The sequence below is a fragment of the Macaca nemestrina genome, chromosome X (assembly GCF_043159975.1).
Source record: "Macaca nemestrina isolate mMacNem1 chromosome X, mMacNem.hap1, whole genome shotgun sequence".
NCBI lineage: Eukaryota > Metazoa > Chordata > Mammalia > Primates > Cercopithecidae > Macaca > Macaca nemestrina.
Window position 1 is genome coordinate 117,831,615 of NC_092145.1, and position 144,179 is coordinate 117,975,793.

The 144,179-nt window shown below is 37.9% G+C and overlaps 2 long non-coding RNA genes across 2 annotated transcripts; one reads left to right on the forward strand and one right to left on the reverse strand.

Moving 5' to 3' along the window:
• Positions 1-5,429: 5,429 nt before the first annotated feature.
• On the reverse strand, positions 5,430-115,784 carry LOC105463328 (uncharacterized). The gene is made up of 3 exons (XR_011618294.1): positions 115,753-115,784; positions 14,760-14,795; positions 5,430-6,201 (listed from the first exon to the last, which is right to left on the reverse strand). It is a non-coding gene; the product is annotated as an uncharacterized lncRNA (long non-coding RNA).
• Positions 13,943-29,011, forward strand: LOC105463322 (uncharacterized). The gene is made up of 3 exons (XR_976264.2): positions 13,943-14,066; positions 23,003-24,029; positions 28,634-29,011. It is a non-coding gene; the product is annotated as an uncharacterized lncRNA (long non-coding RNA).
• Positions 115,785-144,179: the final 28,395 nt, after the last annotated feature.

Below are 144,179 nucleotides of genomic sequence, written 5' to 3' on the forward strand. Positions count from 1 at the left end.
GGTAAAAAGCAATGGGCATTTGAGGGAGAGGCAGTAACAACAAGAACAGTACTAATAATTTACATTTATTAAATATTTATTATGGGTCCAGTACTGTTGCAAGCACCTTACAAATATTTTCTCATTGGATCCTCACAATACCTCTCCCCATTTTACATAAGGAAAGTAACATCTAATTAGAGAGGTTAAGTAATCTGCCCAAGGACTCACAGTGAGTAAATAAGTGGGTAGGGTCAAGATTAAACATGGATCTTTTTGACTCCCAAATCTATGTTCATAAACACACTACACTACACTACACTGCAGCACCATGAAAGAGATAAAGGCCCCGTAACCTCCTTGATAGCAGCTCAGGGCCATGGACAAACCTGTTCTCTTCACTGTTTTGTCTAGAGCTGTATTTGACTTCTGTCTATGAGAATATTTACTCCATACCACCCTCAGCCCACTCCACTCTGGATAGACTTTGGAGAACAGACTCTTCCTGATTCCAGTAGAAAAGGGTTGGTAGATGTAGGTGAAATGTTCTTGCGGAGATAGCATCACAATGTCAAGATGGTAGGCCACAATAACACTAAGAATAAGGGAGCCCAGCTGTATTTTGCCTTCATCAAATGACTCAGATAGTTTTCAGATGTGGTGGGTGGGATGAAACTCAAAGCTTGGTGAACTTCAAACATTTCCCCCTCTGTTTAAAACATCCTGTCTGTTCTCCAGCGGAAATGCAATCCCTTATGATTCTATGATTCAACACAGTTGTTGCTTTTAAGTATATTTGAAATCCCAGAGGCCCCTTGGGCAAATCCTTTTAAGTGAGAAAGCTACATTTTACTGAGTCAGATAACTGAATTTTGAGTTCCAAAAAGCTTGGGATGTGATTTTAAACTTCCAGCCGTTAAAGTATGAGCCAGTGCAAGAGGTGGGAACGTGTATCGAGTCTTTGCTCGCCTGCTTCCAGAGGCTGGAAACATTCCCCTGCCCATCATTTCAATGCATAGAAGGGCAGAGAAGGGAGAAACGTGGAACAGGAAAGCAAATTCCCACAAAATCAGGAGACTTAGGTCCTGCTCCTTTTCTCTCATCCAGTGGAGAAAGAAGGCATAGGATTAGGACACCTTGGGTGCAGCTTGATGTAGTGTCTGGACCACAACTTCCCATGGTACCCTGGCAGTGGTTATTATTTAAATTTGAATCCAGTCTCTGCCACTTTTAAACTATGTGACTTTGGAAGCCACATAACCTCTCTGTACTTCAGTTTTCTCACATCGAAAATGAGGATAATAGTAGTTCTGACCTCATTAGGTTGTTGAGAGAATTCAATGAATTAGTTGTGTACAGTGCATAGAACCATGCCTGTTATATTGTAAAAACTCAGTAAACATTCATGATATTAAAGCCATTATAATCTTTTTCAAAGAAGTTGTGGGGACCCAAAGGAATCCTGTGGCTCCAGAGTTCTGGACATGATTTTGTCTCCCAGAAACTCTGCAAACTATGAGGGTTAATTGACAATTTAACCAGACCTTCTGAGGTCCTTCAAGCATGGTCTGATCCATTCTATCATTACAGTCTCAATGCTCATCTCCCAGGACCATTGTAGGGTCCCCTTGATGTATTTCAGACCCTAACTATGGACACTAAAAACCGAAATTCTATAACATAGGCTGAGTGTGGTGGTTCACACCCCATAATCCCAGCACTTTGAGAGGCCGAGGCAGGTGGATCACTTGAGTCCAGGAGTTCGAGACCAGCCTAGCCAACATGGCAAAACCCTGTCTCTACAAATAATATAAAAACTAGCCAGGCATGATGGTGTGCGCCTGTAGTCCCAGCTACTCAGGAATCTGAGGTGGGAGAATGGCTTGAGCCTGGAAGGCAGAGGTTGCAGTGAGCCAAGATCATGCCACTGCACTTCAGCGTGGACAAGGCCAAACCTAGTCTAAAAAAAAAAAAAAAAAATTCTATAGCATAAAATGTCACCATAACTCAGAACACATGGTCAGTGTGAGTAGAATGCTAGCTGAAAGTTGAGTTCTAGGTATACAACAGTAGATAAAATAAGCCAAAAATTTCTATCCACATGCATGTTATATTTTTGTGGAAGAGACATTATCAACAGGCCTGTCTCACCTCATCTCCTACGCTTTCTTGCTGTTCTTTGTATATTCCAGCACGCTTCTGCCTCAGGGCCTTTGCACCTGCTCTTTTCTCTGCATATAATATTCTTTCCCTAAATATATGTATGGCATACTCTATCATCTCCTGCAGGTCTACTTAAAATGCAATCATCACTCTATCTTTGATGCTCTCTATTTCCATTCCCTGCTTTATTTTTCACCTCAGCACTTAATGCTATCTATCACACTAGATATCTTACATACTTAGCCAAAAACTTTGAAGGGTTATTGTAGGACTTTAACTTTTACACAGTGTGATCTAGGAAGCCATTGTAGGGTTATAATCAAAGGAATGATATATTCTGCCTGTGTTTAACAGAATTACTTTGGCTGCTTTTTTCAGAATAGAAACAAAGGAGGCAAGGACAGAAGTAGAAGGACCAGTTGGGAAGTTATTGCAGCAATCCAAGTAATAGATAACAGTTGACAGGGTTGTAGTTGTAAAGCCAGTAAGAACTGGTTGGATGCCATACATATATTTTGAAAGAGGATCCATTAGGATTTTCTGATAAATTTGATGTGCAGTGTGAGAGAAAGAAAGGAGTCAAGGATGCCTTCAAAGTTTTTGGCCTGAATGACTGAAAGATTGGGATTGTCATTAGCTGAGATTGGTGTGGGTTGGAGGGGCTTCAAGAGGAGAAGATTTGAAGAAAAATCAGGAGCTCAGTTTTTCATGTATTAATTTTGAAATACCTATTAATATCCTGATGAAGATGTCAGGTGAGCCCTTGGATACATACATCTGAAGTTCAGGAGAAAGTTCTGGAATAAAGCTATAACTTGTAGAGTCATCAATATTTAGAAAGCATAGAAAATCATTAGATTAAATGAGATTGTTAAGGCAGTAAGTGTATCCAGAGAAGAGGCAAGGTTCAAAGATTAAGTGCAGGGGCTCTCATTTAGAGATAAGTGGGATGAGAAGGAAGTAGCAAAGGAACAGAGAAGGAGCAACTAGTGAAGCAGGAAGCAAGCTGGAGAGTATGGTGTCCTGGAAGTGAAGTGAAGAAAGTGTCTCAACAGGAAGAGAGTGATCAACTGTTAATATGCTGCTGATCTATCAAGTAAAATGAAGACTCAAATACACTTAGAGGTTTGGCAATATAGAAGTCATTCAAACTATGTAGTCTTAGGGAGAAATGAGGAATAATGATCTGGAAGAAGCAATGAGGAGGAAGGAGGACACTACCCCACATCCAGACTCAGTGCTTTGAGGGGTCTGGGAGAGAAAACAGCCACCCCTTGAGGAGGTTGTAAGGGAAGCAGGGTCCTTTGAAGAGAGGTAAGTTTTAGTTAGTAAATAAAATAAAGGAATAGTGTAGTCAAGGAAATGTGAGGAGATACAGGGAATTTGGTTGATAACTGATAGATGCTTGACAGAAAGTTCCAGTTCTTTCAGGAGATGGAGCAGAAGGAAGGGAGATGGTGGCAGAAAAGGCAATTTGTGGAGCCATAAGGAGATTAAAGGCTAAGGAATAGGGGAAGATCTAGAGCCCTACACTTCTTGTGACTGAAATGACAGAAATATAGGACATGATGTTCCAAAGAAGAAAGTGCTAGTAAGTATTGGACAATTTGAAAGGTGTGAGGGAAATATGCAGAATTTGGGGGCTACCACTTGACTCCTACTGATGGAGGATGGAGCCTGCATAAAGGAAATCTTTCTTCTAGCATGTGATAGGAGTCTCTTGACTTTTCTGATGAAGGACTGGGAAATGAAAGAGAGGTAATCTCACAACGAACTCACAGGAATTCTCTTAACCCCTGGTGAAGGTCACCTGCCCAGGCAATACAAGATATACTCTTTCAGCAATGAGGGAAGTCATTGAAGCCTGCTGCATATACTTTGCAATTTCAGCTGGTGAGAGGTTAGCATCACCATTGGCACATTGGACAGCCACTTTTGTCTAATCCCCACTCTCAGGCTTCTGACCAAAAGCCCACAAACAACCATTCCATGGATCATTAAATCTTATCCATTATTTTAAAATTTATGTTTAGTGATGGAGATCTCATTATGTTGTCCAGGCGGGCCTCAAACACCTGGGCTCAAGCAGTCCTCCCATCTCAGCCTCCTGAGCAGCTGGAACTACAGGCACATGCCACCATGCCCAGCTAGATCTCATTCATTTTATAAGAACATTCTTTGTGTTTGTTCTCTGCCAGCTTGGTTCTAGACAATTCCAAATATATTTTCATATGATGGAAAGTGTTTAACATTCTGACATTTCAATTATGTAATATGGTTAAATGAATTTCCATAGTATTTGGCACAGCAGTGTTGATTAATGCTTTTCTGACTCTAATCACTAAGCAGGAACCTAGGAAGTGGCAGATACATCTCAGGGAGATACAGAGGAGATATGATTAGTTATAATTGCAGGGCACTGATGATACACAAAAAGACGTTCTCTTGAGTCCAGTGCTAAATAATGGCATTATTTTATCTGCAAATTAATAGTAATTCAGAATTTTAAGAGGTCTAAAATCTTCAGGTCACCAATATAACCTTTAAAAAAATTTCTAAGATGTTCAGAAGTGCTTCACAGATTATTTTGCTTCCTTGAGTTTCAATTCCATTATCAATAAACTGTCAACATACTGACAAAACATAAAGTAATCTATCTAAATTATATTGGAAAACTTACATGTGTCTAACATTTGGTAATTTAGAAAGTAAATGCTTGAAAGTAAATTCTCTGATTTGATACTAACACATTACATGTGAGGTAGAAAGTGCAAGGTATCACAATCCTCATCTTACAGATAAGCAAATTTCTCTGTGAATCTTAAGGTGAGACCTATTTTCATCAAATATACCATTTATTCACTCTTTCATTTATTTATTCAGTAAGCCTTCATTTAGCTCTTAGTATGTAAATGACTCCTTAATCTTCTCATATTCGATATTTTTTTCTTAAGACTTGAACATTCAAACATTTTGAAGAGGTAGTCATTGAATTTCTACTATATGAAATACCCTTTCAAGAACTATTTACTGGGAGAATACCAAGCCAATTAGGTATTTGTTCTTTCCTAAAGAAGCTCAAAATTATATGTATTTATAATTTTTTATGTGTGAAAAATTAAAACCTGAGCTTAAATGCATATTGGTCCAACAACTTTTCTCAGGGGGTCTGTATTGGTTAAGGTAATCCTAGCTGCTGCAACATACAAATCCAAACATATATAATGATTCAAACAGAAAAGTTTATTTCTTGCTCATGTTAAGTTCAAAATGAGTGGTCCAAAAGGTGGGCAGCAGTTCTCAAAGCAGTGATGTACGGACCCGGGCTTCTTCTGTGATATCAAACCCATCCTCAGCATATAGCTTTGAAGCTTCCTGGGCTCAATTGCATCAAGTCACTACAAAGGGAAACAACATGGAGGGTAGCATGGGGGTAGGTACTCATCAGCCAGATTTCAAAGAGACACACAACAGTTCCCAGTTACATTCTATTGGCTAGTACTCAGGCACATGACCATATCTAACCTCAACGGAGGCTTCAAAATGGGGTCCAGCTGTGTGCTCAGGAAGACAAGGAGCAAGGTTTGGTGAGTAGCTATCATTCTCTTATCTGCCGCTTGGGCCTGGGAAAGTTCATATGGAGCAAGATGGATATGACTGGGGAAGCAGAAAGCAAGGCAGGTGGACTCCCCAGTAGGTAAGCAGCAGGCTCCTGGGATCTGTTGAGGGGGGTAAATTGTGGTTTATATCCAAGGTGAATCTCTTCTTCATGGTGGGGGGCATCATATTTCAGCAGAGAATGCAGAAGAATACTCCAGTATAAGAGAATTTTGCTTTAACTTCAAGTTCTTCTTGTCTCTGGTGTGTTGATTCTTCTGAAGTTTGGTCTGCCAATATGATTTAATCCAACGATGTCTTGTCCTCCATCTTTGTTACTACTTTTGGCTCCAGAACACTTTTACTTTCTGCTCCAAGGATGAAATTCTCAGACTTTTCTTGAATCTTTTGATTCTGGATCACAAATAGTCCTATCTTTCAGATCAACCTCAACCTATAAGCCTGGGGGATAGAAAAAAGTATTAAATTAAATTATGCCACATGTCTGTTAACAGACTTAACCAGTTAGCTGACTACACAATAATGGAGTTGTTTCTCAAGTTCTAACAGTGCATTAATGTCTCTAGATCAGCCACTTTATTTGTCTGAACCTCCAGTTCTTTCTCTGGGGAAAACAAAAAAAGGAAAATAGCATTTTACACATTATAGCTATCTTGGGGGCACATGGTAGTTTTCTAATAAATACTGCTAATGTACTACCCTTCAGTAAAACATGGGTCTGAAGCCCTCTGCAGACCCAAAAATAGCAGCCAAGGATTTCCTTATTGCTGAGTCTGTGGGCACTTCCAAGGGTTGACTGAGAGAAAATTAATCTCCCCACACTTTTTATTTCAACATTGGATGCTAAAATAGAAATTTCTGCTGAGACACTAATAGATACCAGATACCAAAGTGACTTGTGAGATAGGCTTTCCTATAGGATTTCCAGAAAGAATTGATCAAACACCAATTTTATGAGTTTTATGACTCTCACCTGCCACATGAGCAAAAATGGTTGAAGGTCAGAGTTTGGAGAAATATTTTTTTAGAGGTAATTTATCCGAGCAAGCTCTGTTTAGAAGGTCAGAAAGTGTCTCTCTTTTTACCTCAAGTCAAAAGATAGGGGCTTTAAGGTAATATTTGTTACCCAAGATTTGAGGGGCAGATGCAGTGGATTAATGTCTACATCATAACTGAAATGGATAGACTGGCTGCTCTGATGGTTGGCTGCGTTAGGATTGACCAACATCCTGAAATTTATTAGAGAAAATAATGCATAAGTGTTTAAGTGTTTCCTGTGAAACAGAATTGGCCAAGTGTGTGTGTATGTGTGTGAGAGAAAGAGAAGAGGAGAGAGAGAGAGCCAGAGACAGCGAGGGACAGAAACAGAATGGACGAGCATACAATCACTTCAGGGACTAGCCAGGAGGGCTCACTTGGACAAGTGAAAAGATCTCCAGAGAAAAGAGCTAACAATGAACCCAAGGGAACAGCTAAGGACTAAGAAAACAGTGCAAAGGTGGAACAGAAGAGAGTCCGTCACTCAGGGGCAAGACATCTGGAAATGAGATGTCCCCAATATTTGGTGTGGAAAAGGATCTCCAAAAACATCACAACTGCATCCATGAGGAAGAGTCAGAATGTTATGCCAACCAGGCCACTAAATGGATGGTGTTCATAAGCATTCCACTTGCAACATGCTTTCTTTGTGTATTTCTCTCTCCCTGCACACGGGTGCAGGAGGAGTGAGGAACGATGTGAGCAGCTGGAGGAGGAAGACAAAGAAGCACTATGTCTTCTCCTCCAGAGAAAAAGCTGACCACGTCTCTCCCACCCTTCCCCTGCTCCAGGCTTCCTATCAGAGTAGCAAGTAATATTCAAAGTTTTGAGCATTACATGGACCTGGAGATTACAGCTACTGATAATCACTAAAAAGAGAATGTACTTCGGACTTAAAGTGACCATAGGAATTTTTTAATGCTTAAGCATCCCAGGAAAGAAATGGGCGGGGGGCAGAATTTTGTCTAGAGGCTGGGAAGAAATTATCCTTCTGAAATATGTAAAGGAGTAGCGGGAGACAAAAACAAAGTTACTTTATATTTATGTGATTACGTGATTACAGCCCCTTTAGAATACATTGAGAATGTTCACGATACCCCTCTGTGACACATATCGTGAAAGGAGGCGGATTTCTCTCTTTTATGGCCATATAAATACCTCCCGACCATACTGTATTCCTTTTTCTCATTCCGATCTCGGATGAAATAAACACACCCTCATTTCCATTACCTGAACTTATTGTTTTTCACATAATGCTTGAAGGCATTATTTTGTAGTCAATGTCTAAATTTGCCAATGCTTAATTAAATAAATCCATTCAAATTTTAGGTTCATTTTTTTCTGCTTAAACAAATGGCCACACATTTATTGCTGCAAAATTGTTCTTTGCTCCAGCATTTAGCCATAGTTGTGAGCATATTAGTATTGCACTCTAAATGACACAATTATTTCAGCATCAGGCTCCATTTCAAAAGATATTTCATATGCCAGTAGGTCTCCAAGGGATTTACTTCCTCTCTCTCCTTATTTACTTATTTTATTTCTTTGTATTGCAATAAAATTCAAGGCTGAGAAAGCACTAGCTCTCTGAATCCCAGAGCTGGGAGTAAATAATTCAGCACAGTGTGGCACAGAAAATGCTTCCCTCTGCCTCTTTTTTTTTTTTTTTTTTTGCCTTGTGTCTGTGTAGATTCAAGATCATGCTGAGGGCTCTGATGCAGAGCAGGACAGATGTCCTGGCTGAATTGAGAGATGCAAACTTAGTGAGATCTAAGTACAGAGCGAGTGCATGGGGTGATCGGCTGTTCTGAAACTCGGTGGAAAATGACAGCACTTTGAAGCTTTTATTTTTGAGCGGAGTAAGAGCAATTAGGTATCTTTTGCAGCCAGGTTTAGACGATAAACAGATATGTTATGCAATGCAGGATGAGTTCTTTTTCATGGGTACTTGCATTGCCTTATTGTGTGTTTCTCTTGCTTTTGGATTGACACCCGAATCCCAGGGACAGATCGTTGGTTAGCCACAAACAGATACGGTAGCTACATTGATCCCCTGGCCATTTGGTAATATGTCTTTTCTCTCCTCTGAAACCTTTAAAAATTACCAAAATTTACCTCCTGTGTTTTACTACAAATTCTGCTGCCCATTATGGTATTTATCCAACAATGCTACAACTTTCAAAACAATCGTGCTGACTTGATTTTGTGCATGAGCAAGTTGAATTCCATGTGGACGTGGCAGGGTAGGTACTGTATCAAGTGGGTAGAGACCGTAGTGCTGATGAACACAATCCTGCAAATGAAAATGTAGCAGGTACTGTCAATTCTCCACCCATGTCCAGTTCGTTGTGCTCAAAATGACTTCCAACTGCCATTATCTGCATTTCTGTGTCAGGAAGCTGTTTCCAGAACCACGGAAGGTAATTCTGCCTTTGTATGTGGCAGGCTGGAAGTGTCAGGAATTATTGCTTCCCGGGAGCATGCATCAACCAGTGATGCTCAGGAGTTGGTATACAAATGTTTCAACTCCTTCACCGCTCAAGTGGAATGATTCTGAGGTATGCATTTTACACTAGTTCCTGGAATTTACTCTTGGTCTTAAGTGGCAGTCACTCACTGTGATAGCTGATTTAGTAATATCCCCTTTCTTGGTTTCCCTCCCTCACTTATTATTTCCCTGCTGGTATTTCCTGCACCTCTTTAATAAACCACTTATACTTGAATCCCTCTCTCTGAGTCTGCTTTTCCAGAACCCAAATCAAGGCCAAAAGGCCAGTCATACCCCAGTTAAATCCTGAAAAGGCTTTAAGATCAATATTGAATATGAATGTCTAGTGGGATATTTCCTTCAAACAAAAATGCCCTAGGGATGGGAGCACAACACCCTTCCACAACATTCATGTCTGCCTTTGCCCATTTTGTTCAGACCCACTTCAGTGTGGATAGAAATGGAAGATGTTCTAAGCTCTGTAGCATCCTTTTGACTGATCTCCGTAGCTCCAGCTTCTCCCTCCAACCAGCCCTGCATGATGCTGCCAGTCCAATTTTCCTAAGGCCTCATTTTCATGTATTGCTCCCTGTTCATAAACCTGCAATGACCTAATCAGACAGTGGTAAGTCAAAATGTCTCTACCTCATCTTAAGCCTCCCTCATAATCTGGGGAGAGAAGTTGGGTTGTTCATTGCTCTGGCACCCTTCCTTACAGGCTTTGGGTTGGCAGTGACTGCATTCCTCCACTAAAGGCCACAGCCTTTTTGTTGGGTGTCCTCCTACAGCTACACCTGTAGCTATATCTCTTTCCAGGTTTTACTAAACCACTCTATCCTCTTGACCCTCCAGGATAGTTGCTAGCCTGGGGTATGTCACCATCGCTCATGGGTTCCCTTTGTTAAGCTCTCTTCAGTTATCCTTTTGACTGTGAAATTTTTTCTTGCTAGGGCCCTGGGTGATACAAGCTTTGAGCTAGAAATCAGGAGTTCTGGCCTCCAGACTTGGCTCTGCCACTCTCTACCTTGTGTAACTTTGGATATCAGTTATCTCTGAATGTTTTTGAGCTTTACATTAACTATTTGTAAATGGGAATAACAAGACCTATACAGCACACCTCACAAGGTTGTTATGCAAATAAAATTTGATTTTGTGCTGGAAAGGGTATTGCTTGTTTAATAAATGTGAAGAATGACATGAATCGAAGTTTTCATCATTATTACGTTATATAGAGAAGAATCTGGAGGGGGTCTCAAAAAAAACATTACCAAAAAAAGAAAAGATCAAGAATAAGGGTCACAGAAGGAAATGGACAACTCAGGGAAAAGTGTCTGTGCCCCTTGCAAGTCACTTATTCCGGTGATTCATCTGGTGCCATCCTCACTCAGGGCCTCAGGCACTGGGCAACCCTGTGTGTGTTGCCATGGCAACTGCCAGCCAGAACCTAGAAATTCCAGCAGATTACAATATTAGTCATCATGAGAAGAGCGGCAGAGTAAACTGCAAAAATGAATATCACGGAGGCCACAGAAAGAAGAACCATGGTAAAGATGGTCTATAGAAGTGGTTCTCAAAGTATTGGTCCTGGACTAGCAGCAGTAGCATCACCTGAGAACTTACTAAATGTGCAGATTCTTGGGCCCCATGCCAGATCTACTGAATCAAAAACTCCAGGGCTGGGGCCCAGCAATCTGTATCTTGACAAGCTTTTCAGGTGATTTTGATGCACACTAAAATTTAAGAACCAGTGCTCTGAGGGTCAGGAAATTTGGCTTCAACTCTCAATGTCCACATGTGCAGATTGTGGATAAGAAAGAAATGAAAACAAATGTCTAAAAATGGAAGGCAACTATAATCTCATAATTTACCTGTTGCTTAGCTGACTAGAAATGGTGACTAAAATATAGCAATAAATAGTCAGATTGTATTAGTTTTCTAGTTCTGCATAACAAATTGCCACAACTTTAGTAATTTAAAATAATTAATCCTTATTATCTCACAGTTCCTGTGGGTCAGGAGTCTGGGCACGACTTAGCTGGGGCCTCTGCTTAGTGTCTCTCAAAGTTCTAATCAAGATGTTTATCAGGACTGAGTTCTCATCAGAAGCTTGACTGAAGAAGGCTCTACTTTCAAGCTCCCTCAGGTTGGCAGAATTCATTTCCTTGTATGTGTAGGATTCATGAAAGCTTTCTTCTTCAAAGCCAGCAATAAAGAAAATGAGACTGCTAGCAAAATGGAGTCTTATATAACATAACACAATCATAGAAGTGGTAATCTATCACCTTTCCTGTATTCTACTGGTTAAAAGCAAATCACAGATTCCACCAACATTTAAGGGGAAGGGATTCCACAAGAGCACAAAAGCCCTACAGATTAAGATTTGTGAGCCACACCCTTAATCTCTTGAAAGGGTCCTTTGTGTGGCTGAATATTCTGATACTTTGATTTTTCTGAAATTTTAGCAAAAAGTTGTAGAGTCATAAGGTCAAGTTTTTCTCTAGACCAAGCCATCTTAATTTCAGCCATTAACTTTTTGCCATTTGAAGAGACCGGATTTTCAAAATCATCAAGTTCTTGTTCATTTTTGTTCTTCTTTTGATTTATTTCTCTCTTCTCACATTTTATTGTAAGCAACAAGAAGAAACGAGACAGCACCTTCAATACTTCTCTTGTAAACTTCCTTAACTAGATAAACAAGTTCATCACTTACACGTTCTGCTTTACATATAAATGCAGGAGACAATTCTTCTGAGTTTTCTTCTCCTACTTAACAAGGGTTTCTCTTTCCTCCAGTTTTCAATGGCTTATTCCTCGCTTCTTCTGAGCTCTCACCCTCACCAGGAGCATGCTTCAACTTTAGATTTCTACTAACAGTCCACTCAAGGCAATTTATACTTTCTCTATTGTTCTCCAAATTCTTCCAGTGTGCACCCACCCAATTCTAAAGCCACTCTTACACTTTTAGGTATTTTACAACAGAATTCCACTTCAGATAAAAAGCATCCCATTTCTAGTACCAAAGTATGTATTAATTTTTTATTGCTATGTACTAAATTACCACAAACTTAATGGCTTAAAACAGCACACATGTAATATCCTGATTTAGTAAGTCAGAAGTCAGATCACTGCTTAACTTGGTCCTCTGTTTAGGGTTTCACAAGGCTGGAATCAAAGTATCAGCCAGACCAGGTTCTCATCAGAGGCTTAAGTGAGGAATTATTTACCTCCAAGTTCTCCCAGGTTGTATTCTTTGTAACTGTAGAATTCTTGGAAACTTCTTCAAAACCAGTAATTTAAGGAGACTGTTAATAAGATGGAGCCTTATATAATGAAACATAGTCATGGGAATGACATCTTATCACCTTTGCCATATTTTTTTGGTCAGAAGCAAGTCACAGATTTCACCCACATTCCAGGGGAAAGGATTATACAAGGGCCTGAACATACAAAAGTAGAGATTATTGGGCCATCTTAAAATCCGTTTGCCCCACTGAACTTGTTCAAAATAAACAGAACTAACACAATTTTCAGGGGAATCTTATCCTGAAAGCTTTGTGTTGAGAACAGGTGTATGTTAACATTGAGGATTCCAAAAGTTGAAGGAAAGAGAGGAAAGCAATTAAGTTCGGAAAGAAATAAAAAAGGGTTTTACTACAGACTGCTAAGGTGGATATAGAAGATGCTTTGCTAATACAGATGATGGAGTCAAATAAGGGAAAAATCATGAAGGATAAAATGGTTAGGAAAAGATATGTAGGTGAGATAAGATTTAAAAAGAACTCTGAATAATGGGTAGTACTTAGAGAAAGAAAATAGCATTCTATTAAGTAGTGAAGGTGTGAATAGTATTTGGAATTGGTAAAAACATGGAACACACAATGTACAGCTGGAAGACTGAAGTGGTTCAATGATTCTCTACCTTGGCTACACATTAGAATCACTTGGAAGTCTTTACAAATAGTGATACTCAGCCCGTCTCAGATGTTCTGTTTTGATTGCTGTGTGATGGAGCACAGAAGTCAATAGTTTATAAAAGTGATCCAAGTAAATTTAGTGTACCTCAGAGATGAATGCCACAAGCATGATTAAGAGTGTATTCATGTAAAACAAATTAGTAGGATACATATGTCCAATAGGATGAGCTATAGGTTACATATGTTACCTAGGACATAGAAAAAATACTTTGTTTTAGGCTTACCGTTGTTCTTAATAGCTATAGAACATACATGTTTCAGATATATCTGCTGTATCATTTCAGATCCTCTTAGCTTCGCGTTTTTTTCCCTTTTTTCTGTTTCTTTTTCCCTTTTTTTTTTTTCAGCTCTTGTGGTGGCAGGCAGTTCAATGAGGGCTTTTCTTTATACAGTCCCAAGCAGAAGTGTCGTTGCCTCCTGCCTGCTCCTAAAGCCTCTCTTTTTGGTTCACTGCCCTGTGCCCTCACCCTGGCCTACATAATCCAGAAGTATAGGCAAATTAATATCCTGTGGAGTAAACCTTTGCCCAGTAGGAAACAGGAACCAGTGGATAAATCCTTCCTTTTTATCCACATATTGCTCCCAGTAGAGTCCTTGAATGTACTTGGAGGCTGAGTTTCACAAACCTAGCATTCTGCTGCACTTAGCAACAGTAAGTTCAACAGCACAATTGTGTATTTGTTCTCCTTTAGCTGCTGCACTCTCTTTGTTTCTCTCCTGCTCCCCGGAATTGTATCCCTAATAAAGTGCAAGCGAATAGCTCCAGAAGCCTCAGCTCTGCTTTCTGCTGAACCCAAGTTATAAATGTAAGTATTATACCTTGCATTTGTAGATCATTTTTTGTCTTATATTTATATAGCTAAAATTATATTAAGACAGTTTTTAACATCTAAACATTTGTAACATTTTAAAACAAAATACTGTGTCAGAGAAGTTTTAAGAAACATTCCAAATACAATTGGTAAAATGTCATAATATGCGAAGAAGACATTTTGAAAAGAGATGACAAAGGGGATGTAAAGCTATCGTGCTACTGATGCTAGGAAAAGTTGAGAAACTGAAAATAAAACAATTGCTTTCTAAAAAACAACTCTATTGAGATATAATTGGCATATGATAACCTGCAACTGTTTAAAGTATACTATTTGGTAATTTTGACATACATGAAACCGAAATCACAATCAAAATAATAAAAATGTTCATCACTTTCAAAGTGTCCTTGTGTTCCTTTAGAATAACTTCCTCATTCCCCTCACAGCTCCAAACCTCCCTACCTGGAAAAGCATTGATCTGTTATCTGTCACTATAAATTAAATTGCATTTTGTAGAATGTTATATAAATAGAATCATACGATATATATTAATAAACACTTTTTTGTCCAGCTTCTGTCACTCAGCATATTCATTTTGAGATTCACTGTGTATCAATAGTTCATTCCATTTTACTGCTGAGTAGTATCCCGTTATATAAATACTTCATAATTGATTATTTAACTCACCAGCTGATGGGCATCTGGGTTATATCTGGTTTCCGGCTATTATGAAAGAAAAAAAAGGTCCTATGATCTACCTATACAAGTATTTGTATAGTCATATACTCTTATTTTTCCCTTGGGTAAATACCTATGGTAAAATGTGGGGTCATATGGCTGGGTGTATATTTAACTTTTTTAAAAAACCCATCAAAAATGTTTTCCATTGCAAATTAAAACCACGGTGAGATAACACCTTATCCCAGCCAGAATGGCCATTATTAAAAAGTCAAAAAACAAAAGATATTGGTGCAGATGTGGTGAAAAGGCAGTACTTATACACTGCTTGTAGAAATGTAAATTAGTAGTATAACCTCTGTGGAAAACAGAATAGAAGTTTCTCAAAGAATTAAAGTAGATCTACCATTCAATTCATCAATCCCACTACTGGATATCTACCCAAAGGAAAATAAGTCATTATATCAAAAAGACACCTACACACATATGTTTATCATAGCACATTTCACAGTTGCAGAGGTATGAAATCAATCTAAGTGCCCATCAACTGAAGAGTGGCTAAAGAAAATGCGATATATACACACACACACACACACACACACACACACACACACACACGCACACCATGGAATACTACTCAGCTATAAAAAAGAATAAAATCATGTATTTTGCAGCAACTTGGGTGAAGCTAGAGGCCATTATCCTAATTAAAGTAACTCAGGAATGGAGAACAAAATACCACATATTCTCACTTATAAGTGGGAGGTAAGCTATGGGTATACAAAGGCATACAGAATTGTATAATGGACATTGGAGGCTCAGAAGTGGGGAGGGTGGAGGTTTGAGGGATGAGAAATCACCTGCTGAGTCCAACATACACCAATGGAGTGATGGGTACACTAAAAGGTGACACTTCACTGCTATACAATTCATTCATATAACCAAAAACTACTTGTACCTTTAAAGCTAAACAACAACAAAAGTGTTATTCAATGTGGTTGTACCATTTTACATTCCCACCAGAAGTAAATGAGTGTGTTCCAATTATATATGTACACACACACACACACACACACACATATATATATATAAAGAGAGAGAGAGAGAGAGAGAGAGAGAGAGAGAGAGAGGAGGGGGCCGGCGGGGGTTCTCGCTCACTCTGTCATCTGGGCTGGAGTGCAGTAGTGTGATCATAGCTCACTGCAGACTCAGACTCCTGGTTTTAAGCGATCTTCCCACCTCAGCCTCCCAAATAGCTGGGAATACAGGCATATGCCACCACACCTGGCTAATGGTTATTTTTTTGTTTTGTTTTGTTTGTAGAGACAGGGTCTCTTACTATGTTGCCCAGGCTGGTCTCAAACTACTGGGCTCAAGTGATCCTCCTGCTTCAGACTCTCAAAGTGCTGGCATTACAGGCTTGAGTCATCACACCCGGCCTGGTCTATCTTTTAATTTGGGCTATGCTAATATGTATGGAGCATATTATGGAGTATGAGATACTTCTCATTGCAGTTTTAATTTTTATTTCCCTAATGACTAATCAGGCTGAGCATTTTCTTGTATACTTGTTTATGGTCACCCATTTTATGAAAGAATTTGTGAAGAATTGTTATTTCTTACTTACATGTTTGGTAGAACTCTCCAATAAAGGCATCTACGTCTGAGGATTTTTTGTGAGAAGAGTTTTAACTACATATTTAAACTAGATATATGGCTATTTAAATTATCTATTTCTTTGCGAGTTTTGGTAGTTTGTTCCTTTCAAAAAGTGTGTCTATTTATTCTAATTTATCAAATTTATTTGCATAAAGTAGTTCATAACTTTCTTTATCTATAGAATCTATAGTGCTATCATTTCTCTCGTTCCTGATGTTGATAATTTGTCTTCTCTTTCTTTCTGTCTCTCTCTACCTCCACCTCTAGCTCTAGCTCTTTTTCCTGATCAACCTGGCAAGAGTTTTATCAATTTTATTGATTTTCTCCAAAAGCCAACTAATAGTTTTATGATTTTTTTCTATTGTTTTTCTCTTTTCTAGTCCTTTTTTTATCTGAACTTTATTATTTCCTTTCTTATATTTACTTTTGATAATGCTCATATTTTTCCAGTTTCTTAAGGTTGAAGTTGAGGTCGTTGATTCTTGCCAGATCTTCAGCCACATCTCCTCAACTCAGGGAATTTTTCTGGCTCTGCCTCAGTTCCTCTTCGCTGTACTTCAGCCTGGAATTTATTTGAAGTTAGTAAGCTGGGCCAATGGTAGGGTTCACCTCATTTGTTTCTCAGATCTCAGGAATCACTGTCCTTTTTTGCATGATGTCTAGTGTCTTAAAAACTGTTGTTTCATATATTTTTGTGTGTGTGTTTTTTTCCAAATTCTTCATAGTTCTCATTGTTTTCCAAGCCTTATTTTATGATTTTGTAGGTAATTATCTAGCCCTGAGATACATTCAATGAATTATCTTCTGCCGAAATCAGGCAGGACAGTTTCTGTGGCTTCCATGTTAAGAAACATAGCTGATGTATTGGGCTTATTCTGAAGCCTCTTCAAACTCAGTTTTGGCTGAAAGTGGAAGATCCAATTGTTTGTTAACAACCGTATTGATTGTTCGTATATTAGAAAGTGATATTTTGAGTATTTTACAAATCAACACAATTGTTATTTGCATATTGGCATTTTACTGTGTTTTCGTTTTGTTTTAAGAAATTGGTCAGATGGTTTTGGTTGACCTTTAACCCATGATTTTTCTCATTTAAAATAATGGGAACTAGACATCATTAGCATTTTCATGTATCATGTCTTATTTTCGATGATGGATTATTGAGGTTAATCAGAAAATGCCTATATTTGGCTTAGACTTATCTCTCTAGCAAAAATAATTCTAGAAGTACCTGTCCAGAGATGTCATGGCAGCTCCATGAAGTCCTCAGAGACAAAATGCCTTCTATCTGTCTGCTCCTTAGTGAATGGATTCCATTCTTCTCATGATTACAAGATGGCTGCTGGAATATCAGTCAAGTCCACAGTCTGGTTTTCCTAGCTAAGTTATCCCTATTTAAATAGATTTTTCTAGGAGCTCATCCAGTGTTTTCTTCTTACTGTAATGGGTAGGCAATCCATATTTTCAAGGAAGTATTACAAATGTGATGTTTTTGTTGTTGTTATTGTTTTAACTAGGTACCTTGCTAACCTAAACAAAACTAGGGCTTTTTAAATCAAAAAATAAGAGGAGAAGAATTATGGGTAAGACACTAGTAGTCTTTGCCACATTTGGTAAAGGATGTTAACATAGGTTACGTATTATATATGACATTTTGAACATAGAAAAAGCATAAGGTTTAAAGATTTTTCCAGAAGGACAGAGAAAGAGACTGGAATGTGAGAGTCTGGTGACAGTCTCCTGTTTGATCTCTCCATGATAGTAATCTTGGAATGCATCACTGAAGACTGGTAATGGAAAAGAAAAAGGAAACACTTCAAAATACGTATCCAAAGGAGAAACCTTAGAAAGCATTTGGTGGTGGAAGGGATGTAAAAGGCATGTACAACAAAGAGAGTATATAGTAAGGAATGAAAGGATAATGAAAGAAGTGTTGGAAAACTCATGGAAGCCACTGCTGTATACATCTGGCAAGTTCAGGGCTTAAGAAAATTATGTTTGGGTCTTGCATTGAAGTCTCTCTCTCTCTCTCTCTCTCTCTCTGTCTCAACAATAGGAATGTTGAAATAGTCTGGCACTAACACATCTGGCTTCTACAGTGACCTCAAATGGTCAGGGTACAGCCTAATGTGTGGGCCAACTGCCATCAAAGATGGCCAGCTCACTGACCTCATGAATGTCTAAGCCCCTGTTTCCATGTTCCTGCATGAGCTCCCTGCTAGGACAAGGAACTAACCTGAAACTTAAGCACTGAATTCCTTTGAGCCTGCCACCTCCCATACCTGAAGCAGGTTCTATATTTTGTCATGTCAAAGATAAAATAGGAAAACAATAAACATACTAAAGTAAAAATTAAAAAATCTGGAGTCACATGGATCAGGAAAGAGTTGTTGTTCAATATCTGGATAGTTGGGTGACCTAGGGCAAGTTACTCACTGTCTCTGAGGCACATTTACTAACCTGAAATGGGAGAATTATTATAATAAAGCCTGAAAGTCTGCTCTATGTAATTATTTGAGGTTTAGTCATGCTTGTTAAAAGAAGGGAACATGGTTCACACTCTAGCCTTGGCTCAGTCCATTCATTTGATATGTCAACTTTCAAGTTGCTTCACCTCTTAGGATCTTGATTTCCTTCTCTATCCTTTTCCAGGGCTTCAAAAACAGTTTTTTGACATACAGTGTTTGTTCAATAAATATTTGCTGAATTAAATTCTATTGATTTTGCAAAATGAAAGATTTAATTTAGATTAACATTTCCCAAAATATGTGTTGTGAGATGCTGATAAATTGATAATGCATGGTTATAAATACTTGTGTTTGAGATGATGCAGCAGAAAAACCCAAGGAGATGGTGTCACTGATGTCATCCACAAAGCCTCCATAGCTCTTTACTGTCTACTGCTAAATTTAATTGGTATGTGAAGTAAAAGTAAACTCCCTATGTTTTGCAAGCCACTCTGATTTGGGCATCCATTAGTGCAGGCAAACCTAATTCTTTACTGATCCAAAAGATTAATGTTTACCAATAGTATTTTATAGAAGGAGCCACTATTCCCCATCAACCCCTACTCATAACTTCTTTCAGCCTTCAATCAATATATCAATCAACAATATTCTCAGACACTTAATATGTGCCTTATGTGTTAGGTGCTGCACAAAAGAAGTATACATCCCAATTCCTGCCACTAAGAGACCTACAATTTATTTGAATATAGAGGAATATTGACTCAGGTAACTCATAATTAAATTTAATTTGATGGCCCTAAACTGGACAGTGATTTTCTGGAAGGCAGGGATTAAGTGTTCAGCAACCTATGGGCCTGTCCTTGTCCTTTATATGGACTACAATGGGAGCATGAAACATGCTTGCTCCACAGATGGCTTAATCTGTACACCCTATAGCCTGGTTGCTCAATCAATTGGCTTCCCTATTGAAATGACAGCTAATTTAAAAGAATAAGTGGCAATTTAATAGAATGGAAAACCATTAACTCAGAACCTTCTAATCAAGACTGATTTTTATGTAAGTCTTATGAAGTGCTTATTGCTGGCTCAGGAGAACAAAAAAGGAAGGATGAAATTGTCTGCTGTAGTGCTGTTACCTCACTGTGGACTGGGGGGCTCTACTTTCAATAATACTGACAATCCTAATAAGAGTGATGATGATGACAATGCTCCTTTATATTTAGAAAGTGTTTTCACGTAAATTTTAAGAAGCAACTGAATATATATATATATATAAGAGAGCAGGCTGTGGATTCTGTTAGACTTGGATTCTGATCCAACCTCTACTGTCTGTGTTCCTAATTCCATAATATGTAAAATGAGAATAATAATACATATTATTAATACTTGGGAACTAAATGTAAGCGTCCCCTAAAAATCAGAAACAAGGAAAATAAAATTATGTTTGAGAATTAAGCTTAAGCATGAACACAATGACTCATGGCCCAATAGATCTCAAAATACAGAATGGCTGTAAGAACTGGTAGCAACTGCAATCACAGTAAGGGTTGTAATCAACCATAAAAACATAGCAGAACATCACAAATACAATTTTCCAAGCACTGGGTTAGGGAGAAAGAGTATCAATGAAGAAATTTTGAGTATTTCCTGTTCAAAAGGTTAGACCATTCCTAATGTGGAATTAAGGTGTGGTAGATTGAAAAAAAAAAAAAAGTCCACAATATTTTGAAGCTCCTCTCATCAAGAGGTGGAGTCTCTTCCTCCACCCATGTATCTGGGTTTGGTCATGTGATTTGCTTTGGCCAATGGAGTATTAGCAAATATAAACAAGCAGACGTTTGAACAGTGCTCACATAGTGGGGTTGCCTTCTCTGCTTCTGCGAATTATTCCCACATCACATGAACAGGCCTGGGCCAATCTCCTGGAGAATGAGAACCTGCAATGTAGAGAGGCCTCAGCTGTCCAACCATCCTACCTGAGGCCCCATACCTGTAAGTGAGGCCATCTTAGACCATCTAGCCTCAAAGAAGTTGCCAGCCCCCAAAAAACCACCCAGATAACCCATGGAATCATTAAAAATACTTGTTTATTGTTTTAAGTCACTAAGTTTTATAGTAGTTTGTTTTGTAGCTATAGAAGCCACAGGGCTTTATAGCTTTTAGCAGTCCAGTCCCCAGGGGTTGACATCATAAATCACTCCATTCTCCTAGTTTCCCTTGAGTCCATGTTTGCCAATAAATTTCTAATCACGATCTGGCCTCTCACATAGTCTGCCTACAGTGGGCAATGGGCCGACTACATTAACTTTAAGGATTCCTAGCTCCTAGTGTGGTAATTATTCATGATGAATTTGTGAAGTGGGTTCTGACCCAGGTTTGGCTTAAGGAGAAGATATTCAGTGCTGAAATATTTTCCTTTGCCTGTCCGTATTTACTCTCTACCCTTTCTACCCTGCCCTTTAGGAAGCTGACCTGTATAGACTGCCTTAAAAAAGTCTTGCCTTGTGGCTTCTTGTTGGACTTCATCAATAGAAAGCCCTGCCTCGAGCCTGGAGAGGAAAAGTGATTTCAGGGCATTAATTCTCACAATTCCCTCCCTGTAAGGTTGCTTTGGGCTGGCTGAGTTCTTTGACTAAAGATTGCAGCTCTTGTCAAGGTGGCCCTCTCACCCCAAGACTCTCTCATTGAAACCACTTCCTCTCCTCTTTCCTTTAGGCCTAGAGAATGGGCTACCATTCTTAAGCCTAGGTGGAAACAGAGAAATTTTTACTAGCTTTCAGTTCCATACTATCCTGTATGGTTTTTCTACTCCTGCCCACACTTTTGTATGATTAATAAATAACTCCTTTTATTAAGCCCTCCCTCAAATATCCTAATTTCAGCATGCCATCTGTCTCCTGTTGAGCCCCTGACTGATGCATACGCTGAGCATGTGGGTTTGAGTATTGGGTTTGTCTGATGGTGATTTCTTCTTGGCTTATGATTCACCCCGAGAGATGAATCCACATTCACTAAGCTGATCAGGTGTTTAGGCCCATGAGACTGAGAGCCAGGTCCTGGTTCTCAAGAAATTCACAAAGGTAGTGAATTCCTCTAGGAGCCAGCCAGCTGGCCTTTTCCTCTCTAGAGTGGAGAACAAGAACCATATGCTTCTGTATTTCTATAATTACACACTTTTAAGCTTGTTATTAGATTAGTTAAACTATATGCAAATTGCTTTCTATGTGCCTAGCACCTTGTAAGTGCTCAGCATGTTAAGCATTGCTGTTGTTTGTTTTAATGTCCCTTTGACTGTATAATATGGTCTTTACTGATCAAATGGTGTGTATCATTTTTCTTGGATTCCTTTTTAGGATGCTTTTGTTAATGTGGTACACTGAGATTATGGGGATTGGGGTAAAGAAAGAGAATGAATGTGCAACATGATTTACACATAGTGTACATAACTTCTAGAGCCTTACAACAGAGCAACCAAAAGGAAAATATTCTAATATAGCAATTATTGCATAAAAACATTTAATGAATCAAAGATGGACCTATCCTGAAGCAGAAATGACACTCTAAGTAAACAGTCCTACAAGTTCATGAAATTAAATATTCATGGAGCACTTGACTTGCTTGCACTCAGAAAGGTTGATATAAGACAACAGAGACAGAAGGTGGCAGGTAAGCGCCCTTTGGGAAATGGCATGGTGGCAAGATGTACAGGCTTTCCTGCTACCTACTAACAAGTAAGAAGAGTTTCCAGCATTCCCTCCCATATCAGAGAAAGCCAGCATCTAGGGTGCCAAGTGCATATATACAATGGCACAGGAATCATGCCCCTCCACTCAAGGCAGCTAGAGTAAATAAGCCCCTGATAGCATAGCTCCATCTCTTTTCACCGAGGTTTAGTTCAGCATCTACATTGTGAGATCCTTTCCAAGCAGCAAATATTCTCCTACTTACCTGTACACTTACACACACACTCCATTAGGTATAGAGAGACATTCAAAATCAATATTAATCATTTTTATTCTGTCCAATGTCATTCCTCTCTGGTAGATGTTTTTGTCTAGAGTTTCTTGTTTAGTTTCGATGATTCGTATTGGGACTTTAATTTTATGTTCCTTTTATTTAATATAGGATGTGAACATGGAAAAGCTCTAAGGCAGCCTAGGAAAAGGCAGACAAGAAACCATCATGAATGGATACTGCATGAGCAGAGATTGTCAAGAAAACGGGATGGTAATTTGCATAGGTCCACAAGGCGAACATTGATTTGAAGTGTTCCTGTGAATGGCCAATAGACAGGACATACAAACAGACAGTAAATCATAAAGTGAAGAATGGTGTCTAAGATGGAGTATGAGCCTGGGGAAGTACATAAAATAATGCCATGTCAAGGTCATAAGAACTTTGACAGTCAGGGAGATGTCAAATAGAAAACTGATTCATAAATCCTGAAATAAAATATTACTACCTAAACTCTAAATCAGATGGCCACCAGGTCAAAAATAAATTACAAGGTGAATCTAATGTAGATATATAATTAAAAATTGGCCATGTCGATGAGGCAAGAAATTTTAGCAATAACAGAAATGAAGGTGTCAGGGCTCAGAAAACGACATGCCAAATTATGGCACTTTAGTGTGCTGAGTACTCTGAACTAAAGGAGATTGGAAAGCCTCAGAAGCAAAGCCGCTCTATCTCCCACCTTTCTGTGTAGGTGTATAGTAGATGCATCTGACAGCAACAATTTAAGCATACCCTGAGAAAGACCCTCAAGTCTAAGAAGAATGTGTGTTTGGAGCTCTGAGCTAAGAAATCCAGGAGTGGCAAACCTAGAGATTCTCTCCTTGTCTGTGAAGGACATACGAACCCCTGGCCCATGCCTTGGAATGCAGGCCATACAGGGGATTAAGGTCCTTTGTTTTGGGTTATATGGAGGTTGCTAGGTGGAAGGTGGTAGCAGTTTTTCGGTCCGGCCCACCACCACTGGACTGCCCCATATGTAAGTCTTCAATAAACCCTATGTGTGTTTTGCTGGTTCCAGATCTCCTCTATTCTTCTGCCTCTAGGACATGATACTATCCCTGTTGGAGTCAGTAGGGGTCTGGCACAACAGTAGGAGATGGCCATAAAGAAATTCTCTGACCTACCTTGTCTGACAGTAAGTCATAAGATCCTCATTCCAGAGGGGTCCTGGGAGAAAGGAATGCTACACAGAGGTCAAGGAGAAGCCAAACAGGGGTATTATCCCACTCTGTAGTTTAGCATCACAATTAATTTAAGTGAGGTTAAAGAAGCACCATGTTTTTCATGTTCTTGACACCCCATAGCCCTAGTCCTTCTTTTCAGAACTGTGTTAACAACAAAGTTATTCTGCCACCTAAAGAGCAAGTCTCCTTTTCAAATTTAAACTGTAGGCTGTTGTTTCTTCTATCTCTCTATGCTTATTATTTCTAACTGTCTGACCTGGAGCCCCATAGCCTTGGACTAGCCAAGCGCTGACTCAGGAAAGGGAAACAAGAACAGGAGGCCTGAGTTTTCCCAGGAGCAGAAAGCACTGAAGATTAGAAAGGCCTTTGTCATCTTTGTTATGTGTAATTTGACTAAAACTACTTAAATAAAAAAGAACTGGGGACTTCAGAGAACCTTTGTACTCTTAAATGAACAATATAATGCAAAAGGAAAAGAAAAACGTAAATGGGGAAACAATAAGATTTTTTTTTTCTTTTCACTGAAAATGTCTAAAGTTTCATTAATAAAACCTGGATCCTTTTTCACTAATATGATTCTGACCTGTTGGCAAAAGGCCTGTGCAGAAATATCAGGTAATTAATAATGCCTTGAGGGGAAATGTGCTTTAGATGTTTTATTGTTGTTTTAATCACTTAACATGGTTTTTAAATGATTATTTCTGCCCACATTGTTGCATACTAATTTTAGGGTGGCTTACATAAATACATTTAATTATATAAGATAAAAACCAATAAGAAGCAAATAAGAAAAGTAGGGTAGAGGAGAAAATAAAAGTAGTTGAGATGGAGCCAGGGGTAATATTGATGCCCCGAATGCATGTTCTAAGTCCCCATTGTTTCACAAGAGACGTGAGATGTGAGAGACAAAACCAGGCACATGTCTTACAACATCCATACGATAAAAAATCAGATCTGATACTCAAAAGAGCCAGAGAGAAATGTCTCCCCTGGGTTCTCATAAACAAGAATATAATGGACAACTTCCTCAACAGCATCCCTACAGTAAATACAGAAACAGGTTCAAAGGGAAGTTTCTCACACTTCCCTTGGTGCCACCATATAAATATAACCCAAGAAGAGCAATTCGCCAGGGACATCCACACACATTTCTGATGGTCTACCTTGGTCCAGGGAAAGAGATGAGCGCGTGCAAAGAATGGATGAATGCACTGCACATCCCTCATTCAACAAATCACCGTAAGTATTTGGTTTTGTGGCCACACTTGGGAGAAGCACCAAGTTGAGGAAGATACCCCAGACAAGTAACTGGAGAGCAACTGCTCTGTGTTGCCAGCTTTGCCAAGCTGTAAAGAAGACTGACTTCTTGTCATTGTTGAAGAGCTCTGTCTCCTGAGGCAGCTCCCCTTTATGCATATGATAAACTGTCCTTTCACTCACTCTCAAGAGAGCATGCCTGAACCACAGAACATTCTGGAAAGGGCCTGAGCTCTTCTAGGTTTTATTGTACCTAAAATTTGAACAATTCTGGGGAGCCATTTTAGAAGATACATACAAAATCAACTGCAAAAGTTAATTTTTATTTAGAATGAGAAAACACAACAACTTACAAAATCTTTAAAACCTGGCAGATACCATGAAAATTTCCAAAAATTAATATTTTTGACAAATTAACTGCCTGATACACCTCTACTGTACATTATTTTCTACATTTTGACTGCATATTCCTTAGTCTTTTATAATATTTTCTATATGGAAAACAGAAAGATAATTCAGTCTTTTTTCTAGCGCAAATGGTGGAAATTTGTTAAAAATCCATAGTTTAAGAAGTTTCTTTCCACTTTACAACCTGTTATTGACAACGACAGGTGCATTATTAGGATTTCCAAATGTACAAAAATCTCTATCAAATTTCTTTCATAGATACACTGTGATATTTACAATTATTTTTCACAGATCAGTTTCTGGCTCCCTGTATTTGCTTCTCCTCCACTACCTACCTTTATACTCCTGGTTCCAAGTTCCAAAGGACAGGTTCATATCACGATATGATCCTGAACCTTCATGTTACAGTGAGAGATAAATTAGCATCATGGGAAGTAGAATTATATTATTCTATCAGGATGGCTAGTAACAACTGCACAAGAAAATGACTGTGAAAATACATAGATATACCCACTAAGCTTTACCTAAATGGATCCTGTAGTAGGCTGAATAATGGCCACTTGAAGATATCAAGTCCTAATCCCTGGAACAGGTAAATGTTACCTTATAAGCAAAAAGGTCTTGAAGATGTAGTTAAGCTTTTGAGATGAGATTATCTTTGATTATCCAGGTGAACTGTAAATAACATTTTAGTGTCTTTTTTTTTTTTTTTTTTTTTTTTTTTTGAGATGGAGTTTCGCTTTTGTTGCCCAGGCGGGAGTGCAATGGCGTGATCTTGGCTCGCCAAAACTTCCACCTCCCAGGTTCGAGCAATTCTCCTGCCTCAGCCTCCCAAGTATCTGGGATTACAGGCATGTGCCACCACGCCCAGATAATTTTGTATTTTTAGTAGAGATGGGGTTTCTCCATGTTGGTCAGGCTGGTCTTGAACTCCCGACCTCAGGTGATTTGCCCGCCTCAGCCTCCCAAAGTGCTGGGATTACAGGCGTGAGCCACTGCGCCTGGCCCATGTTAGTGTCTTTGTAAGAGACAGGCAGAAGGAGATTACAGAAGAAGGCAATGTGATGACAGAGGCAGAGATTAGAATGATGTGGCCACCAGCCAAAGAACACCAAGGAATGTTGGCAGCCACCAGAATCTAGAAGAGGCAAGGAATGAATTCTCCCCTAGAGCCTCCAGTGGGAGTCCTGCTGACACTTTGATTTTGGACATCTGGCCTCCAAAACTGTGAGAGAATACATTACTGTTGGTTGGTATATTCTCCCATGCCTTTTCTTAATAAAGACACTAATGTTCGGCAAGGCTATGTCACTTGCCTAAGGTCATATAGCAAGTGAATGGCAGAGCTAAGATTCTAACTAGATGTCCTTGACTGTAAAAGCTTTATAGTTGGAGTCTTCCTTCTCTACCTGCTGCCACATCTAAATGAAGTTAAAAGAGACAAAACATTTACCATAGCAGGGTAAGAGAGTGACGATACAAAAAGTAAGAAATACTTTGTTCTTATTATGGATAAAATTTACATTTTTGAACATTGAAATATTTAATCTGTTATGAAAGCTTCCCATTAAGCTCCCATTTAAATAAGCACTATTTATGTCATTTATTCAGGAAATCATGTAAGAATGATTTTTTTAATGGAAACACAATCATTGCCATCGTTTTTAAGACATCAGATATAAAAAATAATAATAGATTCCTTACACTGGGAAATGGAACATGTCCCTTATTGTCCATCAAATTTTTAGCTTGTGTCTGTATCCATGTAACTTTCACCTAAAGGAAAATTGAAGAGAGAAACAGAAAAAAAAAATCACAGAATTTTAAAATGTACAATGGGACATTTCTTGGCTAAGGCCAGCATATGATAGGTATAGGGGTTAGCTTTAATTACTATTGGATGGACAAAACAAGAAAGACTGGGGATGGGGTGCAAATAAAGTTAACACGAAGAGTCCAGTGTACCCATAAGAGTGTGAATCCCTGGAAACTAGTGACCATATCTGACTCCTTATTTGTTCCTTGGATCTTAACACAAAACATGACACTGAATAAAAGTTTAACTAAATTGAAGGAACAGCGTGGGCTTTTGAATCATCACTAGGACTCAAAGCTAAGTGGATTCTCTTGTCCCTTATTAACCAGAGGTTAAGTCATTTATGTTTGCTGAGATAGAGCACCATCAATCTGTAAAATAGAGAAAATAATACTTAACCTATAAGATTCTTATGAGCACTGTTCACGAGATTCTTACACAAATTCTACTACAGAAGCTGAAAGTGCCCTGACCTCTATCATAGATTTATTAGTCTTCTGTCTCTCAAGAAAAACACCGACATACAAAATCTTGTAACTTATTAAATTAGTCAAACAAAATTCTGAGTGCTCCTTTTTCAGAAAGGTAAATTTCATGCTCTCACAACAAATGGAACATGTAATGCTTGCAAAGCCTCTGACAGGTTTCTTTGTCCAAAGCTTGTGCCAGCTTGATGTTCAGTGTTGGTTCTAAAGAACAGGGAAGGATGACCTGCCCGCTGATCCACCTCAATAAGGCCATGGAGTTATGGTTGGGTCTTATCATACCCAACCATTTCTGTTCAAGAAGAAATTATAAAAGGGGCATGAATCTTGGCTTTGAAACAGATGCCCAGTGTGAAAATGAACCTTCTATTGTCTGCCTACCCACTCCACGTCCACCCCATAATCAAGGGTGTGAGAATGGTGATCTAGACATATGAAAACTAGGAAAACTGTCACATGCAAAAGGCTAAAACCAGTAAGGGTCACTGCTCTGTAACATTGTTCTGACTAGACAATAAAGGACAGTGAACACACCTATTGCCAATTGCTCAGACTTTTTCTGTCCCGAATTTCCTATCTCTTTGCTTAGACTTAGATTTCCTGTCTAGCCAAGACTCCATAGTCCTCTTTTGCCTTGCTTCTCCTCATTAAGTCCCTGAAATTATGAAAGAGACAACTAAAGGAGAGATCTGAAAGGTGATGAGAAGATGAAGCCCTTTGAGACTACAACACTGGAGGGACTACCCAGCAGCACAGTGTCTCATGTGCTCCCACTCAAAGGAAGAGAAGGCAACTCGGATTTGGCGTTTCCCTATCCCTGACCTAGCAACTCCCACAAAGGAGACCAACAGGGAGCGCTACCAATAATAAGCAGCCAAGAGAAGTGCTCTCCAGTTCAGTCATGTCTTAGACTCCCTCACCCCACCAAGACATGCTGAAGTGAGTGAAAAGAACCAGCAAGAGGGTACTCCAGCAATTGGCCCATACAAGAAGTCTCTTTGTCACTCTGGGCCCCAAACTCTCTTCCCTCACCTAGAGGGATCCTGAAATTACACTCTCAGGCACTTGTTCCAGGGAAATGAAAACTTATATCCACACAAAAACCTGTGCATGAATGTCAATAGCAGCTTTAATAGTAATAGACACAGACCGGAATCAGCCTAGATATCTATCAAAAAGAGAATGGTTAAACAAACTGGGATACGTATATACATGGAATACTGCTTATTGACAAAAAGAGTGAACTATTGATACATGCAGCAATTTGGATGAATGTTCAGGGACCTATTCTGAGTGAGAAAAGTCAATTCCAAAACATTATATGCTGTATGATTCCAGTTATAAAACATTTTTGAAATGATAAAAGTTTAGAAATGGAGGGCAGATTAATTGTTGCTGGGGTTTGGGACAGGAAAGGAGGTAAACATGTTATAAAAGGAGAATATAAGGTGTCCTTGCCTTGATGAAACTATTTCTTCTTGGTCTTAACAGTGGTTGTGGATATAAACCTACATGTATAATAAAATTGTATAGAACTAAACACAAGCACACGTGTATATATATATATACACACACACAAATAAGTATACAGGTTCTCTCTATTATTTCTTACAACTGCATGTTACTATAATTATCTCAATAAAACTTTTAATTAAAAAAGCAGGCCTAGCAAGGATTAAACAAAATGTTACAGTTTAGCAAAGCAAATTTTCTAGTATATAATTGATGCTCGATAAATATTAATTTATTTTTCATTTTCATTCCCCTTCCACCCTTCCTGTTGCCACATTTACACACACTCACCCACCCACCCTCACTCCCTTCCAACACACACACATATTTTTCTTCTTACTTAAAATCATGGAAGCTTGTCAAATAGTCCTTTTACCAGAATGCTATAAAATCGAATCACAGAATCCTGCACACAGCTACAGCCCCAGTGTTAACACCCTTACATTGAATTGACTTCCACTGTCTTCCAAGACTCCTCCACAATCAGCCTAAGGCAGTACAGGTCTTGCAGATCATATGGGCAGCAAGGGTTTTTGACTAAATAATTCTAGAGGTTGCTAAGTTACTCATAACCAGTGACAGAAAAAGAGTTATCCCATGAATTAGAGTTAACTTATATAAATCCTTTAAAATAGCTAGATAATCGTTGAGAGGCCATATACAGGAAAGATTAAAGGAGTGAGCTGTGGGTTTCATCAGACCTGGGATTCAGTATGAAATCTACCAAAGGTACCACAAATGTAACCTTGTCCAAAATGAATCTCAGTTTCTGCATATGTAAAATGGGAATGATAAGAGCACCCACCTACCTCATGGAACTGTTGAGAGAAATAAGGAGATACTGTAAGTAAAGTTTGTAATGCACTGTTATGGCCTGAATTGTGTACCCTAAAATTCATATGTTGAAGCCCTAACACCCAAAGGCCTTGTATGTAAGGCCTTTAGGGAGGTAATTAAGGTTAAATGAGGTCATAAAGATAGAGCCGTAATCCAATCAGACTAGTCCTCATAAGTGAACAAAGAGACACCAGTATTGTACATGCACAGAGAAAAGGCCATGTGAGTCCACAGCAAGAAGGCAGTCATTTGCAAGCCAGGAAGAGACACCTTACCAGAAACCAACCCTACCAGCACCTTGATCTTGGAACTCCAGCTTCCCAAACTGTGAGAAATAAATTTCTATTGTTTAAGCCATCCAGTCTGTGGTATTTTATTGTGGCAGCTCTACCAGCCTAATACAAGCCACCACCAGAGACAGAGATATACGTTCAATAAATATAAGTTGTAACAACTAGGTTTCCTGTTATAATTTAAGTAAGTAGATTCATAGGTCTCCTGGAAAAAGATGTGGTTCCTGCACCCTTAGAAGCCCAAGAGGCCTCTCTTGGTTGATATAGTGCTCTGGTCAAGAGAGAAAAGCATTAATTAAGAGTGGATGCAAAGAAGAGCTCAAAGGAGGGAGATGGGGTAAAGTGAAGCTGGGTGCAGAGTGTGTTCATGTAAAGAGAGAGAAGATGACCATGGAGCAACAGTAGGAGCACAGTGGAAAAACAACCAACTGGTAAGGCAGACTGTGGTGGAAAGGAGAGTCCTTTAGGAAGAACAGTACTAGGATTGAGTCCTGGGGCCAAAGCCAGTCTAGAGCTTCCTCTAGGAGAGCTATGAGTTGAAGAATATAAAGGCAAGTATGAGGCAAAATCCCTAGAGAATATTAAGGATCAATACTTGGAAGATCAAGTTTAAATGTCAAGTCCAAATTGCTGGGGCAGGGGGAAAACAAGGAGAACAAGGAGAAATTGGAGCACATAGACAATTGTGGAAAATGGTACTGAAATATTTGTCATTTGCTTTTATTTGTCACTGTATGCTGCACCGTGGATATGATTAGTTGAAAGTTACAAGGACAGTTGAAGAGGTCTCAAGCCCATGTTTTATCATAAGAAACTGCTAACAGCCATGGTATCACAACAGACCTTGAAATGAGCAAAAGGAACCATGGAAAAAGCCAGAATTCCATAGGCCCTTCTTAAACAAACTGACCCTGAATGACTGCTCATCACACTGTTATCTAGCAGGAACAAAGTTAGAGTAAGTGAACAGGCCACCAGTCCCACCAGCATTAACTGGGCATTCCACCAGGCTGTACTTCTGTGAGATAAATTAGAGGTCAGCAAACTTTTTCTAAAGGTCTGTTAGTAAATATTTTATGCTTTGTGGGCCATATGGTCTCTGTCACAGTTACTCAACTCTGCTCTTATAACATGAAAGTAGTCATTGACTATACATAAACAAATCAGTTTGGTTATGTGCCAATAAAACTTTTATATGGATGCTAGAATTTGAATTTCATATAATTTCATATAATACTGTTCTTGTTTTGATTTTTTAACCATTTAAGAATATAAAAATCATTCTTAGGATATGGGCCACATGAAAACATGCAACAGGCTGGATTGGTCTCGTCGGCTGTAATTTGCTAACTCCTGGTATGAAAAGTGCTTAGCCTACCAGCACTAACTGGGCATTCTACCAAGTAATCCAGAGATATTTGTTTCTGTGAAATAAACAAACCATTCAGATTATGAATATAAGAGATGACTTGACTTATAGTAGTGTTTTTATCACCCCCCCCTTTTTTTTTTTTTTTTGAGGAGTCTCGCTCTGTCGCCCGGGCTCAAGTGCAGTGGCACGATCTTGGCTCACTGCAAGCTCCACCTCCCTGGTTCATACCATTCTCCTGCCTCAGCCTCCCTAGCAGCTGGGACTACAGGCGCCCGCCACCACGCCTGGCTAATTTTTTTTGTATTTTCTTAGTAGAAACGGGGTTTCACCGTGTTAGCCAAGATGGTCTCGATCTCCTGACCTCGTGATCCGCCCGCCTCGGCCCCCCAAAGTGCTGGGATTACATGCGTGAGCCACCGTGCCCAGCCAGTGTTTTTATCCATTTTAAACAAAGTAATCCTTGTAAAATGGCCATGTTTTTAATTGACTCTTTTGTTTCTGATGCTAACTGTTGAGTTTTATAACGTCTTTGATGAATTAACGATTCTTGATCCTTTCAGCTCTCCTTTCAGAAAACATGTTGAACCTATTCATTTCTCATCACTTCCATCAATGCTTCTCTAGTCTAAGTCATCATCACCTTTTGCCTGGATTACTTCAATACTTTCCTAACTTTCTCTCTTTTCCTTCTGTAGTTTACAACAACCAAGTAATCTCTGTAAAATATAAATTAGATTACATTACTTCTCTGCTCAGAACCCCACAGTCTTTCCATAACATTTTCAATGGAATCCAGTCACCTACCTCCCTGTTGAAGCAGGTTGAATTATCCCTCTGGAGTTTAGAGGGCACATTTTTTATTAGGGAATGCCCTTGGAATCGACATCTATGGAAGGGAGGACAACAAAGGAAGAGTGGGCAGAGGGAGAGGGCAAACTGCGATTTAGGCACAACAATAGTTTTCACCAACTTCATGGCAAGCTCTGAAGATGGAATGGCTCTTTGGAGTTGTCCTGAGTTAGGTCAAGATGTTGGCCTTTTATACTCCTTCATTGATCAGTGATTGGGTGTAGGATGCCCCCAGAAGGGGCAAGACCTTGGTTGAGGTGGCTCTTAGCAGCTGGAGCAATCCCTGGAAGACCTGACAGCTGATGTCTGTCTGCCCATAGCACTCTTAACCACTGGAGCAACAATTTATTCATTGAAGGGGAATCTGGTCAGTTCATCACAGTTTTCAGTACACTCTCCTACCTCATCTCCTATGATTCTTCCACTGGTTTAGTCAGTGCCAGGTAAACTAGCCTCCTTGCTTTTCTTCAAGCAAGTCAAGTACAACCATGCCTCAGGGACTTTTCTCTTGTTTTTTCCTCTTCCTAGATGTTTTCTTGGATTACTTCCCTTTTTTTTTTTTTTTTTTTTTTTTTTTTTTGAGACGGAGTCTCACTCTGTCACCCAGGCTGGAGTGCAGTGGTGCCGTCTTGGCTCACTGCAAGCTCTGCCTCCCGGGTTCACACCATTCTCCTGCCTCAGCCTCCCGAGTAGCTGAGACTACAGGCGCCCGCCACCATGCCCAGCGAATTTTTTGTATTTTTAGTAGAGACAGGGTTTCACCGTGTTAACCAGGATGGTCTTGATCTCTTCACTTCGTGATCCACCAGCTTCGGCCTCCCAAAGTGCTGAGATTACAGGCGTGAGCCACTGTGCCCGGCCTACTTCCTCATTTGAAGTTTCTTCCCAAATGTAACCACCTCAGAGAAAACCTTTTCTGACAACCCTGCCTAAAATTGCAGCCCTATCACCCTCTATCTCCCTATCCTACTTTATTTTTCTTTATAGTACTTATCACTATCTAATACCTAGAATATATTTCTGCCTCCCTGATGGCTTTTTATCTATCTCTCTTACTAGAATACATACTCCTTGGGCTCAGGATTGCATCTGTCTCACTCACTGTTCTAGCTCTAGAGCCTAGAGCAATGCATGACAGAAAAAAAATCTTCCATAAATGGTTGTTGAATTAATGAATAACAGAAGGAACTGCTTGACATTGATTCATCATAACACTGAAATCTGTAGAATCAGATTCTAATTATTTAAATGCAGATATAATCTTTTCTGCTCTGACACAAGTCGTTCTCTATACCACCTCCCACCACCAACTGACTACCAAAGTTCCCTGCCTGAAACATACAGCTCAGTTCCCAGGCCCATTTCCACAGCCAAGGCCACATTTTCAGAGATTTTCCCCATCATCAAGTTCTCTCCCTCAATCCTTTCTTGAATCCCTTTGACAGTCAATCTCAAACCAATTTCCTCTGACTTTGTTACATGATTGTGTTTGGGGCAGGAAAAGAAGAAATAAAGAAAGAGGTAGAACATGCACTATTATCATTAATCTAAAACTGACGTTAGACCAATGACATTGAAAATCCATCCTTTTATTCTTATTTTGTCTAATTTTAGCCTGAAGGCTACACCTACAATTAGTCTCCGTTTTAAGACTGTCTAGTTACAAAAATTGATTTGACTAAATTAAATTCAAAGCAGTTTGAACTCAGTAAAAATCTTTTGCTCCTCTTATATGGCACTGAATTTTAATTTTAAGCAACTCATGTATTCTCTATCTTGGTCCAGAAAAAAATGGCACTTATCTTTTTATTGAGTCATATACCCACTGTGCTAATGACTATTATTCTGATGTTGTTTACCTGATATCAATCAGTCAAGTATGTATTCAACATGTACTCTTTTTAAAGAACTCTGTATGACTCTAAGGTTAAAAAGAAGGATAATGTGATTTCTGCTTGCAAGTTCTTTATAGTATCATGGGGCAGGCAAGACTAATGCATAAAAACAGTTAAAAATACAACAGAATATAGAATTTTCCATGGATGGAACACAAAATGATGTTTGGTAAATGGACTATAGGGTGTTGACTAAAACTCTATTTTGAAGAGGCTTCAGAATAAACCCAACACATCAGCTATGTTTCTTAACATGGAAGCCACAGAAATTGTCCTGCCTGATTTCAGCAGAAGATAATTCATTGACTGTATCTCAGGGCTAGATAATTACCTACAAAGTCATAAAATAAGGCTTGGAAAACAATGAGAATTATGAAGGATTTGGAAAAAGGATTTCTGCCACTTCTATGAACACTGGCCACTACAGCCTTCACTATTAACTCTGCTACCACTGCCACTCCTGTAATGTCAAATGTTTCTGCTGCAAATACATTCTACATAGTACTTTATTCTTAACATTATTAGCTCCTAATTGATCTAACTAGGTTGTCTGTCAGTACCCTAGCTGCAAGGGAGGCTGGGAAAAATAAGTATCTGGTGTTTCAGCCTTTACAGTGGGTGTTTTTCTAAACCTAGACTGGAGCGTCAGATTCTGGGCACTGTAAATAAAATACAAAACCAAAAACTAACAGATGTTCACATACCTAAGAGATAGTAAATCCTGTCATTGCCCCTTGAGAAACTTGCAATTCAGATGATAAAAGAGGCTTTACAAATTTATCAGTGAATCAACATTTTTAGCCTCTACTAATATGCATTGTGTTAAGGGCTGTTCATATTTTAAATAAGAGAAATGCTGTTCTTGCCTTAAATAACTTTCTCTTCCTCAGAGAGGAAAAATAGTACCACTCTTCCTCAGATGGGAAAAATAGTGTCAAGAGTAGCAAAGTTTAGGGACAGAACTAATGCAATCTTTTTTTTAAAATCATGTGATTTTTTTTTCATTCTTGTTTGAGTAGTAACTGTGAGGCAGCCATATTTTGAACAGAATTTGATATATTGTTCATGTCCAATAAATATTTTTAATAATGAGTGCTACTGGAAGGATAACATCCAAGAATATTCCAGCAGATGGTAAAACATTTTTGCACATTTAATTTCTGCCAAAGCAACCCTCTATCTTGCTTGTGAGTGGTAGAAAATCAAACAGAAAATTAGAGACAGCTAGACAAAGCATGAGAAATGTCTGGCCTGGGCTGTGGAGGAGGTTTATTCATTTGCCATGATTGGATTAACTGTGTCTGTCCTTTGGCTCTCATGAGAAAGGATAAAATAAATGTCAGTGCACACAGGGTATATACTAGATTAGCTCTTAATTTAGTTCGCAGAACCATTGGGAAAAAATAACAACAATCCTATATTTACAGTAAACCTGTTTCTTTCATGTTGAAGTAATATCAAAAAAATTCTCACATGGTTAGAATTTCCTATCAGGAAATAATCCTAATCCTCTTCAATTTACTAAAAAGACAACTGAGGCACAGAGAGTTTGAATCATTTACTAGAGATCAGAAATTCAAACTAAATGTTCCATCAGTCCAGTTCATGTCTTAGTTTTGTTCTAGAAAATATGTCCTGTTCAAACACGTTGGAAGGATGCTGTTTGTTGTGGGAAGATGGAAAATGTTCTCTGCTCTGTAGCTCAAGCTTGAGGACAGTTGAGATTGTACAAAATAGTGCAGTTTGTTCTAGTTCTATTCAAAATGGTACTGAAAGCTTCTCAGCAGGTATGGTACAGATGAAAATAGAAAAGGCACAGTGCTTTCTCCAGGTTATGTGTCCACTAAATACAGTGGATTAAAGCAATAACATACGAATGTGTGTGCATGTACATATGTGCATACACATATGCATGTGAGTATGCATGTATGTGTGCATGCATACACCATAGTGAAAATAGCTCAAACAGGGTAAGCCTAACGCTCTCCTACATACCAGGAAGCGTGTATTAGTTCAGCACTGGATTTTTTTTTAAAAAGGAGCTTTCTGCCATGTTCATCCTGTCATTTCTTTTCTGCTTTGAGTTGGTAGTTTCTGTGTACTTTTTGGAAATGATTTATATATTCATGTATTTATTTAGCTTTTATTTTCAATTCAGAGGGTGCATATACAGGTTTGTTACAAAGTTACATTGCATGATGCTGAGGCTTGGAGTATAATTGAATCCGTCACCCAGGTAGTGAGCATAGTACACAATAGGGAAGTTTTTCAACCTTTATCCCTCTCCCTCCTTCTTCCTTCTTTTAGTCCCCAGTGTCTATTGTTCCCATCTTTATGTCCATGTGTACCCAATGTTTAGCTCTCATTTATAAATGAGAACATGCAGTATTTGTTTTTTGGTTTCTGCATTAGTTTGCTTAGGATAATTGCATCCAGTTGCATCTATGTTGCTGCAAAGGACATGATTTCATTCTTTTTTATGTCTGTGTAGTATTCCATGGTGTACATGTACCTTATATTCTTTATCTAATCTACCATTGACGAGCACCTAGGTTGATTCCACATCCTTGCTATTATGAATAGTGCTGCAATTAACATACAGGTTGACACCCGCTTAAAAGTGGGAAGTCGGGTGAGGGGCTGACTCCTTCCTAATGACATCCCAGCAACCCCATGGCCTCTGAGCTTATGACTTTTCTTTTTCCACAAGAAAAGTTATCCTCAGCACACCATAGGATACTCATCTTTCTTTCCATGTAAGTCCTCTACTCCTTCACAGCTACCCCCTCTGACTTCCAACTGGGGTAACTGGACAGAATAAGAATTGTGTTTCTGGAGAGTTTTTGCTAAAAGTCAACAACTTATTATCTATAAGTGTATAACCTCCTGACTTTTAAACACATTGCATGGATCTCTCTCAATCAGTTTATTCATTAAAAAAAAAAATAAGAATAGTAGTTCATGCCTCACCTACATTTTAGGATTAAAAAAAAAAACTACGAAGTTGGATTTTAAACTGTAAGGCATCATTTAATGTAAGTTGCTATAGGGTAGTTGATATATTTCAAGATTGTAGGTATTTGGGGTGACTAAAAAGAGGTAGGAACTAGGGAATCTTGCTGCCTATTGACACAAAAAGCGAGAGGAAAGCAATGTGCATATCTAATTTGTGCCCATTTTTCTAAACAAAGGAAAGACCGGTTTCATCATTAGCATCTCTGAGGCTCTCTGACTCTGAGAATGGTTAAGAGTCTCCCATATCACTGTTTTTTGAACTAAACTCTAAGCCACTTGAAGGCAGGGGCTGTATGTTAGGCTTTTCTTGGCCATCTTTAACTTACTTAACAACCATCAGCTGCCTCTGGAAGAATTCACACAAGCCAGTGGCAGGCAAGATAAAACAATTGGAAAAACTAGATCTTACCATATACTAGTTTAGGCCTTTCCCTCCCACTCTGAATCATGTGCTTCCATTATGAAAACCATGATTGTTTTTTGCATTAAGTCTTAAATATACAGTTAAGTTAATAACTATCTTAAAGTAACTTCCTTTAAAATCACACAGTTGAAGAGAATCGCTTAACATCTGGTGTGCTCTTAATCTGAAGAGAAAATAATTTAAACCAAGTGATGACCCAAAAAAGCCAGTTCCAAGCAAGAATTCCAAAGTTGCAAATGACCTAGAGGCAGAACAGTCACTTCGGTTGATGTAACCAACTGTAGCCTGTTTGGGAGTTTATCAAAGGATTCTTCCTGTGCTGTGTCTCCCCAACATTCACCCCTGAGTTTCTAAAGTCCCATTCATGTCATCATTTTCATATGCTCATATTTTGACAATTTTTCTCAGTCCTTTAAAAGTGTCATTGATTTCACTAATGAACAGAATGCTGAAAATTTGCTAATTTGCAAACCTGCAGTTTCATGGCCAAGCTGCTTCTCTCTTTTCCCAGATGACATTCCCGGAATTGAAAGCACCCGCAAACACAGCAGTCCTCATAGGATGAAAATGCATTCATGGATGTGAAATGAAATTACAAGTTTATGGAGTGTCATTTCATATCTAAGCAGCCACACTGTGCCTGGGTTTTTGGTTTAAACAATTAGCAGCATTATTGCTCTGATACAAAATAAGTCAGTTTCATGAATGTTTTGGTCTTTCACAGCAGGCCTTTCTTTTTCCCTGATGATGAAACACATCCAATGCAGAATTCATAGAACTGTCATCTGGATTTTGAGATATAGGATTGGGGAATACTTGCTTATTCAGTAACTGTGTGCTTGGAAAGAGTAATGAAGCCTGAAGCCCATTGCTTTGACATTTATTTCAGTTATCTATCTGTAGCAAACCACCATAAAACCTAGTAGCTGAAAACAACATTCATTTTATTTTCTCCCAGTCCTGCAGCCTAGGCTGTGCTCAGCTGGGGTTTCTTCTGTTAGTCACCCTCTGGGGTCACCGATTAAATTCAGCAGGCAGACTGTCTGCAAACTGGGCTCAGCCAGGGTTCTGGAATGTCTGAGCTTCTCTTTCCTTGCTGCCTTAGAGGCTCTCTCTTTCCAAGTAGCCTCTCCATTTTATCTCTCTATGCAAGTGGCCTCTCCAGCAGACTAGTCAGCCTTCTGTCATGAATATCTTGGGCTTTCAAGAGTACAAAGCAAACTATGCCAGACCTTCTTAAGGGTCAGGCCCAGAACTGCAATAATAGCAATTCAGTTGTGTTCTTTTGGTTTAAGCAAACACAGGTCCTGCTCTGATACAAAGGGCAGAATATGCAAAGACAAGAATATCAAGAGATGTGTTTCATTTGGGGCCATCAATGCAACAGAGAAGCACAACATTAGCACCAGTATCCCCACCCCCACACACATATACACAAAATATAGATAAATATTTGAGTTCTTCGAGCAAGTTGAGATGTTTTCAATGGCTGCTATACAATAAAAGTTAACATCTATGACCTGCAAAGATGGAAAAAAAAGACCTACTCTGAAGACAAGAAAACTGGATTATAGGTCTGATGTTGCCATGTTACCTAATCTCTTTGAGTCTCAGTATATTCATCTAGTAAACAGGAATAATGGGGCATGTCCATATACTTCAAAGGATATTGTACTACAATAACATCTGTGAAATCTCATTTCAAAGTGTAAGTCACCATATAAACATAAGTTGCTATTAGAGCAGTTGATGGATTTCATGATTGTCATTTTGTGTTTTGTTTCAAGGCCTCTGTGATTTTTTAATTATGTTTGTAATTTTAGATGAGCATTCTTATAGCTTACTTTTAGTGAGACCAAAATACTACTAATGGTTCTACAGTTCTTATTATATTTAGTTTCTTTCTTCAGCAACTAATTTGGATAATGGCTTTAAAATCATAATAGAACATTTGGCTATTACATTACCCCTGAATTGATTTTACTGATAAGTATTATGTATCTCATGATTAAGTAATTTTTCATGCCCTCTCCATAATAATGTAAAATTAAGATAATTTTCCACCCAAACTCTTAGAGAGATGCTTATTAATACTTTAGTTATTTATAGAGTGCTTGAATTTATTAATTTTCCACTATCCAAGCTTGTACTAATTAGCAATTTTCATTAAAAATAAAAATTACAGAATTTTAGTGGGATCCAAAGTATCAAACCAGATCTTTCTCTTACATAACATTTCAGCCCTCAGACTCCTCAAAACGAGAGAAGGGAGTGTAGAGACAAACTTGGGTCCTCCTCTGTAGTGTGGACAGCTGGAAAAATGTGACTACCATCACCATCTGCTGCTGGGAAACCAGATAAGGATAGGAGGAAGGAGGGTAGCCTGTGTCCACACTTCCACTGACAACCAGCTGGGCAGTAGTTCCTGCAGGAACCATGCTAATGCGTGCAGTCCTGTTGAGAGTCACTGCTGGGAACTGCAGGCTGCACCATTTGATGTCTCCTTCTGCTGCCTGTTTCCTTTGTGCCTCCCAGTGAGACCTTAGATCCGACAAGCTGTATGAGTTGCTGGTGTCAGTTTTACCGAAGGGAAAATTTTTCAGCCTAGTGTCCTTCCTGAATTTATTGAACTATGTATGTATTTTAAATAGCAGCATCTAAAGAAGTTAAATTTCCAAAAATTATAAAGAAAATTAAAAAATTAATTTTTGTTTTATTTCATTCTTTGCTAGCCTGTCTGCCTTCCTTCCTTCCTTCCTTCCTTCCTGTTTCTTATTCCTCTCTCTTTTTCTTTCCTTTTCATGACAGGTGGAGGGTGGATGATAAGAAAGTAGGGGAAAAGAGAAAATGGAAAAACATACGTTTGTATATTATTTTGTTAATGTTCTTTACCCCTTAAAATCAATACACTGACTTAAGAATCCAAAATATATACATTGAAGAAATTTGATTTGCTTGTAAAATCAAGTTTGCTACACTGACTGTACAAGTATGGTTTATAAATAATAATAAATGAATACGATGGATGCATTTATAATACATGATCTCATTTAATCCTTACAATGAGATGAGAAAAACAAGGAACAGAGGCAAAATAACTTTTCCAAGCCTCACAGCCTGGAAGTAGCAGAACTAAAATTCAAACTCAGTTTAATTTCAAAGCCCATGACCATAAATTTTATGATCCCATAGGTCACAATAAATTCAGTCTTACTACTTTCTTTTTTAAAATAGACAAACTCTATATTCAGACAATACCTCATTAAATTTGGTATATTATAAAATTTGTTAAAAATGAAATCTGAGGCTGCTAAACATGAAGGAATCTTAAACATTTTAAAGGTTGTTTTTTACTGCACAAAATTTTGTAACATTTCCTGGTGTCTTATGGGGCATCCTAAATTTGGCTAGAGTACACACTTCCTTGAAAGCAGCAAAAGAAAACCAATCATGCCTCCCTGGGTGTTGTCATTAGGAACTTTATCCATTCGATCATTCTTAGAGCATCATCATCGCCAAATTCTGTTGCTTTGTCCGAAATCTATGGAGTTGCTTAAATGGAGACAAGCTTTTCATCTCTTTGCCATATTAGTTTGTATCTTGATTGACAAAAAGACACATCCAAACATGTAAATATTTCTTCCACATGCTAGAAAAAGTGGTCATACCAAAAATGAATGCCAGAGAAGCGAGAGCAGTCAGACTTTGTCAAAGACAGTTAGTTAACCAAGAATGACAAGCTAAAAACCTAATCTGCATGGCTGAACTACACATGTGAAATGCTCTGTGCACTTAGCAGATTGGTGACAGCACAGGGTCTAAGTCCCACTGTCTAACCACACCGTTCAATCTGAGAGACTTGAGTTCAAGTCTTGGCTTACAAGGGGTAAGACTTTGGGCAAATTAGCTAACTTCCCTAAACCTGTTTTATCTATCATGAGGTTACAAAAATTATTTCCTTAAAAAGTTATTCTGAAAAATCAACAAGATAATATACATAAAAGACTTAACCAAGTGCTTGGAATGGTTTTTCTTAATTTCTCAAAATTAAATGACTGAGTTTTTGTAAGATTCTTTTTCTTTACCATTTTTATATTTTAAGAAGATTGTCCAAACAATATAAATTCATCTAAAATCACCTGAAAACTTTAAATTCCTAAAATATGTTGATTTTTTTTTCTTTTAAGGCAATAAACAAAACATATTGCTACACCTGATTATTTCTGTATTTTTAAAATTCTTCCTTGGTTTAAGTTAAAAAGCACTTGGTCTATTTTTGTCAAGTCTTTTTTAGACTCTCAACTTTAGACCTATTTAAAAAATCAAACTTATCTACTGACCCAAATCTAAATTAAATATTATCTCAGGATTTGTTTATTTCAGCAGACTTCCCCCCTAAGTCTCTTATTCAAAAAAATTCTAGGTCTCCTGGCATGAATCATTCAATATTAAATTGATCTTTGTCAGCATTTTTGTTCAGATACCTTGGGCATCTGATGTATCCTTAATAGGTACATGAACTACATTTTCTGCATCTCAGTTCAAATAATTAGGTCCATTTCTCATTAACTATTTTTCAGAGCCCAAGATTATCCAGGTAGATTTTTTAGTAATGTAACCTTAATTTTTACACTTGGCAAAGTTCTCAAATGGTCCAATTTATCCTGTCATTCCCTTTCAATGTGACCTTGTTAAAAGCCATTATTACGTTTCCCCTTCATTTCATTTAGAGGACACTGTCCACTCTCAGCCTCTAGCTTCACGCATGAACCTGTGGAGACGCTTATCCTGTTATGCATATGGTCATTTCAAATCTTCAACTTGTTAAGAATGGTGAGTAGAAATTGGTTGTAAAGTGGAAAGTATTTTAAGAACCACATGTAAAGGTGGGTTCTTTGTTTTGCAGGTCAATGATCAAGTCTATACACACATAAGTTTTACTTGACCTTGAGAACATGTGGACCCAGAGGAAAACTTGAGCAGTGTTCTGCTCCTCAGGACTTCCCAGAAACTCCCAACTGGACCCAGCTCTTAGACCCTTTGCCAGGCCAACAAGGCAAGATGTCCACAAAACCTGTGCCTGGAAAGAAAAAAATCACCCTCAGGATTTGCTCATCATTTCCTTATCTCAATTTCTTTTCCACACTGTCTGAGGCACAAGTGACACTTACCGTTGTAGCCAAACACATCTGAGAACCTTGCATTTATATGAACTTTCTTATGCCTTTGGGTCATTGCCCTTTGCAGTCCAGGCTCCAGACATTCCTGCTATGTTCACCCCCATCACTCCATGCTACATCATATGACACTTGACCACTTCCTGTATCCCATAATCCTTGGGCAACTATAACAGGACTAAATTTGACTTAAAGTTAGGAAAATAGAGATACACTAGGATGTTTCTTTGACATTGTCAATAATCTATTTTTACTTCTTTTTTTAGCCTGATTCTCTAGAAAACAGAGCCAGAAGTAGAAGCTTATATTATAACCCTTTACTGGGGAGTATTCTCCCAGGGAAGCAAGAAGGAGGGAAAAAATAAAAGTGAGGAAGGAGAGTAAATACAAAAAAGCATCTTATTGGTCAACAGGAGACTAGCTTACGTGCACTTTTGGGTTGAGTTTCTGTGGCCTTCTGGAAAATCACTGAGAAAGCAGGCCCTCTGTGGGCCCACTCCAGCCAGTTTGCAGGCATGACAGCCTTTCCTTATCAGTCAGAACTGAGCATAAGGGCCTCTTTGATCATGGAAGGAGGGCAGCCAGAGCTTTAAAGAGCACAGGAAAAGCCCAAGTCCTCCTTAGGACCACTCTTACTGGGAAGCAAGTCAAGTAGTCAAGGCCCATGGGGACAGGGGATACCTAGTAGATGGGCAGTAACATAAGCTGAGCACAGTATACTGGGCATCACCTTGAGTGTGTGACAATGCGCTACACACCTCAAGGGAAACCGATGTGGACAAGGCATCAGAGATGGGCTTATGCTTAGGTAGAATAGGCAGCTCTTTACATTATGTGGTTTGAGGAAAAGCAAGAAATCTTCCACCCCTAAAGAAGCTCCCCCATCCACTTGTTCAAATTAAAAGACCATCATTTGAACCTATACTAGCCACTTGAAAAAAACCTGTCCTTTGAACAGCTCTGAGAGATTCTGTTAGGATGTCAGTATATTAGATAAGAAACATCATATTGACTGATGATCCAATTTGCTTTAATTGTAAAACTCTGGGGGAACGAACTTCAGGAAGGCTAAGATTTTATTAGGGTAAAAAGAAATGAAGGCTAGTGGTAAAATGTCCAGCCAAACTTGATACTGCCCAGGAAGGATATATACTGGTACGAAACAACTAACAGAGGACTTCTGTGTAAGTCTGTTCTCGTGCTGCTAATAAAGACATACCTGAGACTGGTTAATTTATAATGGAAAGAGATGTAATTGACTCACAGTTCAGTATGGCTGGGGAGGCCTCAGGAAACTTACAATTATGGTGGAAGGGGAAGGAGACATATCCTTTTTCACATGGCAACAGCAAGGAGAAGTACTGAACAAAAGGGGGAAAAGCCCCTTATAAAACCATCAAATTTCATGAGAACTCACTCACTATCAGCAGAACAACAGTGTGGAAATAATGATTCAATTACCTCCCACCAGGTCCCTCCCACGATATATGGGGATTATGGGAACTGCAATTCATGATGAGATTTGAGTAGGGACACAGCCAAATCATATCATCTCACTCCTGGCCCCTCCCAAATCTCATGTCCTCACATTTCAAAACGCACTCATGCTTTCCCAACAGTGCCCCAAAGTCTTAACTCACTCCAGCATTAAACCAACAGTCCAAGTCCAAAGTCTCATCTGAGACAAGGCAAGTCCCTTCCGCCTACGAGCCTGTAAAAACAAAAGTAAGTTAGTTACTTCCTACATAAAATGAAGGTACAGGCATAAATATACCCATTCCAAATGAAAGAAATTGGCCAAAACAAAGGTGCTACAGGCCCCATGCAAGTCCAAAAACTAATAGGGCAGTCACTAAACCTTAAAGTTCCAAAATGATCTCCTTTGACTTCATGTCTCACTTCCAGGTCATGCTAGTGCAAGAGGTGGGCTCCCATGGCCTTGGGCAGCTCTGCTCCTGTGGCTTTGCAGGGTACAGCTCCCCTCCTGGCTACTTTTGTGTGCTGGTGTTGAGTGTCTGCAGCTTTTCCAGGCGTACAGTGCAAGCTGTCAGAGGATTCTGAGTTCCTGAGGACAGTGACCTTCTCACAGTTCCACTAGGCAATGCCCCAGCATTGACATATCCATTCGTTGATTGATAGGCATTTGGGTTGGTTCCATATTTTTGCAATTGTGAATTGTGCTGCTATAAACATGCATGTGCAAGTGTATTTTTCAAATAATGACTTCTTTTCCTCTGGGTAGATACACAGGAGTGAGATTGCTAGATCAAATAGTAGTTCTACTTTTAGGTCTTCAAGGAGTCCACACTGTTTCCATAGTGGCTGTACTAGTTTACATTCCCACCAACAGTGTAGACGTGCTTCCTGATCATCGCATCCAGGCCAACATCTACTGTTTTCTGATTTTTTGATTATGGCCATTCTTGCAGGAGTAAGGTGATATCGCATTGTGGTTTTGATTTGCATTTCCCTGATCATTAGTGATGCTGAGGTTTTTTTTTATATGTTTGTTGGCCATTTGTATATCTTCTTTTGAGAATTGTCTATTCTTATCCTTAGCCCACTTTTTGATGGGATTCTTTGATTTTTTTCTTACTGATTTGTTTGAGTTTATTGTAGATTCTGGATATTAGTCCTATGTCAGTTGTATAGATTATGTAGATTTTATCCCACTCTGTGGGTTGTCTGTTTACTCTCCTGACTATTCCTTTTGCCGTGCAAAAACTCTTTAATTTAATTAGGTCCCAGCTATTTAGCTTTGTTTTTATTGCATTTGCTTTTTGGTTCTTGGTCATGAAATCCTTGCTTAAGCCAATGTCTAGATGGGGTTTTCCAAGGTTATCTTCTAGAATTTTTATAGTGTCCGGTCTTAGGTTTAAGTCCTTAATCCATCTTGAATTGATTTTTATATGAGGTGAGACATGAGGATCCAGTTTCATTCTCCTACATGTGGCTAGCCAATTATCTCAGCACCACTTGTTGAATACGGTGTCCTTTCCCCACTTTATGTTTTTGTTTGCTTTGTCGAAGATCAGATGGCTGAAAGTATTTGGGTTTATTTCTGGGTTCTCTTTTTGTTCCATCGGTGTATATGCCTGTTTTTATACCAGTACTTTGCTGTTTTGGCGACTATGGTCTTAAAATACAGTTTGAAATCAGGTAGTGTGATGCCTCCAGATTTATTCTTTTTGCTTAATCTTACTTTGGCTTTGTGGGCTCTGTTGTGTCTAATTCTGTGAAGAATTATGGTGATATTCTGATGGGGATTTCATTGAATCTGTAGATTGCTTTTGACAGTCTGGTCATTTTCACAATATTGATTCTACCCATCCATGAGCATGGGATGTGTTTCCATTTTTTTGTGTTGTCTGTGATTTCTTTCAGCAGTGTTTTGTAGTTTTCCTTGTAGAAGTCTTTCAACTTCTTGGTTAGGTATATTCCTAAGTATTTTATTTATTTATTTTTGCAGCTATTGTAAAAGGAGTTGAGTTCTTGATTTGATTCTCCACTTTGTCACTTTTGATGTGTAGATGAGCTACTGATTTGTGTACATTATTCTTGTATTTGGACACTTTGCTGAATGTTTTATCATTTATAGCAGCTTTCTGGAGGAGTCTTTAGAGTTTTCAAGGTAAATGATCATATTGTCAGCAAACAGTGACAGTTTGACTTTCTCTTTACCTAGTTGGATGCCCTTTATTTCTTTCTCTTGTCTGATTGCCTTGGCTAGAATTTCCAGTACTATGTTGAAGAGGAGTGGTGAGAGTGGGCATCCTTGTCTTGTTCCAGTTCTCAGAGGGAATGCTTTCAACTTTTCCCCATTCAGTATTATGTTGGCTGTGGGTTTGTCATAGATGGCTTTTATTACATTAAGATACATCCCTTGTATGCCGATTTTGCTGAGTTTTAATCATAAAGAGATGCTGGATTTTGTCCAATGCCTTTTCTGTGTCTTTTAAGATGATCATGTAATTTTTGTTTTTAATTCTGTTTATGTGGTGTATCACATTTATTGACTTGCATATGTCAAACCATCCCTGCATCCCTGGTATGAAGCCCACTTGATCATGGTGGATTATCTTTTTGGTATGTTGTTGGATTCAGTTAGCTAGTATTTTGTTAAAGATTTTAGCATCTATGTTCATCAAGGATATTGGTCTGTAGTTTTCTCTTTTGGTTAAGTCCTTCCCTGATTTTGGTATTAGGGTGATGCTGGCTTCATAGAATAAATTAGAGAGAGTTCCTTCTTTCTCTATCTTGTGGAATAGTGTCAAAAGGATTGGCACCAGTTCTTCTTCGAATATCTGGTAGAGTTCTGCTGTGAATCTGTCTAGTCCTGGACTTTTTTTTGTTGTTGGTAATTTTTTCATTACTGTTTCAATCTTGCTGCTTGTTATTGGTCTGTTTGGGGTATGTAATTATTCCAGATTTAAGCCAGGAGGGCTGTATTTTTCCAGGAATTTATCCATCTCTTCTAGGTTTTCTAGTTTATGTGCATAAAGGTGTTCATAGTAGCCTAGAATGATCTTTTGTATTTCAGTGGTGTCAGTTGTAATATCTCCTGTTTCATTTCTTAGTGAGGTTATTTGGATTTTCTCTCTTCTTTTCCTGGTTAATCTTGCTAATGGTCTATCGATTTTATCTTTTCAAAGAACCAGATTTTTGTTTCATTTATCTTTTGTATTTTTTTTTCTGTTTCAATTTCCTTTAAATCTGCTCTAATCTTGGTTATTTCCTTTCTTCTGTTGGTTTGGGTTTGGTTTCTTCTTGTTTCTCCAGTTCCTTGAGGTGTGACCTTAGATTGTCGATTTGTGCTCTTTCAGTCTTTTTGATGTAGGTGTTTAGGGCTATGAACTTTCCTTTTAGCAGTGCCCTTGTTGTACCCCAGAGGTTTTGGTAGGTTGTGTCATTATTATCATTTAGTTCAAATAATTCTTTGATTTCCATCTTGATTTTGTTTTTGACTCAATGCTCATGCAGGAGCAAGTTATCTAATTTCCACGTATTTGTATGGTTTCGAAGGTTCCTTTTGGAGTTGATTTCCAGTTTTATTCCACTGTGGTCTGAGAGAGTGCTTGATATAATTTTAGTTTTCTTAAATTTATTGAGGTTTGTTTTATGACCTATCATATGGTCTATCTTGAGGAAAGTTACATGTGCTGTTGAATAAAATGTATATTTTGCAGTTATTGGATGAAATGTTCTGTATATATCTGTTATGTTTATTTGTTCCAACGTATAGGTTAAATCCATTGTTTCTTTGTTGACTTTCTATCTTGATGACCTGTCTAGTGCTGTCAGTGGAGTACCGAAGTCCCCCACTATTATTGTGTTGCTGTCTAACTCATTTCTTCAGTCTATTAGTAATTGTTTTATAAATTTGTTTATAAATTTGGAGCCAGTGTTAGGTTCATATATGTTTAGGATTATGATATTTTTCTGTTGGGCAAGGCCTCTTACCATTATATAATGTCCCTCTTTGTCTCTTTTAACTGCTGCTGCTTTAATGTTTGTTTTGTCTGATACAAGAAGAGCTACCCCCGTTTGCTTTTGGTGTCAATTTGCATAAAATGTCTTTCCCCACCCCTTTACTTTAAGTTTATGTGAATCCCCTTATGTGTTAGGTGAGTCTCCCGAAGGCAGCAGATAGTTGGTTGGTGAGTTCTTATCCATTCTGTGGTTCTGTATCTTTTAAGTGGAGCATTTAGGCCACTTACATTCAATGTTAGTATTGAAATGTGAGGTACTATGGCATTCACCATGCTCTTTGTTGCCTGTGTACTTTGGTTTTTTTTTGTTTTTTGTTTTTGCTTTTTAACTCACATTTTTGTTTTATAGGTCCTGTGTAATTTATCCTTTAAAGAGATTCTGTTTTGATGTGTTTCCAGGATTTGTTTCAAGATTTAGAGCTCCTTTTAGCAGTTCTTGTAGTGGTGGTTTGGTAATGATGAATTCTCTCAGCATTTGTTTGTCTGAAAAAGACTGTATCTTTCCTTCATATATGATGCTTAGTTTTGGTGGATACAAAATTCTTGGCTGATAATTGTTTCATTTGAGGAGGCTGAAGATAGGGCCCCAATTCCTTTTAGCTTGTAGGGTTCCTGCTGAGAAATCTGTTAATCTGATAGGTTTTCCTTTATAGGTTACCTGTCGCTTTTGTCTCACGGCTCTTAAGATTCTTTCCTTTGTCTTTTCTTTGGATAACCTGATGACAATGTGCCTAGGTGATGATCTTTTTGCAATGAATTTCCCAAGTATTCTCTGTGCTTCTTATATTTGGATGTCTAGGTCTCTAGCAAAGCAAGGGAAGTTTTCCTTGATTATTCCCCAGATATGTTTTCCAAGCTTTTAGAATTCTCTTCTTCCTCAGGAACACCAATTATTATTAGGTTTGGTCATTTAACATAAGCTCAGACTTCTTGGAGGCTTTGTTCCTGTTTTCTTATTATTTTTGCCTTTTCTTTGTTGGATTGGGTTAATTCAAAGACCTTGTCCTTGAGCTCTGAATTTCTTTCTTCTACTTGTTCAATTCTATTGCTGAGACTTTCCAGAGGATTTTGCATTTCTAAAAGTGTGTCCAAAGTTTCCTGAATTTTTGATTGATTTTTCTTTAAGCTATCTATTTCCTTGAATACTTCTTGCTTCATTTCTTGCATCTTTTTTTTTTTTTTCTTAATTTCCTTGCACTGGGCTTCACCTTCCTCTGCTCCCTCCCTTATTAGCTTAATAACTAAACTTGAATTATATTTGAGGTAGATCAGGGATTTCTTCTTGGTTTGAATCCATTGCTGGTGAACTAGTGTGATTTTTTGGGGGTGTAAAAGAGTCTTGTTTTGTCATATTACCAGGGTTGGTTTTCTGGTTCCTTCTCACTTGGGTAGGCTCTGTCAGAGGGAAGGTCTAGGGCTGAAGGCTGTTGTTCAGATTATTTTGTACCACAGGGTGTTCCCTTGATGTAGCAGTCTCCCCCTTTTCCTATGGATGTAGCTTCCTGTGAGCTGAACTGCTGTGATTGTTGTCCTTCTTCTAGGTCTATCCACTCTGCAAGTCTACCTGGCTCCAGGCTGGTACTGGGGGTTGTCTGCACAGAGTCCTGTGATGTGAACCGTCTATAGGTCTCTCAGCCATGGATACCAGTGCCTGTTCTGGTGGAGGTGGTGGAGGGGTGCAACGGACTTTGTGAGAGTTCTTAGCTTTGTTGGTTTAATGCTCTATTTTTGTGCTGGTTGGCCTCCTGACAGTTGGTGGTGCTTTCCAGAGAGCATCAGCTGTGGTACTGTGGAGAGGAACTTGTGGTGGGCAGGGCCCTAGAACTCCCAAGATTATATGCCCTTTGTCTTCTGCTACCCGGGTGGGTAGGGAAGGACCATCAGGTGGGGGCAGGGCCCGGTGTGTCTGAGCTCGGACTCTCTTTGGGCAGGTCTTGCTGCAGCTGCTGTGGGGAATCGGGGTGAGATTCCCAGGTCACTGGAGTTGTGTGCCTAGGAGAATTATTGGCTGCCTCCGCTGAGTCACGCAGGTTGTCAGGAAAGTGGGGGGAAGCCAGCAGTCACAGGCCTCACCCAGCTCCCATGCAAACTGAAGGGCCAGTCTCACTCCCACTGTTCCCCACTCCAAAAGCCCAGAGTCTGTTTCCAGGTGGTGGGTGAGATAGGCTTGAAAACTTGTTCCAGGGGACCTGCCTTCCAGCTGCAAAAGAAAAGGCCTTGGTTCTTCCCTTGCCTGAGGAGTCTGCATGCCAAATTTGTGCATGCTCCTGAGTTCTGGCCAGGAGGCTTCTCACCCCATTCAAATTGTTACAAAGTTCAGCTACAGATTTCCCTCTCCCTGTGGAGTTTTACCCCCTGCTCCTCTGGCTACCCTGCTGATGGATCTCTGTGGTACCAGGCAGGAATGGGCTGCTTGGGGACCTAGTGAGTTCCCAGGGTCTTTCTCCTGCTTTCTGTATTTCACTTGGCTCTCCACATTAACTCAGCTCCAGGTAAGGTTGGAAACTTCTCCTGCAAACAGACCTTCAGTTTCTCCAGTGGGGTGTGTGTTTGGGAGAGGAGGGTTTCCCTTTCCTACTTCTGCAGTTGGGGCAATTACAGTATATGGAGTGCCTCCTGGGTCCTGCGGGAGCAGTCTGCTTCCTTCAGAGGGTCTGTGGGTCCTCTCAGAATTGTCAGTTTGTCTTGCAGTGGATCTGGAGCTCGAATTCACAACGTGAGCCTCCACACACTGCTCTGTCCAGAGCTGCAATCTAGTCCAGCCTCCTGTCTGCCATGATGATGTAACTCTCTCTTTTTCCTCTTGAATGCTTTGCCCCTTAGAAATTTCTTCTGCCAGATACCCTAAATCATCTCTCTCAACTTCAAAGTTTACAGACCTCTAGGGCAGGTACAAAATGCCACCAGTCTCTGCATAGCAAGAGTGACCTTTCCTCCCATTTCCAAAAAGTTTCTCATCTTCATATGAGACCACCTCAGCCTGGACTTTATTGTCCATATCACTATCAGCATTTTGGTCAAAGCCATTTAACAGGTCTCTAGGGAGTTCCATACTTTCCCACATCTTCCTGTCTTCTGAGCCCTCCAAGTCTCTGGGAAGTTCCAAACTTTCCCACATTTTCCTATTATCTTCTGAGCCCTCCAAATGGTTCCAACCTCTGCCTGTTAACCACTTCCAAAGTCGCTTTCACATTTTTGGGTATCTTTACAGCAGTGTCCCACTCCCGGCACCAATTTACTGTATTAGTTCATTCTCACCCTGCTAATAAAGACATACTGGAGACTGGGTAATTTATAAAGGAAAGAGGTTTAATTGACTCACAGTTCAGCATGGCTGGGGAGGCCTCAGGAAACTTAAAATCATGGCAGAAGTGGAAGCAAACATATCCATCACATGGTGGCAGGAGAGAAATGCAGAGAAAATGTGGGGAGCCCCTTATAAAACCATCAGATCTCATGAGAATACACTGTCATGAGAACAGCAGCCTGGGGCACTTCCCTCATGATTCAATTATCTCCCATCTCCCCCCCGTGTCCCTCCCATGACACATGGGGATTATGGGAACCAGACTTCAAGATGAGATTTGGGTGAGACACAGCCAAACCACATCAAGTTCTGAGTAACTGGAGAGTAAGCTGAGGCCATAGAGCTTGAAGTTAGAAAGGGAGAGAAGAGACTGAATGGGAAGTATTAAAGACCATTTTGCTCTACCTCACTTTGGGTCGATCAACGGCCCTTTTTCCATGAGTCAAATGTCAGGCGTTCAACACTTTGTGGGGCTCTGGTGTCAGGACTTCCTCTGTGTGTTCTTATCTCAAACTTGATCAGCAAGGAGTTTCATTAAGGGATTCTCTGCCCTCTGTTACATCTGTATCACTTTGTCCTCTCTCAAAGAAACCCTGTCAAAGCCCTCCTTCGTCATACATCTGCCACTATACAAAGCTAAGATCCAAACTTGGAGAGAAACCAAACATCCTAAAGTTATAAATTCCTCTCATTAGGAAATACTCTAAAGGAGTCTCTCTCTTTAATTAAATACCTCCTTTTCCCCTCTCAACACACACACACACACACACACACACACACACACACACACACATATTTTCCATACAACATTTAACAAATCCCCATTGTTTGCATAGTTCTAGAAATCTTGATGGCCTCATTGCAGCCAATTTTTTGTTTTTGGTTCGTAAAATTTATAATTTTTATGGTTGTAAAAATCAAGGTTATGGTAAATGTGAATCTTCTGGACTATTTCAAATGCTGTCTCTAATGGTTTTCAGACTCTTCTATTCTTTTCAGATTCAAGTCAGGTATTTCCTCCTACGAGCCTGCCCCTGATTCACTGCACCCTTCACACTCTGCATTTAGAAGACATTTCCCTATGACACCAAAATGTTTGATGTTATTAAAATCATGCTATTGATATTCATATCAATTATGTCTTGAGTGTTATGCTTAGTATATCTATTAATAAAACCTGGATTTTCATCTTTTTTGGCTTCAGATAAAATAATTTATAGAGGTACAAATAGTAATATTAAAGCTATCAACCATAAAAGTCAATACCTGACAGCAGCATGTAATTTAAGAGTTGCATACATATGAATTCAGATCTAGTGTTTTCTAAATGTACATACATTAGCGGCATACCAGAAATTCAGAATTTCAGAAGCAACAAGCTGTCAAATGATAGATTACCAATGTTTTGAAAATGAACTTTGCAGCAAAGTGGGAAACTTGGCAAAGCTGGGTTAGTACGTAAAACAGATATGCCTTCTCTCGCCACTGAATTGCCCTTCGGTATATCCATTAACACTGTTTTGTTGTTGAAAATTTATTTTTTAAAATGCTTTCATTTTAGCTTTGAAATGGGAATTTTCCAGAAAGAAGGACAGTTTTCTTATGATTTTTGAAACTCATTTGCAAATAGTATAAAGCATAAACTTCAATTAAAAGGTTCACAGCTATATTAATAAAATGTTTCTTCATCTCGTTATATTTCTCTACTCTGAAATGTTTTTACAGTAATAAAAGGATCAACAGAGAAAAATAATTTGCTATTTCAGGAAGTGAGTCTATTCAAAGTGCTATGAGATTTTAGACCAATTTGAGAATTCAAGTCGATGTATATGTAAGGTAAGTTTCCCATACCTTGCTAGCCAATGGGTACAAATCTAGGGGGAGGAAAGTGGCCAGCTACTTTAATTGCAACAACACTTGTCTCACTGGCTTTTGCTACCCACTGCTGAACTAAGTACAACCCAGTTATTTCTGCTAATCCCCTAGGATGTTCCAAGCTAAGTAGGCATTTTTGTGTACCAGATTCTTTGCTGCCACAACTGCGCTGTGTTCCATTTAGAAGTGGGGACAAATCTCCTGCTTCCCCAAAGCTGCATCGTACTTTATTGCTTAGACAAAAGAAGCGCAGCCTGTGCTTCAGATTCTGCCACATTTCTCTCCTCCAAGACACAAAGAAACTCCCACAATTTCCCTTCAGCAGAAAATCCTCATGACAATTGATATATGCAAATGATTCCTAGCAGTACCATGCCAGTTTATCATTCATAACCATGTATATATTAATGCTGGTTAGACAAATCCCATTACATATAAATAAAATATGAAATGTTTAAGAGAAATGAGAATTTTCAATATGGATAAGAAGTGGCAGATAATCTGGCCATATCTATGAAAATTCCAAATGCACATACTCTTTGACATAGTAATAGCACTTTGACGCATATAAATGAATATTTGTAGTAGGATGTTTACTGCCGCATTGTTTAAGGAGGCAAAAAGAAACTGGAGGCAAATTACATGTTCATCAATAAAATAATGGTTAAATAAATTACAGTACATCCAAAAGATAATATTCTGCAACTGTTAAAATAAATGAACTAAATGTATTTTGACCTGGTGGTGTGTGTGACCTATTATCAAGTAAACTGACAATTGGCAAAGGAAGGTACATAATATAATCATATGTTTTGTAAAAATAAAAACAAAGCATGTGCACATTCATGTATATTTGTAAGAAAATGGAAAAGGCTGTGAAAGGCTAATGGTAGGTATTAACATTGATTTCCTCAAAGGCTGAACACATTGGTAGGTAGGGAGATACTTACATTAGAAATAAAATCTTTAGGTTGTTTCCCTCATTATCACTTGCTAATGCATATTTAAAACATTGCTGAAGGAAAAGATTAAAAAGAAGAAACAGAAAACTCAACAGGGAGCCACCTTTGAAGATAAGAAATAGATATTACACAATTATGATAATCAATTCAATTCAACAATATATATTAAGGGCCTAAAATATCTGTTACTATGGCACTCAGCATTGTGAGAAACATAAAAGAAAAATAAGTCATGGCTCTTGCTGTCAGAAATCCTGAAGACCTACTAAGGGACAAAATGTGCACATTATTGCCTCCAAGGCACTGTTTTGCTAAGGAGTGGTGTATGTAGTATGTGTCTATTGGTTAATAGGAAGGAGGTAAACCTGGACTGGATTGACTAAAGTGTATTTTGTGAGTATAGATGAAGTTGTGGATGTTCTACCCCCAACTCCAAGCCCTTACCACTTCAGTGCATGCCCACCTACTTTTCAACTGCCAGAATCGGTATCTTATGGTTTGAGAACTTTTTCTGACCGCCAGAGCCTGCTCTGCCCCTACTTGTGGCAGATCAGAGGTACCAGCAAGTTGGTGCAGCTCTCAAGGAAGGACTGATGACAACTGGTGAGAAATTCTCCCGTTCCGTTGTCCCCCAGGTAGAATAACTCTGAGGTGCGTGCGCAACACTGGCTCCCAGAGTTCCCCGATAAGATTAGCTTTCAATTTTCCCTAGTGATAACTTGCTTGATGTCATTCCCTGCATTGACCTTGATTGTGTTCCCTTCCCTGTCTCACGTCTCTACTCCCTTATCAATATTTCCCAGGAAACATTGCAACCAACTTCTTAGCTCAGGGTCAGCTTCTAGAGGAACCCAAACTAAGAGAGTGGAGGACTTTGGACCTTAGCTTTGGACCTTAGCTTTGGACCTTACAGATTTTATACATTAACTTATTCCACAAATATTGATAAAACACCTACTTATCAATACTCAGACAGGAAAATAGACACCACTCTAGGTATTTTAATGAGAGAGGAATTTAATGCTTGGAATTGATTTAAAAGTGTCGGACTAACTGCTTATTGATGCTGCAACAAGTTGCCACAAATTTAGTAGCTTAAAACAACATAAATTTATTCTTTCACAGTTCTGGGGGTCAGAAGTCCATAATCAGTTTCACTGGGCTAAAGTTAAGGTGTCAGCAGGGCTTATTCCTTCTGGAAGTTCTGAGAGTAAATTTTTTATTTAGTTTAGTGAAATTTCAATTTCAGCAATTGTACCTTTCACCTCTACAATTTCTATTTGGTTCCATTTTATAATTTATCTCTTTGTTGATATCCTCTATTTGTCCATACATCTTGCTTCTTATTTCCTTTAGTTCTTTGTCTATGGTTTCCTGTAACTTTTTTAGCATATTTAAGACAATCAATTTAAAGTCTTTATTAAGTCCAAGGTACAAGCTTTCTCAGGAATACCTTCTGTCCATTTCTTTTCTTTTCTTTTTTAATCACCTGTGAATGGGCCACACTTTCCTATTTCTTTGTATGCACTGAATTGCTTTTGAAAACCAGAAAATGTGAATATCATAAACCGGTAACTATGTAAATCATATTCTCCCCATCCTCTGGGTTTGTTGTTTTTGATTACTGAGGGCTGCAATTGTCCACTGATTTAATGACTTTTCTAAACGATTTTTTGCAATAGATTCTTGTTGTATGTGGTCACTGAGGTCTCTGTGTTGTTATCTTAGCATTTAGTCATCAACTTGATAGGAATTTCTTTAAATACTTGGAGCCAAAAAGGAAAAGAAAAAAACTCCTCTCCCAGTTTTTGAAGATTGGCTCTGTGCTGGAGCACTCCTTCAACACTAAGCCAGGCCACCTAAAACTCTGCTTTAGCTTTTACCTCATACTTGTGCAAAGCCCAAAGATTAACCAGAGGTGCAAGCCTAAGATCCTCTCAAGTTTTTTGTGAGGATGCATCTGGCCTTGGGTACGCATGTTGCATCCTGGATTTCCCAGTATACATGATCATGCTTCAGAGCCCTTATTCTCTGAAGAAATTTCCTCCTTGGTCTTTTCCTTCCCAGACCTTTGGGTCGGTCTGCTGCTTGCCCCATCTTCTGTCCCTTGCCCCAGGCAGACATGTACGGTACGTTTTGAAATACTTTTGACAGATGTCACCTAAACAGTCACTCTAGCCCCAGGGCAGGGAGGTAGTGGCAAACAAAGGTCAGTCTCTGTACCAGTCCCTCAGGGCAACACTAGACTGATCAAAGCTAAAATGTATTGAGAATGAGATCCATATTGTCCCCCATCCCAGTACCAGCAAACCATGCCGGGTATACAAGCTGCTGTTCCCACAACCACTATCGAGCTGGAAAGTGGGAGATGTTAGGCGAGCAAGCAAAAATTCCACAATATTTTCTTACCAAAATTTAGCAGTGTCTGTTTTCATTAAACACTTTCCTGGTTGCTGTAAGATTTTGATTAGACTCCAGAGTTCCAAAAAAAAAAAAAAAAAAAAAGATTCTTTTAGTTTTGCTTAATGCTTGCTTCAATGAACAGACCAAGTTTTGGAGTTTCCTACTCCACCATTTTTATGACATCACCACTACAACTCTTTCGTGCATAAATTAAGACATACTTATTCTCTCCCCAAAAGGGCCAAACACAGGATCCTATTACTCACCATATCACTTTCTGGAAAGGCTAATTTCTTTTCTAGATCAGTAAAAAGCCCATAGAGGTATTTACTGTTTTAAGACTAAATTTAAAAATTAAATATTACCAACACTGCCTATATAAAATAGTGCAAAAAGGGGAAGTGAATGATAAAAACACACATGCATATAAATCAAGCAAAAAACAAAATATACACACTGCACAACGTATGTAATAGTTCTTGTTTCTGTAACTGGACACTAATCCATATTGGAAATTGAAGTTCTTTTGTTCACTGCCTATTCCATGGTTTTTTGTTTGTTTGTTTGTTTGTTTGTTTATCATTACCCCTCACTTTACCTGGTCAAATTTCTTTAGCTGGTTGGATGATTCAAATCTTCATTGTAAAGAGTCTGAGTCCTTAGTGATCCTGCATTAACTGGGTAGTCTTTAATTAACTTTTATAATTAAAGAAATGATGTCTTATGAAACCTGCTGAGTTCTAGTCATAGTTCTTTCTGCTCCCATTATGTACAGTAATTCAATTTCCCCCTGATAATCAGGCACTCTATCTAGTAGAGTAACCCCCTTACTTGCCTGCAGTAAGTTTAGTGGCCTGAGGAACCAACAAGATCAGATGGCACTCTCAGCTTTCTGTTCAACAGAACCATTATTGTGTCCACTAGTAGAAATGTCTTCCCAGTCCCCTGGGGAATCAACACTTCTCAACCAGCAGGGCCCAAAATAAAAGTTCCAGAGGGAACTTTTAGCAAAATTCAGTGAATGGATTATTACGTGGAATGGTGAAAAAAATCACTATTGACTTTACCAGTTGGTTCTGAGACCTATGCATTATGGCTGTGGGAAAATGGTGACAATATTGGTCATTGGTTTAAAATACATATCATATCCCTGAGGACAGTTTTCCAACCACAAAGATAGAGTCTTCTACTGCAATAGACACTATAGCTGTATCTTCAACAGGCTATTCTAACATTCTGTGGGGTCACCTGCTTCTGAATAGTGGAGCACATGGTAAGGGCAATGAATTTCATGACCATGAAGCCAAGCCACATTTCTTTGCCTGAAAAATTCAATATTTGTTGAGAAGCACTGCTACGCAAAATAATATAGTGAATAATGAATTCCATAAATCTATGAATGGTGGTCCTGGCAATAGTATCATGGGCAGGGATGCCAATCCATATTTAGAATATATATTTCAGTGAGGACAAATTTCTGCTTCCTCCATGTTGGAAGAGGTTGAATGTAATCAATCAATATACCACCAAGAAGCTGGCTGGTCTCCCCTGCTCCCCTGATCCGACTCCTCACAACTTCATCCTCAGAAAATAATATCCTAATGGGGCTCAACTTTATTTCTGATATTGTCAATAGTGGTGGTAGCTGGGCTAGCATTAGTCAGGCAAAGTCAGCATTGTGAAGCCCATGTGTAACCCCCATTCCTGATGCCATAGCCACTTTGCACATTGAGCACTCTCCCACAAGGTAGCTTGGGAAAGAAGCCAACATCCATAGGATGGCTATTTGGAGTACCAGCTTTGCCTGAGAGAGTGAGAAAATTGATTGGATTTGCATGAGCAGATGGAGAGGAAGAGGTGTTAGTTTAAGCCAAAGAATAAAGGCAAGGATAATCATAGAGTTTGGCACAGCTTGGGGAACCCAGCCCAGCTGGAGGCAAGTTTGTGCTATGAAGTGCTTTTACAGGAAAAACCAAAGGCTAGAAAGGAAGGATATGGGCCGGGCCTGGTGTATCATGCCCATAATACTAGCACTTGAGGAGGCCTAGGTGGGTGGATCTCTTGAGCCCCGGAGTTTGAGACCAGCTTGGGCAACATGGTGAAACTCTGTCTCCACAAAAATAAAAAAAATTAGCTGGGCATAGTGGTGCGTGTCTGTGGTCTTAGCTACTCGGAAGGCTGAGGTGGGAGGATTGCTTGAGCCAGGAGGTTGAGGCTGTGGTGAGCCATGATCACGCCACAGCACCCTAGTCTTGCTGGCAGATCAAAACATCATCTCAAAAAAAAAAAAAAAAAAAAAAAAAAGTAAGGAAGGGTATGGTAAAGTTATATTAATAACAACAAGGACAGCACATACTAGCACCAGCTTATATTTATCAAGTCCTTACTGTGTCCTATGCTGAGCATTTCATATGTATTATATCACTTGATTTTTAAAAAACTTTGTTGTGAGGTAGATACTATTATTATGCCCATTTAACAGAATAGTTTTACGAGATCAAGTAAGAAATTATAAAGTTCCCATTATCACTGACACAGAAGCCGACATAACTTGTTTACCACTGGGATGTACATTCTTGCAATTCAGGCTGTGTAGTATGAACTCTAATGTTAGACAAAGGGGAATGGCTGACAGGATTTGGGCAAAAAGAAAGCATCAAGTAAATTGATCTGTCAATGAGGTGTGGAAAAGAATACAGTTGACCCTTGAACAGCTCAGGGGTTAGGGGGACTGATCCCTTATGAAGTAAAAAATCCACACATAACTTTTGACTCTCCAAACCATAGCTATTCATAGCCCACTGTTCACTGGAAGCCTTACCCATAACATAAACAGTCAATTGATACATATTTTGTATGTTTTATGTATTATATGCTGTATTCTTACAATGAAATAATCTAGAGAAAAAAATGTTAATAAAAAAAGTCATTATAAAACCTAGGTAATACCATTCAGGACATAGGCGTGGGCAAGGACTTCATGTCTAAAACACCAAAAGCAACGGCAACAAAAGTCAAAACTGACAAATGGGATCTAATTAAACTAAAGAGCTACTGCACAGCAAAAGAAACTACCATCAGAGTGAACAGGCAACCTACAGAATGGGAGAAATTTTTTGCAATCTACTCATCTGACAAAGGGCTAATATCCAGAACCTATAAAGAACTCAATCAAATTTACGAGAAAAAATCAAACGAGCCCCTCAAAAAGTGGGCAAAGGATATGAACAGACACTTCTCAAAAGAAGACATTCATACAACCAACAGACACATGAAAAAATGCTCATCATCACTCACCATCAGAGAAATGCAAATCAAAACCACAATGAGATACCATCTCACACCAGTTAGAATGGCAAACATTAAAAAATCAGGAAACAACAGGTGCTGGAGAGGATGTGGAGAAATAGGAACACTTTTACACTATTGGTGGGACTGTAAAATAGTTCAACCATTGTGGAAAACAGTGTGGCAATTCCTCAAGGATCTGGAACTAGAAATACCATTTGACCCAGCCATCCCATTACTGGGTATATACCCAAAGGATTATAAGTCATGCTGCTATAAAGACACATGTACACGTATGTTTATTGCGGCACTATTCACAATAGCAAAGACTTGGAATCAACCCAAAGGTCCATCAGTGACTGGATTAAGAAAATGTGGCACATATACACCATGGAATACTATGCAGCCATAAAAAAGGAGGAGTTCGTGTCCTTTGTAGGGACATGGATGCAGCTGGAAACCATCATTCTTAGCAAACTATCTCAAGAACAGAAAACCAAATACCACATGTTCTCACTCATAAGTGGGAACTGAACAATGAGATCACTTGGACACAGGAAGGGGATCATCACACACTGGGTCCTATTGTGGAGAGGGATAGCATTAGGAGATATACCTAATGTAAATGACGAGTTAATGGGTGCAGCACACCAACATGGCACATGTATGCATATGTAACAAACCTGCACATTGTGCACTTGTACCCTAGAACTTAAAATATAATAAAAAAAATTATTAAGTGGAAGTGGATCATCATAAAGGTCTTCATTCTTATTATCTTTATGTTGAGAAGGCTGAGGAGAAAGAGGAAGAGGAAGGGTTAGTTTTGCTGTCTCAGGGATGGCAGAGACAGAAGAAAATCTACATCTAAGTGGACACTCACAGTTCAAAACCACTCTGTTCAAGAGTCAAGTCTACTTTCTTTCTTCACTAGGGAATGATTAAGAAGTAAGGTGGAAAGAATCTGGGCCTTGGAAACAGACTGTCTCAGGTTTGCATGTTTTGTCTCATGATAACCCATGACCTCCAGAATTTTTAACTTTATGTACCCGAATTTCCTTGTTGGAAAAATGGAGATTTAATAGCTCTTACCTAATAGGACTGTTTTAAAGAATAAAAGAGACAAGGTATGTTATACTTACTATGTGATACAGAGTTGATGTTTCATAAATGTTGATCCTCTTCTCTCCTTTCCCATTTCTCCTTGGTAGTGAATATTGAAACAGGTTTCTGGAAGTTTTTCAAAACATGAATGTCATTGTTTTAGAATGTGTTAAATGGAACGGTTTCAGAAGGTGAGTTGGCAGCTTGGATACAAATATATTCAACAACCTTTTATTTATTACCTGTTATTTGCCTTTCTCAATACAGGACTTCAGAGGAACCAAAACAAATGTGCTATGGACTCTGACACTGCACCCAGGAGGAGGCCAATGAATAGGTATGTCTAAACCAGTGAAATAAGAGCCACAGTAGAATACCTATCAGGAGGTGTGAGAAAATGGATGGGGTAGTGTAGGAGTCTATGACCAGTTTTTACAATAGAGTTCAATGAATATTTAAAGTTTAGAGGCTGGGCGCGGTGGCTCAAGCCTGTAATCCCAGCACTTTGGGAGGCCGAGACGGGCGGATCACGAGGTCAGGAGATCGAGACCATCCTGGCTAACACGGTGAAACCCCGTCTCTACTAAAAAATACAAAAAACTACCCGGGCGAGGTGGCGGGCGCCTGTAGTCCCAGCTACTCGGGAGGCTGAGGCAGGAGAATGGCGTAAACCCGGGAGGCGGAGCTTGCAGTGAGCTGAGATCCGGCCACTGCACTCCAGCCTGGGCGACAGAGCGAGACTCCGCCTCAAAAAAAAAAAAATAAAAATAAAAAAATAAAGTTTAGAAAACAACAGTATCACTCAAAATCACTCCAAAAGACCTTTACATTATCTTATTTTTTAAAAAATTAATAAATAATCTCTCTTCTCTCTTCTCTCCTCAAAAACAAGAGAATGGGAGGAGAAAATTAAACTCATTGGCTGATACGGTGATAATCTCAAGTTTCTCTATTGGTAGCTAAGAAAATAGCTGATAAAGAGCAAAAAAACTCGACAAGGGGCCTATTTATTATTGCCAACAGTCATGGAGTGGGTGGGGAACAGTGGTGAAAGATAAAAGAGACGACTTCAACACTCTTTGAATGCTAATGGAAAATTAATAATTCATTTGAGTGACGGAACTTAAAAATTACAGAGAAAATAGAAAAATACATCTTTCTCTTTTTGATAGAATGAATGGGGAAAAGCAAGTCAGAAGCAGAGATAGAATTGGTAATTTCCCTGTGAGAGGTTTAATTTACCAGGTTGTCTCAAAAAATTGTGGGAAAAAAATCATGCCATAACACTGATTTTGAAGTTTTCTCCATCGCATTTTTTTCCCCCAATCCGTCAGTAAAATGTATCCCATCCTTTTTACCTGGTGTGGAAATATAGTGATGAACAGAAAGAGCGGTTATCAAAGGGAAGTGTGGCTGGTCCCAGCGCAAACTCGCCACTGGCTTTCATAAAGGAGAACCACCTGAATAATGCTCAGGGGGGCTGAGATGTTCAACCAGAAGCCGTGGAGCTGCCAAGCAGGAGTGGGATAAGACTCTGCAGCACCGTGGGGTAGACAACTGGAATGGAAATGCCATAAAACTTCCTCCTACCACGGAAGATGCTGAACTTTGAAAGTAGACTTTGAGGCTGCAGTAAGCTATGATCGTATCACTGCACTTCAGCCTGGGTAACAGAGCGAGACCCTGTCTCAAAAAAAAAAAAAAAAAAAAAAAAAAAAAGAAAAGAAAAGAAAAAAAGTACAAAAAACAAACTAGTCTTAAGAACTATCCTTCATCTTTGATATTATTTTTGAAACAAAGCTTATCCTTTTTTTTGTCTTTCTCTCTAAACAGAATTTCTATGCACTGTCACTGTTTTATTAACAGCCCTCAGAAGAATGTCATTTCTGCTTCTATGATAGTCTATGGAATCAAGCCTAGTTCTTATACAAGTACTCTATGTATTCAGTATTCCATGTACTCATATGGCATGCAATACTCTATTCCATGTTATGTAAACCAGGAATGAAGATGTTTTAAATAAGCCTCACCTGCTCGCAGTTGATAGCCTTGTGCCCCATGGGAAATTTGGGATAAGTACTGCAGTGATGTGGTGTTGCTTTTACTTAGTTTTCCAAAGCTTCAGGGGCTCACAGGTGTGAATTACCAGAGACGTCAGCTGCCTGTCCAGAATGAAGCATTTTCAAACAGGTGCAAATTTTTATGGAGGCTCTCAACCTACTCTAATAACCTACCTTGTCAAAAATTTCAATATTCTCTAAGGTTGAAGTGAAAACTCACATGGATTTTATTAGCAGGGAGCAATTGCACCTTGTGAAGCAGATAATATGGTTCGATATTTCTCCTCATTCTACATGCAAGTAAAAGGAAAATTCACATGACTCATTTTCACTCCTGTGATGTGTAGCCTCTCTTCGTTATTTCAGAGATGCTGAATTTAAAACACTCACCAAATATTAGCCCAAATATTAAGTTAGGAATATATTTATACATACAGATAAATATACACAGATACATAAACATATACCACTTGTCCTTTCCCTTCCTCATCCACCTTCAGTTCGCATCCCCATACACTACAACCTATGCTCCAACCACTGGATTATTTTTTTCTTCCTTATACCTGCCTGCCACATCGCCAAGCCTTGTATCAGCCATTCTTAACCTTCTCCCCATTGTGACACCTGTCAATAATGACATCCCCCATATACAACAACACAATTCATATAGTCATGCCCACATTTTGACAAAACCCCAAAATTCTGCCGAGAAGTAAAACAATGTAATAAGTCAAAGCAACCTAGATATTAACTAAAGGAGACAGGCTGCTGGTGAAGCACGATTCCCTCTGAGCAAACTCTTGAGAGCTACGTTCTCTCCCACTCAAAGCAAGGGAGTGAGAATGAATATTTATAGGGATAACCTTGAATTTTCTCTAATTTTAAAAATGTGAATCATTTTCAAACTTTGGTGCTTTATTATTATTTGCCGTGGACCACACAAATGCTGCCTTAGTCCTTCCTACTCTTACATGCTGAAATGCTTACCCCCACCCATATCACGACTTGCTGAAAAATCTTCTCATCATCCAAGGTTCAATTTAAATGCCACCTCCTCCAGTGAAGCAGATGCTGTCTGTGTCTCGGCCAAATCCCGTTTCCACGCACTACTCAAGTTTATAACTCTTTGTCTGAGGCTTTTCACTGGCTGCACGAACACAGACTCAGCCCACGTGTGGGACAGGTGAGAAGTACTGGAAAGCTAATATCCCTGGCAAAGCCCTCAAACAACGATACATAAAATTTAGTAAATAAAAATTTCATTTTCCTCTGCCACCTCAAGGAGAACAACACTGAGGTTTATTCTTAACTATCTCCCAGAGGTCCCCAGTAGGAATGAGCCCCCATTGCCCATAACAGTAAGCTGCTTATTAGTGCTGTCTGCTTGGATTCCTAAATCAACTTCCAAATAAACCTTGTGCCCAAATAAGACTCTTGATACCTGCTTCTGGGGGAATTCAACCTAAGATATCCTGGAAGTCCTTTTCCAGTAACCCTGCAGCAAATAATTCCTTCTCCTCCTGGGTTCCCATAACATTTTGTTACATTAGAGTGTCATACAGGACACTAAAAAAGACATAATGAATCATAGATACACCTATCCCTCTCATGAGGCACCTGAAAGTAAGAATTACGATTTCTCTGTATCTATATCCCCAAATTGCTGATCACGGCACTTTGCACATTCCTAGTACTTAATAAACATTTGTTAATTTGAGTGAATATCAATATGCCTATAGCATCAAAGACAGCAATTCTTAGTGTTTCTTCTAAGATATTATTTTAAATTAAACATTGAAAAGAGAGTGGAGGTTTGGCATTAAAAAAATGATAGCTAGCACCTGGGCATGTTGGCTCACGCCTGTAATCCCAGCATTTTGGGAGACAGAGGTGAGCAGATCACTTGAGCTCAGGAGTTTGAGACCAATCTGGACAACATGGCAAAATCCCGTCACTACAAATAATAATGGCACACGCCTGCGGTCCCAGCTACTTGGGAGGATCACTTGAGCCTGGGAGGTTGAGGCTGCAGTGAGTGATTGCACACTGTACTCCAGTCTGGGCAACAGAGCAAGACCCTGCCACAAAACAAAACAAAACCAAAAACGAAACAAAAATGATAGCTAGCTAAAGGTATTGGATTCCATCTTTTCTCATATTCCCTTTAAAAATATATGATAACAAAAGGGAAAAATCTTGGTAGCACAATAAATTAATGATAACAACAAGATAACAAAATAAACCAAGGAAGAGAGTCCAGTATAGTGTGGAAGCAGGAAGAAATTTTCATTAACTATATCACACAAGTATGAATTAAGAAACACAATCATGGCCGGGCATGGTGGCTCACACCTGTAATCCCAACATTTTGGGAGGACAAGGCAAGAGCATCACTTGAACCCAGGAGTTCGAGACCAGCCTGGGCAACACAGTGAGATCCCATCTCTATTTTTAAAATTTTTTTAAAAAGAAAAAAACAACCCACAAGCACTAGCCAAGGCATGCCCAAACTCTAAACAGAATAACACATTTAAGAAGTCAGTGGAAGGAGATTAGGGCCACTGGACTCTCTGCCTCCAGCTCCAAGCACAAAGCTACAGTAGACACAGAGTTCTATGTGCAACATGATGAGCAATCAAAAGCAGTAGAAAGGGTGAATGATGGATCATTAAATCCTGAAATGTCCTCTGGGGCTAAGCAAGCTATATTCAGAGGTAGGGGTAGATCGGCATGTACCAACCTATTCAAGAAAGAGCCTATATAGAATAGAGCATTGCATAAAGATCAAGAGCATGGACTTTGGAATCAGGCAGACCTGGGGTAGAGTCTGACCCCTTTTTACTAGTTGTTGCAAGATTTTGAGTTATTTAATCTATCCATACCTTAGTTCCCTTGTAAGTAACATGGGGTAAGAATAGTAGCTATTTCAAAGAGTTCTTAAGAGAATTAAATGAAATAACTAGTTAAAGGTCTTAGAAAAGTGCCTGGTAGAGTAGCCAAGATTATTTACTTCTGCCATCGTCCTTCTCCTTCTTCAATACCATCATCACTCATGCATTCTACAGAGTCAAAGAATGAAATGGTTGAGAAAAAGTTTCCACTCCAGCTCAGTGAATCTATAAAAATTTAACACAGAGCAATGAATTTCAAGCTTTGGATTTTGCAGATAAAACTAGCACCTGCCTTTATGGCCAAGAAGGGGGTTCTCTTAGCTTTAGGGTGATCAAGCCTCTACCTGTTACAAACAGGGGACAGCATAGATTTCTCCTCATTTGATATTATTAGAAACAGAACAATGGACAATTCAGGGCCTGGGAAGCATTCTATTCTACTTACAAAGAAGTTAATTCCCTGTTAATGTAGAAAAAGAAAGGAAAACACTTGGTGAAATCACTGCAGAAACTGAAAAAAAAAGTTAAGGAAATTTCTACTTTAATCTCCATAAAAATCATAAAACTTTTGTTAATGTTTGTCTTAATCCTTTTGTGCTTCTGTAATAAAATACCTAAAACTGAGTAATTTGTAAACTACAAAAATTTATTTCTCACAGTTCTGGAGGCTGGAAAGTCCAAGGTCAAGGCACCAGCAGTCAGTGTCTGATGAGGGCTTCTTTGCTGTGTCCTCACATGGTCAAGGGTGAAAGGGCAAAAATGACAAAGATTTCTCTGAAGCTTCTTTTATGAGGATTTTAATCCATTCACGAGGGCAGAGCCCTGATGATGTAATCACTTCCCCAAAGGCCCTCCTCTTAATACCGCCACAATGGGTATTAAGTTTCAACATAACTTTTGGAGGGGACATATTCAAACCATAGCAATGTTAATCTAGAACAGACCTGCAATAGGAAAAAACAATGGGATCAGATACAAAGAAAACATGTTGTATGTGAAATAAATGACAAAATATTCAAAAAGGCAGTAATGGAATTAAAAACCTGCATTGGTGAAAATAGCTATCAAAAATGACTCAGAAGAAAATGGAATTCATAATGTAAATAGAAAACTTTATAATCCTGCCACAATGCAAAAGGAAAGATACAAAGATAAGTGGATATGGTGGAAGAAATAAGTACAGAAATAAGTACAGAGACTGGCAATGGAGATACATCTGTGAGATAAGAAATTTCAAGCTCACACACTGAACATCATTTGCCTGCCACTGCATACTAGGGCCTCCATGACAAGGATGTCCCTTCCGACCTCTCCTGCTCTCTCCCCTGCCACACACACGTTCTCATATAGATGGCTCCAGTAATGATGGTGCTCTACCTGTATAATGGGATTTCTTAAACCCGTATCTTTGCTTGCGCTGCCTCCTTTACCTGATTTCTTACTCCCCAGTTTTCCTATGGCTATTCCCACTCATCCAAATCTTATCTCCAAAATACTTTCACTGAGGCTCCTGCAGAAGACTCTCTTTCATCTGCATCTGAAGTCCCCTCCAGTCCTTCACTTTACCCCACTGTGGTGTCTTACCCTCTGGACTCGAATTTTCTTTAGACAAGAACTGTGTCTTATTTACCTGTGTATTGCAAGCACTTAACTGATTGCCTGGTTCTTCTAAATGCTGGTTCAGCCAATGTACTATTCAGTTTAGGTGTCTTTCTCTCCACATAAAAAACAAATGAAGTTCAAACCAAGTCCTCCATATAACCTTACAGCATGACTTTCTAAAATGGCCAAAATGCCAGAGATGCCCCTTGCCCTACCTCATGCTCTCAATATGCAAGTGAGGTAACATTGTTAGCGACTGAGCATGTTCCATTTTCCATAGTGATGAAATTTTATTTTTAACTGTACTGAAAAGAATTAGAATGCTGTTACCAAAATTAAAGAACTTGAAGGATTTTCTAGAAGGTAAGAAAACCACTTTGGAGAAAGATGTCCTGGTCTTTGTTTTACTAACTGATTTTGTGAAAAGTAGGCAAAGGGGCCACATAGGAGTATACAAACTCTCAGGAGTTTTACTTCATGAGAAAACTGCAAATAATAATTTAAAAAACTGCTACAAAGGAATTTGTTAAGAAAAGAACTGTTAAGGGTTGAATGGCAGACTCTCATATGCTATGCATCACCAATTTCTACATTAGCTAATATACATGCATCAGTATAACAGTAACTAGTGCCAAATTATCAAAACGTGTTCAATATGTTTGGTAAGCTATTTGAAATGAAATAAAAGAAATTAAGTTATATGTGATATTTTAAAGAATTTCTAGTGTTTTAAGATTTGATCAATATTTTAAATATTAACACAACTGTGTGGACATATGGCTACCAAAAGAAACTAATTTCCAGAAAGATGTAAATTGTGTGTGTATGTGTGTGTGTGTGTGTGTCTATTGTGGTTAAGAGCTTGATCATTGGCTTCTAAACAACCTGTCTTCGAATCCTGGTTCTGAAACTTACTAGATGTGTGACCTCAAAAATTTTGCTTAAGGAATCAAAGGCCCAGAGAGATTACCTGTAAACTGGCGGCAATAATATCTACCTTGGGGTACTGATGTGAAAATTAAATAAGGTAATACAAATAGCTAATTTATTAAATACTTACTATTTGCCAGGCAGTGATCTAAACACTTTAGATGCATTAATTTTCATAACAACTCTATAAGGTGGATACAGTCATTGACCATATTTTATAGTTAATCATGTTAGAGACAGAGAGTGGGTAAGTAACTTGGCCAGGGGGATATAACTATAAAGCAACAGGGCCTGAATTGGAAACCAGAAGCTTGAGTTTAGGACTTATGCTCTCTGTTAGTATGTCACAATGGTTAAATATGTATATATAAAATATATAAAGTGCTTTACATGGTGCTTAGCACATAACAGGAAAATAAAAACTTATAATATTTTTTAGGTCACATTTGAAGTTACAAAAGTAACCTTAAGTTAAAAAACATAAATCCTCTTAGGCCACAGAGCTGGGGTGCCCCTCAGAGCTCCTAAACCTTCACCCACTCTACAGAGAAAAGGAAACACCCATAGGCCAGTGATTTTGCCATAGCTGCTGCTTCTAGCCCTGGGCTGATGCAGATCCTACCAGTAGACAGGGGTGCTCAGCCTCCACCACCTCAACTCAAATATGGCAGATGTAGTGGTTGCTTTCAACCTTCAGTATATCTGACTCTCTCCTTGATTTTCTTACTATTTGGAGCAGTGATTCTCAAATATGAGCCTGCACTGGAGTCACCTGGAAGGCTTTGTAAACAAACACATAGGTAGCTGGGCCCCACAGCCAGAGTTTCTGATTCAGCAGGTCTTGGGAGGGGCTCAAGAATTTGCATTTCTAACGTGTTTCAGGGGACATGAATGCTGCTAATCTAGGGATCACACCTTGAAAACCACTGGTTCTAGAGGAGGGGTGGGCAAACATTTGCAGTACAGGGCCAAATCGTAAATATTATAGGCTTACAGACCATACAGTCTCTGCCACTTTACCACTGTAGCTTAAAAGCAGCCATAGACAATGCATACATAAATGGACCTGATTCTGTTCCAATGAAATTTTATTCACAAAAAACAGGTGCTAGCCGGTGGAGTGTAATTTGTATCCCTCCTCATCTAAAGTACAAGAGACCCTGTGACCCTACTTCTTGGAATTCAATATGTAATGGGCCAGGTAGAGGAGGCTGAGCCTACAAAGGGAATAAGATACGGCCAGAGATGTAGGAAAAAGAAAACCAGGAGTGTTGTGTTATGGAAGCCAACAAAAAAGGGATTGGGCAACATGCCAAATGTTGCTGAAATCAATAAGCTGAGACTGAAAACTTCTATTAGATGTAGTGATTCAGAATAAGATGTTACCATAACTGTGAGGGGTATTTGAAGGAAGGAATGGAACCAGGGCCCAAACTGGAGGGGATGGGGGAGTTAGTTGGAAGTAAGAAAAAGGAGAGGTGAGAGAAGGCTAACCTGTCTCTGATCTCTGAAATATGAGATATGGTAGATTACACATGGCCAAAATTTATTTGCTACTCTTCCCATTGAGAGGTGGAGTTTAATTTCCCTGCCATTGAACCTGAGTGGACTTTAACGATTTGTTTGGCTAATAGAATATGGCCTAGGTGATGTTCTGGGCTGAGCTGTAAGAAGCCTCCTGGCTTCCACTTGAGTCTCTTGGAAGACACTCTGAGAAAAGCCATCCACTCTGTAACAAAACTGTTTATCCTGAGACACACCCTGCTTGTGAGGAAGACCAAGTGTATTATTAGTCTGCTCTGACACTGCTATAAAGAACTGCCTGCGACTGGATAATTTATAAAGAAAATAGGTTTAATTGACTCACAGTTAAGCATGGCTAGGGAGGCTTCAGGAAACTTACAATCGTGGTGGAAGAGGAAGCAGGCACGTTTTACATGGCAGCAAGTGAGAGAGAGCAAATGAGAGCACAGGAAAAACTATCATTTTACTGGGAGAGGAACACATTAGAACAAGTATGCATATGATGGCCTGGGATGACAAGATGGAGGACTTGGTCAGTTTAACTGATGTCAATAGCCCAATCATAGGTGAAAACATTAGTGTGTGGCCCTGTCAGAGTTATGAATTGGTTGTCAGGAGAAGCCACTGTGGTGCCAAACTTAATTTTTATCAATCTTTGCACTGATGTAGCAAAGAGTCCCATTTGACTCCAGAGGGGTTTGACTCTGAGAGCAATAAGGGAAGCTGGCTGTGCTAAACACCAAGAATTTATTCAGAGTTTACATGAGACACTTTCAGAATCTTAACTCTCAAGGTTGGGATGGGGGATGGTTGGTGGATAATAAAATAAAAAAGGAGAAAACTCAGAGTAATAGAAAACTCTTCTCAAATCCTGCATCTCAAATTTCAAATCTTCCCTCTGTCACTGGCTGAAATATAGTGCTCTCTCCAGAGATGTTTCGTATTTGTGTGAAAGCACAACAGTGTTTTGTTGTTGTTGTTGTTTTGAGTCAGCAAAAGGATCCAGAGACAAGAAGACAGAGGAGTGTGCTGCATTATTAATAGGAAAGGCATTTTCCATTTTATTAGGAGCACCTGCACTTCTAAAGCTCTATTGGATGCTGAGCTTTGCTACATGATACACTGAATGAGCCACTCAACTTTTCATCATTGCCATGGTGTGGATTTCCAGAGTGATCTTGCTAAACATGAAATTAACAGGAGCACGGTTTCTGTAACCATTGAAACTTTTGTCCATACTGCACAGATGAAGTCTCTAGATGTTTGTGGTGATGAAGAACATATCTAGTAGCAGGATAGTCCCTGGTTCCATTTAAGGAACAAAAAAATGGGAGCATGCAACCAGAATGTGAAGTCTTTTGCTCTCTGGTTTGTCATGAGAATACAAACTAGAGAACTGCCTGTGTTATTAACCAATTATGCCATTAGAACCACTTTAGAGTTAGGGTAAACAAGACACCTTCTTGGGACCAGAGACTGTAAGCAGGGAGGTAGGTAATAAAACACAGTCCAAATTCCAGGTGGTTTGTTTGCCATGATAGGAAAAATCTATTCAGTAATTATAAGAAATCTTTAAAAAGCCATTAACAATCTCTTGTTCTAACATCTTGCTTTAGAAGCAGGTGACTTTAACAGTTGAATGCTAACAGACTCACCCAAACTAATAGACATATGGGTATTTAATTTCTAGGAACATTGTCTCATTAAAAGATCTCTGCTTGCTGAAATCTTTACCATTTGTCATTATATATTTGACAAAAATTTCATCTTTCTATCTTTTTCTAAATATTACTTTAAGATTATACACTCTAGTTGCATCAGTCAATTTAATAAGCCAAGAGGATTTGGAGAGAACCAAAGAAAAGTCTGGGAACAAGGAACAGGATTCAAATTAGACCTTCCAGGTAGGTATAAGTCACGTAGTTACAGTGTCACATACAGGCACTGTTTGAGGCCTGGTTTCTAATATGTTTCTAACTGTAAGTTTAATTTTTTAAAAAAGCATTCATAGTCCTAGCTAGAATATGCTGGGTTGCTATAGAAACAGCCCCCCCCAAAACTCATATTTTACTGTTCACAGCTTTCCATGTGAAGCTGCACTGTGTCACTTGTTTGACTGACTGAAGAGGCCGTTTCTACAATTTTTTTTCCACCATGCATATTGCCACTTGCAAAGCCTATATAGGTTGATATTTCCTCTTCCTTCTGGGTACAAAGTGTGATAATTCATTGGAGTAATTATAATAAACAATCCACTCCATTCAGGTTTACTGTCTCATCCTTGCTTTCTTTTCCTAGAGCATTAGAAATCCATCATCAGTTTGAGATCTCTTTAAAAATGCATGAAGGGAAGGGAATTGGCAGCACAGTTAAATGAATTTAATTCAGCCAGATTTTGCATTATTAACTCACTTCCGAAGAGCTGAATACAGGGAATGATGGAAGAAGAAAGTGGAACTAAAATTGGACCATTGATCCTGGCAGTCTCTGTGCCAAGCAGACGTGGGAAACAGGCAAGGAAAACTGTAAATGTCTTTTGACACCAGTTAGAAATAGAGCATTCATTTATTTTAATCAATATGAGATACGTATCAGGTGGATTCCTCCCATCCCCTCACTACCCATTGTACCCTGCTCTTGACTTAACTGATGCCAGAGTTGGCAGCCTCACAGTCCAGGATTGTTTAAAGTGGCATATTATAGCAACAAGACTTCCCTCTCCTCTGTTGTTAAAAAGAAACAGTGAATGCATAAAAACTAGTAGAAGATGACACTCTGCATTCAAGTGATTACACTCATGCTCCAAGGTTTTGCCTTTGGAAGGAAGAGGAAGAAGTCAATATACATAATAATGTATTCAGGCAATGAAAGAAAGTTCTGAAAGCATGTGCTTTACAGTCATCCCATGGATAGAACAGCAGAGACATTTATGCCCTTCAATCCCAATCTAAACGCCAAATGCTGAAATTAAGACCTTCCAGTATCAAAGGCATAACGCCTACTTTCTTATTTTGTCTTTGCCTTTAGAAATAGATTGCTTTTCTACAAGGATTATTTTCTAGCTTCTAAAGCACTGCTCATCTGATAAGTGACTTAGTCTATGTATTGTAAAAGATTAAGAAGCCAAACGACCGCCATTTTTTAAAAGTTGCTGAAGTGAGACTTTCAGAATGTGAATGTATGCTAATCATTAGGGTTGTCCAAAAATAGTCTGCTTTTGTTCTGGAACATAGTAGGATTATAATTCTCTCCCCATTTTGAAATCAGATAAGGCCATGTGACTTACTTTGGCCAATGAAAGAGTGCTGAAGTGATATTCCTGTATAGAAGCTGTAAGAGCCAGTATGTGATTTACCGTGTTTCTTCTCCCTGCTGCAGTGATAGTGTAAGCCTGTGATAACATGGAATTTCCATAAGCCTACAATGATCAGATTCCCCCAGACAACCAGACTGGACAAAGAGTAGGAATGAAAAATAAACTTGTCTGGTATAAAGTCCCCGAAATTTGAGGGTTGTTACTGCAGCATTCCTTAGACTATCCTGAATTCACCCATGTTTCCATTAAAATGCTCATAAAAGAGCAAAATAAGATATTGGCCAGGCACAGTGGCTTACGCCTGTAATCCCAGCACTTTGGGAGGCCGAGGCGGGCAGATCACCTAAGGTCAGGAGTTCAAGACCAGCCTGACCAGCATGGAGAAACCCCATCTCTACTAAAAATACAAAAAAAAAAAAAAATTAGCTGGGCACGGTGGTGCATGCCTGTAATCCCAGCTACTTGGGAAGGCTGAGGCAGGAGAATCGCTTGAACCTGGGAGGCAGAGGTTGCGATGAGCCGAGATAGTGCCATTGCACTCCAGCCTGGGCAACAAGAGTGAAACTTTGTCTCAAAAAAAAAAAAAAAAAAGATACAAAACCATAATCACAATGACAATAGGAGTAATACCTAACCATTTGCTGAATCCTGCAAGGAATTTTCACAAAATACGGTTGGAGTGGGACTAAATTTATAAAAAATGTTGAGAATCTCTCCTCTGAAATAACAGTAGGGTTTGAAGGATAGAATGTTAGTTGGGCCTTTGACCCACCCATACTGTCTTCCCCCAGAAATTGTAGGGTCTGTGGAAAAAAATACACCTGGAGAGCCACCGCAGTCTTGCACTGAAACTTCCTCCTAAAGCAGGTAGAAGAAAGTCTTCTGACTTTCAGTCTCCTTGACACCCTTCTTTCCACATTCAGTCAGGTAAGCTGGGCCACACTGTATAATTCTCAAATGACTGCTAGAAGACAAGAATAACTTTAATCAAGACAATGTGAGTGATACATTTGAAAAGAATGACAACTTCATCAAGAGATTTTAAAAATAACTCAAGCATGATGAAGGAATGCATTATTTTGGATATAATTTCTAAATGCTTTGAAGATTCTGATAATCGCTAGATGATTATGTTGTTCAGATGTAATTGCCAATAAAATCCAAACGGAGTTTGTTTTGAAACTTAAAATAATTCTAGGGTTCATTTGCACAGAAGAATATTATTTTTGAAAAAGAGTATTGCAGGAATTACTGTGACTGTGTTCAGTTATTAAAATATATTATAAACCAATAATAACTAAAATATTATATTTCTGGTGCAAAGAGATACAAATTAATTAATATCAGTAGAGGCAGAAACAAATGTAAGTGTATGTGTGAATTAATTCACCATAAGGGAAATATTGAGAATTAATAGAAAAATAAAGGACTATGTAATGGCAGGGACTGAGATCAACTTAGACATCTCCTTAATACAGTATAATAAAATAAGTTCCTGGTTTGATCAAAGAATAAGATCTATAAAAACATAAATAAACACACACAGATACACAGACAAGAGAGAAGAAATTATAGGTGAGTAAAGACATTTTAACATTTAAAATGATGTAGAAAAACATAGAAAAGGATAAATGATAGGTTTGACTACCTATGAAAGAAAATCTGTAATACTTTTTGCATAAATTAAATTAAATGACAACAAGAAGCATAGCAAAGGTTTAATGATATTCACGTATAGGAAAAATATAAGATTGATTTTTAACAAGAGTGCTATAGAATAATGAACACAGTTTTTGAGAAGATCATTCACAAAAATGAAAATAGAAATAGCTAAAAAACATAAGAAATACAACTTCACTGGTAATCAAATAAAAACAAACTGAAATGAGATTATTATTAACATCTGTAAACAAAGCAAATATTTTTAAAGACATGCTACCTAATTCTGACAACAGTGAAATTTACTTATAGTACCATTGAAGATATAATATACATATATCAATATGCATATTTAATATTAATACTCACATATACATACTTTTTAAAAAGCTGAAAATGAATATATTCAAATATTAACTGTAATTATTTCTGAGTGGTGAGATTATAGTAAAGATAATTTTCCTCTTGATGTTTTTAAAATTATTTTTTCTTGGCCTTTTTCTTGTGTTTTCTAAATGTTCCACAATGAATATGGATTATTTTAATAATCAAGGAAAAAACTTTAAGTCACTTGAATCAAGGTACAGAATCAGAAATTGCCAAATGAGCTCTAATGAAATTTCCTGATAAAAATATATAGCACATGAGTAACCCACACCTGGTAGTCTGACTTATTGTGTATGTTCATAGAGAAATGTAGAGAGGACAAAAGAACCAGATTCCAGCAAGTATTTAAAACAATTCAGAATGAGTTTATTGGCTTGTATTTATGATATTTGGGACATTCATCATACCTTTCAGTTCAGGACACATCATCATTATTGGTTTGAGTATGGCTCCTCTTTTATTTTCTTTACTTATTTATTCTTTATTCATTTCTTACTCACCCCCATTACCTACCCATCAGCAACTATTTTCTTAATTGCTCTTGAATGCTCTTGTAAAATGGGTATTATTTTGTATTGATGACATTTTGATTTCTGAAACCGATACTCTGTTATATGTCTCATTCTTTTTTTACTTTTTATTTTCACTTTACGCTATGTTTTTAGGATCCATATATGTTCTAAATTCTTGTTTCTACTTGTCCCATAATATTCCACAATGAGTATCCGCCACAGTCTTTTCCTCCAGTCTCCCAGTGATTGACACCCAGGTAGTCGGCAACTCATTACGACTGCGATACTGTTATGAACAGCCTCACATATTTTCCCTTATGGAGTTGCGTGAGAATGTTTTCAGATTAATTGCAGGTAAAAAATGTTGCCAGGCCACAGTGTACTTAAACTAAGGTACTTATCCTAAGTAGTACCAAATTGCTCTCCAACATAGTGGCTGCTCTGGTGCTCACTCCCACCAGCAATAGTATAGTATCACATCTCCAACAACACTTAACATTACCACGTTTCCTAATTTTTGTCAGCCAGGTACAAAGTGGATTCTCATAATTGTTTTCATATTCGTTTCTCTGATTACTCTTCATTTTTATCACACATATGCTTCTTGGCTTTTAGAATACTTTATTCTGTAAATTTTTATGCATATTTTTGCCCAATTTTCTATGAGAATTATCCTTTTTATTTGCTGGAATTGCTTATATGTTCTAGATATTAATTTTATGTTAGTTTTAGACAAATACCTTTTATTTTTTAACCTACAGTAACTTTGTCCATAATGTTCCTGATTTTGATGTTCTTGCTATGTGATTTGTGTTTTTTAAAGAAATCAATCCCTGTTCCTAAGTCACAAAGATATTTGCAGCCAATTTTTTAATCACCCTTGTCTAGCCCATGTACTTCAAAGAAATAGCACAACTCCAAACTCCAGTAAAGTGAGTGAGGCTCACTTAAAATATGGTACAAGAGCCCATGGATCACATTTTCTGCCTGGTGTCCCAATCCCTGAACTAGATACCGTAGCGGTGGAGATGTCTCTTACACATAACATCACTAAAGCCTCCAGGGTGATATCTGCTTCCCAGTTATCTTCTTCAGTCCCATTTTTTCCAAGTATCCACTGCTGTGGAACACATTACTGCAAACTCAGTGATTTAAAACAACCACTGATTCCGTGGATCAGGGATTTGAAGACGGCACAGTGAAGATGGCTTATATCTGCTTTATGATATCTTTGGCCTCAGCTGAGAAGACTTGAAGGCTGGGTGTGACTTAACAGCTGGGGGTTGGTATCATCTGAAGGCTTGTTTACTCACAAGCCTGGCACCTGGGCTGGAATGATTCAAATCCCGGGTTAAGTTAGGACTGTTGGCCAGAAAGCCCCCAAGCAGCCTCTTCATGTGGCTTGAGTTTCTTCGGGGCATGGTAACCTCAGAGTAGTTGGGTTTCTTATGTGATATTCTTTTTTTTTTTTTTTTTTTTTTTTTTTGAGATGGAGTCTCGCTGTGTCGCCCAGGCTGGAGTGCAGTGGCGCGATCTGGGCTCACTGCAAGCTCTGCCTCCCGGGTTCACGCCATTCCCCTGCCTCAGCCTCCCGAGAAGCTGGGACTACAGGCGCCCGCCACCACGCCTGGCTAATTTTTTTTTGTATTTTTAGTAGAGATGGGGTTTCACCGTGTTTGCCAAGATGGTCTCGATCTCCTGACCTCGTGATCCGCCTGCCTTGGCCTCCCAAAGTGCTGGGATTACAGGCGTGAGCCACCGCGCCCGGCCTCTTATATGATATTCTTACATAATAACTTAAAGATCCAAGAGCAAACATGGAGGAAACTACGTGACCTTTTATGACCTTGTCAATTTTGCTGTATTTTGTCACATAATTCAACGGAAAGAGACAGAAACTTCACCTCTTGATACAAGGAATGTTAAAGATTTTGTGACCATGTTTTAAAACCATGAAATCATTCATTTTACACCTAGTCTTGAAGTAACTTAACAAAGCTTAGTTCAGATGATATTATCTTTCTCAACAAAATTTTCCGTGGCTTATTCCTTGATTGACTTATTGATAACAACTGAGGGGCGTTATGTCTGAACTCCTCAAAGCAAAGTCCTTTACCATTGGACCTCAATTGGCCTTTCAGTCATTCTTTCTCAGTACATTCCATACGCATCCCTTAAAAAAACAACAAAGCTAGACTTCTAGATGCTGGATTCTTTATTCAATTCGTATTTTCCAGCCTCCTTACGTATTTATTGCTGTGTTTCCTCTGACTGGAATATTCTCCCTAACTCTCAAAATCATCTCTTCTTTCATGCCTATTTCAAAATTCAGACTTCATGAAGATTTTCTTGGTTCACCATCCACCTACCACTTCCCTATCCTCTATGTACTCCCATGCATGACACATTGTATTTCTCCAATATTGTCCCTCATATCAGGCCTCAACTTTGTGTCCTGATTTTATTCCTTCACATTACTTTTTTGGATTCTCAACGACAGTAGCTGCACCTTATTCAGCTTGCATTGCTTCAAGTGGTGCTTTCCAGACCTGCATGTCTTAAAGAGTAAAATTAACAAAAGGTGATGCATGGGGCCAAAAAAGAGCCATCGACTTTTTATTTTGCCAATTAAGTGTATTTTAAAAGAATTGCACCTACTATCATTATTATTACATTTAGTGGGGACATTTTAACATCACACAGACACACACACACACGCACACACTTCTCTGATCTCATTTCCTTCCACTCTCCCCCTCATTCACTTTTCTTCAGCCTCTCTGACCTCTTTATTATTTGCAGTCATGTGAAGAACACTCCCATCTGGAAGACTGTTCTGGGAGCACCCTTTTCCCTCCTCATAGGTGAGGCATTTCCCCACCACTGTAAATAAAACAGCAACTCTATTCCCATTCTCCCTTTTTGCCTGTCCCTCCCACCCTGCATGATTTTTCTCCTTTGCACATCACACCGTGTGACACACTACAAATTTACTTACTTTTTTGTTTATTTTTTACCTCCTTCCACTAGTGTAAGCTTCTTAGGATTAGGGATTTCTTTTTTACCCACCACTGTACATTCTGTACCTAAAACATTGCTTGACACATGGTAGGCATTTAATAAATATTTGTCAAATGAATTAATAAATGAATAAGATATTATATATGTGTGTGTGTGTGTGTGTGTGTGTGTGTGTATTTATGTATCTATGTATTTAGGAATCAGAATATAGACTTTGTCCCAACTCTTCTTCTCAGGCTAGGAATCTCTTTGGCCCATAAAGGAACGATTACAAATGAAAACTAAATTCCATGGTATTTCTTCTAGAAGCATGATTCACGGTTAACTGTCATCATGGATTTTTTCTTTTCTTTTTTTTTGGCTCTGTTGTCCAGGCTGTAGTATAGTGGTGTGACCATTGCTGCAGCTTTGACCTCCTGGGATCAAGTGATCCTCCCACCTCAGCCTCCCAAGTAGCTGGGACTACTGGTGTGCGCCGCTATGCCTGGCTAATTTTTTAATTATTTCTAGAGATGGAGTTCTTCCTGTGTTGCCCAGGCTGGTCTCGAACTCCTGGGCTCAAGCAATCCTCTCACCTTGGCCTTATCATGGATTTCTTTACATTTTAGTTCCCCACACCAGAGGCTGCTTTACACTACACTTCAGTCCCCAAGGGGAGAAAACAAGAAGGAGCAACGAAGTACCTGAAAATCCTCTAGCTTTCTGAACAAGATCTATGCAGAAAGTGTCAATTCTCATTTACTCTTAGCTTTTCTTCCTACATTTTGGGAGCTCTGTGGCACGGGGAATGCTCAAAACAGCTTTAGTCAAAGTATGCTCTCAAAAATTACTGCCTTTGCTCAAACACTTCAGGGTTTAATAAATCTTGCTCTGGCTTTGAAGATAATAATTTTAGGTACATTTGATGAAATCTTTAAATATGCTCCAAATAGGCATGGGGAGTGGGGCAGACATAATGTCTTTATTTACACATACAACAAGAAAAGGGATCTCCACTCCCTTGGCTTTAAATAAATAAGTCAGCAGGGCTGGTCCCCTTTCTGCATTTAATTGGGTTTTAATGTTTTATGTAGCTTACATCAAGGAATATTAATGCCATATGCAGAACAAGTCACTTGAGCCTTTCATACACAGGGAAAACTTTTCATCTGATCTGAGAGATGATTTTTCTAAACAATATCGACATAGTCAATAGAAGTTATAATTAATTCATACATTGAGAATGTAATTAGCATTCAAATGAAAGAAATGATTGTTGTACCAAAAGAACCCCACCACTCCATTATTACATTTGGTACAAATAAAAAAATGCTGAAAATGTTTCCTTATTAGCTGTTGGTATGATGTAATCACTCCTTCTTCGAGCCTCCCTTTAGCTTAAAACCAATAGATCAAATGAAGCTGGTGGTCTGGCTTTGACAGCAAGCTTGTCCTTTAATATTCGGTGTTGAAGTCCAACTCATCCTCTCTGCCTTTGTGTCTTTCTAAGCAATCAAATTCAAATCGCATCTTTCACTGATTTGTAGGTAGGAAACCTGAATAGCTGAAGGGGTTAGCCTAATAGGGACACCTTTACATATATCAACTAATATGTCATCAACTAAAGCAGGATTGTCCCCTAGTGATAAAAATGTTTGTTTAGGAAAAAGAAACAATATTTTGAGGTTTAGTGTCACCCCATTTCCTATGAAATATTTCTACAATAAGCATTAGGAAAAAAAGAGAGGGATACCCAGCGACCATGGGTGGAAAAAAGCAGAGCTAGAGACTCAAGACCAAACGGTTTATTGATTCACCAACCACTTACCTGCTGCTTGTCAGTAACCAGAAGACAAGCACTACTGTGTAAAGAGAGGGAAAAATATGAAGGAAATTAAAATTGCAAATATCGTGTGTGAGCTATGGTATTCCTGAGTGAATATTTCTTACACCATCATTACATCTCTGAAAACATTTAACAATTTCACATAAGTGTTTCTTTTAATTTTCAAAAGCACTTTCTTATACATTATTCCACTGGCTCCTCCCAAGAACTCAACAAAGTAGGTTGAACTGGTATTATTGATCTTAATTACCAGATGAAGAAACTGAAGAATAGAATATTCACAACTTGCTTAAACTCAGGCAAATAATTTGTGCTCCAGGATGAAAACCCATTTTCCCACCCTCCTAGAATGGTAGTTCAGTAGTTCTCAAAGTATAGTCCCCGGAGAAGCAGCCTCAGCGTCACTTGGAACTCGTTAGAAAGGCAAATTTTCAGCCCCACTCCAGACCTATAGAGTCAAAACACTGGAGATGGGGCCCAGTGTTTTGTTTGTTAATAAGTCTGTCAGGTGATTCTAACACACGCTCATTTGATAACCACAGGTCTAGAGATACACTGTCTATTTACACTAGAAAGACAAAACATTCATATGTTGTAAATTTCAGGTGAATTATAAGACACAAAACTATTATGGCATTGCTTTCTATGCCCTATTTTGTGAACATAGGTTATTTATCACCCTAACCTGCAAAGTAGAAACTCATTCAACCTAAAAAAAGAGAAGGAAAATAAAAGGACACGGAAGAAAAAAAAAAAAGTCAAAACTCAGTTCTAACATTGTATTGATAGAACTAGTTCTAGCCTGGATATTGAAAAGAAAAATGTGGTTGCATTACACACTGCAGGGCAAGTAGTAACCATTTCCAGTGGGTAACCTAATATACCATAAGAGTAGGCAGAATCTTGATAAAAAGGCAGTGAGAATAAGAACTACTCCTTAGTGTCTCTCATTTGGTTCTTGTGGGTCCTAGTAATGATGTCTCTATAAGTCACAGATTTTTCTGGAGTGGTTTCATTTCAAATATTCTATTTTGGCAAATCCATAACCCATTTCAATGTTCAAAATTTTGATCTCCAAATTATATATCTATGATGGGTTTTTACATTCCGAAGCAATCCAAAATCCTTTTGTAAGTCATGTTCTAGAAAATTCTACATGTTCTAGAAAATTCCAGAAAATGTAGTCAGTAATAATGAATCAGTATAGCTGGATTTATATAGTAGATGTGCTGCCAAAAAGGATAAAATAAAAACGTTAAATTTTAAATGCCCTAGAAGACGTTTTTACTAAAGAATTCAATTGTTTGGTCAAACAAATTATTTTCTCCAATTTATCTTCACCAAATTTGGATGTTCATGTACCATTGTGTTTTAAAATGGGTAGAAAAATCACATGATCATATCAATCAAGGCAAAAAGGATGTGACAATATTTAGCAGCCACTCATGATGAAAACTGAGCAAACTAGAAATAAAGGAGAACTTCTTCAACTTTATAGAGTTCATCTAGAAAAACCCTCCAGCTAACACAATACCTAATAATCAAAGATTGAATTCTTTTGCCCTAAGATCAGGAGCTAAACAAGGATACCTGGTAACTCTTACTTAACATAGTACTGAAAGTTCTAGCCAGTGGAATAAAGCAAGAAAATAAAATAAAAGGCATATACATTTAAAAAAATAAAAAAGAAAAGAAAACCATCTCTATTTGCAGATGACATGATGATCTATATTGAAAATCCCAAAGAACATAACAAAAAAAAATGCTCCCCCAAATAACTTCTACAAATAACTAAGGTCAGCAGGTTCACGAGGTACAAATAAACAAATAAAAATTCATTGTATTTTTATATACTAGCAATTAACACATGGAAACCAAAAGATAAAACATGACATTATTTATAATCACTGAAAAACTGAAATACTCAGGTATAAATCTAGCAAAAAATGTGCAGAACTTATACAATGGCAAGTATAAAATTCTGTTGAAACAAATCAAAGATGATCTAAATAAATGATGAGACATACCGTGTCCACTAAACACTGAACATAGTAAAAATGCCAGTTTTCCCAAATGATCTATAGATTAATGCAATTTCTATCAAAATCCCAGCACAATATTTTGCAGATATATAAAACATTATTCTAAAATGCAAAAATTTGATGTAAAGCATTTGAACTAGAACCTGGTAGATAGTAAAAGATATACAAATGTTAGCTAATATTACTATTGGTAACAGTAATAGAAGTATTACACTTATGTGAATGTTGATTGAATAGTTCATGGACTTTAAGTTATAGATTCCATCAATCAAATGAGAGAGAGAAAAAGATAGATAATTAAAACTACTCTCTCATAATGAGTTTACAAAACAAAATTAAAAAAAAACAGAGGAAAACTTTTAGCAATAAAGAGAACCAACACAATCGATAATTAGCAAATATCATATTATGGGACAGTTTGACAAATACTTTAACATGATTATGATTTTTAAAAAAGACAAATGAGGTTCCGTTTTGTCTTGCTATGTTAAAATCCTGCTGATTACAACTAAAAACTGGACAAAACACAGAGAAAACCAACTACCTGAGGACTTCAAAGAATACATAATGGCAGGCAGATTGTGGAGGGGAGTAAATTTAGAGAAATAACCCACAAGGGTTTCAATTTCTGAGTTTTAAAAATATCTTTTATCTTATGGAATTGCCCTGAGAGTAGGCTGCTTTTAAAACTGTAAAATAATGTAGACTATTCCCATAGAAAGCTCATCTTACTGGCTAGAGAAATCAGGAAAGAGAACATGGGGTTATAGAGTGTAAGGAGAACCCTGGAGAGAAGAGAAGCAAAGAAAGGGATCCCCTAATTCTGTATATAAACCCACACAATCTTAGACTCATTCTTAGGCTGTATTTGTGTGCACCCGACCAAAACCAGCACAGCAAAGGCCTAGTTAGAAGACTGAACCTGAGATTGAACCATGTAGCAGGTAAGACAGAAACTGCAATTTGAACCTAACTGGGTTAATATACAAAACAAACAAAAATAAAATAAACCTTCAGAACATTATAATAGGGCTCAGAGTCTGTATACCAGAACACATGTACATAATACAATTTAAAATTACCCAACATAGAAAGAACCAGAGGAAGTGTGATCGATTCTTAAGAAAAATGATGATCATCAGATGCCAATCACCAGATGACCTAAATATTGTGGAAAAATTAATTTTAAACCAGATATTTTAACTGTGTTCCATGAGGGAAAGGTAAATACATTTGAAGTATATAGAAAGAAAAAGTTCTCAACAGAAATATAAGCTATAAAATATAACTACATAGACCTTCTGTGGGGAAAAGAAAGAGATCAGCCTGTTACTGTGTCTATATAGAAAGAAGTAGACATAAGAGACTCCATTTTGTTCTGTATTTGAGATGCTGTTAATCTGTGACCCTACCCCCAACCTTGTCCTTGCAAGAGACATGTGCTGTGGTAACTCAAGGTTTAATGGATTTTGGGCGTGCAGGGTGTGACTTTGTTCCTAGAAAAGCTAGGTATTGTCCAAGGTTTATCCCCATGTGATAGGATGAAACAATGTTGCTAAAAGGTTTATCTCAAGGCACAGGATTTTCCTTTAAACTTATTCATGTCACAGATCCTTGTTCTTATGTCTTACTGCTAATTTCCTCCCTAAAAACGATCCTATTGTCCTGCCCTCCCTTATCTTTAAGATGGTAAAGATAATTATAAATACTAAGGGAACTCAGAGGCCGGTTCCGGCGTGGGTCCTCTGTAAGCTGAGTGCCGGTCCCCTGGGCCCCCGCTTTCCCGCTTTTCTTTCTCTATACTTTGTCTCTGTGTCTTATTTCTTTTCTCAAGTCTCTCGTTCCACCTTACGAGAAACACCCACAGGTGTGGAGGGGCAGGCCACCCCTTCACCTTCTAGAATTGAAAACTATAATATCTGAAATTTTAAAATCACTGGATGGGGATTCAGTAGCACAATGGATATGACAGGGAAGAGTCAATGAACTTAAAGATAGAGCAATAGAAAATATATAATCTGAGGAACAAGAAAAAAATGATGAATATTGAACAGAGCTTCTGGGATTTGTAGAATAATACCAAATGCACGACATGTATGTCATTGGGAGTTCCAGAATAAAAACAAAAAACAGTTGACATACAACATCTATATGAAGAAATAATGAGAGGAATTTCCCCAAATTTAGTAAAATACATCATTTATAGATTTAAGAAGCTCATCAGACCCCAAATAAAACAAATTCAAATAGGAATATGCCTAGATACACCATAATCAAACTTTTGAAAATGAAAGTAAAGAAAAATTCTCGAAAGTAGCTAGAGAAAAATAACATATAGGAGAACAAAGATTTAAATGATTTATTCAGGGGAAAATGGCAGACAGGAGGCAGGACTAAATTGCAGCTCCCAAGCGAATGAACAGAGCAGGGTGTGGAAATTCACACTGTGAACTTTTGCTCCAAAACTGCACATACCAGGAAAGCCAAGAGAATCCACAGACCCTTTGAAGGAAGTGGATTGCCCCTGCAGGATCTGGGAGACAGCCCAAATACTGTGAGTGCTCAAATCTGAAAGTGGGAAAAGGGGATTGTCTGCCTCCAAACACACACCCTCACTGGGGAACCTGAAGGTCCAGATCACAAAAGAAAAATTTGACCTTACCTGGAGGTGAGATAATTTAAAGAGCCAAGCAAAATACAGCAGTAGAGGAAGCAGTGGGAAGATTCCTGTGGGCTCTCTTGGTCCCCAGGGAAGCCATTTTTGATTTTGTATCACAGCGGTCCTTGGGAAGGGCTGCCAGAGGAACTGGGAAAAGACCATAGGGTGAAGGAAACCTCCAACTGAACTTTGTTAAGAATTCCAACCAAATGCAGAGTTTCCTAGACAGAACTCGAGGAAGGGGGTAAATCTGGAGTGCAAACATGGGCAGGTGGGGAGGCGTGAAATCTGAAGCCCTGCCTGCTTTCTTAGCCAGGAGCTTGGTAGCCTGGGGCAAGTGCTAAGCCCTGCTCACCCACTGCCTGCAAACAAACTTTGTGCTGTTGGTGGCGGGGGCACGGTGGGAATGAGACCAGCCTTTTGTATTGCAAGGGAGTTAGGTAAGACCTGTACTGCTGGCTTTTCCCACTTCCCCGGCAACTGGCATGACACAGCAGAGGAAGCCATAATCCTCCAGGGAACACAACTTCATTGACTTGGGAACCACACCCCTATCCCCCCCAGCAGCTGGAGCAAGCCCCACCCAAGAAGAATCTGAGCTCAGACACACCTAACCCTGCCCCCACCTGACTGTTTCTCTACCCACCCTGGTAGCTAAAGACAGAGGTCATACATATTCTCTTGGGAGTTCTAGGGCCCCACCCACCAGCTGATCCTCCCTATACTATCACAGCTGACGCTTTCTTGAAAGTGCCACCTCCTGGCAGGATGTCGACCAGCACAAAATTAGTGCAATAAACAACAATGATACAACTAAAGACTCTCACAAAGTCTATTTTACTCCCCTGCCACCTCCACCAGGCCAGGTGCTGCTATCCAGAGCTGAGAGACCTGAAGATGATTCACATCACAGGACTCTGTGCAGACACACCTGTCTATGCAGATGCCTACCAATCTGGAACCTGGTAGTCCCGCTAGGTGGCTAGATTCAGAAGAGAAAAAATAACTACTACAGTTCAGCTTGCAGGAAGCCACATCCCTAGGAAAAAGGAAGGAGTACTACATCAAGGGAGCACCCCATGGGACAAAATAATCTGAACAGCAGCCTTGAGCCCCAGGTCTTCCCTCTGACATAGCCTACACAAATGAGATGGAACCAGAAAAACAATTCTGGTAATATGACAAATCTAGTTCCTTTAGTACCCTCAAAAAATAACAGTAGCTCTCCAGCAATAAACCCAAATGAAAAAGAAATCCCTGTTTTTACAGAAAAAGAATTCAGAAGGTTGATTATTATTAAGATAATCAAGGAGGCACCAGAGAAAGGTGAGGTCTGATTTAATGAAATACAAAAAAAAAAAAGATACAAGATATGAGGGGTGAAATCTTCAGTGAAATAGATAGCATAAATGAAAAACAATCACAACTTCTGGAAATCAAGGACACACTTGCAGAAATGGAAAATGCACTGGAAAGCCTCAGCAATAGAATCGAACAAGAAGGAAAAAACCTTACAGCTCGAAGACAAGGTTTTTGAAATAACCCAATCCAACAAAGACAAAGAAAAAAGAATTTTAAAAAATGAACAAAGGCTCCAAGAAGTTTGCGAATATGTTAAATGACCAAATCTATGAATAATTGACATTCCTGAGGAAGAAGAGAAATCTAAAAGTTTGGAAAACATATTTTAGGGAATAATTGAGGAAAACTTCCCCAGCCTTCCTAGAGATATAGACATCCAAATTCAAGACGCTCAAAGAGCACCTGGGAAATTCATCACAAAAAGATCATTGCCAAGGCACGTAGTCATCAGGTTATCTAAAGTTAAGACAAAGGAAGGATTACTAAGGCCTGTGAGGCAAAAGCACCAGGTAACCTATAAAGAAAAACTTAACAGATTAACAGTGGATTTCTCAGCAGAAACCCTACAAGTTAAAAGGGATTGTGGTCCTATCTCCAGCCTCCTTAAAAAAAAAAAAAAAAAAAAAAAACTATTATCATCCAATAATTTTGTATCCAGAAAAACTAAGCTTCATAAATGAAGGAAAAATAGTATTTTTCAGACAAACAAATGCTGAAAGAAAACACCACTACCAAGCCAGCACTACAAGGACTGCTAAAAGGAGCTGTAAATCTTGAAACAAATCCTCAAAATATATCAAAACTGAACCCCCTTAAAGCATGAATCTCACAGGACCTATAAAACAACAACACAGTAAATTTAAAAAACAAAACAAAACAAAACAAACCCACCAAGGTATTCAGGCAACAAATAGCATGATGAATAGAATAGTACCTCACATCTCAATACCAACATTGAATGTAAATGGCTTAAATGCTCCACTTAAAAGATACAGAATGACAGAATGGATAAGAATTCACCAATCAAGTTTCCACTGTCTTTACGAGACTCACCTAACACAAAAGGATTTACATAAACCTAAGGTAAAGAGGTGGAAAAAGACATTACATGCAAATGGACACCAAAAGCGAGCAAGAGTAGCTGTTGGTATATCGAACAAAACAAGCTTTAAAGCAACAGCAGTTTAAAAAGACAAAGCGGGGCATTATATATAAAGGCTTCATCCAACAGGAAAGTATCATAATCCTAAATATATATGCACCTAACACTGGAGCTCCCAAATTTACAAAACAATTACTACTAGACATAAGAAATGAGATAGATAGCAGCACAATAACAGTAGGGGACTTCAATGCTCTATCGACAGCACTAGACAGGCCATCAAGACAGAAAGTCAACAAAGAAACAATGGATTTAAACTACGCCCTAGAACAAATGGACTTAACAAACATATTTATGGAACATTCTACCCAACATCTGCAGAATATACATTCTATTCATCAGCACATAGAATATTCCTCAAGATAGTCTATATGACAGGCCACAAAACGAGTCTCAATAAATTTAAGAAAATTAAAGTTATATCAAGTATTCTCTCTGATCACAGTGGAATAAAATTGGAAATCAACTCCAAAAGGAACCTTCAAAACCATGCAAATAATGGAAATTAAATAATCTCTTCCTGAATGATCATTGGGTCAACAATGAAACCAAGATGGAAATTTAAAAATTCTTTGAACGGAACAATAATAGTAACACAACTTATCAAAACTTCTGGGATACAGCAAAGGCGGTGCTAAGAGGAAAGTTCATGGCCTTAAATGCCTACATCAAAAAGTCTGAAAGAGCACAAATAGACAATCTAAGGTCACACCTCAAGGAAACAGAGAAACAAGAACAAATCAAACCCAAACTGAGCAGAAGAAAAGAAATAACCAAGATCAGAGCAGAACTAAATGAGATTGAAACAAAAAAATATAAAAGATAAATGAAACACAAAGCTGGTTCTTTGAAAAGATAAATAAAATGGATAGACCATTAGTGAGATTAACCAAGAAAAGAAGAGAGAAAATCCAAATAAGCTCAATTAGAAATGAAATGGGATATATTACAACCGACACCACAGAAATACAAAAGATCATTCAAGGCTGCTATGAACATCTTTACACACATAAACTAAAAAACCTAGAGGAAATGAATAAGGTCCTGGAAAGATAAAACCCTCCTAGCTTAAACCAGGAAGAATTAGAAACCCTGAACAGACCAATAACAAGCAGCAAGATTGAAATGGTAATAAAAAATTGCCACCAAACAAAAGTCTAGGACCATACAATTCGCACCTGAATTCTATTAGACATTCCGAGAAGAATTGATACCAATCCTACTGACATGATTCCACAATATGGAGAAAGAGGTAATCCACCCTAAATTATTCCATGAATCCAGCATCACCCTAATGCCAAAACCAGGAAAGGACATAACAAAAACAGAAAACTACAGACCAATATCCCTGATGAATATAAACACATAAGTCCTTAACAAAATACCACCAACTGTATACATACACACACACACACACACACACACACACACACACCCCATGGAATACTATTCAGCCATAAAAAGAAACAAAATAATGGCATTAGCAGCAACTTGGATGAAATTGGAGACCATTATTCTAAGCGAAGTAACTCAGGAATGGAAAACCAAACACCATTATGTTCTCACTCATAAATGAGAGCTAAGATATGAGGACACAAAGGCATAAGAATGATACAATGGACTTTGGGGACTTGGCGAAAAGCGTGGGAGTGGGGTGAGGGATAAAATACTACAAATTGGGTATAGTGTACACTGTTTGGGTGATGGGTGCACCAAAATCTCATAAATCACCACTAAAGAACTTAGTCGTGGCCGGGCGCGGTGGCTCAAGCCTGTAATCCCAGCACTTTGGGAGGCCGAGACGGGCGGATCACGAGGTCAGGAGATCGAGAGACGATCCCGGCTAACACGGTGAAACCTCGTCTCTACTAAAAAATACAAAAAAAAAAAAAAAAAAAAATAGCCGGGCAAGGTGGTGGGCGCCTGTAGTCCCAGCTACTCGGGAGGCTGAGGCAGGAGAATGGCGTAAACCCGGGAGGCGGAGCTTGCAGTGAGCTGAGATCCGGCCACTGCACTCCAGCCTGGGTGACAGAGCAAGACTCTGTCTCAAAAAAAAAAAAGAACTTAGTCGTGTAACCAAACACCACCTATTCCCCAAAAACCTATGGAAATAAAAAAACAAAATAAATGAAAACAACAAAAAAGACTTATTCGGGTTTTTTTGTTTTGTTTTTCTTGTCTGTTTTTTTTTTTAACCAAAAACCATGGAGGCCAGAAGACAGTAGAATAATGGCTTTAACACCCTGAGAGAAAAGAACCTGTTTCTATGAATTGTTAGCATATAGTCCTCATTTTTCTATTGTGTTTTTGTTCATATTTATTCACAGAATCTTTTTGTCTATTCTTCTTTTTTTTTTTTTTTTTTCTTGAGACAGAGTCTTGCTCTGTTGCCCAGGCTGGAGTGCAGTGGCGCGATCTCGGCTCACTGCAAGCTCCGCCTCCCGGGTTCACGCCATTCTCCTACTCTCCCGAGTAGCTGGGACTACAGGCACCCCCCACCACTCCCGGCTAATTTTTTTGTATTTTTAGTAGAGACGGGGTTTCACCGTGTTAGCCAGGATGGTCTCGATCTCCTGACCTTGTGATCCACCCGTCTCGGCCTCCCTAAGTGCTGGGATTACAAGCGTGAGCCACCGCGCCCGGCCTGGGTCTATTCTTAATACTAACGCTTTGTCTTTTATATCTGTAGCAAGTATTTTCACCCAGGCTCTATGTTGTATTTAAACTTTAATGGTTTATTTTCTTGTACAGAAAGTTTTAATTTTGATATACTCTATTATATCAAACTTTCCTTTTCCAGCTTGTGGTTTTTGTATGTTATGAAGACGATTTTCTCAACTTCAAGGTAATAACATCATTTGACCAAGAAGTAAGATTTTGCTGGATTTTCATCTGTTTTCCTTTTTAGGAGTCCTCAAATTCTGATCCAGATTCTCTTTAGGAAGGCAGGGCCTGATAACTGAAAATTACAAAAGGCTTCATCTAGCAAATACTCACGCATGAGCACAAATAATACCTGGGATATCTGAATTAGACCAGTGGGTTGCATCTCTCTGGTTGTGATATTGTATTATAGTTTTGTAACATGTTATTAGGGGAGGAGGCACACAGGATCTTTCTGTATTCTATCTTATGACTGCATACAAATCTACAACTAACTAAAAAAGTTTCTTAAAAGTTTAGAATATCCTCTTTTAAACCTTTAAGAGAGGATATTCTAAACTACTGTTTGGAAGACAATCCCCGAAGATTAGTTACAAAAATATCTTCGCAATGACAATATCTCTGAAATAATCATATAGCCTTTAAAGGGCATTACTTAGAAGAGGAAATCTCTGATATATTAAAATGAATTCCTGACCTGAATTTTTTTCAAGAAACTTCTTTCTTTCCTTCCCTAGCCAACTCCACAGATTTCTAACATTTTAAAAATATTGGACATTTTGCCAAGCTCTTCACATTTAATCTTATTCATACCTGACAGAAACTTCTAAGAAAGGTATTACTTTATTCCCTATTTGAAGAAACTAAGTCTCAGAGAGGTTAAATAAGTAACTTTAGGCACACGCAACTAGTCAGAAAGGAGATTTGCTTCCTCGTTCTGTCTTGGTTACATCTCTATTGGTCATCTTGCTTTCCATTTCCAAGGTGAAAACAATTGTCCTGTTTCAATTCCTCGCTTATAAAAGCTTATTCTTATTTTTCCCCAGGGCTATACCAGAGGGAAGTTATAAGGTAAATACTTTTTTACTTATCAATGCTATACGTAGCTCCAAAAGCAATTATGAGAGATGCAATTTTCAAATTAAATAAGTAGGAAGGCTGAAAGTTTCCTGAACACGATGAAGAGAAGAATAAAATTGATTACTCATTTAAACAACCCCTCTGGAGACACTACAATTGATGGGTTTCTATCTCTAATACTTTCTTTCTTCTTGGCACACAGCTTTCATCACTTCAAAGGATGCTTTGGGCATTAAAAAGAGCTGAAGGAGTGTGTTGTGTGTAATGGAGATGAATTGAACATAACATACTTAGGTTACAAGATAATTCCCCAAGGTCATGAGGTCTTCGAACTTTTATGTTAGTATACCTACAAAAAGTTGCATTAAACTAAATATCCCTTTATATATTTTTAAGTTGACCTTTAAATTGTTTCATTATAATGTTAAACAAGTATGAAGAATATCTTTTACATTTGGACATTTTTAAACAAACTGTTACATCATTCTTAAAGGTATCCAATAATTCTGTTACTGTAGTGTTACTCATCATTTATTTGAAAAATCATCATGTGAACAAGCTCTTTTTTAACTGTCAGAAATTTTATACTATTTCCATATTTTACCTTTCAAAATCTCTTAATAATCTATTTTTCTATGTAATAAATATACATATTTTAAATTAAAATCTATTTTTTAAAAACTTCCTTTGATCAAACAACATAACATATTAAAATTTTCTTCAGGGTTGAATTGTCATTACAATTATTATTAGAAATAATGATCAGAAACAACAAATACATTACAGATTTTGATAAATAAGTATTAAACAAAATTTAAGCCCAGTATGCATTAGCTATTTATTCTGATGCTCTCCCATCGCCCATCCCCTGACAGGCCCCAGTGTGTTTTGTTCTCCTCCCTGTACCCATGTGTTCATATTGTTCAGCTCCCACTTATAAGTTAGAATATGCAATGTTTGGTTTTCTGTTCCTGCATTAGTTTGCTGAGGATAATGGTTTCCAGCCTCATCCATGTCCCTATAAAGGACATGATTGGCTGGGTGCGGTGGCTGATGCTTGTAATCCCAGCACTTACGGAGGCTGAGGTGGGCGGATCACGAGGTCAGGAGATCGAGACCATCCTGGCTAACATGGTGAAATCCCGTATCTACTAAAAATACAAAAAATTATCCGGACATGGTGCAGGCGCCTGTAGTCCCAGCTACTCGGGAGGCTGAAGCAGGAGAATGGCGTGAACCCGGGAGGCAGAGCTTGCAGTGAGCTGAGATCATGCCACTGCACTCCAGCCTGGGCAATAGAGCAAGACTCTGTCTCAAAAAATAATAATAATACTAATAAAAATAAAACATTAAAAAAACAAAGGACATGATCTCATTCCTTTTTATGGCTGCATAGTATTCCATGGTGTATATGTACCATATTTTCTTTATCCAATCTATCACTGATGGGCATTCAGGTTGATTCCATGTCTTTGCTATTGTAAATAGTGCTGCAATGAACATATGCATGCATATATGTTTTTAATAGACTGATTTATATTCCTTTGGGTATATACCCAGTAATGGGATTGCTGGGTCAAATGGTATTTCTGGTTCTAGGTCTTTGAGGAATCACCACACTGGTTGAACTAATTTACATTCCCACCAACAGTGTAAAATTGCTGCTATTTTTCCACAGCCTTACAGCCTTGCCAGCCATCTGTAGTTTCTTGAGTTTTCAATAATAGCCATTCTGACTGGTGTGAGATGGTATCTCATTGTTGTTTTGATTTACATTTATCTAATGATCAGGGATGTTGAGGTTTTTTTTTTTTTTTTTTGTATGTTAAACAAAAGTACAATCTTAACAGAAATGTTCTTTTTAATGAATGGATGGCATTGCATTTATACAATTAATTTATGTATCTCTGAATGAATGGTACTTATTCTTAGAATGAAATAGTTCAACATGAACTCACTTTCTCTGATCTGTTTCTATAAACATAAACCCTGAGAAAACTTGTCACTTAAATAAAAGAATGAGAATGGATTTGTCATAAAACCATCACCTAGTTCTTAGAACTCATTCTAAGTTATATGACAAAATTCACATAGTGTTTTATCATCAAAAATTATTTTTAATAACCTATCAGCTAGTACTCTGTTTATGTGCTTTAATTTATTGATTACAAATAATTTGAAACTCCTGCATTATAAATGATATTGTTACGCGGTCTTAAAAGTCGTTCACTTTCTCAACATTATTACCTTTACTTTAAATTACCCTTTAGTTGGTACTTAGAGGGGAGGGTGTTATACCCCAGCACAACAAGCCATAATAACATTTAGCATGAGGGCCTTTTTTCCCTAAGAAAGGATAAGGGGTATTGTGAAAGGGGAGGTGGGAAAGGGAACCAGCTCCAACTTCAGTCTTGTTCTCGGCAGACCATTACAGGAAAAGGAGCTCAATGAGGCTGAGTGTCTGGAAATAATAATTTCCTAAAACTTTGCTGGAATTTTTAGTACCTCTCTCCTGCTGCAATAAACGTATGTAAATTTGAAGACCACTGCTCAAGGTCACTATTGCCTAAAATTTTGAGGACATTTCATAGTGTAGTATAGTGGAAACCATATTCGTTCAAATCCTGGCTCATCTACTTTCTAGCTATTTGATTTGGGGCACACATTACCTAACCTTTCTGGGCTTCAGTTTCTTTGTTTATAATAAGGAGACTAAAATGGCACAGATCTCACAGGACTATTATGTGGATTAACTGGATTAATATGTGTAAAGTGCTTAGAATAATATTCACTATTATCGTTATCATCACCATTACTATCATCATCATCATCACCATCCTAGCAATGTCCAGAGAGCTCATAGAGAAAGGGAACAAAATACGGTTAAGAGGGGAAGAAAGGAAAATGTCAGGGGTGTGCATTTGTATGTGTTTATGTGCACAAGTACTATGATGTAGGTACATATTAGAATCTAGAAATAATTAGAGAAGTCAATTATTGTCAATATTGATTGACCATAGGCAATCCCAATGGGCCCTATGGTCACCTTAGCACCCTGTGGGGTCCGTCAAGGCTTTGCCAGGTCTGCTTTGCAAGCTCCTTGAGGGTAGCTGATATTTATTGTCCCTGTAACTCAACACCAGTTTTTCCCTTTCATATATCCTAGTACGTTGCTACATCCATACAGACTCAATAAATATTTGATAATTGATCACAGAATAAAGAGCATTCTTAATTGCTGGCATGTTAGGTCACAAGATACAAAAAACAAGTTGTTAAAAGTCGTGCAAGTCCATCCATCCACAGTCAAGATCCTGGAAGACCAGAATCTCTCCTAAAACTGTTTTTCAGAATCCTCATCTCATTCCTCTCCATTTATACATACTAATTCTATTTGTCTGACCTAAAACCTGCATAATTTTTGAGCCCCAGTACAAAATGAAAATGTGGGCCTCCTGTTCAAAAAGTGTCTATAAATATACTAAAAGATAAAGCCTTTTCCTTTCTCCTGCAGTTTCTTGATTTGCTAAGATTTTTTTATCAGCCATTTAAAGTGATTCTAAGCAAAGAAAAATTCAAATTTTAAACTATTGCATGAATTTTACTGTTCACTTTTAGATTGTACAATGCTAGTTTAACTGCAAATATAAGAACATTTAATTCATATGTGATCACTAAAAACACCCAATATATATTTCATAGTTCATACATGCATATGTATTTTATTCTTACCAAAACAGTAGAAACCCTGGAAAAACGAACTTAACTGTTTTTATTTCACTTCTTGATACACACACACATTCTACCAGCACTCTCTACCCTCAGCTTACTAGTGAGTTAGAAAGGTCTTAGAGAAAAGAAAAAATAACTATGGTTTGCTCATCATTTCCTTCTTTGTCATCATTTTCAGCATAAGTGGTTGGCTAATACCAGAATATAATGTGAATAAGAAAGAATATGGTAGATTTTCCTGGTGATTTATATGTTTTAGAATACAATTTCCTTCCTTCTGCATTCAAGGAAAGCTCTAATTCAAATAGAAAACATGGCCTCCTGGGGCTGTCAGTGTCCTGGCCTACTGGTCGTAAATGTAGCCTTCTTATCTTGTATTCATTCTGAGTCTCACTGAACTCCCATGGATAGCTAATCCACAGGAATTGGGGATTTGTGTGCTATCATGAAAACTACATGTAAACAGGGAAACTAGCAACTGCAGACACACACATATCATGCGTGCTTCTTCCCTGCTCACGTGCATGTTCCTTTGTCCATCAGACTTCACTAACAAAATAAAAGAGATAAAATTACTAATAACTTCAAGACAAGAATCATCAAAGCATTAAATCAAGTTCAGGGCCTCTCTGAGCCCAGACCCTGTGTGACTGCATTGGTCTCACACCCATAAAGCTGGCCCTGCTCCAAACTTTTCAGTTGTCACATTTCTTCCATGGATATGTGTTCAGTCTCACTGCTTATACACTTGGCTGGAAAGAGCTTTCTTGTTAGGTAAATCCTTTGCAGTATCAGTGCAAATCCACCACTAAGCAGCAAAATTTAGAGCTGCTAAAATCCCTTCATTAAAACCCTTTTTCTGGAGCTTTCAGTTGCCTCGAGACTTCCCGTGGCTACAAATTTGTGGTGAACACAGATGCATGCCTCCCAGATCGCCTTTTGTGGAAGGGTTTGTTGCCTAGCTTTCAGCTCCTTCAGGGTCTGCCTCTGCTGCAGAAAGCCACCTCTCCCAAGGTTCTATCCTTCCTGGCCTTGGCTACATCCAATGACTGATCAAAATTGGGATATAATTACCCAGACATTTTGGTCCAGTGGGAGTAGGGTTGTCAGACAAAATATTGCATGGGATAAATATTGCATGGGACATACACATACTAAAAAGTTATTTGTGTTTTTTATCAAAAATTTGATTTAACTGGGTGTCCTGTATTTTATTTGCTAAATCAGGCAATCCCAGTGGGCCCTATGGTCACCTTAGCACCCTGTGGGGTCCGCCAAGGCTTTGCCAGGTCTGCTTTGCTGTTCTCAGCTTCTCCCTCTGCCCACTCCTGCTTCCTCCCTCTCCCTAATAAATACTTCTTATGCCAAATTCTATCTCCACTATGCTTCCAGAGAATCCAACATGCATCAACATTGAAATTTAAACCCGGATAAAGTCACCTTGTAATCTCTTGAGAAAGCTCTTCAGTCAAATCTGAGCATAAACCTAGGATCATTCACCAACTACTAGTACCTAGCAGCTCCTAGGATAGATATTTAAACTGCAAAGACCCAGAAGAAAGGCTTCAGAATGAAGATAACAGATGTTACAATTTGAGTTTTTGGTTTTCACATCATTATGAATACATATTTATATGTATCATATATATACACACAGACACAAATATACATATATTAATACATATACATATATATAAACATATAGTTGTTTATTAATAACAAGAATTAGAAATGGCTATTTAAATAAAAAATAGTTTTAGTCTAAAGCAATTGGCAATTGTACCATTACCAATTTCTTGAGATCTTAAAATCAGGCAGGAAGTATAAATGAAAGAAGATACATTATCTTAAAAACCAGAAATATGAACTACTAAGTTTCCATTTGTTTTTGGTTAAGAATCAATAAATGATGGTAATTAAGAATTTGGCTTCCGGAGTTTTGCGGAGATGAATACATATTCTGACTTTGTCACTTAGCTGAAAGACCTCTGGCAAGTTATAACTTTTTTAGCCTCAATGTCCTCATTTGTAAAATGATGATGATGATAATAATACTTGCTCCAGAAGGATGTCATGAAGTTTAAGAGAAATACAGCATGTAAAACACTTATCTCAAAGCTTTTCTCATAATATTTTTATTAATAATAATTTTTATCATTAAAATAAAGGGAAAATCTTTCTTCATACCTAGATCTTATAAGGCAATAACCATGAAGGGACCAAGTGTACTTTCTTGGCTAGGTTAACATTACATTTATCACCTTCATTTTACATTGCAGAAGTCTTATTCCACGAATGCAAATTCCCAATTCTAGCAAAAATGCCCGGACACATACTGAGTTAAAAAGGTATTAATATTACGATGGTTATTAATGTAGTGACAACTGTTTTTGTTGTTTTTATTTTCTTCTCAATATACCTGTAGGAGCATTTGCTAATGACAGAATATTAGTCTAGACAAGAAAATCAGGCAAATAGAAATGATTAATTTCTAATAGTAACCTGCTAATAGACTAGGCTCGTGTTTTCCTTTGGCAAAGACATACATTTTTCTACATTTAAACATTTATTAATTGCACAAATATAGTAGCTCATTTCCAGGGAAATAGTGACAAACAAGGTAGGCTGGGAGCTCCTAGTTAGTGTGGGTTAGCCACAGTGATTTTGGAAAGGTCACATGAGAGGTTGCCAAACAAGGATTTGTCAAACTATGAAGGTGTCCTCTCTCAGAAACACTGCAATCCTGATGGGTTTGTTACTATCTTTAGGATAGATTTCAAAAGTTTGCATACAGTATAAAGGTTTGAAAGTTAATCCTCTTATGATTCTCTTAGAATCCCTTTGATATGTTCAGAGATACTGATATCCCTATATTAAGTCTGAGAAAACAGAAGGTAAGGAAAATTGTTACCTCAAGCAAGCTCCATTGGTCTTCTGATAGTAAGGTGACAGCCATACCCTATCCCAGTCTTTGCCCAACCTGCCTGGTCATAAGAAGCACTTGGTGTATTGTTTTTGGAGATTCTTGGCTGACACCTATGAATTTGTATTTTTAACATGTACATCAAGTGATTCTTCCATCAGACAAATTTGGGGAATCACTAACCTCTTCCATACCCCGTTTTGTTTTAATAAATAGCTCCCTTCGGCCTTCCAAATATTAGGCTCAAATTCAAGCTACCTCACCATCATAAAGAAAAGTTGTATGCATCTTAGTGACTACTTCTTATCAAACAGACTAAATTGAAAAAGGGAACAGAGAGGCAGTTGAATTTGCTGATAGAGTTCAGTGTTAAAGAAACAGGCCTTTTAGACATCATTATAAATCCAAGACAACGTTTGTACTGAGAAGGAAAGTAGAGCCACCTTCACAAGCATTTACAGTGGGTAAGTACTTATGCATTTGTGATTTATTTGTTGATGCTTTCATTCACTCATTTATTCATTCATCTAACCAACATTTACTGGGTACTTACTCCACACCAAGCACTATACTGAGTATTGGAGAACAACACCGGATACATTAAAAGATATGTCTACTTTAAATCATCACCAATGTCCAGCCCCATAAGATAGACAGGATTCACATATCTCTAGAATTTTTCCTAAAGTGTTTATTAGCACTCTCGACCGTGGTGCCCAGAAAAGTGGAATTTATCAGAAGCACGTGATTCTAGAATCTCTAGCTGCTTGTCTCAACTTGTTCTTTTTAAGAAATGTAATATGCTAAGACATTTATAGAATAAATATCTCTATTTTACTCTAAAGGGATTGTTTTCCAAGAAAATCAATCAAATGCTTTCATAACTTGTTACTAATAACACTAATATAGAATACTGGGTAAACTAGTTTGGATAACTTCCCAAAATAATTGAGTTTTCCAGGAACATTACAGAAGACAAACGGAAAGATCAATAAGTCCTGAGGTTGCAAGAGTCATTATTGATTTATGACCTTGCTTACTTCCCAGCAAAATAATTGGTATAGAGAAGTTGGTTCATGTTTACAAATCATAATAACCTTATGATAAAATCTCTCTTAGCCCAAAGTTTAAATACTGGAAAGAAAAAATAATTTTAAAAAGCTTATGCTTGTGTTCAAGTTTATAATAAATAATACTTACCATTCATTGAGCGCCTGCTTTATAACACATGCTTTATATGAGCATAAATTTTTTAAATAATTAAGCAATCCTGCAAGAGTTATTGCTATCCTTATTTCATAGGCCAAGGAAACTGAAGTTCACAGATGTTAGGTAACTAGTCCAAGGTCACAGAAACCCAGAAAGTTGCAGAGCCAGGATTCAAACTGTTTTTTCCTGAGCTTTGATGCATCCAAAGATCACATGGCTTGGCCTAGTAAGAGCTTAACAGACTTTAAGAAGTGTATTGTGCATGGTAGATACAATAGGTCATTTGCATATTCATACCTCCTTGAGTGTTTACCTGGTAGTAGAATTCTCATCGCCATTTCCAGAATACTGACATTCCTGTGAAGGTATATCTCAAGACAAAAAGATCAATCAGAGACCTATGAGAGCAGTATGCATGGCTTGGCCATAGAGAGTACTGATTTTAATATTGATTCAACATTCAATATTGATTAAAAACCCTTTCTGCCTAAGGATTTTCTTTAAAAAAATTATTCCTCTTTGGTTATGTACAACTTTGTACGGTTATTCTTTCTTGAGGGCCCACGGAGTTCTGCCTATTTTCTGTAACCACAGACAAGTCCTCTGGAATTCACTCATTCACAGCTGTAATTCTTGCAGCAGTTTGTATCCCAATTAGATAAGTAAGGAATTTGTATAGTTGGCCTCATTTCACTGGTATGCAGCTGAGGTGCTAAGAAATTAGATAGTTTTCTGAAAGTCTGTGGCAAGAATGAACATAGAGGGAAATCTTTTATCTTCCTCTCTATTCAATAATGCAAGCCTTCACACTGCCAACCAATGTTTTACAGCCATTGTGATAGGAATGACATGAGAGACTAGAAGAAGAGAAGCTTCATGTAGTACCTATTCTCTTATCTTTTGTCACTGATGGGTTGAATATAGGAAATTATACCCCTTCTATATTGTCCACAATCCAATAAAGCACAAGACTGCAAAGAACAAAGACTTGGAGATGTGGTTGATTTCTCAGCTTCTACACTCCCCACTCCAATTTGGAGTTCTTGCCTTCCCTTTCTGCCATGTTTTAGGAACAGAAAGAGACCACAGATTCCAAGGCCATGAATGGGACTTTAGAGAACTATTTTTCTGGGATTACCAGTGCTTTGTGCCAAGGTATGGACAGGATGGTAGACAAATTATTCTATTACTTTTCACACATTTGTTTTACTTAAAGATGGAATGGTAATTTGTCTGTCCTCCTTTAGACTTTAAGATCACTGAAAACAGAGATTGCATCTGTTTTACTCACCATTGTGATAGGAATGACACTATTATCTCTAATAATGCCTGACACATAATCATCAAATACATGTTGAATGATTGAATACATGAATAAGCTATCATAGCTAGTATTACAAGCATTCCTCCCCGCCAAACCCCATGCCCTGGCCCATGCCAGGCTGAGTGATGAATGGGCAAAAATGAGAACTTTAATTTCCCAATTCTACCTTCACTCTATGGGAGAAGCAGCAGAACTGATTCCACCCTGAATCCTCTTCTTGTTACTTCCACAGGAGGAAGGTGAAGCACTGTGCAGTTTATTTCAATTACCTAAAGTTGAATTTATCACGAAGCAAGTAAAACTTACACAGTTCCTTTCCAAGGCCATAGAAGAGGCACAAGCAATGTATTAACATTATGTATTTTGGAATAATTGCAAAATAAGATATTTTAATCATGATCTGCTAAGACCACTGACTCTTTTTATGACAATTTTCCATTCTGTCACATTTCTACTCCTGTCAGGTAGCAATGGAGTGGCCACAGACATCTTAGAGGGAACTTGAGTTGGGCTTAATTTTAATTTGGAGTTAGCGAGGTATATTTAGGTGGGAGACAGTCCCTGTGTAGAGTTAAGCTATTGTTAGCCAATCAAGAGTAAGAATGGGTTCCAGAAATACTTCTGCGATCCATTGTGCAACTAACCCAGAACTACTACGCCAATGCAGGGCCAAAGTTTTTATGGAATAAGAACACAAACTATAGTTCCCAGCATGAGAAATATAAAGATAGAGGAACAAAAACACACTAGAGGAAAGACTGAATTACCTTCTATTCTCTTTATAGAAAATGATATAAAAAGATTGTATACGAAGAGGTAATGAAGCAGCACACAGCCAAAATATAAAGAGAAAAGTATTATAGAGATATGTAAGGTAACTAATTTATAGTGCTATTACGTTGTGTTTCAAGATTCTTTGATGTTTGTGATGTTGATTTCTTAAAATGTATTTAATGCAATTTCTCAAGACATTTCACTTTCATATAGAACTTCACATTTATAAGTTTGAATTGTTTTTCTTAGAGAGGATCCTCCAAATTGTATCATCTTCAGGTCCCACAAAACCTAGATCTGTTTCTGGCTAACAATCCTTATCCCAAGTTAATGCACCCATGTCAGGATTTACTCTGCAGCAACAGAAATTCAGCACTCTACTTCAAATACTTTACCTTTCTTCATCAGTTTCTTTTATTCCCAGCTGTCTCTCCTGCCTTCACTTGGCCACTACCCAGGGTTCCTCTCCATCCAAAGATACTTAGGATGCTTTTATTAACATTATCAATGAATATGGATGTTAATTATGGAAATTAAATACTAGTGTCAACAGTAATCAAATGAATCATATTCCACCTGTGTTTCATAAAGTATAATCTTTAGCAGAATTAAGTGGTATCTATTTCTATGGTTAAAGAATAAGTATATGTATACCATGAAATATTTATGTGTTTGAGAAATATGAAGGTATAGTGTTTCAGGTACATTGTGAATTAATGGAAGAAAAAACTAAATACACAGACAGACATATATTCACTTAGGACAGAAGTTTAAAATAATTTTACCAACGATATAGAATGAGGTAACCATGCAGAGTATGAGCAGATGTAACACATCTTCACATGGCTTTCCTGTCATGCCTGGCTTTTCTGCAGAATACGAAACTGCCTATGCCATTCTCCATGCAGGTAGAGTCCTCCAGAATTGAAAAGTAAGCCAGATCTCACTATACTACTTCCTTCTGAATTCATGGACTTAACATTACCATTCCAGAAGAAGTGACACCAACTACTCTATTTAAGAAATTGTTTACAAGCATGAGCTTTTCATGGTGTGCTGAATATTTTCCATTGTCTGTCTCAAATCCACTCTGGCCTTCCCCACCCTGCTCTGCACTCCAGGAAACTGACCTGTATGAACTCTGTCAACAGGCTCCATTGCCCTCTGGCTTCTGGTTGGCTTCAGCCAATGAGAGACACTGACTGAGACGGAAAGATGAGAGAAGAATCAGGCTGGGATATTTTACTTCCCTGGTTGCCTCTCTACAGGATCACCATGGATTGGCTGCTTCTTTTTATGGAAAGCTGTTTCTATCAGGCTGCCCTCTTAATATAGATCCTGTCTCTGTGCCCTCCTCTTGCCCATTCAGGCCTAGTGATGGTTATGGTTCCTCACTACTGCTAGATGTGGAGAACTGCACTATCCTTTGTTGGTTTTCTTATTCCTATGCCCATGCATTTAAAAATATTCCCTTTATTACACTTTCCTCAAATTGCCCAGTTTGAGTATGCCCTTTTATTCTGCTAGAATGCTAACCAAAGAGCCAGTTTGTAAAACAAACTCGGCATCATCAAGGTGACATCTCATCTTCATGAGAGGGAGTAGAGTCAGTGTCTAGGGATCCCCAAATGCCACCTCTTCTCATAGGGCCCTAGCGTCACAAAAAACATATATCCCCACAGGAATGCCCTTTCATAGAGGGTTTTAGAGAATGTCAGATATTCATTTTAGAGAAACCAGGAGTTATAACATACACCAGTAAAGGCCACTGATATAATTAGGGAGCAAATGTGAAGAGGAAACATAAAGGTATTTGGTTGTGAGTTTTGAACACGAACGAACAAGCTTGATGTTTCTTATGTAGCTCAAAGTTTTATTATTCAAAATTGATGATTCAGTTTCGCAATACAGAAAAAAAGCTAATGGCACCGCTAACACATTATATTTATTTTCCATAACTACTACAAGGTGGATTATCTCTGCAAAATAAGTTAATATTACTGTCAAAACACTTTTAGTCCCTGTTTAGCAAGCAAGACTATTTTTAAAATAGAGTAATTATCTAACAATCATTGGTAAATGAGGCATTAATAGAATTAATGAAAGGAAGTTAAAATTTGCACAGAAATGGGAGTCTCTCATTCCAGGTAAAATCCCACTGAGGCCCAGTTGCCACAAGGCAGTGACCAGTGATGACTGTTTGGAATTATTTTCAGGGAATATCATAATAAGGAATAAAAACTTATCCCTCTACCTAGAAGCTAATTGACCTAGGTCTCCCAGTCTGGTTTTATTTCTCTTTCTCTTTTTTGCCTCTTTTTACCACATATCAACAGGTATTTTTAAAAAGTGTATATCATGAAGCAGAGAGATCCAAATAAATGCGCAATAAGAAAAAAAAAGTATTTGGAAAGATTAATAATGTTATTTAATTGATAGAAAAAGGAGACCGTGAAAATGAACAAAGAACAAGAAAGAGCTTTATAAAATAAATGAATAAGATGATTGCTGAAATTTCTAAAAAGTATACTGAAGATGGAAGATAAAGTCAACACAATCTTCCAAAAAATACATAAAAGATATGGAAAAGGCAAGAAAAGTTTAGAATTTATTTTTTTCATTTTTTAAGCTGAAGACTTTATTTTCTATTTTCATAATTTTAACTTTTACTTTAGATTCAGGGGTACATGTGCAGGTTTGTTACCTGCATATATTGCAAGATGCTGAGGTTTGGAGTACGATTGATCCTATCACCTAGGTACTGAGCATAGTACCCAATAGTTTTTCAACGCTTGCTCCCCTGACTCCCCCTCTAGAAGTCTCCAGTGTCTATTGTTGCTATCTTTATGTTTGTGAATACCCAGTGTTTAGCGAGAACATGTGGTATTTGGTTTTCTGTTCCTGAGTTAATCTGCTTAGGATAATAGCCTCCAGCTGCATCCATGTTGCTACAAAGGACATGATTTCATTCTTTGTTACAGTCTTGTAGGATTCCACGGTGTAAATGTGCCACATTTTCTTTATCAAATCCACTGCTGATGGGCAACGAGGTCGATTTCATGTCTTTGCTATTGTGAATAGAGCTGCAATGAGCATGTGAATGCATGTGTCTTTTTGGTAGAATTTTTTCTTTTATTTTTGATATGTACTCAGTAATAGGATTTCTGGGTTGAATGGTATTTCTGTTTTAAGTTCTTTGAGAAATTGCCAAACTGCTTTCCACAATGGCTGAACTAATTTACATTCCCACCAACAGTGTATAAGTGTTTCCCTTTCTCCATAGCCTCGCCAGCATCTATTGTTTTTTTACTTTTTAATAACAGCCATGCTGACTGATGTGAGCTGGTATCTCATTGTGGTTTTGATTTGCATTTCTCTGATGATTAGTGATGTTGAGCTTTTTTTTACATTTGTTGACCATTTATATGTTTTCTTTTGAGAAGTGTGTGTTCATGACTTTTGCCAATTTTTAAATAGGGTTATTTGTTTTTTGTTTGTTCCACTGTTTACATTCCATATAGATTCTGGATGACAGATCTTTCTCAGATTCATGGTTTGCCAATATTTTCTCCTATTCTGTAGGTTGTTTGTTTACTCTGTTGATAGTTTCTTTTGCTGTGCAGAAGCTGTTTAGTTTAATTAGGTCCCACTTGACAATTTTCACTTTTGTTACAATTGCTTTTGAGGACTTAGTCATAAATTCTTTTCTAAGACTGATGTCCAGAACGGTGGTTCCTAGGTTTTCTTCTAGAATTCTTATAGTTTGACGTCTTACATTTAAATCTTTAATTAATCTTAATTTTCGTATATAGCGAAAGGTAGGAGTCCGGTTTCATTCTTTTGCATACGGCTAGCCAGCCACTCCAGCACAATTAACCAAATAGGGAGTCATCTCCCCCATTGCTTATTTTTGTTGACTTTGTCCAAAATCAGATGGCTGTAGGTATATGGCTTTATTTCTGAGTTCTACATATTGTTCCATTGGTGTATGTGCCTGTTTCTGTACCAGTACATTGCTGTTTTGGTTACCATAGCCTTTGAGTATAGTTTGAAGTCAGGTAATGTGATGCTTCTGACTTTGTTCTTTTTGCTTAGGATCACTTTAGCTATTCAGGCTCTTTCTTGGTTCCATATGAATTTGAAAATAGTTTTTTCTAGTTTTGTGAAAAATAACATTGGTAGCATGATAGGAATAGTGTTGAATCTGTAGATTGCTCTGGGCAGTGTGGACATTTTAATATTGTTTCTTCCAATCCATGAGCACGGAATGCTTTTCCACATGTTTGGGTCATCTATGATTTCTTTCAGCAGGGTTTTGTAGTTCTTTTTGTAGAGATTTTTCACCTCCTTGGTTAAATGTATTCCTAAGTATTTTACTTCTTTCTAGCTATTGCAAATGAGATTGCGTTCTTGATTTGACTCTCAGTTTGAATGTTATTGCTGTATAAAAATGCTACTGATTTTTGCAATTGGTTTTGTATCCTGAAACTTTACTGGAGTTGTTTATCATTTTCAGGAGGCTTTTTGGCATAATCTTTAGGTATTTCTAGGTATATAGTCACATCATTCATGAAGAGAGATAGTTCACCTTCTTTTCCTACTTGGATGATTTTTATTTCTTTCTCTTGCCCAACTGCTCTGATTAGCACCGCCATTACTACATTAAGCAGGAGTGGTGAGAGTGAGCATCCTTGCCTTGTTCCATTTTTCAAGGGGAATGTTTCCAGTTTTTGTTCATTCAGTATGATGTAGGCTGCAGGTTTGTCATAGTTGACTCTTATTATTTTGAGGTAGGTTCCTTTGAAGCTTAATTTCTTCAGGTTTTTTTTTTTTTTAAATCATGAAGGGATGTTGGATTTTATCAAAAGATTTTTCTGCATCTATTGAGATTATCAGATAGTCTTTGCTTTTAATTCTGTTTATATGGTGAATCACACTTATTGATTTCTGTATGTTGAACCAACTTTGCATCCCTGGAATGAAGTCTATTTTATTATGGTGAATTAACTTTTTAATGTGCTCTTGGATTTGGTTTGCAGGTATTTTGTTGGAGATTTATGAACATGTTCATCAGAAATGTAGGCCTGTAGTTTTCTTCTCTCATTGCGTCTTTGCTAGGTTTTGGTATCAGAGTAATGCTGGTTTCATAGAATGAGTTAGGGAGGAATCCTTCCTCTTTGATATTTTGGAATAGTTTTCAGTAGAATTGGTACTACTGGATATTTTTGTACATCTGATTCAGCGGCGAATCCATCTGGTCTAGGGAATTTTTTGGTGAAGGTTTTTTATTACTTATTCAATTTTGGAATTTGATATTGGCCTGGTCAGGGTTTCAATTTCTTCCTGACTCAAACTTAGGAGATTGTGTGTTTCCAAACATTTATTCATTTCCTCTAGATTTTTCTAGTTTATGTGCATACAGGTGTTCACAATACTTTTTGAGGATCTTTTGCATTTTGGTGGGATCAGCTTCTCCAAAGCCCCAATCCCATGTATATTAACAGCTACTATACATTTCCATTATTCACAGTAGTTTTCCAAATACTTAAAGACAGAAAACAATGGGCTATAGTAGTTTTCTTTTTGAAAATTATAATCTTTACCTAACCTGGAAGAAAATAGAAGAATTTCTCTAAAGACTTTGAAGTCAAATCCTGTAAAGAAAAAGTGAAAGACCTTGGGGCTCCGGGATGTTTCCATCACTTCTTTGACTTTCTTGCTTGGGCATCAGCCAGCGGTTTTGGTAAGTCTTGAAAGGTTCTGTAGGAAGGCAGTGTACCCCTAAATAAGTCTTATCAGATTTGTATATAGCATTTCTGTGTTTCTCAGAAAAGAAGTACCAACTTTCCTTATTCATTCGTTCATTGAACTAATATTTACTCAATGCTTACTATGGAGAAGATTCTATACTGGGCATAGGTTAATCAAAAGGAAATAAGGAGGACTTAACCCCCAACCTAAGGAGCTCAGTGTCCTTTTGGATGGTCATTGGATTATTCATGTTTCCTGGTGCCTGTGCAACTTCTTTCAAGATGTCAGAATCCCTTTCTGTTGAGTATCTCCAGAAATGATTACATTTTTCTGTTGTTCCCCTTTCATCATTCCATCCTCTAGCCTCCTGTTCCCTGGCTTGAATTTTCCTCCACCTGCTCACATGTTTTTTCTTCTTGAATCTTTCTTTCATGTCTTTTAGGAAATATTTATCCTTTCACAATACCTGATATGTAGTTAGTTCTGGAGACAATTTTGTAGAATGAATGAATAAATAAATGGACTGAGGTCATATGCAACTTTTAAGGCTGTGGGAGTAGATGTCTAAGGTGAAGGAGAGAACATCTCTATCTCTCTCTCCCTTTCTCTCTCTCTCTCTCTCTCTCTCTCACACACACACACACACTTTTTAAAACCTCCAGCAAAATTACTTCTTTCTATGATCCTCAATACCTAAAATTCTTTGCTTCAGTAGGTATTCAAAAAATATCTGACTGTTTGATGTCCTAAAGTTCACATGACAGTTACAAAAGCATTGACTGAAAATATGTAGATTTGATCTTCACTTCAAAAATGTTTTAGGATGGATTCTTAATGCATTTTGCATTAGTTTTAAAATCCAAGTGGCCACTTCAGCTCTGTGGCTTTGAAATCAAGTATGTGTTACTCTCCATGAAGTGATTGTACAGGTTGTTGACTGTTTTATGAGACATTCTTGTTATCTGTTATTCTCTCTGAATTGCATGCTGATCCCTTCTGGAGGATAGCAGCAATACTGTAAGTGTATTTTACTCTATTGTTATGTACTTTTATATTGCAGACAGGCCCAAGAAAATCAGATTGGACTAATACATCTACACACTGAGCAATATCCAGGGCCCATAAAAATGACCAGTCCTCTTGGAATGAAAGCAGAGGCCATACCTTTCTCTGACATCTCTCTCTAAGAGGGTCCACCTCATTAACAGCATCATCTCCCTTAGTTTTTTTCCTGATGTCTAGCTTGAAAAACTCCTGCTGCTATGTCCTGGCCTCAATGCTTGTCTTCTGAGTTCTTCTGGGCATAAGCAGGTCATTCTGACTTACGATAGTCATGATGAATTAAAAATTTATAAGGAACTTCACCAAGAATCTAAAAGGAAATGAAGAACTTACAAAAGTAGAATAAATGCCTAAGCACACAGAATACTGATCCTGACACCACAAGTCTGGCCAGAGATTGACTGCTTTGACATTAACTGAGGTTTTAAGCCTTTTCCTTTTCTCCCTCCTACTTTGAAACACTAGAATCCATACATTCAGAAAACTAGAAGGTTAACCTAGGATAGCTTCGGACAGGCACCTGTATGAGACTGGATGTAATTCTTGGTCCTCTCAAAGCCTGTTTCTAGCTCTTCTTTCTGCCTGCCACCAACAAGCCACTCTGTAGGACCTGACACTCTCATTTATTCATTTGTTCAGTCCACAGATATTTTTATTTGTTCTGTGCAGTTGTCACATACATCACATCATGATCATGGCTGTTAGGGATTTCACAGTCCAATGTGGGGCTTCTCTGCATCCTAGTGCTTACAAAAGAAAAAGTTTCCAACTCTCTCCAGGATTCCTTTCAACCTGCATATATTCTTTCTTGAGTTCTCTCTGGCTCTGGCACTGAAGTGCCTGAAGTCTTACTGTCACCTCCAACACCATTTCCTATCTCTTTGTCTAATGCCAAATAGTAAGCCTATTGTTGTTGTTGTTGTTTTTTTAATTTATTTATTATTATTATACTTTAAGTTGTAGTGTACATGTGCATAACGTGCAGGTTTGTTACATATGTATACTTGTGCCATGTTGGTGTGCTGCACCCATCAACTCATCATTTACATCAGGTATAACTCCCAATGCAATCCCTCCCCCCTCCCCCCTCCCCATGATAGGCCCCTGTGTGTGATGTTCCCCTTCCTGAGTCCGAGTGATCTCATTGTTCAGTTCCCACCTATGAGTGAGAACATGCGGTGTTTGGTTTTCTGTTCTTGTGATAGTTTGCTAAGAATGATGGTTTCCAGCTGCATCCATGTCCCTACAAAGGACGCAAACTCATCCTTTTTGATGGCTGCATAGTATTCCCTGGTGTATATGTGCCACATTTTCTTAATCCAATCTGTCACTGATGGACATTTGGGTTGATTCCAAGTCTTTGCTATTGTGAATAGTGCTGCGATAAACATACGTGTGCATGTGTCTTTATAGCAGCATAATTTATAATCCTTTGGGTATATACCCAGTAATGGGATGGCTGGGTCATATGGTACATCTAGTTCTAGATCCTTGAGGAATCGCCATACTGTTTTCCATAATGGTTGAACTAGTTTACAATCCCACCAACAGTGTAAAAGTGTTCCTATTTCTCCACATCCTCTCCAGCACCTGTTGTTTCCTGACTTTTTAATGATCGCCATTCTAACTGGTGTGAGATGGTATCTCATTGTGGTTTTGATTTGCATTTCTCTGATGGCCAGTGATGATGAGCATTTTTTCATGTGTGTTGGCTGTATGAATGTCTTCTTTTGAGAAATGTCTGTTCATATCCTTTGCCCACTTTTTGATGGGGTTGTTTGTTTTTTTCTTGTAAATTTGTTTGAGTTCTTTGTAGGTTCTGGATATTAGCCCTTTGTCAGATGAGTAGATTGCAAAAATTTTCTCCCATTCTGTAGGTTGCCTGTTCACTCTGATGGTAGTTTCTTTTGCTGTGCAGAAGCTCTTTAATTCAATGAGATCCCATTTGTCAATTTTGGCTTTTGCTGCCATTGCTTTTGGTGTTTTAGACATGAAGTCTTTGCCCATGCCTATGTCCTGAATGGTACTACCTAGGTTTTCCTCTAGGATTTTTATGGTATTAGGTCTAACATTTAAGTCTCTAATCCATCTTGAATTAATTTTCGTATAAGGAGTAAGGAAAGGATCCAGTTTCAGCTTTCTACTTATGGCTAGCCAATTTTCCCAGCACCATTTATTAAATAGGGAATCCTTTCCCCATTTCTTGTTTCTCTCAGGTTTGTCAAAGATCAGATGGCTGTAGATGTGTGGTATTATTTCTGAGGACTCTGTTCTGTTCCATTGGTCTATATCTCTGTTTTGGTACCAGTACCATGCTGTTTTGGTTACTGTAGCCTTGTAGTATAGTTTGAAGTCAGGTAGCGTGATGCCTCCAGCTTTGTTCTTTTGACTTAGGATTGTCTTGGAGATGTGGGCTCTTTTTTGGTTCCATATGAACTTTAAAGCAGTTTTTTCCAGTTCTATGAAGAAACTCATTGGTAGCTTGATGGGGATGGCATTGAATCTATAAATTACCTTGGGCAGAAATTCCACATACACTGACCTAGTTTCCCACAGTGGTTACAGCTAGAGAAATTATAGTATAAGATCAAAAGCTAGAAATTGACATTGATACAATGTACGTGCATTCTTCTATGCCATTTCATCAGGTGTGCAGATTTGTGTAACCACCACAGCAATCAGGATACAGAACTATTATCCCACCACAATGATCTCCCTAGTGTTACCTTTTTAGTCATACCAAGCCCTCCTCCCCATTATACCTAACCTCTGGCAACCACTAATCTGTTCCTTATCTCTATCATTTTGTGACATGAAGTATGTTACGTAAATAAGATCATGCAGCATGTATCCTCTTGAGACTGGTTTTTAAAAACACAACATAATGCCCTTGAGAGCCATCCAGTTGTTGGGTATATCAGTAGTTCATTCCATTTTATTGTTGAGTAATATTTCAAATTATGGAATGTACCATCTTTTGTTTATCTATTCACCTATTATAGGATATTTTGGGTGTTTCCAGTTTTTAGCTGTTACAAATAAAACTGCTATAAATATTCACACACTCATAGTTCTTTTTCAGCACCTGAAAAAATATTGTGTCATTTCCTTCTGGTGTCCACAGCATTGATGACAAATTTGCCATTGTTCTAATTGTTTTCCTCCATAAATAAGGTATGTTTTTTTTCTATTTTTAAGATTTTTTTTCCTTGTCTTTAGTTTTCAGAAGTTTATTTATGATGTGTCTTGGCATGGATTTCTTTGAGTTTATCCTGTTTGGGATTTGTTCAGCTTCTGATACTGCAGATTTATGTTTCTTGACAAATTTGAGGAGTTTTTAGCCACTATTTCTTCCATTACTTTTCAACCTCACCCTCTTTCTCCTCTCCTAGGATTCTGATGACACAAGATTTTTGCTATAATCCCACATATTCCTGGAGTTCTAGTAATTTTTGCAGTATGTTTTCTCTCTGTTGTTCTGATTGGGTAATTTCTATTGCCCTGTTTTCAAGTTTACTGATTATTTCCTCTATTCCTTCCATTATGATGTTGAGTCCATCCATTGAGTTTTTTAAAAATTATTTTTCAGTTCTAAAATTTTCGTTTGGTTCTTCCTTATAACTTTTTATTTTTTCACTTACTTCAACCATGTTTGTAATTGCCCATGGAAGCATTTTTATGATGGCTATTTAAAAGTTTTCATCAGATAATTCTAACATCTGTATCATCTCAGCATTGGTATCTTTTGATTTTCTTTTCTCATTTCAGTGAGATTCTCTTGGTTCGTTGTATGAGGAATTGTTTTTGATTGAAACCTAGACATTTAGATATTGTCTTGAGTCTCTGGATCTTGTTTAAGTCTTATGTTTTAGCAAGCTTCCTCTCATACTGTTCAAAAAGGGAAGTACAGGTACCACCTTGCTACTTCCAGATGGGTTTTATGTCTACATTCCCCACTCAGCTTCCACTGGCACCCAGAAGGAAGGGATTCCTCATTACTGCTGGGTGGAGGTGGGACTTCTGGCTGCCCAGAAGGGCTCTGCTGATACCACCCTGGCTGGAAGAGGCAGGGGTAGTTCACTAGTGTTTCTCACATGGCCACCACCGACAATGTGGGGAAGACCTCATTACTTCTCAGTGGTGATGAGTCCTGGCTCTCCAGTCACCCTTTGCTATGGCTGGTGAGGGCAGGGCCTTAGTTTTATATGTGATGTTTGTCTGGAGTGAAATATTATCAAAACTTTTCTCTCTTCATGTGCTGTCTTTTCTCTAATACTTTGGCTAGAGAGAGAAGGCTTTTACTGTGGATTTTATTTTTCTGTACTCATTGGCATTTCTGCATTGTCGGACTGACTTCTTCTCTCCACATTGCAGAGCATTCTTTTTTTCTTTTTTCTTTTTCTTTTTTTTTTTTTTTTTTTTTTAAGATGGAGTTTCGCTCTTGTTGCCCAGGCTGGAGTGCAGTGGCACGATCTCGGCTCACTGCGACCTCCACCTCCCAGGTTCAAGCGATTCTCCTGCCTCAGCCTCCTGAGTAGCTGCGATTACAGGCACCCACCACCACACCTGGCTAATTTTTTGTATTTTTAGTAAAGATGGGGTTTCACCATGTTGGCAAAGCTGGTCTCAAACTCCTGACCTCAGGTGATCCACTTGCCTCAGCCTCCCAAAATGCTGGGATTACAGCCGTGAGCCACCGTGCCAGGCCCAGAATATTCTTATATTCGTTTTGAATATAATGTTCAGAATTTCTAGTTGTATATAGTAAAAGTTAAAAAGAAAGGCACATCTACTTACTCTAACCTGAAATGGAAGTTGAGCCTATTGTTTTTAATGGTGCTTCTTCATCAAACTAGTCAAGATCTCTTAATCAGCAGGATAAAGGGTCACCTGCAGTCTCCTTTACCAACCTCTTTCTAACCCACCACTCTGCACATATTGACAAAAGACAATGGAGGCTTGGAGCAGGCCTCAGGGAAGGGGCTGGACAAATCAAAGGATGCACAGTAATTTGACCAGTTTCACTAGGCAGATGGGAGAAACAAATACATGGTGGAGTGGGAATGGGAGAGAGAGCTGTCCCATAAGGAGATGGAGAGGGAACATAAAAAGCAAAGCAATTCAGTCAGTAACAAAAATGAAGTATTCCGAGGACGATTCTGGAGGCAATGAGACTCCTTCCACCTTTTATCAACAAAATATTCTATTAAAAATCAAGCTCTATTTTTATTATCAGGGAGTTTTTAAAGTTGCAGCTCTGCCTTCCAGGAGTTGACCGTAGTAGAAGGAAAGACCTTATACTGTGTTATAATTGTCAATGGGCTTATATGGTTGCTCTGATGCGTGTGGTATGCCAAGAGAGGAAGCAGAAAAGCGTCTACTTTAATCTGGAGGGGAGAATAAGTGCATCTTGGGGTCTGGAGATAATTCCTTAAAGAAAGTCACAAACAACAAATAAGAACCAGCCCGCAAAAAGGCTCGTGGAGTGCTACAGTGAAAAAAAAAAGAAGTAAAGCAACTTTATGATAGAGGCTACAGCCCATCTAAAAGCAATGAGATGTGAGGCAATGTGGCAAAATAAGTAGTTTTGATTTTATGAACACTATACCCTAGACAAGTGCTTCTCACATTTTGCATGTAGAAGAATCTCCAGGAATGTTTGTTAAAACAGCAATTACTGGTCCTCCACTGCACCCCAAGATTGTCATTTATAAAATTTGGTTAGGAGATCCAGAATTTCTAACAAAGTTCCCAAGTGATACTAATGCTGATGGTTTGAAGACCATACTCTGAGCAGGCTTGAGTAGCAAGGACCTAAACCACAATGAAAGGCTATCCAAGGAAGTCCAGTATAGGTACCAACCACATCACCAAGGGATGTGGCTGTAGATTTAATTCACAGCCTAAGTTATCATATCAGGCATCTCCAGGTTCCCAGTACAGTGAAATGCAATCTGAGTGAAGTACGATACAGAAACTCTGGTTTAAGTTTAAGGGTCACTGTATAAGGAAATGTAAAAGTAAATTATTGCACAAATAAATGTGCTAAAGGATATTAGAAGAAGATTTATTTATTTACCAGTTAAGGGAATAGATTTCTTTTTTGGTGTGGTCTCATTTTAAAATTATGTACATGTGCTAATTAAAAATCATTTTTATTTGCTCATTAAAGGAGATCTTTCACCGGGTGATTCTTGGTTAGACTGTTTCCGCTTCTTTGTGAACTTCAAAAAACTAAAACCATTTTTCTTTCCACAAGTTCTCTAGTGATAATCCCCAAGGGAGACAGAATTCGTGAACCTTGGCCACCACACGAATGCCTTGAAATCTCCTCTTAACTGGCGAGTGGGATACTGAGCCAAAGTCTTTGGACTATCTATTGTTTCTTTTCCTGATTAATTATTGCCAAGGATATTTTCAAAGAGATATACATACCGTTTTCATAATTTGGTGTGTTGATTAAGAATTCATGGCCTCCTGATGTTTCTCTGCAGTCTGAAGATTTTTCTCTCAGCTGATGTTGTCAGGTGAATGTTGTGAAAATATGTTTAGAGAACTGTAAATGATGTCCCAGTGGGAAAACACAGCCTGAGCTGATGAGTACAAATGGCTGTTAATGAGATAAACTGTTAATGGGATCTTTATGGGACACAGGCAAGCTGGACATGTTGAAGCCCAAATTGTATGTATCTTTAAAAAATGTTACTATTTCCAAAGTCATAATTTATTACTTATAGGTATTAAAGATAATATACCGCTCAAAGCATTCTTACTTGAGTACCGCTGGATAGTATGTGACTCTGGTGGTCACTAGGAAGATATAACTTCTGTTTAAAAACCAGGCTCCTGAGGAAAAATAAAGGATCTCTTCCTAGATTTTCCACATTATATTGATAGGGCCCATGCTGAGGGACATGACTGAGTGGCATTTGATAGATGAACGAATGTTAAATGACTGAGTGAAAGAAAACACAAAATACAATTCCATGCCATTTTTACTGTCCACATGTGCATGGACTGATCATCCTATACGTCAATATATAATTTATAAAGGAGAATATAAGTGTCTAATTTACAATTAGAATACACAGATTAAGGGAGCAACATAAAAGTCTAAGAAATAGCTCTAAATTTAGAATTTTTTTCAAGTTTTCCATGAACCATGAAAAAATGTTTAATTTGTTAAACAGTTTTACCTCCCCATTATTATACAGTGCCAAAAGCTTTCTTCAGAAGTAACTGTATTTTAATGTCGTCTAATTTTTCTGATGCACTTCAAACCATTAACTGAATCTACTCCTGAGTATAGTATATGCTGTTTAAAGAAAGCAAAAATAAAGATTGTGCTAACAGTAACAACTAGTACTTATTCATAGTTGGAGCTAGACTGTAAGGAGCCACATTGGAAATAATGACCTAAAGTTCCAGATTAAAAATAGTGTTTAGCATTATAAAATATAATAGAAATTACCACAACTATAAATGAAGATCTCAGCATGATAGAGTCTGTGCTTGGTTTTCTTCTCCAATCACTCCTATGAAACTCCCTATCATCAGCTAGAGAGAGTGCATAGTGTAAAATCTGCATGTGCTCTACTGACCCTAAGAGAGATCTGCCATAAGATATAAGCAAGAGAGAGAGAGAGAAAAGAGAGAGAGAGAGAGATCGCCTGAATCTGCACTGAAGGGCTTCTGGCCCATTCTAGAGAACATTGAACATTATTCTTGAGTTTTTACTTACCAAGTTGATTCCATGGGTGTCACAAACAGGCAATTAATCTGCTATTTCAATTTCTCTCTATTAAGCAATCGCCTTCAATGATTTCTTATTGAATAGCATGCTATTTTCCTCGAGTAAACTGGGTATTTTCTAAAAGTTTTCAGTTGGCACTTTCTTCTCATTGGTAGACCTGCAGAGCAAAGAAATATTTTGTAGACGTCTGTACCTTCATTTCCATGGAAAAAGGAAACTGTTTCTCAGTTGGAAAAAAAAAACTGTATACTTGGGAGAACCCTCCACCACCAACTGAAATCATTTAAGAATTAGAAGAAATGGGATTAAAAAATAACTTATAATAAAACGCAAATGAACAAAGAGGACCTATGGTCCTGAATGACATGTTAAAAAGTAATGTGCATGATGTAAAGCAACTGGAACTCTCATACATTGCTAGTAGTAATGAAAATTGGTAGACTCACCTTGGAAAACTCTTTAGTAGTATCTACTAAAGCTAAATATACACATATCATATGACACAGAGTTTTATTTCCAACAAAGAAATGTGTTTATGTTCATAGAATGCTCATAGAACATTATGTTCATAGAACAAAAGAATGTTCATAGAGTAGCATTCAAAATAGCCAAAAACTGGAGACCAAGTCAAATGTCCATTAGCAGTAGACTGAATAAATAATATGTTGTGTTGATATAATGGAATACTACACAACAATGAAAAAGAATAAACTAATGCAACACGCAACAATGTAGATTATGCGGTGTGATAGGATTCATACACAAAGGAATAAATACTACATAATTCCATTGATGTGAAGTTCAAAATCAGACAATATTCATTTGTGTTATAAAAAGTCGGGAAAGTAGTTGCCTTTGGGCAAGGGTATTGACTGAGAGGGGGCATGAGGGAGTCTACTGAGATATAAATGTTTCATTTCTCAAAGTGGGTAAAAATTCATCAAGCTGTATACCCTTTAGATACGTGCACCTTACTATATGTAAACTATCTCTTGCTAAAAAGTTTTTTAAAAAATCTACTTGAACCTTGGCCAGATATCTTTAGACAGCTAACACAATACTGCATCTTTAGACAGTTAACATAATACTGTAGCCTCAGTTTTTATAAGAGACTGATAAAAAATATCTTTCCTGTAATAAGGAACATTAAATAGTACACTAGACAATGGACTTGATTATATTTTTGCAAAAGGCACAAACGTTATTTACTTAAATATCTACATGCAACATTATATTTCCATTCAATTTTTAAGAGAAACTGTTTTCATTCATTGTTCGTTCATTCATTGATGTAACAAATGATGAGAACTCACTATTGTCCAAGAATGTATTTACTCAGATAAATACATATATTTATTTTTTATTTAATTGTAAGGAAAATAATTATGCATAATGTTTAAATCTTTGAAATATTTCTTGTAGGCATCTATTAATGAATTTTTATTTCATTTTTACATTCCGTTGTTGTCTTACTGTATAAAGCTTTCAGCTTGAGGAACAGAGAATATAACATATTCGGATATGTCTACACAATTCCCTCTTGTCTCTTTTTTTCTGTCTCTCATATGCGTGCACACATTCATGCACATGGAAACAGTAAAAATCTTCCACCATAAAAATAGTTTAGATATGCTTATGTCATGTGGGCCTGTCCTGAGACTTTCAGTGCCATTTTTTTCTTAAAGGCCTAAATGAAGGACTTTACTATTTTAGGTCAGCTCCGTGAGCCATGTTCCCTGCTAATAATTTTGTTGTTTATTTCATTGTGGTGAATGCCAGTCCTTGATTTCCAGTGTTCTGTGTTGAGTATACAGGTATGAAATGTAAAAGATGGGCAATAACAGATTCAGCCATCATTTGCTAGATTGACTCCCAGCACAATTAATATTTATTAAATGCCCACAAGGAGGCATGAAATCATATTAGGTCTTATATCTCATACCAAACTCTCATTTGGACTCTCTTTGATATATAATTCAGGTTGACATGTCAATGAAATACTTTAAAAAGTAATTATATTCATGACTTTTTAGAGAAATTTCCAGCTGGGAAGGAGACGAGGTCCCTGGTTTATGAGACAGAGAAAGAGAGTGAGTGAGAGAATAAAAGAAACCTTTTTATGTTATTTACTTAATTAAGTTTTATGTTATTAGTCATTTATTGAGCACCTACTATGTGTAGGAAATTCAGTGAAGTGGGTTCTAATTCAGCTGGTCTGTGGAGCAAGCAATTAATTGCACAGCACAAAGAATTATTCAATTGAGTCTGAGATTATAGAGGCAGTGGGAATTTTGGTGTCAATCTTGTGAATCAAATTCCTAAATTTCCAATTCGTAATCTTTTCATTCCTTTCACACCCAGCAGCACCAGATTAACACAGATAATTATAATTAAATTCTACTGCCATTTTGATGACTCCTCCATCTGCTTTGCCAGCTTAATTTTCTCTGGCCTTGCAGTGAAGCCTTTAACAGGAACATTGGAAGCAGGAGCAAATTTGAGGAAAGAGACTATTAGTTCTATTTACAACTTATTAAATTTGAGGTATGTATCAAGGGAAATTCAGGTGGAGGTCAAGTGAAATGGGAACACAGATGTAGCAGCCAATATTAAATTAACAGTAATGACATCAACAGGAAAAGCAGAGTAAGGATCTCCATAATGCCAGTTCCCCCATAAAAGCAATGAGAACACTGACAAAAACTGTCAGAATCAACATTTTCAGAAGTCTGGAAATTAACCAAAATGTTGCAACAATCTGAGGAGCATTTATTAAAGAAAAATAACTAAATCTCATTAACAGCAGTAAGCTCTGGAACATTTTAACTTTCCCTATTCCCATCCCAATAGCCTAGCAGACATTGAAGGGACAGAATGTTTTTGGAGTCTCCTAATTACACTATTCTTAGAGAACTGTCATTAGTTGATGTATCTAGCAGTTATCTGTAAACCCTCATTCGCAAGATTTGCCTTTATTTGACCTGACCCAGACCTCACTCAGTGCAGACAGTATAGAAAAATTCCTGGCGGCGTCTGTAAAAACAATCAGCAGCAATTGTTCAACAAGGCAGCTGCCTGAAGTAGTGATAGCAATTGGAGCACACAAGAACCAGGCCAAAAAAAAAAAAACAAAAAAAAACAAAGGAAATTGTTAGAGAATGAGATGTTCACAGAGGACTTTGTAAAGATCCACTACATTCCCAGGAATCCAAGAAGGTCATGCACATACATAGGGCTGTGTGCATTCCAAAGGCTGTGTTTATATACAGGAAAGAGCCTAAGAAGGCTCTAAGCACTCACATTTAGCTGACATTGAGGTTTTGCATAAGCAGGAAGTAAAGGTTATGATAGGGTTGTAAATTTCCTGAGTGTTGCTGGCATGGCCAAAATACACACAGGGCCTTTCTGCAAAGACTGGGAGAATTACTGGTTTCAGATATTTAAGGAAATCTCAGTCCAATAATTAACTGACCACTAAGCTAACAGAACAGAAACTTTTATGGCCAAACATAAGAATACAAACTTTACAGAATCAATTCATAAAAGTCACTAAGGAAACATATAATAACAGCTACAACAAGTAGCAGCAACAAGAAACCCTAGGGAGAGGGCACAATCTTATTTTAAGAGTTGCCACAATTTATTACTTAAAGTGTCCGGTTTTCAACAAAAAATATGTGACATAAGAAGAAATATGAAAATATAGCCCATATGCAAGAAAAGAAGCAGTGAATAGAAGCTATACTTGAGGAAACCAGACATTAGACTTGTTAGACAAAATTTTAAATAAACTATTTTAAACATGTTCAAAGAACCAAAGGAAACCACTTCTAAAGAACTAGAGGAAATATGAGAATGATGTCTGACCAAACGGAGAATATCAAAAGAGATAGAAATAGCTCTATGGTCTAGTTCTATAAGGTCTAAGAAGTCCAACAGTCTTCCTTTACTTTATGACATTTTCTTTGTTTTCTTTAGTCTCATATGGCAGTATTTCTGCTGAATGGTCTAATCTCTATTCATGGCTTCTGTTGAGATGGCTGATTATGTCCATGCTTTACAACCACACTTTAAAGATATAAAAAAGTTGAAAGTAAATAGATGGAAAAAAAAAACATACCATGCAAACAGTAACTAAATGAGAGATGAAATAGCTATACTAATTGACAAAATAGAGTTAAGATAACAAATTTGTTACTAAAGACAAGAAAGGACATTATATAAGGATAAAAGGCTTAATTCGTCAAGAAGACAAAATAATTCTAAGCAGGTATGCATGTAACAATAGAGTCCTAAAATGTATGAAGGAAAACTTCACAGCATTGAAGAGAGAAGTAGATAAAATAAAAATTAAATTTGGAGACTTCAATACCCACTTTCACAAACAGAACAGGTATCAGAAAATCCACAAGGAAATAGAAGACTTGAGCAACACTATAAATCAGCTAGACCTAAAAGATATCTCTAGTACACTTCATTCAACAGCAGCAGAATACACATTCTCCTCAAGTACACATGAAACATTATCCAGGATAGACCATACATTAGGCCATAAAATAAATCTTAGTAAATTTAAGTGAATTAAATTTATACAAAGTATGTGTTTCAAGCATAGTGGAATGAAATTAGAAAGCAACAGGAAATTTGGGAAAATTACAACTATATGGAGACCAAAAGACATCCTCTTAAATAACAAATGGGTCAAAGAAGAAATCCCAGGGAAATTCAAAAATACTTTGAGATGAATGAAAACAAAAATACTCACACCGAAACATATGAAATGCAGTGAAAACAGTGCTTATAGGAAAATTTACCACTGTAAATATTTATATTAAAAATGAAAAAAGATAGCAAATCTGTTGCCTAAATGTCCACCTTAAGACACTAGAAAAGGAAAAGCAACTTAAACCCAGAGCAATGAAAAGGAAGGAAATAATAATGATTAGAGCAAAACTTAATGAAATACATAATAGAAAAGCAATGAATAAAATCAATCAAATCAAAATTGGTTCTTTGAAACAATTAACAAAATTAATACACCATTAGCTATACTGACCAAAGATAAAAGAGAGGAGACTCAAATCCTTAAAATCAGGAAGGAAAGGGGGAAGTTATATTGCCAAAATAAAAAGAACTATATGGGAATACTATAAACAATAGTATGTCAATAAATCACATAAATGAAACGGACAAATTCTGAGAAAGAAACAAACTACAAAATTGACTCAAAAAGAAATATAAAATTTGAATATATCTATAATCAAGAAATTGAACTATTAATAAAAATAAACTTCCCACAAAGAAAAGCACTTTCCTAGATGGCTTTACTGGTGAATTGCACCAAACATTTAAAGAAAAATTAACACCAAACTTCACAAACTTCTGAAGCAATAGAAAAGGAGGGAATATTTTCCAATTTATTCTATATTGCCAGTATTACCCAGATACCCAAACCAGGCAGTCATGACAAGAAAACTACAGATTAACATCCCTTATGCTTATAGATGCAAAAGTCTCAACAAAATCCTCGCAAATGGAATCCAACAACATATAAAAGGGATTATACACCATGGCCAAGTGGGATTTATTCTATAAATGTAAGGTTAATTCGACATACAAAAAGAAATCAATGTGATACACTGTATTAATAGAATAAAGGATTTTTTAAAACCCACATGATTATCTCAATAGATACAGAAAACGCATTTGACAAAATTAAACACAACTTCAAGATAAAATCACTGAGCAAACTAGAAATAGAAGGGAGTTTACTCAACCTGATAAAGCGCACCTAGGAAAAACATACAGCTAACACATACTTAAAGGCAAAAAGTGGAAAGTTTCCCCCCTAAGATCAAGAACAAGACAAGGATGTCTGATCTTGCCACTTATATTTAATATTGTACTGGAGACTTTAGACAGGTCAATTAGACAGAAAAAAAATAAAAGCAATCCAGATTGAAAAAAAAAAAAAGAAGTAAAACTATATGTATTTACATACGACATGATCTTGTACACAGAAGATCCTAAGAAATTCACAACAAAACCTATTAGAACTAACAAATGAATTCAGCTGTGTTGCAGAATACAAGATCAATATCCAAAAAGCAGTTATAGCAAAGTCTAAAAAAGTCAAGTATATTTCTATACACTAGCAATGAACAACTGGGAAACAAAATTAAGACAATTCCATTTATAAGAGCATCAAAAAGAACAAAATCTTAGAAAAAGCTTTAACCATAGAAGTATAAGACTTTACACTGAAAAGTACAAAGCATTATTAAAAGAAATTAAAGATGTAAATAAATGGAAAGATACTCCATGTTCCTTGATTAGAAAGCATAATATTGTTAAAATGGCACTACTCCCCAAATTGATCCACAGATTCAATGCAGTCCCTAACAAAATCCCACTTGGATATTTTACAGAGATCGAGAAGTTAATCCTAATGTTATTATGGAATTACAAGGGATCCAGAATAGCCAAAACAATTTTGAAAAAGATGAAGTTTGAGAACTCACACATTTCTATTTCAAAATCGATTAGAAAGCTACTAGTAATCAAGACAGCATGGTACTAGCATAAGAATAGAGATAGAGATCAATGAAATAGAATTAAAAGTCAATAAATGAACTCTTACATTTATGATCAATTGATTTTCAACAAAGGTTCCAGAACAGTTTAATGAGGAAAGAATAGTCTTTTCAACAAATAGTGCTGGTACAATTGGATATCTAGATGCAAAAAAAAAAAAAAAAAGAAATTGGGTCCTTCACATCATAGACAAAAATTAATTCAAAATAGATAAAAGACCTAGCTGTAAGCTACAGCTTTAATAATCTTAGAAAAAAATATAGGGGTAAAACTGTATTAGTCAGGGTTCTCTAGAGGGACAGAACTAATAGGAGATATCTATACATAGGAGATATATATATACACACATATATATATATATATATCATATCATATATAGATATCTCCTATTGGGGAATTTATTAGGGAGAATTGGCTCACACTACCACAAGTCCAAGTCCCACGATAGGCACGATAGGCTTTCTACAAGCTGGGGAAGAAGTCAGTAGTTGCTCAGTTTGACTCCAAAAAGCCTGAAAAGCAGGGAAGCCAATAGTGCAGCCTTCAGTCTGTGGCCAAAGGCCTGAGAGCCCCCGGCAAACCACTGGTGTAAGTCCAAGAGTCCAAAAGCTGAAGAACCTGGGGTCTGATGTTCAAGGGCAGGAGAAATGGAAGGAAGCATCCAGCATGGGAAAAAGATGAAAGACAGAAGACTCAGCAAGCCAGCTTAGCCCACCTTCTCCCACTTGCTTTGTTCTACCAGTGCTGGCAGCCTATTGGATGGTGCCCACCCACACTGAGGGTGGGTCTTCCTTTCCCGGTCCACTGACTCAAATGTCAATCTCCTCTGGCAACACCCTCACAGACACACCCAGAAACAATACTTTACCAACTATCTAGGCACCCTACGATCCAATCAAGTTGACACCTAATATTAACCATCACAAGTCTACCCCTTGTCAACTTGAACCCATATGCATCTCCTGAAATCATAATCTCCAAATAAAGACAATAATAAGGTCATAATTACACCTAACATAGTACAGCTACCCTTCATACAACTGGAAGCACATTAATACTTAACCTAAATGCTATTACATAAAGTTAACATTTAAATGCTAATATGAAGTCAATAAGTCTTATGTCACATGATAAAGGAAAAAGAAAGGAGATAAAATAAGGAATTTTCTTAGTGCAGGTATATACATACTCGTGACAATTACAGTCTTTGCTTTTGCAATTGGTCTTGTGGTCATAGCTGGTGTTGATAACTACCTTCTTCTACTACCCATTCTGTATTTCCTTGCTTTCAGCAAGCACCTCAGCTGGTCATGGTTTTTTTACCTGGTGGAGTGACCCAAACCTTCATTCCTGAAGGATCTGTACCACTTGTAGTCCTGCCTGGATTGGGTTGTTGTAGTTTCCCATTGATCTTAATCACAGGGTATGGTAATACTAAGATACACCCAAATGGATCTCCTGTATTCCACACATACTCTTCCTTACCTCCATTGTGTAGTAGTCGTCTGATTTCATCTTGATAGTCCAGGTCAATCACCCCAACCAGCACTGTAACTCCCGTCTTAGCCTGTTGACTTAGAGGCAGGAGGAGCCCAAAGTGGCCAGGTAGCAATCTTAACTTCCAGTTTAATGGAATCATTGTTGTGTCTCTTGGTGGCCTCCCTCTGGAACTAAGACCTCTAGGCCAGCAGAACATAATGTCGCAGGAACAGGAAGCAAAAATTTTCCTAGTGGGTCACTAGGGTTGATGGTGAGTGGTGCCACTTCCCCTTCTACCCCTTGATTCCTGGACCCATGAATCCTGGATATGGGAGAAACACTACCATATATTGGATGCTGATTCAGAGCATACACAGCCTTCTAAAGAATGACCTCAATTTGCCAGTGGAATCTTAGATATGACATCAAAAGCATAAACACGGAAAGAAAAAATAGATAACTTAGACTTCATCAAAATTAAAAACATTTATACACAACGGATACTACCAAGAAAGTAAAAAGACAACCCATAGAAGAAGAGAGAATATATTTTCAAATCACATAAATCTGATACTGGAGTAGTATCCAGAATATACAGAGCTCTGACAAGAAAGAAAGAAAGAAAGAGAGAAAGAAAGAAAGAAAGAAAGAAAGAAAGAAAGAAAGAAAGAAAGAAAGAAAGAAAGAAAGAAAGAAAGAAAGAGAGAAAGAGAGAGAGAAAGAGAGAGAGAGAAAGAGAGAGAGAAAGAGAGAGAGAGAAAGAAAGAAAGAAAAGAAAGGAAAGAAAGAAAGAAAGAAAGAAAGAAAGAAAGAAAGAAAGAAAGAAAGAAAGAAAGAGAGAAAGAAGGGAGGGAGGGAAGGAAGGAAGGAAGGAAGGAAGGAAGGAAGGAAGGAAGGAAGGAAGGAAGGAAGGAAAGAAAGTCCAATTTTAAAATGGGCAAAAATTAGAATAGATATTTTTCAAAGAAGATATACAAATAGCCAATAAGCACATGAAAAGATTATCAACATCATTAGTCATTAAGGAAATGCAAACCACAATCACAAAATTATACCACTTCATACCCAATAGGGTGGCTATAATTAAAAAATAAAAACAATAACAAGTGTTGGTAAGGATGTGGAGAAACCAGAATCTTCATACACTGCTGGTAGGAATGCAAAATGATGCAGCTGCTTTGGAAAATGGTTTGGCAGTTCCTTAAAAACTTAAACATTGAGCTAAAATATAACCTAGCAACTGAACTCCTAGGTATATATACAAAAGAATTGAAAACATATGTCCACACAGAAACAACCTGTACACAAAATTTCATGGTAGCAATATTTATGATAGTGAAAAGGTGGAAACAAATCAAATTTCCATCAACTAATGAAAGGATAAAATATGATATAACTATACAACGAAATATTGTTCAGACATAAAAAGAATGAAATTCTGATGCATGACACAACATGGATCTCTCTTGAGAGCATCATGCTAAGTGAAGGAAGCCAGACACAAAGGGCCACATATTGTATGATTCCATTTATATGAAATGTCTCAATTAAGCAAATTCATAGAGACAAAAGATTAGTGGTTGCCAGAGGCTGCAGGGAGGGAGGAATAGGAAGTGGCTGCTAATAGGTACAGGGTGGGTTCTTTGAGGGGGCAGGAGGAAGGTGATAAAAATATTCTGAAAGTATACTGTGATGGTGGTTGCACAACTCTGTGAATATAACAAAATCTATTGAATTGCATTTTTTAAATGCTGAATTTTATCGTATGTAAATTACAGCTCAATTGAAAGTGAAAAAAATGATTAACACATGTAAAAAAGAAAAGAGAAGAGCAAGGAAAACAAACTCTTCATTGAGAGAATTGGAGGGATGGAAGGCACAAAACAGAGAAAGAGAAGGAGAAATCTGAGCCATAGAAGGGAAACCGAGAGAAGTTGTTGTCATGGGAAGCCAGTCGAAGGGAGAGTTTGAATAAGAGAGGGTGGTCATCAGAATAAAATTTTAGAATGGGAGAGGAGGAGGTAAACTGACAAGGTCATTTGATTGGACAATTTTGAAGTCCTTAGGAAACGTCAAGAGAATAATTTCAGCGAAGTGTTGACGGTGGTAGAAGTGAGTGAGTGTGAGCATGAAGATATGTAAGTCATGTGGTTACTTCACTCTTTCAAATACTTAATGAAGAAAAGGAATAAAATAAAATAGAATCCAAAGGTGTAACAACGTCATGGAAACGTTTTTAAGCATAAAACAGAATTCTGTATGTGGGGGAACATAAATGGGAAGTAATTGAATGAGTTATCAGGGGAGGGAGGAAAGAATCGGATTGAGCTTTCAACTCCCTGAGCTCAATAGCGAGGCCATGTCCTTTTCAAATGGAAGAGAGATGGGTTGAGGTTAGTGCTATTAGAAGACTACCATGAGGGTTCTTTTTTCCCCAAAGTTTGCCACGGTGTGGTCCACAGACCCTCCTGAATCAGAACTCATGGAATGCATATTAGAAATGCAGATTCCTGAGTTGCACTAAGATATACTAAATTAGAATTTAACATTGGGGAATCTGCACTTCAGTTTGAAAATTTTGGCAGGCATTCAACTGAAGAGTCACTAGAAGATTTGTCAAGAAACCTCAGCTGAGGTGAAGAAGGTGTAGTACGTCACCTGGAGGGCATGTTGAACACAGATTACTGGGTCCCAGCCCACAATTTCTAAATCAGTAGATCTTGGGTGGGGTTCAAGAATGTATACTTTTAATAAGTTCTTAGGTGATGTGGATGCTGCTGGTCCAGGACCCATGTTTGGAGAACCATTGCTGCATTTAATCTAATTATCCTGGTGCTGAATAGCTCATGATGGGAAGAGCAGAGAGAACTCACAGCAGGTGTGTTTGGGACTGAGGACTTCCCAGGTGGATGCAATGGAAGGACCAGAGGAGCCCCGGAGAGAGAAGACATCGTCGAACAAGGCTTTAGACTGCTAGACAAGCTGGTAAAGAGAAAAGGGGCTAAGGACCTGTGAAGATAGGGTAGGGCTAGTGGGATGGAAGATAATATAACAAGGAAAGTGAAGGATCAGAAATGAAAGAGCAGCATGGCCAGAAAGAAAAAGTTTGCAGTTGGGGTTCCTGGAGGTGGATCATAAGTAATAACCTGGTTCTATGTGAGACCATACTAATAGGTCAAGGAAGTAGCAAGGAGACAGTGTCTGAATGAAAAATTCAAGACTGCGAAGCCAGGCTGTATAATTGTCATGAAAATGCCAGGAATTATAACAAGGAAGCGGATGGATAATTCACTCACTTCTACCACTGTCAACGCTTCACTGTAACTATAAAAAGTCCAAGAAAATATACTAATGACTCTGAGACACTAAATGGTCTCCCCAAGTTCCTTCTAGGTAGAAACTGGCAGAACTGAAATAGGAAGCCAACTCCTTCTGACTCCAAAACCCATGTTTTAGCTATTACACACTGATGTTTACTTAAAGCATGCTAATGTGTTCATTTTGAAGGAAGTTGCATAGAATTTGTATCAGTTTTGAAGGTGCTTTGTGATTAGATAACATCTATGCAGTAAATGAATGTGATACCATAGTCTCTTCTTCCTAAAATGAAGTTGCACAATGAAGTCATCTTATTCAGGTAGATTAAAGAAAACTGCTCTAGTAAACAATGCTGGAAATGGTTTTCCTTCTTCCTTCAGCTTCTTTTTATGCATAAACGCTTTTGAGTGTACTTTTTCTGTATATAGGAAAAAATCAGCAGAGATAATGTAAGCATATAATGGATCCAGAGGAAACATAAATGGTCAATAAACATGTGAAAAGAAATTCAATCTCACCAGTAATCAGGGAAATGTAAATTAAAACTACAATGAGAGAGTGTCTTTTACTCATCAGACTAACCATAATTAAAAAGTGTGACAATCACCAGTATAGAGAAGGAGGATGAATAAACAGATAATCTCATACCATGCTTTTGGGTATGTAAATTGAAACAGCCACTTGGGAGAGGAATGTAACAGTATCTGGTAAAATGAGAAAGGTGTCAACCCTACAAACTAACATTTCCCCTTCTGGGTGTACACCCTAGAGAAACATTTGACTATGTATACAAGAAGACACATAAATGGATGTTTATTACCGCATTGTCAGGAATAGCAAAAAAAAAAAAAAAAAAAAATTAAGAATAATCCAAACATCCATCATTAAAGGAACAGATAAAATACAAAATTTTCATGAAATGGATTGCTATCCAGCTAAAAGAAAGAGATCAGAGCTGTATGAATCAGTAATTTAAAAAACAAATTGCAGAATGAAATGTATAGAACAATTCTATATATATATAGTTTTTCAAAACTCAAAAATATTACATCTTGTTTCTAAATTTCTATTGCTGTATGTAAAAGTATTAAAAGGATGAATATCAGACTCATCATAGTGGTTGTCTCTGAGGAACAGGGAGAGAGCAATGGTCTGGAAATACAGTCAAAGGGGAATTTTTATATCTTATATATTAAAAAAAAAAAACCTGGCAAAGACTTCATGATGGAAACACCAAAAGCAATTGCAATAAAAACCAAAATTGAGAAATAGGACCTAATTAAACTAAAGACCTTATGCACAGCAAAAGAAATTATCAAAAGAGTAAACATGCAGAATGGGAGAAAATTTTTGCAAACTATGCATCTGACAAAAGTCTAATGTACAGAATCTATAAGGAACTTAAATTTACGAGAGAAAAACAGCTCCATTAAAAACTGGGCAGAGGACACGAACGGACACTTTTTAAAAGAAGAAATACATGTAGCCAACACGCATATATATAAAAAAGCTCAGTATCAATGATCATTAGAGAAACGCAAATGAAAATCACAAGATATGATCTCACACCTGTCGGCATGTCTACTCTTAAAAGGTCAGAAAACAACAGATGACAGTGAGGCTATGGAAAAAAAGGAAACACTTATACACTGTTGGAGAGAGTGTAAATTAGTTCAACCATTGTGGAAAGCAGTCTGGAGACTTCTCAAAGAACTTAAACGGAACTACCATTAGACTCAGCAATCCCATTAATGGGTATATGCCCAAAGGACTATAAATCACTCCATCATAAAGACACAGGCATGTGTATGTTCATTATGGCACTACTCACAATAACCAAGACATGGAATCGACCTAAATGCCCATCTATGGTAGACTGGATAAAGAAAATGTGGTACATACACACCATGGAATACTATGCAGCCATAGAAAAAAAAGAGATCACATCCTTTGCAGGAGCAGGAATGGAGCTGGAGGCCTTTATCCTAAATGGACTAACACAGGAACAGAAAACCAAATACTGTGTATTCTCACTTACAAGTGGGAGCCAAACATTGAGTACATAAGGACACAAAGAAGGGAGCAACAGACATGGGACCAACTTGAGGGTGGAGGGTGGAGGATGGAGGGTGGCAGGAGGGTGAGGATCAAAAAACTACCTATTGAGTACTATGCTTATTAGCTGGGTGATGAAATAATCAATACACCAAACCCCCACAACATGCAGTTTACCTATATAACAAACTTGCGCATGTATTCCTGAACCCAAAATAAAAGTTAAAAAACCTTTAAACCTGAAAAAAGAATACATCTATATAACTTCTGCTCTTTTTTTTAAAAAAAGTATACACACAAAGGCTACAAGGAAATATAAAAATTATTAAGAGTTTTTAAATCTGGGACATGAATATATGGGTGTTTGCTTATGTTATCATTTGAGAAAGTATAACTTTCTAAAAGAAAATCAAGTTCCCTAGCATTATCCCAGAGTTATAATTGTTCTGTCTCAGGAAAAGAGAAAAATAAGGCTTTATTAGTATTAGTCAAATGGCCAGACTATACACTGTGCACTAGTGTTCTGTGATTGGTCTGGACCACCCCATACTGGCGCATGTATTGTTAAGCTAGCTATGTGTACACCTTCTTCTGTGGAAATCCCATTGAAATTTGTGGAGAGAGATTCCATTACAAACTTGGATGTTCTAAAAAATTATCATTAAAGAGTGGAATGTGAAGGAACTAGGGGCTTCAATAAAGACCAGAACAAAGAAATTCTCCCTGGAGAGAAGAAAAGCACAGAAGATAATAGAATATTTAGGTTACTTCTACTTCACACAATCCTCCTCCCAGCTGGGCAGCTCCTTCTAACACACTCTGTTCTTGTCTCCATTCTTGGAATAACTCTTGGGTCTCAGTCTGACGCTCTGTCTGTGACTATAAACAACTCTTCCTCTACAGTTAGCACAGCCACAGAATAATGACACTGCATTAAAGATATGAATCATGGCATAAATACTTTTTATTATGATAAAATAAATCACTGGTTGTCTGTTCCTACAGGAATAGAATGTGCATTGGGCTTTTTCTTTTTTATTATCTACTGAAACTGAGAATATCATTTGTTGAATAATATGTGCTTAAAAAATGTCTCGATGCCTACAATGAAAGAGATAATATGTGGATCTTTGGGCCAAGCATGGGTGATTTCTTTCCTACAAAAGAAAAGAAACATTTTCAACATTATAAAGAGGCACAGTAGCAAGATAGAAAAAGAACAATGGAAGGGGAGGGGAAAATGAAGCTAAAGGCATAATAGTCTTTGTAACTGTATCATGCTATGTCGCAATTAAAGAAGCCATGGGGGCGTGCACCACCAGCATCTCTTTGGTTTTGGTTGCTTAAACAATTCTACCGAGACGGGCGGATCACTAGGTCAGGAGATCGAGACCATCCTGGCGAACACGGTGAAACCCCGTCTCTACTAAAAAATACAAAAAAAAAAACTAGCCGGCCGAGGCGGCGGGCGCCTGTAGTCCCAGCTACTCGGGAGGCTGAGGCAGGAGAATGGCGTAAACCCGGGGGGCGGAGCTTGCAGTGAGCTGAGATCCGGCTACTGCACTCCAGCCCGGGCGACAGAGCCAGACTCCGTCTCAAAAAAAAAAAAAAAAAAAAAAAAAAAAAAAAAAAAAAAAAAAAAAACAATTCTACACTCAATAGAAGAGTATTGAGGCCTTGTGTCAATTAGGACAATCTAGGGAACACTACACTAATAAACAATCCTCAAGTCCTTGTAGCCTAAAGGTTGATTTCTCGCTTTTGTAACAATTCTAGAAGGTTGGCTTGGGGCTATGCCCTGCATTGCCATTATCCTCACTTTAAGTCTCAGGCTGAAGGAGCAACCACTATTGGAGAACGTTTCCAGTCACCATGGCAGAAGGAAAAAAGAGCTTCAAATGGGCTCCTAAAGTTTCTGCCAAAGGTGATTTACATCATTTCTGCTAACAATTCGTTGTTAAGGCAAGTCATATGGCTAATCCTGACAATACAATGGGGAGGTATTCTGTTACTACATCTCCCAGTTTTCTATACCAGGCTTCAGTGTATTTCATTCTTGGTAAGATGGTCAGGTACCAGGAGAGCATCTTCCTGTAGGGAGAGGCAAATTGAAGAGAAGACAAGTGATTTTGATAGTGAAAATGTCCCTCCTTGGTGATATGGAAGAATCACAGCCTAATCCATCCATTTACACAAATATTGTCTAAGATGGCATAACTTTGGAGGAAAATGTCTGAGAAATGTTGGTGCAAATGGAGAAACCTAAAGAGCTCCATCTACCCAAGATAGACCAAAGAGTCCCCACAACCCACTCTTCACCCTTTCTACCACCAAAGGAGACAGAGAATTATAGCTTATTTAGGTAGAAAAAGACGTTTGGGTCTGAAACACTCTTTTAAAATATGAAGAAACTGAATAACAGAAGTGAAGTAAATAATATAATCACACAGCAGAGGGAGCACATGAACACATTCCCTCACCTACTACTTCTCGCCATCTCAGATAATTTTTGTGTTTAAAATCATAATCTTCTTTCTCTCCCATTTAGGAAGACAATATATCCTACTTCTTTCTAAAGGCTTCACAGTCTCAGTTACCACCTCTCCCAATTGCCTAAGGAAGAACTCCTTCATCAGTTCCTCTTTTCTCCAACAGCTTCAATCTTCTTTTTAAACTTTATTTCCCCTTTATTTCACTCTCAAATCTTGACAATGATTGATTCTTACCTGGTCCACTTCTAATTTGTGGAAGTTGATTTGATGATAGTTTTTAAAGAGAGCGTCCAGGAGTTCCACCACCTAGTTTTCCAGTACTATCTTCACACCTATCCCTCCCAAGTCCTACCTTCCATCCTGAGGACTTCTATAATATTTCTCAAATAAATCTCCTTTTTTGCTTTAGTCAGAGCTGGTTTCTGCTGCTTGCAGCCAGGAACCCTATCTAAAAACCCTCTTCAGTATCCACAACATGTGGATAAAGCCCAGATCATAATTCCCAAGCACAATATTCAAAGCCCTTCAACTACCAACACATCATGTTACTAATTGCACTGATATTTTATCTGTTTTAGCTTGTGTTGCCTAGAAAACAGAGCCTGAGGTACATGCTAACACTTTTAGGGGTATGCAATTCAAGGTAATCACTTGTAAGGAAAAGAAGGAGTAAGACAGGAAAGGAGGGAGAGCAAATGTAAGAGCATGCATTAACAAGCTGGCCAAAGCTTTGTAAAAATACAGTCAATTGCTCACTCATGTTGGATATGTTTAGAGAGATTATGAATCTACTATCTCTAAACAGTGTGATGGGGTGCCAGACTGGGAATTCATCAACCAGTTTTCTCTTATCTTCTAACCCAACTTGTTAAAGTTCACACCCTAATTTCATAGGGAATTAACAGCCTCCCGGTTCTGAGTTGTATCACATAGCCCCTTCAGCCACAGTTGGGGAAGGTAGATCCTATGCATGACTACATGAAGGCATATTTAAGTCTAAAAGTGGTGGAAGAAGCCAGAGATTCCTGGTGGTAAGGGTCTCCCATGATGTCCATCAACACAGAGTGACTAGGGCGGAATAGGTGGCCCTGGAGATAGATGAAGCTGAAAGGATCTCCATAAGGGTTGTCTGTTATACCATGTAAGGGCTAAGTCCAGGAAGGAAACTTAACACAGATGCTACAGGTTCCAGACCTCCGGTTAGGCCCCTTATGCTTATTCTCACATGGGACAGTCATTTGACATTGACCACAGTTGATGTGTGCAGGTGACCCATTGCTTTTAAACTAAGATTTTTATCATCCATCGTCATGATTTCTTAATATTTTGATCAAACAAAAATGCCTAGTAAACAAACACTTTTGGAAGTTTTTATATGCACTCTTTGCCCCACAAAAAAGTTCAACATTATAGCAACTCTGACCAAAAAATAAGTCAAATAAGCAGTCAAATCATTAGTGAGGATAAATATAATCACTCAAGGGTAATAGTTTTTAATCAGAAAATGAAGAAGTTCCTGGGAACAATATAAAATATAAGTTTTAAATTATTTATTTTTTTCATTGAATTCAAATTTTTTCATAATCTAGTATTTCTCAAGAACAATAGCAATGTGCTGTCTAAATTAAGAATGTTAGGGCTCAGGGAACCCAGGTAAAGTCAATGCTGTGCATTTTATCCACATTATTCCGAGGCAGCCATTTAAATTGAAATTGACCAACATGGTAGTTTCTCAATACTTATTTTCAAACTTTTTATTCAAACGATTACATTATTTGCACCACTGGGTTCTTGGGTTCCCATGAGATCATAGAATTCCCTTGGTATCTTGCCTACCCTTTCTCCCAAACTGAAGCCCAACTAGAGGAAATGACATGGTCACATAGTTAGCTGGTATTAACAACCCAAAATTTATGTCCCCTCCGGTCCTGTTCACTGAGCAGTCCAAGAACTCAAAACAAAGGGTCTGAAGCAGTCTGGGGTGCAGGAGATGGGAGATCAGTGTGCCAGATGGCCTGATTACCTTACTCATGGAAATATTATCGTAAAAGTAAAGCAGAAGGTTTGGAGGTGAACAGTGTCTGAACACCATTCTGTCCACTTCGGCCAGCAGGATTTCCACCAACATCCTGCTGTCTTCCTACTTCTCTTCACCACAAGAAAGAAACTCTGGGGCAGAAGAGTGGAACAGGAAACCGGCTGAAGCTGTCACTCTGGGACAACCCTACCACACCCCTCTTTCAAGGATAACTGGAATTGAGCTTGGAGCAGGTTATGTCCAACTGTCCCAGGCTCTCAGCCCTTGGCATTATCAGCTCTTGGGGATAAACGTGGAATAACTAATAAGGAGTATGTCAAACTACCTGGGATAGGGCTTTTGGCTGAGACAGGCTTTTACATTTGTCACAGGGTCAACACTTTATGCGTGAACTTTATCAAGAGATCACTTCTTATAGAACACAGTGCTGATGTACCTTCTGACTTTCAACCATGTCAGTTTAATGTCATAAATATAGTATGAGGTAAAGAGAAGAATTAGTACATGAAGGCTGGGAAAAGAAATTGCCATTTCTCTTCATCACCTCACAGGCTTTTCTGATTTTCAGTAAGTCTTATCTCTCCCCTCACTCCAAAACTATCGAAAGCAATCTCTAAGTAAGAAATGCCAAGGGCCAGTTCAGTTTGAGATAAGGATAATAACAATAACAACAATAATAACAGGCATTCAGAAATGGTATGTGTCAAGCATTTTACATTTATTATTGTTATTATTATTTAGAGACAGGGCCTCACCCTGTCATATGGGCTAGATAGAGTACAGTGGGGTGAGCATAGCTCATTGCAACTTGGCTCACATGGCAAAACTCCAACCATAGTTAAATTCAGTTTTTCACCTATTCCATGGCTTTACTTCTGTATCTGAATGTGGCTGGAGCAAAACATACATCCATACTGACTGGTCTTTAAATTTATGATTATTGGCTTCAGAAGCGTTCTTAATGCTATCTGGTTACTAAATTATATTTCTGCTAGTTTCTTCTCTCTACTGTCCTTTCATAGGACAATTTCATACATTTTCCAGTATTTCCAGCCTTCCAACACTTTCTTCCTCTTGGTCTCAGATGACTTTGATACTTGTTTCATTGATTACATAGAAGAAATCAATAGAGAACTTCAATAAGCTCTCACCAACACATTTATCTGTGTACTAGCATTTGTATCATATGCTCAATATTTTCTACTGTTACTAAGAATGGACTGTCTATGATTCTAGCTAAGACCAAAGCTTCAACTTGTAACTGGGTCCCATATTCTCTCACTTGCTCAAAGACCTTATTCCAGCGATTCTCCTCTATCTGTGCTGTATCATCACTAACATCTCTAACTCTTTTTAGAGTAAGATCTTTTTAGAGTAGATCTTTTTTAACACACAAACATGCTGATACCATTCACATTTCTTTTCTTTTCTTTTTTTTTTTTTAAACCCTCTCTTGGCCCTATTTACCCCTCTATTATCCAATTTTTAACTGTCATTAATTCTTTTTCTCTCACTCTGTCTTTAAGTATAGTCTAATCAGATTTCCGTACCCACTGCCCCACAAAAACTGTCTCAAGATCACCAGTGGTATCCACACAAATGAAGCCAATGGTCAATTTTCAGTCTTTTTCTTACTTGACCTATTGGCAACATGACAAAGATGATCACTGCCTCATCACTGAAATAATTTCTTTGCTTGGCTTTCAGGACATCATACATCCCCAGTTTTTACTCTAACTTACTGACAATTTCTCCCCCATTTATTTTTAAATTTTTACTTTCTTTTTGCTTCACTTCTAAATGATGGTAGATCTCTTCTCTTCTCTAGATGTACTCATTTCTTTAATGATCATAATCACTCCGCTCTCCTGATTTTAACTACTTTATATATGATCTCGATTCCTAAAGTTTCTATCTCTTCTGAGCTCCAAACTTTCAAATGCAAATTCTTACTTTATATCTCCACTTGGACATCTAAGAGATAGTTCAAACATAATATATCCAAATCCAAACACTTGAGCTGGTCTCCTGTATTAGACTATTTTATTGTTTGTAAGTATTTACTAATCCAATCTGGTAGAGGATGATACTCTTCATCCTGATGATATAGAGTTGTCTATGTGCCTTATTCTGGGCAAAAGAAATATAAACAGAAGTGATATGTGTCATTTCTAGGCATAGCTTTAAGAGTCAATACATGGTTTTCATGTTCTCTCTTTTTCCCCCTCTCACAAGACTGACAATAATCCAGATAGTAGGTATTTTATCATTGTGGGTTCCAGAATGAAGATGACACGAATGAGTTGTGTGAGCAAGAAATAAGTGTTTGTGGTTATAAGCCATTAGAATTTTTTGGTGTGTGATGCTGCTACATGACCTAGTCTATCCTAGCTGATAGTGAAATTGGTGCCAGAAGTTGGTTCTGCTATAATAGAAAAACACATGGTGTTGGTTTCAGGGACAGTTAGTGAGAAGAAAAAAAAAAAATGTTACCAGAGTATGGAAGGTATGGTGATCTACAGTATGCAGTGCGGAAAAGTTTGCCTGCAATAAGTTGAAAGATAAATAACGTTCTTAATAAGTTCGTTGCTTTGTGGCTTAAAATGTTGCAAAACAGAATGTTAGTATTATGCCTGCTACTATTGACTGTATTTGACACTGTACCTGAAGAAAGAGATGAGCTCTGCCAATTTGAAACAGGAGTGAGAGGAAATAGAATTCAAAACTCCAGGGACTTGCAGGATTGGAAGATGCAAGTGGTTTTTACCACCAACTATCAAATATAAAACTGAGAAATTCTTTGAATCACAAGGCCTTTAAAACTAAACCTTGAGGCAAGGACCAAATAAAATAGGTGGCTGTTGAGCCCAGAGTTTACCACTATGCAATATACTCATGTAAGACAATGGCACTTGTACCCCCTAAATCTATAAAAATCTAAAAAATGACTGTCATGTCCTTTGTAAAACCACTGAGCTTTTATAATTGTTAGCTACTACAGCATAACCTAACCTATCCTGACATATAGACCCTGCAAGCCTATTCATATAGTCTTCCTCATCTCAATTAACGGCAATTCAATAATTCCTATTACTCAGGCCAAACAACTTAGAGTCATCCTTGAATTTTCTGTTTCATTTGTAATCTCAGCAAAATAGACAAATCCTACCGTTTCTACCTTAAAAAACATATCTGGTATCTCCTGCTTTTCACTATCTCCACTACTACACCTTGATCAAAACAGGCATTGGGGTACATAAAATAATGCCCCCCATTTCCATTATATCCACACCCTAATGCCTGGAACCTATGAATATTTTACCTTACATGGCAGAAGGAATTTTGCAGATGTGATTAAGGGTACTGACCTTGAGACGGGGCAATTGACCGTATAAACTGGGTTGACTAAGTCTAATCACATGAATCCTGAAAAACAGAGAATCTTTGCCAGCTTGGTCAGAAAAAGATGTGACAAAAGAAGAAAGGTTGGAGACATGGCATCGTGAGAAACATTCAACACCCTGTTGCTGGTTCTGAGATGTAGGGTACTATGTGCAAGGACTGGAGAGAGCCCTTTACAAGCTGAGAATAGTCCTGAGCTTACAGTGCTCTCAGGACTGCTGTTCTTTTTTGAAGAAGGGCCAGTAGAGTGAGTCAGATCTTTTATGTCTTGTTTATAGAGTGGCCATCAGCCATTGGTCTGAACCACCCAGGTGCAATGAGTTTCCTTTGGCATGGTCATTCCACTAGGTATGTTTTCGACAGTGTGTAGGCTGTTTTAAGAAGCCACTTGAGTGGGCCAATTTCTAAATATATTATACAAATATAGAGTACATTGCTTCTATGCTATCTTGCCCTTGGCCTACTTATAAGAAAGAAGCTATAAGAAATTATGTTATTAAATATGTTATTGTATTTACTATATAAATGTTAAAGACATCATTCATTATATTTCTTTTTTGAGGACACCGTGGATATTTTTTCTCTCTAATCTCAAAATCATAAGTAACAAGCTTCTAAGCAACTTTTTTTTTTGACTTTTAAGTTCAGTGGTACATGTGCAGTATGTGCAGGTTGTTAAATAGGTAAATATGTGTCATGGGGGTTTGTTGTACAGATTATTTCTTCACTCACCCATGTATTATGCCAGGAACTCTATCTAAATACCCTCCTCCTTATCCGCAACCTGTGGATAAAGCCCAAATCCAAATTCCTAAGCACAATATTCAAAGTCCTTCAACTACCAACTCATCACGTTACTAATTGCACCAATATTTTATCATTTTAGCTTGGGTTGCCTAGAAAACAGAGCCTGAGGTACATGCTAACACTTCTAGGGGTGTGAAATTCCAGGAACTCACTTGTAAGGAAAAGAAGAAGTGAGACAGGAAAGGAGAGAGAGTAAATGTAAGAAAATGCATTACCAAGCTGGGAAGTGTAATGTCTCCAGCTTTGCTCATTTTGCTTAGGATTGCCTTGAAATTTGGGGACTCTTTCTTGGATCCATATCAATTTTAAAATAGCTTTTTTTTCTAGTTCTATGAAGAATCTCATTAGTAGTTTAATAGGAATATCATTGAATTGATAAATTATTTTGGGTAGTATGGCCATTTTATGATATTGATTCTTGCCATCCATGAGCATGGGAAGTTTGTGTCATCTCTGATTTGTTTGAACAGTTTAGTTCTCTTTGGAGAGATCTTTCACCTCCCTAGCTAGCTGTACTCCTAGGTATTTTATTCTTTTTGTGACAATTTTAAATGGGAGTTTGTTCCTGTTTTGGCTCTTGGCTTGACTGTTGTTGGTGTATAGGAATACTAGAGATTAGTGATTTTTGCACATTGATTTTGTATCCTGAGACTTTGCCGAAGTTGTTTATCAGCTTAAGAAGGTTTTGGGCTGAGATGATGGGGTTTTCTAGATATAGGATCATGTCATCTACAAATAGGGATAGTTTCACTTCCTCTCTTCCTATTTGGATGCCCTTTATTTCTCTTGCCTAATTTCCCTAGTCAGGACTTCCAATACTAAGTCGAACAGGAGTGATGAGAGAGGCCATCCTTCTCTTGTGCTGGTTTTCAAAGAGAATGCTTCCAGCTTTTGCTCATTCAATATGATTTTGGCTGTGGGTTTGTCACAGATGGCTCTTATTATTTTGAGGTATGTTCCTTCAATACCTAGTTTGTTGAGAGTTTTTAACTTGAGGAGATAATGAATTTTGTTGAAAGCCTTTTCTGCATCTACTGAGGTAATTGTGTGGCTTTTGTCTTTAGTTCTGTTTATGTGATGAATCACATTTCTTGATTTGTATATGTCGAACCAACCTGGAATCTAAGAGAAAAGTCTACTTGATCGTGGTGGATGTGTTTTTTGATATGCTGCTGGATTCAGTTTGCTAGTATTGCTGAGGATTTTTGCATCAATGTTCATCAAGGATATTGACCTGAATTTTTCTCTTTTTATGTTATGTCTCTGCCAGGTTTTGGTATCAGGATGATGCTGGCCTCATAGGATGAGTTGGAGAGGAGTCCCTCCTTCTTAGCTTTTGGAATAGTTTCAGTAGAAATGATGCCAGCTCTTCTTTGTACATCTGGTAGAATTCGGCTGTGAATCCATCTATCTGGTCCTGGACTTTTTTCTTTTTTTGGTCGATAGGCTATTTTTTACTGATTCAATGTTGGAGCTCATTATTGGTCTGTTCAGGGATTCAGTTTCTTCCTGTTTCAATCTTGGGAGGGGGTAAATGTCCAGGAATTTATCTATTTCTTCTAGATTTTCTAGTTTGTTTGCATAGAGGTGTTCATAGTAATTTCTGATATTTATTTTTATTTCTATGGGGTCAAGGGTAATACCCCATATGCCATTTAAAATTTATGTTCATTTGGATCTTCTCTCTTTTCCTCTTTATTAGCCTAGTTAGCACTCTATCTACTTTGTAATATTATTTTAAAAAACAAAAAAGCTCCTGGATGTGTTGATCTTTTGAATGTTTTTTGGGGTCTCAATCTCTTTCAGCTCAGCTGCAATTTTGGTTATTTGTTGTCTTCTGCTACCTTTGCCATTGGTTTGCTCTTGGTTCTCTAGTTCTTTTAGTTGCGATGTTAAGTTGTTAATTTGAGATCTTTCTAACTTTTGGATGTGGGTGCTAATGCTATAAATTTCCCTCTTAACACTGCCTTAGCTGTGTCCCAGAGATTCTGGTATATTATAATCTTTGCTCTCATTAGTTTCAAAGAAATTCTTGATTTCTGCCTTAATTTCATTATTTACCCAAAAGTCATTCAGGACCAGGTTGTTCAATGTCCATGTAATTGTATGGTTTTGAACAATTTTCTTAGTTTTGATTTCTATTTTTATTGTATTGTGGTCCGAGAGAGTGGTAGACCTTGACAAATCACTCCTAGGAGCTTCCACAGTCTCTGCTCATAACCATGCTTACAAGCATACTCTGTAGATTGTTTCTTAGTTATCATCAATAACTGCATATCTGTATCTCCAGTGAGAAAAAACAAAAGGTTCTACTACAAAGATACTCCTCGAGAAAAGCAACCCGAAGACACAAAATCATCAGATTCACCAAGGTTTAAATGAAGGAAAAAATGTTAAGGGCAGCCAGAGAGAAAGGTTGGGTTACCCACAAAGGGAAGCCCATCAGACTAACAGCAGATCTCTCTGCAGAAACCCTACGAGTCAGAAGAGAATGGGAGCCAATATTCAACATTCTTAAAGAAAAGAATTTTCAACCCAGAATTTAATATCCAGCCAAACTAAGCTTCATAAGCAAAGGAGAAATAAAATCCTTTACAGACAAACAAATCCTGAGGGATTTTGTCACCACCAGGCCTACCTTACAAGAGCTCCTGAAGGAAGCACTAAATATGGAAAGGAAAAACTGGTGCCAACCATTGCAAAATCAAACGAAAATGTAAAGACCATTGACACTATAAAGAAACTACGTCAATTAATGGGCAGAGTAACCAACTAGCATCATAATGACAGGATATAATTCACACATAACAATATTAACCTTAAGTGTAAACGGGCTAAATGCCCCAATTAAAAGGCAAAGACTGGCAAATTGGATAAAGAGTCAAGACCCATCGGTGTGGTGTATTCAGGAGACCCATCTCACGTGCAAAGACACACATAGGCTCAAAATAAAGGGATGGAGGAATATTACCAAGAAAATGGAAGGCATAAAAAGGTAGGGGTTGCAATCCTAGTCTCTGATAAAACAGATTTTAAACCAACAAAGATAAAAAAATGACAAAGAGGGGCATTACATAATGGTAAAGGGATCAATGCAACAAGAAGAGCTAACTATCCTAAATATATATGCACCCAATACAGGAGCATCCAGATTCATAAAGCAAGTTCTTAGAGACCTACAAAGAGACTTAGACTCCCACACAATAATAATGGGAGATTTTAACACCCCACTGTCAATATTAGACAGATCAATGAGACAGAAAATTAACAAAGGTATTCAGAACTTGAACTCGGCTCTGGACCAAGCAGACCTAATAGACATCTACAGAACTCTCCACCCCAAATCAACAGAATATACATTCTTCTCAGCAAAACATAGCACTTATTTTTAAATTAACCACATAATTGGAAGTAAAGCACTCCTTGGCAAATGCAAAAGAATGGAAATCATGACTGTCTCTCAGACCACAGTGCAATCAAATTAGAACTCAGGATTTTGAAACTCATTGAAAAACGCACAACTACGTGGAAACTGAACAACCTGCTCCTGAATGACTACTGGGTAAATAATGAAATTAAGGCAGAAATAAATAAGTTCTTTTAAACCAATGAGAACAAAGGCACAATGTACTAGAAACTCTGGGGCACAGCTAAAACAGTGTTTAGAGGGAAATTTGTAGCACTAAATGCCCACAGGAGAAAGTAGTAAAGATCTAAAATCGACACCCTAACATCACAGCTAAAAAAACTAAAGATGCAAGAGCAAACAAATTCAAAGCCAGCAGAAGACAAGAAGTAGCTAAGATCAGAGCAGAACTGAAGAAGATAGACATGAAAAACCCTTCAAAAAAATCAATGAATCCAGGAGCTGATTTTTTGAAAAGATTAACAAAATAGATAGCCCACTAGCCAGACTAATGAAGAAAAGAGAGAAGAATCAAATAGACACAATAAAACTGATAAAGGGAAAATCACCACCGATCCCATAGAAGTACAAACTACCAAGAGAGAACACTATAAACACCTCTATGCAAATAAAACAGGAAATCTAGAAGAAATAGATAAATTCCTGGACACATACACCCTACCAAGACTAAATCAGGAAGAAGTAAAATCCCTGAATAGAACAATAACAAGTTCTGAAATTGAGGCAGTAATTAATAGTCTATCAACCGAAAAATGCCCAAGACCAGATAAATTCACAGCCGAATGCTACCAGAGGTACAAAGAGGAGTTGGTACCATTCCTTCTGAAACTATGCCAAACAATAGAAAAAGAGGGACTCCTCCCCAACTCATTTTATAAGGCCAACATCATCCTGATACCAAAACCTGGCAGAGACACAACAAAAAAAAAGAACATTTCAGGCCAATATCACTGATGAAAATCGATGTGAAAATCCTCAATAAAATAGTGGTAAACCAAATCCAGCAGCACACCAAAAAGCTTATCCACCATGGTCAAGTCAGCTTCATCCCTGGGATGCAAGGCTGGTGCAACATATGCAAATCAATAAATGTAATCCATCACATAAACAGAACCAATGACAAAAACTACATGATTATCTCAATAGATGTAGAAAAGGCCTTCGATAAAATTCAACACCCCTTCATGCTAAAAACACTTAATGAACTAGGTATTGATGGAACATATCTCAAAATAATAAGAGTCATTTATGACAAACCCACAGCCAATATCATGCTGAATGAACAAAAGCTGGAAGCATGCCCTTTGAAAACTGGCACAAGACAAGGATGCCCTCTCTCACTACTCTATTCAACGTAGAATTGGAAGTTGTGGCCAGGGCAATCAGGCAAGAGAAATAAATGAAGGGTATTCAAATAGGAAGAGAGGAAGTCAAATTATCTCTGTTTGCAGATGACATGATTGTATATTTAGAAAACCCCATCATCTCAGCCCAAAT